This window comes from Idiotropiscis lumnitzeri, chromosome 16 (genome assembly GCF_059441095.1).
Source record: "Idiotropiscis lumnitzeri isolate Australia: NSW breed Sydney's pygmy pipehorse chromosome 16, RoL_Ilum_1.0, whole genome shotgun sequence".
NCBI classification, from domain to species: domain Eukaryota; kingdom Metazoa; phylum Chordata; class Actinopteri; order Syngnathiformes; family Syngnathidae; genus Idiotropiscis; species Idiotropiscis lumnitzeri.
Window position 1 is genome coordinate 13,976,256 of NC_142406.1, and position 144,179 is coordinate 14,120,434.

Consider the following 144,179-nt stretch of genomic DNA (forward strand, 5'->3'; position numbering starts at 1 on the left):
GATGTGGACTTGTGGTCAGGGACTTGGACTTAATGTGGACTCCCATTCAGGGACTTTGACTTGGCTTGGACATACTGTCGGGGACTTGGACTTGATGTGGACTCGTGGACAGGGACTTTTATCTGACTTAGACTAGTGGTCAGGCACTTGGACTTCTGCCCATCCCTCCAATGTGGAGCCTTTTTTTTGGTGTTTCAGAATGGGATCGGAATGACCGAGATCGCACCTCTCATCTTCTGAAAAAATTATTTGACTCCTAATTGTTCTTTCTTCACTTTTATCCATGCTCCAAAACGATGCCCTGGGTAGTTGAGTGGATGATGATGTTCCAAGCCGAGGATGGAATATGTTGCCATATACGTATACGTATATATATATCACCTGTCCCCCATGTCCTATTAATGCATAAGCTCTCCCTAAGGTCACAAAGCTATAAACGCTTGTGAATGTTATGAGGCTCTAAAACCTCAGAATGCATCTGAAGGAGTTTGAGGAGTCAAAACCCCAAACTCGTGGGGCACTGTTGTGTTTTCCCTTCCTTTCATAAATCACATTTATATTGTTGCCTTTTTATGGGAAAAAAAAATTATTACTGTACGTTTGACTCATTTGTTCTTCGAGCCTTTTTTGTTGTTTTTTTTTGCATCTGAGGGAAAGGCACATCTTGCAAATGGGAAAGTCATGTGGAGTGCTGCCGGTCATTACATTGAAGAGAACCCTGGGGCCTAGTGGTGTGTTGCCACACAGAAGGAGGAAGTGGGGTATCTTTGGCCAGAGAAGTCTGGATGGCCGCAAGGCTAAGATGGAGCCATGGATAAGGTGGACAGACAAGGAGAAGGAACACTGGCAACAAGGCGATAATGATCGTTAGTATTTTTGGGATGCACCTGAAAAAATCTAGCAGCAGTGAGATGGTCTGCGTTTGGGCTTCATCGAAGATAAGTGTTTTCGGCCATGATTGGATACTCCCAAAGAAGCCAAGTATGGCGGCAGGGAACAAGCATGAGAGTCAAAATTAGAGAAAATAGCAAAATGAGAACAAGCGTGAAAAAATCCGGAATGAGCAGAGTCAGAGACAAAGGAAAGTCACTTAAACCAAGAAACTTTTAATCAGTACTCCCTCAATAGCAGGATGGAGAGTGAATAAAGCAGATGGTACCTGTTGGTTGCAAAGCAATGAAATATCCTGAGTAGGGAAAAGTCTCTTCAACATCCAATGCTCCTGGCGAGAGGGATTAAACTGGAAAGGCTATCGACAGTCAAATTATGAATTTATTTGGGATTTAGATCCCAGGCTGCTGCGCATGCAGGTGGCTTTGTCCTTCGTCGAAAAACGTACAGCTTGAGGAGAAGTAGACGTCATCCGACAACAGCGTATTGGGGGCAAGACAGCTTTCCGTTTCCCTCTAATTGAAAACTGAAGCCTTCCCTCACCGGGTCTGCAGCACAAGAAAAGCACGAGGCTGCGGTACAGATCAAACGAGGCAGAAAAGTCAGACCGCAATTGCAAAGATTCAGCCCAGTTCGGAAATTTAAAAGCTGGGGATAAGACAGGAAATATTTTCTTTCTCTGCTTTATCATCACACTCGAGGGTCAGTTCCACTTGAGCCAAACACGCACGTGCTTTTTTTTTTTTTTTTTTTTTTTTGGGCCAAGCGGCGAATACAATCCCTTTGCAATCATTCCACATTGCCTCCAAGCACGCGAGTAAACGGGACACGAGGATGTATTTTAGCTTGTGGGTGGTGGTGTGGGGGTGTCATACAATTGCGGGAACGACTCTCGGCCTGCAGCACTGCTTAGTAATGACATTTGTCAGTGGGGGGGCTCTGCTTCGCTCTCGATACTGTGTCCTGTGGTGGAACGGTTTTGCAATCGGGAGCGTTTTGCGTTTCATACGCTTCATTTCGATTTGGAGTCAGTGACTGGCAGCATGTGTTGTTTCATGACATTTCATACTATCCGGATGGTGTCTGCTTCATGTGTGTGGGTTTTACAGGAAGAAATAGGGTGCAGTATTTGACATTCTCTTGCACCCTACCCCTCGCAATGTATTTCAGAAAAACACAACTGGCTCTTTGAGGGCTCTTTGTCATTGTTCCTGAAAGCATAAAAAGCACCACACTACTGAGAAACCAAAAAAAGGATTCAGACCCAGACAGTGATAATTTTGCCTCTGCTCACTCGTGAGCACATGTCCTGCCTTTAATAGATGTCTCACCACTAATTCACTCTGTCATTGACAGTGATGCACAGACCTAATTTGAAATGTCAAACTGCCCAGTACTCTGTCCACTTTCTCTCATGTGACTGGACATGACTGTATAGTCGGTAGGGTAGCAATTGGAATAATATTGGATGAACTGATTTTTAAGAGTTGGATTGCTTTGATCGGGTGGCACGGTGAGTGACTAGCACCTTAGCACGTCCGCCTCGCAGTGCAAAGGTGTGGGGTTCAAATCCGGCTCCAGCCTTCTTCTGTGTGGAGTTTGCATGTTCTCCCCGTGCCTGCATTGGTATCAGTAATATAGAAACAACATCAGGCAGGTAGCCTTGTTGCAACATTTTAATATGTAGTACTGGGTCTGACGTTGTGAGCCAAGTCAGTACACGTACAGGGCATTTTCTATGTTTTGGAACGACCTCAAAACCGTGAATTAGGTTCATCCCAAGGTATGTCTACTCTTAACAATCTATCACACGGAGCAGCAGTCCGACCTTAAAAGGCTTCCATTGCTGTTGGCTTTCCTGATAACCAATTAATAAAACTGTAATTTGAAAGAAAACAGCTAACCATTTCAGCAGTCACAAGAATAAAATGAAACATCCTTCCATGGCGGAAACCGTTTCCCTGATTTCTGATCTGCCCGCTTGTCTTGCGGCGCACGTTCCTTTCATTTTCTCAGACACTCGTTCCCATTCAGCCTCTTGTTTCAAAGCGACCTGGTTAATTACTTTAGCCCATCGTGTGAGCTTGGCATTACGGCTTTCAATCAAGTCAGCTATTGGGGAACATGGGGAGAGATAAATTGTGATAATGATGGTAGGTGATCAAGAGGAATAGACGAAAGGGCAGAAAATGATCTGAGGCAGAAGGTGAGGTAGAGCTGCTTGAAATAAAAATATGGCTGATGAATCTCAAGATTTGATTCGGTTCAAATGAGGCATGTCCAACCTTTTACCTTTTGGGGCCAAGATATCTATTGCTCATATGTCCATCAGGATTTTTGCATTCCAGCATTTGTGGTCATCTTAACAGTATTAAACCGATCCTCTGAAAACTTTATATTAGACTTAGCCAGGGTCCACTCATAACTTTTGGACCCAAGTCGATAGCACAGTCATCCACCATCAATTCCCCAAATTAGGTTGTATATTTTGGGAGCGTTATGTTCACCCCTCCAGTGGAGTTAAGGCCTCAACACACCAATTCCACATCGGCCGTCGGAAAGTCAGTACACGCTGTCTGTTTGGAGTCGGAAAGTCCGAGCCGTTGTTGGAGTGATTGCGGGGTTGTTTGTTCGATTCAACATGTGGTATCGGGTTAGTCTGTCGGGACGAATGATCACTATGATTGGAAGTTCAGCTTGTGATTTAGTGCAGTGGACGAGAATGGGATGTGACTAAAGTGGACAATCGGTGAAATTAGAAGCAATTCCTCAAGAACTGAATCACAGTCACTCATTTTTCACATCTTCACTATGGACATAACGGAAAACGAGTTACTCACTCTTATTCAAGAAAGACCGCCTTTATTGGACATCACCGTGCAAGGCTACGCACTGACTATTGCCGCCGATCCCATTGGGGGTACTACTTCTCTCGCATGAGCAGATGGTCCCGAATAGTTAGCGTCTTCGTCGACTTTTGCGGTGTGTTCTTTGGTCATTTTCCGGTCCGACGTGCCTACGTGAGAGTCGGATTGGTGCGAAACTGTTGCAGCAACCCGTAAACACACCGACAGCCTATTATTTAAACTTGCCTGTGTTTGTATTTGACTTTGACTTTGCTGTCCTCGGGCTCAAGCTGCTGACACGGCAGGCCGTGAGGTAGCTCATCACTCGGTTCCAGCGTGACTCCAGCGCGTGTTTACAGACAACAGGTGAGCTCACTCGGTCTCTAAATCCTTGGTGGAGCGCAGGGACACACAGAGCCTTGTCCTGCGGGAGCCAAGTGTTGATCAATGCAATGAGCCAGTGTGGGAGGACAGAGGGAAGGGAGCCAAAAGAGAGAGAAAGGCCACTGCCATCGCTCTTCCATGATGCTCAGGATCTGGATCCGCTGGGCTCCTGGGCTAAATTAAAACAACCGGCGTCTCATTGATTCTAGCGCTGACAGGGACCATACATCACCTCATACGTAGCCAAGGAGAAGGGACAAGCGAGGAGAGAGTGGAAGAACAAGGGGAGGGGGAGCAACAGGGAGGAAAGAGAGGAACAATAAAATAATACTGTGGGACGAAGTAATACCGGGAGAAAAGAACGAAGGAGGGCTTATTGAAAAAAAAAAAAAAAAATCACAGGGAACAAAGTCCGTCAAGCGTGGCGAGGGGGAAAGATAGGTTGGTAGAGAATGAGGAGGAAAGAGAAAATTCCAACCTCTTTATATGGAAAAAAATAAGTTGGGATTTCATTGAAATGAAAAGTAAAAGATATTTAGGAGCAAAGATGAATTAAAATTTTCTATTTGCTTGCTGTTTGAATCATACCATTTTAAATTCAGTCTTCATACATGATTTGATTATTTATTTATTTATTTTTTTGGTATGTAATCAAAGTGTGACATTACACCCTCCCAAAATAAAAGACACGTACTTTCTTATTAACAAATTGCCATGGCCTTGTTCCCAGACAGGTGATGTGGCGACTGTCAACACCACACATAACTCCCCACATCCAATATTTGGCTGGCTTCTTTTAAATCCCTGAGCATTTTTAAGCGCTTAAGTTATTTTTTTACCTATTTCAGCAGTTCGTGCTTGTAGCGATTATATCCCTCCGTCTACGAGGTGTCATTATCTCTTCGGACGAATATCGAACTAAAGTACCAGCAACAATATATATTTTTCACTGTGTAGCCGCAGATTAAAGAAGAGATTGTTCACTGACACAGCTGTTGCTGCGTGAAATCTCAATGGCCCCGAAACTGCTGCCTTAGACAGCATTAGCTAAATGGCGCCATTACAGCACTTCCTTTCCCCAGTTGCCAAACACTTACTACCCCCGAAAGAAACTGAGCCAGCAGAGAGAACATTGCCTAAAAACTGTTGGTTTAGATGTTTGCTGCAATTTCCACTTAATAAACCATGGCACTTGCTAACGCACTTCTGAAATGCTTATTTACAGATAGTCTAGTGCTGCTCGCTGACTTCTTCCTGAGGCAAACAGCTTTTGTGTTTGTATGAGGTTCCTTCTATTATACGCTTAAAAACAAATCAGTCCTTTAGTTGCGACAAAATGAAGAGACTCTGTCGAGCAATCAATGGCCTTCAGGACGATGTATCTCGTGACGCTGTGGTTGGTACTGTTGGAATTAGTCACCAAGCAATTGCAAATTATCAGGAAATAAACCCTTAATTAACAAAACGTACTCAGTGCGGGTTCATTTTTATATTCAAAAAGGAAAATGTCCAAATAAAGACTCGCCAACTGATTCAAATTTTTTCCCATGGTCTCTTCAAACTTTCAGTTCAGGAAGTAGTTCCAGTCAGATATCTGGGCTACTTGTCTTATCCTCTCAAGGACCCGCACCCAATGCAGCCAGGAAAGAAGCGCCACCAAACTGTAGCCCTCACAATATGTCAGGTCCCTCAAGCTAAAACGGGTTTTTTCTATCATATGTCGATTGAAATTGTTCTTCCATTTGTTTACATGCCTATTTTTGACAACCACGAAAATGCAGCAATTGTGAGTTCAGGCTTAAATCTTTAGCCCTGTGGCATTATCTACTTCCCTGGAAATGGAAACCTGCCATTGGTTATCAGCATGAAAGCTATTCCAAGACGCTTGGATGGTGCTCTGGGGTGAAACAACAGCAACCCGACCACTCCTTTTCCACCTGTTCCCATTTTTCTGAGAGACAAGCAGTATGGTAATAAGGGGAATGAATATTTTCTCGGTGTGTGTATGTGTGCGTGTCCAGCTGCTCTCCTGGCCACTGTGGCCATTAATGAGGAGTACTAAGCAGCAGAGCATGACACACACCAGCTGGATGTGTGCATCCCTCCACTGAAAGCAGTGCTGCGCCAATGAGACAGGAAGAGAACGCTATAAAGGAAGTGAGGCACTTATTTACAATACATATGGCGAGGTAGTTTTATCCAACTTGCCATGAAGAACTGCGAAGGCGGGTCTCTGATTGCTCTGTACTTTAATCTCGAGTGGTTTTGCAACAGGTATGATGAAAGAAGACTTTGCTCCAGGGCTACCTCAGCAGTTTTTTTTTTTTAGTTATTGTAAAAATAAATCACGGTAATAATTGGATTAGTAAACAAGCCAAGCAAAACAAAAGAATGTGTCATTTTGATTAAAGAGGGTTTGCTTTTCTTCACCATGGGTGTGTTGTTGGATGTCCCTGTGTGGCTCACATTGACGGGTTCTATCCCCGGTGGCAGATCATATTGGATTTTTATCCACATTTGAGCTGGGCTGAGGGAATCCAATCACATGCATTTTGTTTTTCTCAACCATATCGTATTTGGGCCACACGGAAGAAAAACATTTGAATTGTGGACTCTATCCATCCATCCGATTTTGCCCCTATCTGCACAAACTTGACTCTGTGTCATCTCGTTACAAGAATACCTCAACTCTTGTTTTCTCTCACTGTAGAATACGTGTAGCAGCCACAGAATTTCAAAGCTGTTCTCAACATCATCGGTGGTGAACAGTTTGCTGCTCTCACACAACCTGATGTGCATTTTGCGAGGATGGCTGACGAATAATATATGTGCACGTCTCCATGGAGTTGGGCAGCTTTGTGCATGTAAATGTATTGAACTGTTTTTCGGAATCACGCCGAGATGCTGATTATATCTGGATGGCATTTTCTTTCTCATTCATTCACCGCCCTCGAGGAACAGGATTGAATAACCCGGCTCCAGCAAGTTGTTGCTTGTTCGTGTTAGGATTATGGTTGCCTATGTACTGCAACTCACTGAGCGTTTCCTTACATATCGCATGTGAAATTACCCTTCTGACGCGAACAAAACTCTCAGTTCTGGCGAATTAACGTTATTTAATGATGAGGACCAATAGTGGCACCAATTGGTTTGAGGATTATAGCACTAGTTCTGTAGCTGTTCATATGTTCCACTCCACCCTTTTACCTATTTACCACAGCTTTCAAGCCCCCCCCCCTGCTGTTTCTTTTCAGAGTTACTGTATATCAGCTAAGAGCATTCAGAGACTGCTAAACTCTGATTATCGCTGCATCCATTATCCAACCCGTACCTCCTATGTATTCACAAATGCATCACTGGAGTGTTCCATTGTGCCGCAAATGGCACATGAGATGGCCGTTCTGGTGAAAATGACAGGTGAGAATTATGGTGGGGAGGAAAAAAAAAAGTGATGGAGATGAGCGTAACAATGAAAGATTTATGTCAGGCGTTATTAGCCTATTATCAACCAAATCATCCCCACTGAGATGTAGCTCAGATCTCCTCTCAGTTCGGTATCCCCCGCCCGTCACCTTTTGCGGATCAATGCTCACTGCACTATCACCGTTCATAATGGGAGTCAGCCATACCTCAAAACTCTACTCGTTATCTATTTACTCCTCCATTCTATCAAGTATACCTTGAATATGAAAAATCTACTTACTATTGTTTAAACTCTCCCACGCTTTCTCTCACCGTCTATTTATCTACTTGCGCTCTGAAACCCTTGAGGGCTCTTCATCAAAGCCCCCACCCGACAACAGTCACTTTTTTTCCCTCCCCTCTCCATCCCTTGCAGAGGCAGAGAAGGCACCTGAGGTGGACCAGGTTAATGCTCTGGCAGGTTGAGATATGCTTGTGAACTTTCAATCTGGCATCGTTTTTATCGCATCTGATTTAAAGAATGGAAGGCAAGGTGTAATGGAGGATACACTACTCATGGAGATGGTATATGCTGAAGGTTTGTGGATGTGGCAAAAGAACCCCATTGCTGTTGCATGGGAGACTCTGAATGGAAGCATATGGCCATGACGCCCCCAAGTGGCAGGCTGAGGAATTATTAGACCAGTGATCTACTGCAACAAACCGACTGACAAAATAAAATAGCATGTGTTATTGCACTCCGTTGGAATGAGTTAGAAATGCATTTGGTAGCGCAAAAGAGAGTCATCTGTATTCTGCTTGGCTCAAACATGACCTTTGCTTGGATTAATAAAAAACGATGACTCTGATTACCAAGGATTCGTTTTCAAATATGCAGCAGTTGCGTGGACAATATGAGGCAAACCAAAATCAAAACAGAAACGTGGATGAGCTATCTTACAATGAGCCAGACTGAAAGACGAAATAAATAAGAAGAGGTGGGATTTCCCCGTAACCGTCTGGCACTTTCTCTCGTGTTTTATTTGAGATATGAATTCAATAAGCGGCGGCTGAGCTGTGTGCCCGAGTGTAATTACCAGCAGAACAGCAGGGCATTGTGAGCTTTGCCGCTGCCTAAACGCTCCCCTGCTCACTTCCAGGTCAGCACTGATCTCATGTGAAAATGTCAATTACCAACTTACAGGCTGTCAGGGAGAAAAGGCGGGGTTAGGTAGTGAATGTTTTCAAAATGGCAAGTTATGGGGGACACCTTAAAGAACTCAAGTCAAAAGATGATGACAAAATGGTAACTGTTTGTAGAAAAGAAGCTACGACATTAGTCGTCCATCTTCACCACTTTTCTGTTCAAACTCAGGTCCTTGGCAATTTTTCATCACATTTTCCTCTTGCCAGGGATTTTTGCAGCTTTAAAACTGTTAGCAAGATGTTAATGTAGCATCGCTTCATCCACCTCAGCTCTTATGTTTCAGTCCTTTTCTTTTGTCGAGATATGTCCAACTTCTACTTTGGTGCGACCCGGAATTGGATATTAGTTGTTATGCAAAGTTTCTAAAGACAAGCATTGCTGGATATTCCACCATAGTCTCAGCAAAGTCCCTTAACACGAACGTTACTGGATAATCCACAATAGGTTTAGCCAAGTTCCTTAAGAAAAACATTACTTTATATTCCACCATAGTTCCAGCAAAGTTCCCAAGACAAACGTTAGCGGATATTCCACCATAGCTTCAGCAATGTTCTTAAAGACAAATGTTTATGGGTAACAGGGAGATTCTGCAAAGGATGATTTTCCTCCTTTGATAAAATTCCTCAATATCTTCCAAGACAATTGGTCATGTATTCACTGCATTTTTTTTTTTGGTTTCATTATCAAGTGTGCATTGTTGGATTTTCATTTTCTGCTTGTTCCGCCTAGATCTTTTACCTTGTAAAGATTTACAAAAACCTCATGGGTCTACTAGCGTCCCAGTAGCAGTACATGAAAAATGAATAGAAAACACAATTCAAGCTTTATGTATTTTGGTTGTAATTGCTTTCCAACACAGGATCTTCCAGAAACAGTAATCAAAGAGATAGAATTCCAATCAGCTTCCACATTTTTATCTCATAACTGAGTCACAAGAATAGATTTATGTGCTGATTACCAGCTGACACCCAGAACTGGTTGCCCGCCAATCACAAATATAAGCAAACATATTAAATCAATTCAGGTGCTTGATATATGTTTATTTTTGACCACATATGTTTCCATTGCAATTTTGTTTCTCCTTGTATTACCTTCAATTTACCTTCATTCTTTTCATGGAGCTTCACCGCGGTCGCAGTGGCACATCACATCTACTGAGATACAACTCACCCTTGATTTGTGCTTTGAATTCTTTGTGAACACTGACATTGAATGAATAGCAGTTGTTATGGTAGAAATAGATTTATTTGAATGCATCCCGCTTTCTCTCTCTGTATATAAAAATGTATTTGGACATCCGTGTATGTCAAACATGATTGATATCCATATTATTCGATTAGATATTTCAATAGCACTGGACAATTACGCAACATGGATTTGTGATGCTGTTGGAATGGCCGCTTCCATCTAGCCAAGCATCCATCACCATACGCCCCCTACAGCTCTCTACCCAAGCCATTCATCCACCAATGTTTCCTTCCCTCGCCTCTTCTCTACCCCCTCCCCTCTGGAGCGTGCCGGTGGGAGTGGTCTGCCCTTGATCTGCTCTCACAACAAACAGGCTGGTAAACATCATGAAACATTTAGAGGAAGCAGAGCAACCTTCCCTCTAATTCACAGTGGCAAGCCAGAGATGCAAAACATCGGCTGCTCCCAAAGCTCGACAGATGGGTGATGTATATACAGTTTATGTGCAAAAATATCAAGAGTAGCCTCTTAATGAATTATATGGCATTGAGTTAGACGCTTTCGTCTGATCTATATGAGTGAGAATAGGTTGTTCCAGCATGACTTTGCACAAAATTGATTTGGAGGAACCTGCGAGTCTTCACCTCAACATCAAAAACAACTTTAAGGTCAACCATGCAAGTGGCCCCCAACCAACAGGCCGTGGTGGATAGCAGAGATGGAAGAAAAAAAGTGCAGTACTTCAGGTTAATTTATCATTCCAGGCTGAAAAATATTTTGCTTTGAAAAGTGTCCGGCTTCTCCCCGCTACGTCAGACACCTGACGTGCGTCAAGTTGCTAATTGTCTAATTAATTTGAGCTCAGGCACACTCATTTTGTTAATCATCCTGAACGACCAATCAGCAGGCAGCGTCAAATGGGGGAGGGATTTAACTGAAAACACTGCCACATTATTGGCATTCACGGAATCAGGGAGGTCATTTCCCGTTTGCGAACAATTCAGTGAGTGAATATGATGTCATTTCCCATTCACGAACGAGTCAGTGAAAGAATGTGATGTCTCTTCCCGAGATAGTTGACTTAAAAACACCCCCTCCCCAAAAAAATGAAAGGTTGTCGTCATCTCAACCGGCACAGCAGGGTTCCACATGCTTGTATATAGTTATTTCCGACTTTGGATTACCTCCGAGGTTGCTTAAATGGAGCAGAGCTGCTCTGGGATTAACCTGCATGTAAACACCGTCCCTCAAATGTTCTTATCTCATCCGCCCAAACCCCCCAAGTCAAGAGATATTTATACCAAAATGTGTTTTCCCTAAGAAATGTTCCTCTGCGTGATTTTTTTTTTGGGGGGAAGTTAATTAGCTCCGAGGAGGTTTTTGGTGTCGTTTGTCTGCCCTGTCAGCAGAATGATTTTCAAAGGATTGGTGCATGCCACGCAATGTCGAAACGGCGTGTTAGATTTCAATTGTATCACAATCTCTGGTGTCTTTTTTTTTTTTCTCACCATCTTTTATTGTTTGAGGAGCCATTCGGTCTTGGCTTAATCTTGCATGTATACAATTGTTGTTGTCCAACCTTTTCTTCGCCAAATCAATATGTCGATTACCTTGAAATAAACGTTTTCTTTGGCCTGGAATGAATGATGGCGGGTGGCTTGATTTTTCTGCTTTTTCCGACCCTTTCACACCATAGGAAACACTTGAATCAATAAGTCATGAATCCGGTCAAGCAGTTTATCCACGCCTAATTAGGCTTGTTGCCATTATTGCTTGCATGCAGGAATGTACAGTACAGATGTGTTTATTTTATGCTTTTCACATCATTTGAATTTCTTCCTTGAAAAATACTTTGGTGTTTGGCTCAAAGGGTGCACATGTTCGTGCATATGATATTTTTCAACCACGAAAAATGAGGGGCCCCAAGTACAAATAATTGAAGAAATAGATAATGATGTTTCAGTGTAGTTTTCGTATCACCTGTAACAAATTCCGACACGTCTCCCTCAGTAATACCTGAGCCATATTAACAAGTTTAAAACTGTCATCACAATGAAGACCCCAGTGTTACAAAAGCACCAAAATGAAGAATATCTTCTTTTGATTTTTCATTTCATTTCAGGGATTCAAATTTGGCAAACACATATCTTACAGTCCTTCTAAAGAAGTGATTTGATTGCTATTGGAGCATTGTCGTACTGTACTACTGTGTGGGCTTTGGGTGTAAAGCCACAGCTCTGCAGCTACTTACACAGCAATCAATGCTACTAGGCCCTGTCGGGAGGCAATCGATCTTCTTAGGACTGTGGAAGAGTCTATATTTCTTATATTTTATACTATCTATCTATCTATCTATCTATCTCTCTATCTCTCAAAAAAATAGACTCTTCCACAGTCCTAAGATGAGTCCTAGATTCCAGAATCTTCTCAAATGGCCACCAAGTGCAAGTGACAAGTACAGAATTTATTTTTCATACACCCTTACATAACTCTACAGCGATGGACAACATGGCGATAAAGTCCAAGTACAAATCTCCAAAGTTTTTGTAGTCACTTTGCTGTGGCCTCCAACGGAGAGCAACACGGCGCGCCCCTTCATGAGCCTAATGTAAACGAGCCATTGATTTCATTAAAGCCTCTGGCATCAATTGCAAGAGATGCTGTGAACTCCTTGCGGATCCCTGTGTCAAGACGGTTTGATTAGCCTAAAGGTGTGTTTGGGGATATAGACTAAGATTAATCCACTCTAGGAAGCGCATTGATTTAGTTTTCAATCAATACGGTTGTAAAATTCACACATATTCCGCGTTGGTATGTTTTAGCTAAAAGGCTTTTCCATTGCATCACCTCCCGCCCCTGCCAGCTTTCCTCCACGTTATTTACTGGCAAGCTATCAGATGACTGCTACGTGTGGGTTAATGACAAAGTTACCCTTGAAGTTCCACTAATGTCATGCAGTGCTCCTATTTTGCTCCTGTCAATTTGGTTCTTGAGAGCGCGTTTGTAGTTCGTTTATTTTTTTTCAGCCGTGTTCTGAAAGTGTTAGCGTGTACTGAGGGAATTAGCTACGGCGCCGCTTGATGACATGTGGGTGCCTTTTTTACATTTAAAAGGCCAAAAGAAGTCACTCCTCCTCGTCTCGTCTGTTTCCAGCCTTTTGAATTAACGCCATTGTTTTTTAAGCACACAGAGAGAACGATGTGAGAAGGGACTTTCTTTCATTGCGGTTTGGCTTCCTTCCTCATCTGCGTTGCTGAAAATCAAAACACAGTACTTGTATTACATCCAAAGCTCTGATTGGATAGCCTCAACTTTAGCAGAACTATTACTTGCAGAGGTAACTCATACCTAGGGGAAATATGAATGTCCAATCAACCTAGCATGCTAGTTGTTGGAATATGAGAGGAAACCAGAGTACCCGGAGGAAACCCACGCAGGCACGGGGAGAACATGCAAACTCCACACTGGAAGGCCGGAGCCGGAAACGATCCCATGGCCATCGTGCTAATCAGTCATCCACCGTGCATATCTCGTTATCTATCGCTATCTCTCTATCGCTATCGCTATTGCTATCTATGTGTATGTATTAGGGTGCCTGAGGATTAGCAACAGTCTCACTTCTTCAACAAGAAGGAAAAAAGAGAAAACATGGGAAGCCGAATAAAAATTAAAAAAAATGTAAAGAGGCAAAAAAAAAACGACACCAAGGCGTCTTTGTCTTGAAATGGAAAAATACTGCTACTGTATTTCCGTTCGGGTCTTTTATGTCTTTCGTCTTCTTACTCCTATGCAGTCAGCATATTCCATTCACTCTCCCACCTTCTTTGCCTTTCAAGGGTTTTCTGTGGTTGGAAAGAATGAGAGAGGAGACATTAATGCGGTGCTAGGGAATATGTGTCAGTTGGCAAAATAAGCTCCACATGGCCGAGGAGGTCTATGATGTGTCGTTGAATTCATGTTCCCCGGTCTTTGTTACATTTCACCCACATGAACTCGATTTTGCTCCTCTTTTTATGAACACTCTTGTCTATGTTATGTGCTCTATTTATTTATTTTTTGGTACTGCCACCACTGTGATGTCACAGCAAGCAAATCAGACTTTAGAAACATCTCGCCGTAGCCTTCAATCTACAGTGCATGCCCGTGATCATTGTGTGACTTGTAATGCTGGTTTGCTGCAGCAGTGGGAGTCTTTCACCACGCCATTTGGCATTTTAACTTTATTCCATGTCTTATTGCCGTAATAATGTCGACCAGCAAGCAGAGCAGCAGTAGACACACAAACACATTTTTATTGATAGAAGTTTTGCTTACACTCAGTCAATGAGGGTTGATGGGGGGTGTGGGGGGGGCTAAGTCAATTTATTGGGTGCACATATTTAACATTGCCGGTGATAAAAACCCAGGTCCCTGGCTGTTGATGGCTTGCACATTTGTGGCTATCTATAGTTCTGAATGCATGGAGGGGACAACGAATAACAAGTATGATGCTCTTTTTCGTAATCCTAACACAAATCCCCTGTCAGCAAACCTTAGCAGCATTTGGCCTACGGATATTGTCCCATGCCCTCTTTCACCGCTCTCTTGCTCTCTCATCCCTCATCCCCTTAGTGGTGCACGAGAGCATGCAGTGGAAATAACTGAGCAATAAAGACAACGCCAGAATCCATCCACTCCCCGCCCTTCAGAAAGTTACTAATGAAACGAGCGGGTACGGATGTTGAGCGACGACATGCTGGGAGAGACTCTTTGCTATAAGCCAATGCTACGGATGGTAGACCATGTGGTGGTGTAGCGTGTGATGGGGGAGTCGACTTGGGAGGAGACAAATGAAACAGATGATTGGAAGAGGCGAGAAGTTGAGAAGCAAAACATTACCGCTGCTTTTTCTACAATTTAGGGGAGGGAGAGGACGTGGATCAAATGAGTACAACCCAAAGTATGGATCAAGGATTTCTTGAGTGGCGCAATACAGCAGCACAGAATCCTACAATCAGATAATGAGCTGTGGGGGCGTTATTTTCGCAGACAGGCGCCCGTGTGCTCCATCCCACTACGGCGCAAACGCCCTATTCTATCTACACAAGTCAAGCAAATGTACAAAAAATAAAAAACTGCACCCATGCATGCATTTAGGCTTTTGTCTTGCACTGGTCACAGAAATAGGGCCTCTAAAGGCCTCTGCACACTAATCCGACGTCGGCCGATGTGGCCAACAGCCGCGTTGGCCTAGAACTCCACACATCGGACCGTTAAATGACCAAAGAACACACACGGCGTGAGAAGTAGTAGCCCTCCATGCCATCAGCGGCAATAGTTCTCCGTAGACTTCCACGGTGATGTCGAATACCGGCTTTTTTTCTTGAATGACAGTGATTACTTCATCTTCACGTGCCATCGAGGAGATGGGTGACGTTGATTCAGTTCTTGAGTAATAGTTTCTGATTTCACCGCGTTCTGATTCTTTGATCACTTCCCGTACTTGTTCAGTGCACTGATTTTGCTAGCTGACTGCCAATCCCGACAGCCCAACCCAATTCTACATGTTGAATCAAGCGAACACGCCCATGAGACGCCCCAACAACGGCTGCCGTCGGATTTGTGTCTGGAGTCCCTGAAGTTGACAACTTCTATTGCCATTAAAATAAAACTGCGCTGAGTTTCTCACCTGTTTGTCACTCGATACCACCCCAGCTTTCAAATGAGATCGAAAATGAAAAATCCAAAAATTTGAATGAATGAAGTGCCGAGGCTCAAAGATTGCACCCACTTTGGATCACATCGGGGGGGATATTGATGGGCCACAAAACCAAAATGACTAATTTTCCACCTCTTTCACACTCTACACTAGCCCAGCTTTGATATTTTCTCTTTTCACAGGAAAACATTTACGATCATGTTTCTCTGGCTTGTCAACCCAATTTCTTCCCGCCAGGCAAGCGTACGAATAGCTCTAATGTTCACACCTCTCCTCGTTGAAACTGCTATGTACCCCGATTCCTCCATGCTCAAACAGTGACTCTGCAATTGCATTTGTTCACTGAGGTTTAGCAGAAGATACTAATTGCACCTTTCTCTGTGTGCGCTGACACATACACCGAGGACTTGAGATGGAAAGGTAATAATTACATGATCATGTATGAAATATTCATCCATTCAATCATTGGTGAGCACTGTTCATTTACTACCCAGAAACACCAGTGGGCGACTCGCGTGAAAAACGCTAACGTGATATTTACCTATTGAATGATTCACCAGATGCAATTGATGCGGCTATTAAAGTAAGATGTCTCTTTGGTCACTGGGCTGTAACTTGGTCCTCTTCGGATTGTTTCAATAAACAATATGGAATCTTACAGCTCTACTATCCATCAAATATACGTGTGATGCATTTATGCATCATAATGGAGTGAATTCTTCTTAATAACGCAGCAGCTGCAGTTAGGCCGTCATCAACTTTGCTTGAACCCGAGCCAGAATTGCAACAATGCCTTCTTTAGTATGCAGTTTGTCATGAATCAAATTGTGTGAGGCAATGAAGAGGTAGAGAGAGGGCACAGGTCTGGAGGAATGATGCTCAAAGGATTAGAGACAATCCCCCCCCCCCCCCTTTCCTCTGGCCTCCTTGCACAGACACGATGATGTCATCAAGGGATCTCCCTCCTGAAAAACTAGGAGAGAAGAAACAGGGCCACGCATGGGGAAGATTTTGAGACAGGAGGGGGGGGGAGACTTGGGAATTAGCAGCAGTAAGAGAGGGGAGTGGAAAAGTTGGACACCCACTCTCGCCGTGACTTTTCCTCCTCTTCCCTTTCTCTGTGGAAGAAGCCTCAAGACAAAAAAAAAAAGACGTCACGAAAAGGATCAAAACCTGGAGTACTTTGGATTTACATCTGAACTTTATCTGCAAATGTTTGCGGTTATTGTCGGATTCATGTAATTCCAAGTTGGTGGATTTAATCCAAAATTCAAGGTATGTATTTCATATGCATGACGCGGTGCGTAAAATCGGGGCAACAATGGAGTTCTTGGGGATTTATTTATTATTTATTTATTGAGCATCAAGTCCTTGAGCAAGTTTCCAACAAAAGTGCAACTGAGCAAGTACAAAGCAACAGCGGGGAGAGAAAAAAAAAAAACACAGCAACTTGGCTTTGTCATTTCATGACTGACTCAGCTGTGCAACTAATATTGTCCATTTAGAGCAACATAATGGTGTGACCTGCTCAGGTACAACTTTTGGAAATTTGACACAATTTGGCAAGCGTTCCAACACCCTATTCCCGTCCGCGTCGTTTGTCGAGCTGCTGCATAAACTGATGTGGGTGGATGCTTTTCTTGAAATCCAAATTCGATGTAGCCAAGATGCATGTGGCTGTTGCTGACTCAGGCTTGCAAACCAGGTCATGCAAGCATGGAAAAATGAGACACTCACACTGTGGCATCCGTAGATCCCATTGAACAATGGTGTCATGTCAGGAAGCAAATGACTTGCTAAAAGTGAGCGGTGATACGAAAGCCACATCTGTTTTCTGAATTTCTCAACCCCCGTCCATGTTTGCTGGCTTTTTGCATCAATGCCTGAGCAACCCCCCCCCCTTCACTTGAACTTGCCCAAGGTGTTGAGTTTTCAGCATTCGCACGAGCTCCCACTAAACGAAAAAAAAAGTTCCTGTGTGGCTCAGTATCCGCAGGGATTGTCGAACCAACGTTATCAGACATGAGAACATTTGGCGTTATTAATCTAAAGTTACATGTTACTCACTGTTGGCCATCCGTGCGGTGGTAAGCTTTGGGCGATTGTGGAAACCGTTTCACAAGCTTCTATGCGGGGCTTTCAGCAAAGTCTATTACCCTGTTGACTTTTTGTTTATTCGGGTCAGTAGTGAATACATCATCAGAAATTGGTCTTGAAACACTCGGCGAGTCTGACCCAGCCATGCATATTATGGGCTTTGGGCCAAGCAGCTTATGTCATGGGAGTATTTTTCTCTAACATAGTCAGCGGACATATTGAAAGTGACCGTGCCTTTTGGTAACCTGAGACAATACGGAGTAGACTCCCTCTGAGGTTTGCCTGCGATTAACTGTCCTGCCTCCCCCCCCCTCTCTCTCTTCCTCTGCAACTGTGCCGGCCTGTTTCTCATTACTGAATATTCAAGCTCTTGGACACTGGCCAGAAAACTTGCCTCAGCCTATCCTGAGCACAGCACTTTAGGAGATTGCCTCAGCTAGTTTGTAAGTTTCTGTTGCTCCAGGTTTTTGCTTATGAGGAGGCTCTATCATTACTTGCCGGTATCTTTGCATTTGTTTATTCTAATTCCAGTGCAGTAGAGAAGGAAGTGTGCAACTTGTGGTGCGTCAGGTCCACACCTGTTAACATTAAGCCTTGCATTTTTTTGTCAGACCCTCAAACGAATACTTAAAACGAACGCCGCGGGAACCCGCAAAGAACTGTGATCCATCTTAAAAGAGCCGACAACCGAGCAGGAAGTTTCTTTGCAAAATGTGTTGACCTGTTCTACTATTACCTGACTCACATATGTTGTATTCGTTCCTAATGTTCGTAAGCTGATTATTTTAAATGCCTTTAAACAATTTTTTGTTATTGATGTGTTGCAATGTTTTAATTATGTTTAATGAGTTATTTGGTGTACTTCGTGTTCTTCCTTGAGTGTTACGAATGGATTTTTTTAAACACTAAACAGGCTGTCACTCCTGTTGTAAACAAAGAAAATGATTAATTCTGTGTCTAAAATTTACAAAGGACTCAGCACACTTACTTCACCATTTATGGTGGTCTTAATTATTAGAGAACTGTAAACAGACAGTTCGTATTATTTCTAAAAAAATATATGTCAATAATAGGCGTCAGTTTTGGGCATTTTCTTTTTTAACCCTCCCTGTATTGGATTTTCCCACAGTGGCTTAAACATTTGGTTGCTTTCTTAATGCGCTTAGGGACAGTGTGGCAGCAAAGTCCAGTGACCCAACTTAATCCCTTCTGGCCAGCTTTGTGGCCCTGAAACTGTGGCTACAACAGTTCAAGAAAAATAGGATGTCATTTGCAACCCATATCAGCAAGCTTACAACAATTACTTGGATTATGGCCAGAAAATGATTGCAACGAGCCGTTTCGTATGCCTCAGTCTCAGTTCTCTGGAACATGATGCATTATGTATTGTGTGAAACTTATTATTATGATTAGGCGCTAACTGGCTGCCTATAATGGCTACAGGTTTGGAGTACTCAAACAGCCATCTGAGGCTTTGATTAACCTTCTGCCAATCCAGCCGCAGGGGGAAATGTGGTTTCGTGGTGTTTTGCCTCACTTTTATTTTACAATAAAATTGTTTTGCACGAGCAAGAATTGTGCCGTGGGAGGACTGTGGAAATAAAGTACAGTGACCAAATATTTCATTGAGCTTTAAAAATGGAAAGTGTTGTTTTTTTAACACATCTGATCAAACCAAAGAGTCCTTAATCCTGTTCCCAGAGGGCCGAGTTCCTGCTTGTTTTCCATCTCTCCCTGCTGCAACACACCTGATTCAAATGATCAGATAATCAACAAAGTCTGCAATAGCTAGAACCACTCCCATTCCCATCTATAGACTATTAAGAGGAGGGGTCTTCAATCCTGTTCCTTGAGGGCCGGTGTCCTGCCTGTTTCCCATCTCTCCCTGCTGCAACACTCCTGATTCAAATGATCAGATAATCAGCAAGGTTTGCAGAAGCTAGATACACTCATATTCCCATCAATATACAATTAAGAGCCGGGGTCTTCAATCCTGTTCCCCGGCATTCAAATGTGAATGTGTATAAATCAGAATGCACCATCACTCAATCTATTCGTCAACATTGAAGCAAACTATTTGTGCAAAAGCAAGCCGATTGATTCCACCTCAAATATTATTGAATTGTTTCTATATCACGCTTGCTATGCAAACTGAATTGAAATGATGGTTGGACTGATTAAATTCTACACTGGTGCTGCAACACATTGTCAGCAGCCACAAGATGCATAGCACTACGCGGGCAGGTCATGCTTAAATGGAATTCGCGTTGCACCCTCGGGGGCCCACAGAGGTGGAGGTCATCGCTCCTGGAAGACAGGACAGGTGTGTCGACGGGAGCCGGTGTGCTCACCCGCCTGCCTTGAGGGCTCCGCTGTACCTGTAACCACCGCGGTGCTGTGAGCCTCTCACATGCTGAGGGCAGCTGGGGCGGGGGGTGGGGTCAGTCAGTGATGTGTTAATGCGAGTCAGCTTGGATGGATGGTGTGTTTATGGGAGTGCATTGTCATGTTTATCTGCAAGGAAAGGTAAGGGGAGTGCGGACGCTGCATATAAATGTTTTTGGCACAAATAGCCGGATTGAATCTGGCCTGTGATGTTGGGTCACCCGCAAGCATCTGTTTCAACAATTTCATGCCTCGACCAGATGAGATTTTTGTTTTTATTTATTTATTTTTTGGGTGATTTGACTACGTCTGTGTGACTGAGATAATTGCGCTTACTTTATAATAGCCAGTTTCAATTTCTTTCGCAAGCATGTTGTGACTCAACAGATGCACGCTTATACTTGCATGCATGTGTTTTTATGTGGCTTGGGCCCAGTGAAAGGCCAAGCAGATGGGTGGGATAATGATGATAATCAGACTTGCTAGACTTATACTCCTTAATGAGCGACATTATGGCTAATTCATATGCCTCAAACAAAGCCGGCATCATCGTACATCATTAACACATTGACTGTGACTGGCTCATAAATAAACATCTATTTGAAACTGACGGCATGCAGCATAATTTTTTTGCGGCTGTAAACATCCAAAAGGATGCGAATACAGATTACTGGGAGGATTTTGACTTTTTCTTGTGTCCATTCATCCATCAGGTGGTTGCTTGAGGTGAGGCGAGGTGGGTGAAACCATGTGGCTTCTTTGCTCCTGCCTGACTCTGCTGGCCATCTGCCTCGGATCATCTGAAACACTTCCATCAGAGCAAGGTGAGCCTCCTGATTGTACTAATTGCAGCATTGCTTCTTAAAATGATACTGCATGAAGTCCTTGATTGAATTGAAAATCAAATCGAACCCCAAGGAGCTATAGAACCTTGCTCGAGGTCACCCTGACACTGCTCAAGATGTCAACTGAGACATCAAGCACGATTTTTCCATGACCGACAGCAGTAAACATCGTAACAGTTCGAAATTATTGCATCTTGGGTAAACCTCATTAAAAGACAAACTCATAACGTTTGAAACCAAAGCAAAGCTTCAACAACTGGTTAATCTTCATAATCCCAGAGCGGACTTGACTCAATGCTTCCTGTTATATGGAGCATAATTACGGATTACTTTGTTTCAGCAGCTGACTCTTAGTGGCAGGGTGGTCAGTCTGTGGGTGAAATATGCGGTTGCATTTCCCTCCGGGAGTCCTCAGTCGTTCCCGCAGTGCAATGAATGTCAATGAAAGTGCAGAATATAATCTCTTTGTACTACTCGATGTATCTATTTAGTTCTAAACAGTCATGGTCCGGCTTTGTACTCTGGGGGGTGGGGGGGGGGGCAAACTGGTGATATCACTTGGGTGCAGTGTCAGTCCCTTGCAGCTCACGGAGCTTCCTTAAGAAGCTTTGAGAAGCCCCTCTCGGGAGACCCTCATCATTGTCTAGTCAGACGAGACTGCGCCAGCTTGCAACTCCCTTGAGTCTTTTGCCGCAGTGCTTTGAGAGAACGTCATGTGCAGATGTAACATTTTGCTACACAAGAAAACATCATCCAAAGTGTTCATGTGACTCATCCAAATCTCAATTTACTGGTAATTTGCTGACATTGCATCTGGGGAGCAGGTTTAATTAAAACTGGTATGGAGGAATCGTGCTGCAGAACCGCGGTGTATCAGCCTAAGAGACCGGTCCTCACGGGCAAATCAAATTGCTTCACTCAGGTGATGTTTTTTTTGGGGGTTTTTTTTGTGCACCACAAGCCTCACTGCAGTCGGGAAGTTATGATTTATGCTGGAATTATGCCTTTTGTCAGTGTTTAAGATGCGACGCATTGTTTTCTGCTGCTGTGTGTGCCAAGCATTGCATTACCAATACAGATATAAAACAAAAGTCTTAGTCATGATCTTCACAAAATGCTGCCTTGTACTCCCCGAGGTGCTTTTGGGGGCCTTTATTGTCATTTACTTGAATAGCCAAGACTTTCTGAGTTGTGAAAAGTGAAAAGCTGCTTATTTTCACTCAGGATATTTGAAGAATGTTTCATTTCCGTGCATGAGAGGGTGACGGTTTGCCTTGGCAGCATTTTTCGGATCATTATCAGTCTTGCTATCAGTTTTTCCCATTTTTGCCTGAATATGAGCTCAGGACACTTCCACCATTCATTCTTGTACTTGAACCAGCTTCTCCATAATCTTTTCTACCTATCATTTTGGTGTACGGTAATGATGGTTTTAGTCGTCCATAGAATAGAAATTTCACCAATTTCAATCTGGCGTTCCCATTCTTGAGTGTGACCACTGACCAGCACTTTGAGGTAAAACGTCCGTATTTTAGTCATGAAGACACTTCTTGATTGCAGATGTCGTCGTTCTAAATCTTGACCTAGGTGTGATTGGTTGATACCTCCGCAAAGCTCCTGACCTTTTGAGTATCGCTGAGCCCATCAGAAATAACTTTTTTTCTGCCAAATGCTTCCTTCTAACACGTATTTTCTTTTCTGGTTCAATCGTGTTGGGGCTCCTTCAGCACAAGCTCACAAAAAGATCTACCGATCTGATCTGCTGGTCAGTCAACTTTGCAAAAATAGCAAGTCCTCATCTTTTGTGATCATGGAGTTGTCTACCTCAAGCATGCACATTTTTAAATATGCCCTTAGCTGTGCAAACTACACCCCCAATATCTGTCCGAAAATGTAAGTTTTGGAACAACTGTAAAAGTCTAAGAGTAGCCTTAATTTTTCTATCTGCTTGTGGCAGGGGTCACTACAACCTGTGAGAATCCCTTAGATAATACAGTTTGTAAGTAGGCATTCATTCGGGAGATGAGGTCAGAAGTGTGCTCACGCCGTGTTTTTTCATCAGGGAAAATACTGAGTAATTGAATGTGCGTTGCAACGTGACATTCACACATAATTGGACTGGGTTGCTGATCAGCAAAAAAAAAGAGGATTTCGCTCTCAGAGCCTTCCGGTACCCCGGGGGCATTAAAGTCATCCGAGGCATGAGGAGGGTGATGCGTGATGTCGTTGATTGAATACAATGATTCAACATTAGGTTCAAAAAGGGGGAGAAAATGAAAGATGAATAAGGTAATACAAAAGGTGCAGGCTCTAAGACGGGAATATTTCACAGGGAGTCTTTTTGCACTTCTGCTTCTGGGCAAATGAGAATGAGTGAACATTCCTGGTTGTTTTCCAGAGATAAAATTGCATTACAGAGGAGTGGAGAGACATAAAACAGCCCTTTTGGACGACTAAGATACCCCCGTTTGGGCCACAGGCCTAATTTTATTATACGATTTTTATTAGGTCAGAGAAACATTAGCCTTGAGAGCTTTGGTATTTGACATGTTCTGCTTATAGTCTGGATTTCTATGTATATGCGATTGGATATGGGGGTTGCAATTGGGAAAATTGTCTGGGTAGTTTGAGCAAATTAATAAAAACGTTGTTAGTGCATACTATGTCATGAAGGAAATTCTTAAATATAACGACACCATGGGTTTTCAACCCTGTTCCCTCTTCTATTTTTTATCAATTTACTGATCATCTACCCTCCACCTCGTCGACTCTTCAGCTGTTATTCAGCCTTTTGTGTGTTCCCCCCCCCCCCCGCCTTGCTCGCCTCCAGTCATGATCTCTCTAAAGCCGACAAGGCTTTTATCTTGACTCTGTGATGGAGAGGGGCTGCTGATAAAAAAACAAAAGAATAAAAAAAACAAAAAACGATCTGCTGCAAAGAACTTTTGATTTCTTGACAACAAGATGCCAGAGCTACGGAATGAAGATCTAGACTCAGTGTTTACGTGCGTTGCGTCTCTCTTTTTTGTTTTTTTTTGTTTTTGACAAGCAGTGTTTGAAAGGCTGCAGAGATTTCAGTTGGTGCTGACGTTGCACAAGCCAATATCAGTGGAGGACCAAGTTAAAAAAAAAAAAATTGTGTTTTGATTCTCCTTTCCCACCCTCTGCTCAGCAATCCATCCTCATGTGACAGGTGTTATCCGCACCTTGATTTGCGCATGTCAACAACAACAACAACAACATGCAACGCATACAAACGGGTCGCAATGCGCTCTACTTTTTTTTTTTGACTCATTGTCTTATGGCTTGGCACCGAATCGAGCAGATGCTGCAGGGCGTCAAGATGAATAGGTGATGACTTATGATATTTTTTTTCTCAGCGGCGGGCTTTTGCGTAATTAAATTCCTTCATCTTAATTGCGCTATAATTTCTGGAGTCATTTTAGCCCCTGACACAACCGACATGAGGTGTGACATGCTTGAAATCAGCCCTGGCCTGCACTTGCTACTTTACGCAAACTCTCAATTACATCCAACTCCATTAAATAGGAGAAACAAGAACGCAAATGGGCGCGCATTTATTCACAGGGCCTAATAAAGCAAGTTATTTCTTCAGGCTCCACTCTGTCTTCTCGTGTTTATTAGTCCCTTAATAATAAGCCCCGGTCGAAGCCTTACATTTGATTTCGCGTCATAAAGAAAAACACATTTGGGAAAGAGAGAGTTTTATTTAGTTCAATTCCCCACTGGGCGCAAATTTGTTACCAGCTTTAACTACAGTGAGTTTGGAGCCTGGTATCATTTTTAATTTTGTTTTATTTTACTTTACAAAAGTTCTGCTTCGGAGCTACATTTCCCTATCAGAAGATTATTTAAGAATGACAAAAGAAAGGGTTTTTTTTTTTGTTTTTTTTTTTTTCAAAAATGAAAGTGGGGCTAGTACAATGCCTTGCTCACTCCTATGATCCTCGGCCCCAAAGAGATCAATTAACTGCATATCACAGTGACTCACAGGGTCCATGTCTCGATCTAATAGCCTCGTTTTTTCCCACGCATCTCACATAACCTCCCAACCCACCCCTTTTTTGAGTCTGTCAGCCTCAATTGTCAGTCACCAGTTTTCTTCTGTAACCTCCCCCCTTGACAAGGTGAGAACATGTCTGTCAAGCGCAGTGTGAGACAACCTGTCAGATGGAGCAGTGTTGCTCTCAGCTCGGCTTTGACCTCATTTCATCTTCGCTCGGTGTGTTTTACTCTCTTTTGGACTTCAATCATGTTTGTTCATCTCGGTTGTGCTGTACATCATCGTTAAGAACAAGGTGTATTACATGCCTTCTGTTCTCATGTTCACTGAAGATTTTATGCAGCAAATTGTTTTCCTTGCCTAACCGCCAGGCTCCGATTTGTCTCCCCAGATGTGCAGTGCCCAGCTTTACAAGTGGAAGAATGGAAGTTTCCACATTCAGATAGGGATAATATCACAGGTGAAGTAAACTCACTTTACGGTTTCTTTTTGAGGATGTTGACAAAAGGCCAATGTCATTTACAGGATTTAATTTGGTGAGGCGGTTCGCCCTTCTCAAGAATCAAGATGTCAAGAAGATCCGCAACCCTCGCGGGCCAGTCATCCTGCGCTTGGGGAAGACTCCTCTCATCCGTCGCACCGAGTAAGTTAACCGTAAATCTCAGTTGAGTGAGATTTTGATTTTTTTTTTTTTGGGCGGTTGTTTAGAAACTTCTCTCCAAATATCTAGTCTGTCTAGTGGCTATTTTGTATAATGCAGAGACTTGGAATACCATACCTTCAGAGGCCTGATTGCATTTCCAGATAGTCCACTTCCTCTCCCCCCACTGGGGACGCTGCTTTGTAAAAAGTGAAGAAAGAAAGAAAAAGAAACTGTGCAAAGTTGACGGATCGAATAACTTTTGCACGATTTTTGTTTTCACGGAATTGTTCGAATTGTAAAAACAAAGGTGCCTTGCTGACATGCCAGCCAAATATACAACTCGTCCTCAGACATTTCTCTCTCTCTCTTTCTGTCAACGATAAAGTATGTTTACTAAACTCGACTGCAGTAGTTTATCAGTCTGTCCGGTGGTGCTCGCTCTACTCAGTGGAAGGCCAAATCAAGCATTTCTTTTTGGCATTTTGTCCTTAAAGTGCCTCGCACACTGCATACTGTAATACGTTATGGGTAAAAGAGTTTATAGAACAGGCAGTGACAATTTATTGCTGCTGGATATAGATTGTGTCATGGTCGATCCATATTCTATCGTGCTGGAGCCTATTACAGTTGATTGAAAGCAAGAGTCAAACCGCCCCCCCCCCCCCATAATGGTCTTCATGCCATTATTTGTGTTTTACATGCTGTGTTTTGTCGAAGAATATAAAGACTGACCCACTTTGTGGCCTCGACCGACTGATTGGTTTGAAAGGCAATTAATCTCGACAATACTACACCCCAAACTCCCACATTCTAAAAATAAACAAAAGAAACCCTTTTCTGGGTACTTTGCAAAATTGTCTGAGTGGATGCAAGGAGCAGATGGATGATCAAAAGGATGTTGCGGCGACTTAACAGCACAGTTAAAGGTTCCAATTCCGGCAATAAGTGAACGCATTAAGAACAAACCCTGAGGCTTGTTTCGATGGCTTTCGCTCTTTGAGTGTGATTGCATGCTTTTATACTAATGTGCTAAATCTGACTCAGTGTGCTGCATAAAAAAAATAAATAAATAAATGGCGCGCTGTCACTCAAGTGGCTTTTTAATTTATCCGCAACGAGCCTGACTAAAGGCAGAGATGTGTGTACAGTGATTGGAGACTAATGGTTTGCTTTGTATTAGAGGCTAATCGACTCACAAATGAGTGACAGCCAAATGAAGCCACTTGTTTCTCGACGGTCTCATTTGTCCGTTGCCAGTGAAATGGGTAGCGCGCAGCAAAGCAGGATTTGATTGCTCTCGGCCTGTTTGCTTTTCATGTTGCCGGAGTGCATCCAAAGAAGGAAAAGCCTTTTTTTTTTTTTTTTTATATATATCATGGCTCACAGTCCAGATTGCAATGAAAGAATGTCACATGTAGTAGTCCTGCAATATACAGTCCAACGTATAATTCAGAACAGAAAAAAAGACCTTGAAGCGAAACATCCTAAGAAGTCGAAAACAAGATCAACTGCGTAGCATGATGATATTTGTTTATGCATTAAAATGTGTTATTGAGGCAGATTGCAGGATTAGTCCGAAGTAAGAAAACATTTTGGAGATGGAGACTGAAGTAAATGAAATATACATACGATGGCTAATTTTAATATAAAGTTTCACCAAGGACGAGATACACCATACTTAAATTAACTCAAATTTTTTCGGTGCTCCTATTCCAAATGTCAAGTCAAGCGAAATTCCTTATCGCTTTCCATTTTTGCCATGAATTTGCGACAAACGGTATGATGGTGTTTGTGAAGTTGCGGTGGTTCTTTAGCATTTTCGTCTTTCGCTTTCCCACCTAAACAAAAAGCGGTAGCATGTCTTACATCAGGGCTCCTCAATTCAGTTCCTCAGGTTGTGTGATGAGACCCAAATGATGGTCCTGGTTGCAATTAAATCTTTCAAAGACGAGGATTGTCACGCTAGTGGCTCCGAAAATAACCAAAAGAAGATATTGTTAATTGTACGTTCATTTTATAATGAGTTTGTCCTCATTAGGGTTACTGGTGAGTCAGATTCTGTCCGAGTTGACTTTGGATGAGAGGCAGGGTACCCTGGACTGATTGCCAACAAATCACAAGAGACAAATTCCCACCAATGGATAATTCAGAGTAGGGGTCTTCAATGTCGTTCCTCGAAGGCTGGCATCCTGCCTCTTTTCCATCTCTCCCTGCTGCAACACGCCCGATTCAAATGATCGGGATCATTTCTGCAGACCTTGCTGATTATCTGTTATCTGGTGAATCCCCGTTACTAATTTTCTTTCTGTAGAAACTAAGTAATCACTGCTTTCTGTAACAACAGCACCCAGCCACTCGGAACCAGAGTTTTCTCGAACTTCTTCCTGTATTCTTCCAAGATCCATTTTCTCTACTGCTCACCTTTACTCTCAACCTCCATTGTCTCTTCCTTTCAGTCATAAATCACTTTATGAGGTAGGAAACCAACTGCCAGCATCAGCCATTCAGTGTGTGTGTGTGCAAAGAAAGACGGGGATAAAGGAATATTTCAAAGTATTTGCCATCTCAGTGAGCATACATTTCACCGGGGTTGTTTGTGAACCCTTCATCCCTCAATACACCTTCATGCAGTGAATAATTGTCTGTGTGAATTTGTGTGTTTAGATGCCCTTGACCAAAATGGAGCGCTGCGGCTTGCTGGGCTGTATCTGCTATGAAAATTAGTGCCAAAGGGTTACTGACTTATTGTGTGCTTTGCATTATAATGCAGGTTCCATCTTCAATATGTGTGTGAGTGGGGGGGGGATGAAATAAACGGGAATAACAAAGCAACCATTGCATATCAAAAAGCTCACACAGAGATAGACCTTATCATTTTACCCTCGAGCACATCAGAGGACATTTGAATCCCCCAAAATCATTTCATTTGGCAAATGCTTTTTGCAGCGTGCAAAAATGCTTCGAAGCCTACTGTATGTTGATATTAAAGCAACACATTTAAAACATGACACAAGATACACTTAAATGTTTATACCAAGAGCTGTTTGTTGATGTATCAAGTTGCAGCGGTAATTATTACTTTTGAAAATATCATTTAAAACTTGTTTTTTTTTGTGGTTTCGGTCATTTATCCCCATGACCCTCTCCTGACTCGTGCTTCTTTGCGGCTTTAGTCAAATTGTCTGCGCAGCAAAAATGACAGGTTATCACCAAAGATGTCTTTTTTGGACCACCTGGACAATTGCAGACATTTCATTTTGGAAGATCTTTTTATACCATGTCTTCATAATATACTGTACCTGCTCATACGAACCAGCTGGATTTTGAAATATGTATCACGTTGTACAGTCAACATTCTCAGAACTAAAAGTCTTACATCATCAAAAACAATTGTCCCACATCTGAAATCGCATTGCGGAGTTTTGCTTTGTAAAGTGGCTTCTTCCCTGAATAGTAATTATACTCTTCTTAAAATGAACGTGTATGAATTTCACTCTCCAGGATGTAATTTGGGCTGCGAGGTTACGCTGTCATCAAGCATTATCAACTTTTTTGTGTTGTAGTGAGGTCTTTCCCGATGGCCTTCCTGCGGAGTTCACTCTGATATTCACCTTGACATTAAAGAAGGCTGCCCTGAGGGACACCACCTACCTCCTTCAGATATCTGATGAGCAGGGATACCCTCAGGTTTTTTTTTCCCCTTCTTCCAGTACAATCTTTGTAGTCACCGTCTTACATCAACGTTCCCTCGACAGCCCTACCTCCAGATTCTCCTGCTACTCCATCTCGCTTCCACTGTATATTTTCTCTTTTATCTAAGCATCCTTTTCTTTCATGACGAAGCTACCTTTGTTGGCTATTTTTTTTTTTTTTTTAGCATACCTAGTGACTTTTTAAAACCTTTACAATTCTTCACAGTTTCATTCCAGGCGCCACCCCATTGACTTCTTTATCACGTTAAAATATTCAACAGTATTCCATGTTACGGTATTCCCCTTCATTGTTAATCATGCATGTGTGTTGCATGATGAAGCACAGGAGTTCCTTGGAGTACCTATAATCACCAGCAGCCACATTTAAATACTCAATATGAATGATGAATGGAGGCCAGGTCCTCATTAGGAATGATTTATTGGCTCTACTGCTCGTGTGTGTAATTAATGTCTTCCTTTTTAAATCATCCCCGTGTGTGTGTTGTACACCTCCGTGAAGTGGCTGCCGCATGTACGCATTACTCTTTGTTGACACTGATTCCTGTCGGTTTCAGATTGAGTAGCCTCGAGTCGTTTGGTATATTCAGAATTGCGTGCTTTGGCGTCTGCACCGCCAATTTTCACGACATCTCTGCCCAAATGTAGCTCTCCGTAGACCTCAACGGTCAAGATGGCACCCTGTCATTGAGAGCCAGACGAGGAGACGTCACAGATGACCTGGTGAGCTGTGTTTTCGCTAACGAGGCTGTGGAATCTCTGCTGGATTTACGCTGGCACAAGGTGGCCCTCAGCGTGCAACAGGATTCTGCCTCCCTCCTCGTGGACTGCAATCCCATTGAGACGCAGGGCCTTGAGGCCCGAGGCAAACTGCCCACTGGTGGACATACACTGCTGGGCATTCGTGCTACGGACGCTGGGCCTGTACAGGTGCGGGTCTTAATCGAGTCTCTTAAAAGTGCAGTGTGTGACTGTAATGTTATAATTGGTTAATTCAAAGATTTTGATTGAGCTCAGTCTTTAAATGCTGATAGTTTAACACACTTCTGAAATGTCCGTCATAAAGATATATAGTGATCTTGAACTTTGAATGTTTTAGAGATTTTTTTGTTTGTTTTTTACGGACTGCTTTGGGTAATTTCTTCTCATACTGTCAAGTGCTATGTCCTGCTTATTCATGGACATAGAAAGCTATAGGTTAACAATTTAAACACCTTTTGAACTATCACACACTTTGCTTTTAATTAGATTTTGAAGTCTACCTTGCCATGAAGACAGATAAGACCTCCTTGCGAATGGACGTATATGATGTGAATTGGTTTGGTGATTCTTTGAGATAACACACCCTTCGTATACTCTTCCAGTAACATATTAGGCTATTTAAAGAGCCTCCATTGGTTGCATGATGAGTGAGGATAACATGTTTGGTCTGAAATCCCTTTGTCCTGCAGAATGTGTCTCTGGTATTTGAGTGTTTATTCTGGACCATATCCTCTGTTCCCGGGTGCCTTTTTTCGATGAGGCTATCGTGTTCAGTCATGATTACAAAGAAGCAGACTACCTAAGAGAACACGCCTGGCGTGAACCGGGCCTATTAACGTTGAATAGATCCACTAATCCCGGCATTTTATATTAGTTTAAAGATCAATTAACTTCATTAGTCTGAAAGCATGCGGGGTATTTGGCTAACACGGGAAATGGGTATTCATACACACACGCACAACAAAACCTCCTGACAAAGCGCTTTGCTTACACTTAATATAAATGAGAGCTTAATTGGCTCTCAACTTTGTTTACCGCCTCATTTACGCTTAGATTATTTATCCTCCTCCCACTTTTTCTCTCAGATGGACATTCAGCAGGTGGTGCTCTATTGTGATCCTTTCCTCGCCAGCCAGGAGACCTGCTGTGAAATACCGGGAGCTCGAGTAAGATTTGCAACCTTGCCTTTTTAGTGGGTTAAATATTATTCACCTTACAGTTGCAGTTCCTCCTAACAAGCCAAGTAGGATAACTGAATATTGTTAGTTTCTCATCTCGCGAATGCATGTGTACCAGACATCTTGCCTCATGATTGGTTTCAGGTGCACTAAAATAATGGAGTAGAGAGAGATGGTGGATTAGCACTTAGCATGTCTTCATCTGGACATATATATATGTCACTAAAGTAAAAGACTGCGCTTGCATTATTTTCCTTCCCAAACTCTTGTTCAAAGGTTTTGTGCCATGATAATGTAATAGATTAAACAAATAGGCGTAAATAAATATGTACTTCATTTTTTTTTTTTTTTAACAAAACAGGCTAATTCAAATGCATCCATCTTGCGCTTTTTCCCTTATTGTCTTTAAAAAAAAACAAAAAAACCCAGAGGCGATATAATGCCACACGGCCTCTGCAGTGTGAGTTTGCTAAATGGACTTTGGGTTACTTCCCAAAAGTATAGCGCTTCGAATACCTTAGCCAGTCATGTTGTCTGCTTTTCTCGCATGCTTTCAGTGCCCACCGGATGCCTCCAAGAGTCGACGAGCTGCAGAGAATGACTTGGAAAACACTTTTAGCCAGGTAACAAATAATACACACAACCCCGACCTATATAAAAGTTTTAACGGCTTGCACATACACAAGAGTACTGACTGCCTTTATAACAACTTTTCAGAAATTCTTATTGGATTTAAGTTACAAGACGTAATTGTTCAGTCCCCACAGGCCATGTCAAAACACTGCAAAAAAAAGTGCCTCATGCACCCTATGGGAGTTATTTTTCTCCTCTAATTTCTATGGTGAGTTTTACACCTGTCAAATGCTGATGTGTAGCACTAACATTGTAAAAAAACAAGTTTAGTTAGTAGCATTATTGCTTTGAAGTTTCTTGCCGCCATTTTTTTCCTATATTACAACTAAATTTCCTTTCTGGCGATGAACTTTACTTGACTTGAACATTGAACTTCCCACACTGACAACACAAGTCCCTATCAGTGGTTTTTTTTTGTGTGACTAACCTCTACTTTGTCTTCACTAAAAGGAGATCTTCTCATCCAAAGATCTTTCAGAAAAAGTAAGTCCATTTATCAGCGCCTTATCACTTTTTCTGTGGCTACTGGTGATCTTATTTTTAGATGCAGGTCATGCGTTTGTATTTGCGTCTGCTTTTATTATATTTCTGTAGTTGATGCATGTGGTTGAAAAACAAAAGTAGTTCTCCCTCGTTTCTCTCTTCCTCCCTCGCCCACCTTTTTTGACTGACTGAAGACTGATTTTCACCTCATTAGTCGGCTCACTCGGGAGTTGCGCCTCCTTCATACATTTTGTCATTCACCTGCAATAGGCATGCTCTTTTCACAAATAGAACACAGGACTCTAGATGCTTCATTATGTCGTTCCTGTGTGTGCTCACTAGCACATCTGGCCACCTTCCCCAACTTCCTCAACGTAAGTCATTAGGGTTGTCGCCCGAGCGATCTGGGAGGAAAGTCCTTGCGAAGACACATAAGTGAACAAACATGGACAAATTGCACATGTGCAAAAAAAATGCAATGCACCCAATCAGGGCATACCTGATAAGTAAAACGCACATTTTAAACATCATGTGATTATTTTTATAAATCTAATCTGTGGTTGGGCGGCATGATGCCGCGCTCAGAAATATAGGGTTCGATTATGCGAGGCAAAAAAAAAAATAAAAAATCTGAGGTTTGGAATTAGCCTCAAATCAAATCTGTTTGAAAAGGAGACTAAAACAGAAATATATTTCTGTATTAGTTATTGATGAGGCTTATATAAATGAATCACACTGTAAAGTAATTAAATAAAAGACTTCAGATAAAAATATTCACCCTTTTAGACGCCTTAACAGACAGTAATAGTTTTGCAATTTAACCGTAGAAAGTGGGCTTACTACTACTCCCTGTCAACAACAAAGGGGAAAGCTCTGAGGTTTTAACTGCAAGGGCCTGACTAAGTCCACTATCAGAGACGAGAGCTTGGAAACAGTGAGTCATCACTGCCACTGAGGACTTTAGGTTTAGGTTTCAAAACAGCGTCAGGGGGAGGGAGGCAAGCAGTACGATGCGTCTGGGCAAACTGGCCCCCATGCATGCAGAGACATATTTGCAACGTCGGTGGGTGTGAGATGAAAGCTCACAGGCGGCAGGTGTAAGACGGACTCAGATTTGGTTGCTGATTAGACTAAAAAGATTAGATTTTTTTTATGGCTATGTGGGTACTCCTGTCTACTCATTCCAGTGCTGAGGAAATCAAAGATTCTTATAATCCCTGCTGCCCATGGGTGCTATATGCTAATGTGTGTTATTTATTTATTTTTCTTAACTGTAAACTGTAGTCGTGTTGAGCTGTTTATTTTTATGAAATAGTGCCACCACCTGGTAACAGCAGATACTGGAACATCTTCTAGGTGTGATTTCAAGTATATGAATGAGCAGCGGCAGAAACGTTTAATGATTTAAATTTTTTTGCAATGACTATGAGACGTACAAATTTTTATGGAATGATACATACGCGTATCAATATACAATTGTTTTGCATCAATATTGTGTCTGTGTTTGGCACATGCATGTTTTTCATATAATAATATCAGAACTGTAGCACTATAGCTCTCGCCACTCTCCATTCCACAATTTGATAATTGTGATGTTTTGGACGGTGTCTTTGTTTCAGGTTATAAATCTTGTTCGAGTTTCTGGGATCAAAGGGGAAAAAGGCAGCCGGGTGAGTCTTCCTTTGCATGTACAGAATGGTTAATAATCAGCGGAATGTGTCATGTCATTACCTGCCCTGTGCTGTAAAATGGTACATGTAACCACAAAGAGGAATTACATATTTTTTGTTATTGCGTCTCTCTCTCCTAGGGTGATGACTGTTCTGGCTTCCATTCAAGTCCGGTAGTTAACTTTTACCCAAAGCAGCTTCCTCGTATACGCTGTGTTGTTTTGCTGTAAAAAGTATTGGCCATTATTTGTCTGTGTTTGAAATCTGGCTAAAAGTCATCTTCAATAATAAAACCAACTGTGTGTCTCAAACCTCAGTGTGCCAAGGGAGAGAAAGGAGAGATGGTGAGTGCCATGGGTGCCAATCCTCCGCTCCAGGTCACTGCACCCCCCTCCCACTGCATCCAAAAACTCCTAACCCTTTGCCAAATTACCTCAAAACCTTTTTTTTTTTTATGGTAAACAATTGTATGCTTCATGTGTTTTTTTTCCACTGGTGAGTCAGAGTGTCGGCCCGGTTCGGCTCGAATAAGATTTTACTGCATCTAAATTGTAAAGTATACTTGAGTGTCATGCCCGTGTTTCATCTGCATTATGCATGCATCCTTTCAGGATGTGGGTTTCATCTTGCTTGTCCTCTTGGATGAACGACCAGTTGCAGGCCTATTTTGCTGTGCGCCAGTGGTGTGTGTGCACTTTTTTTTTAGAATCAGGTCATTGATTTGAGCCGTTTCTTCGCTCCACAGGCGATGCCTGCCAACTGGGGTGAAGCAGCCAAGTTCAAGGTGAAAGGTTTTAAGAAACGAGAGAGACTTGACCTTGCTCTAACCAGCTTGTTAATTTTTGTCTCTTTGACTCCCCCGTCTCATCTTTTTATCTGCCTCTTGCCAGGCATTCAAAGGTCAGAAGGGCGACATTGGTCCACAGGGTCTCACGGGCACTCCGGGGAAGGATGTAGGTGTCACTCTTTTTTTTAATGTTCTCTACAGACTTATATGATGAATGTACATTACCGCGCATTCATTACCTGCACCATGTGCACAAATCCTCCAAATGATGCCCAATCTAAATGCCCGGATCAGCTTGCGTTTACAAAGCACACTCATTGACAGATATCAGTTGTTTTATCAGACTAAAGTCATAGATTCACTCAATTTATAAGGCATTAATCTTCAAGCCCAGACCAGCATTGATATCTCATCGCGCCTTTCTGCCACAGCTTGAAGTCTGTCTAGTAATGCCGGTTAGATTAGACTCGAGCAACAAAGCTTGCGCAATCAATGCGGCCTCGTTGACCGGCCTCTACGTCTGGCACGCAGGCAGCTCCCTATTCAGGAAGATTTAAACCTTTTAATCTTCTGTTCAGAGTGGTGATCCTGCAGACGCAATGGAATGTTTTGAGGAACAAATTACAACGCATACGTCTGCTCTGAGATATTCCCCCGGCTCCAGAATCAGACACTCGCATTCAGTCGTTCACCAGGCTAAGTGGTTTTTGCGACAGATGGATTTGGCAGAGGATAGATTCTCTCCATCCATCTGACATAGTGAATATAAATGTGCTTGTTGATGTGACTTGAATGAGGGAGGCGGAACTTGGTGCAAATGCAAAACGCAATGTCTACACGCGAGGGTATTCCACAGGTTCTGGTTTCAAGATGAGGGAAATTAACAGACGTCTTTCGCAATTTTTGGAGATAGCGGGATGGCGAATTCGTTCCGTCACTCAGGCTGACATCGATTCTGTCGCTGACCTGCACTGACGCCGTCACATTTCTCCCATCATTTTCCAGGGTCGAGCAGGCTCCATCTGTGTTGTCGGCCCAAAGGGACAGAAGGTCTGTGTGCATTAAATCCTGGCTACCTTTCCATCAACCTGTTTGTCACATCTCCACTGCCGCATCAGGATAAAAAAGATTTGGATTGACCCTTTTTACAGGGCACCTCAGGATTAGTGGGTCCCGAAGGCTTGGCTGGAGAGCCAGGGTTGCCTGGACCTCCAGGCCTACCCGGAGTTGGAAAGCCAGGTCCAGCGGTGAGTAAATCAAGTCAATCCACTAATCTGCAGGTGTCTTTTTACTGATTATTGTTGATGTATTGTTTTGTCTGCACATTACTGGAATAGATAGTGACATTATATTTCGAAGGTGGTCTGAACTGAGGTTAAATATTTTTTAAGAAAAGTATTTTGTTCTTCCCTAGGGCCCTCCTGGTCAGCCTGGCGGTGCAAAAGGAGACATGGTAGGTTTAGACTTACAGTTGGTGTGCTGCAGCTTTTTGTCTACTTGTTGTTTTGAATGCAAAATGCTGTGTCCTAAACAGGGTGATCCGGGAATTGACGGCGCCGATGGATTACCTGGCGATCCAGTGAGATACGTTTAAGATTTAAAGTCACATGCAAAAGTCTTAGGATCGGATGAGACTACAGTATTTTTCGGACTATAAATCTCACTATAAGTCTCAATGAACAGGTCCATTTTTGGAAATCCCCATATAAAGGGCGCACCAGATTATAAGGTACATTACGGGAAGAAAACCAGTACGGCACATAAATGAAACTTCATTCGACATCCATACAGAAGGCTCACCTGATTATAAGGTTTACTGTAGATTTTTGAGAGACTCCAAGGATTTTAAGTGTAGCTTATAGTCTGAAAAATACAGTAGTTGTTTTAGAATGTGTTCTTCAAAGACCAAATGTTAACTGGGGGGAAACAGTTGATGAAATTGCAGAGCGTCATGTTTATTTTTGTTTTCATCTACTCGTTGCACACTTGAGTACAATGACAATAAAGGGATTTCTAATAATAATTCTAATGTTTGTTTGCTTTTTTTGGGTTCTTGGAAGATGAATAAGCTGCATATGCGTCATTATTCAGACTTTCACCAAATTATTGGCAAGCGTGTTCATTTTGCATAATCCTCTGACAATATTGCCTTTCATATGTTATTAGAATTTCAAAATCATTGAAAAGGGTGACTAAAATAATGTTAGTCGTGGCCTAAAACTTCTGCACAGGACGGCACATTTGCATTCAATGAATTCTGCATTATTCACTATATGTGTAATCAATTTTTAGGGGCCAAGAGGAGTACCGGGACATAAAGGAGAAAAGGTATTCCAGCTAGTTAACTTTATTTGCATGTCTATGTGATTTTGCTTCAGCATGATGTGTGGTTGATTTTAATTTTCAGGGCGACCCCTGCGAAGTGTGCCCCACATTGCCCGTCGATATCGGCAACACGGTGGCTTTGCAGGGTACGAGCGGCCCGAAAGGAGAGCCCGGATTACCAGGAATTGGAGAGAGTGGACCACCTGTGAGTTGGAAAAAAAACATCACAATCTTCTGAACCTGCCATTTCTGATTCGTTTACAATTTTTACGGCCTTGCTGCACTATTTTAGTACACGTAATTCTGAGCAAGTGAAATTACACAAAGTATTGCAAACGCTCAATGGAAAAAACAGTTTCTCATTCGGCTCATTTAGTTTCTTTTCAAATGGAATCAGAAATGATAGGTGTTTAGGAATATGAAATTCTCTGCAAAAATCTTCGGTATTGCCACTATCTGTCACCTGTAGTCTGTACTTGAAGACGGATAAACTGGAGCAGCAGAGAGTGGCAGAGCGGGATATGACCTCACTTGCTGACAAATAACACTGATCTTATCTCACTTCACCAGGGACTTCAGGGTGTGCAAGGAAACGGCGGACAGAAGGTATAGAGTTCTTACTTCCTCATTGACTGCTTGTCTCTTCTATATTCATCGCAAGTGCTTGCACAAACACACCCATCTGCATTCTATCACATTCTAATACGCACGGGCTTTTGCAGAGGGGTCTCGCCTAAAGCAGATGGAAATGGGACTGCATTACCTTCGAGAGCTCTCGCACATGGCCCGCTCGCTAGATCGATGCCCGCATATGTGCGAAGCCCACCCGAGCACTTTGTCATGTTCGCACATCCTATGTTTGCTTAATTACAGTGACCCGTATGCTTCCCAAGCCGTGTCAAAACACGACAGCTCCAAGAAAACAAGTTCATTGGGGATGAATATGAGATTATGTATATTATTATATTATAATTCCATTTTTTTTTTTTATCTGCAGGGAGAAGCAGGATTGGATGGCGTTAAAGGCGAAAAGGTCAGTTTGACATGTCATTTGAAACAACAGTTTGACACATATTCATTCCTGTTTGCTCATGTTGTTCAGGGTGATTCCTGTTCTGTGTGCCCCACCTTGGGCGAGTTGGGCCCTGGTCTTGGTGCGCAAACTCTCCAAGTGAAGGGCCAAAAAGGAGAACCAGGTATTGGAATCCAAGGAGAACAAGTAAGTCAACGCAGAGAGTTTGGAAACAATTACTCTTGCATGTACGTAGAACTTTCCAGAAAAGGAAGCAGATATATGATCGCATGAAATTGATTGGGTAATTGTCTTTCTTTTAACTATATGTGCATTTTTGTTTTTGTTTGCATCAGTGTTTTTCCTTCCATGTGTGAGCCACGATAAGAACCTTCATTAAAATGATGCATTGTTTCACTATTTCTCCCCCCGTAGGGAGATGCTGGAAATGTAGGACCACCTGGCCCAAGAGGAGAGAAGGTAAGTAACATGAATAAAAAACAGGACGCAGAGTAGGTGACCTCAATTGCAGGTTACGCTTAAGACTTGTATACAGGGAATTCATTAAGTTGTATGATTTTTTTTTAATGGGTCTTTTAATTAATTAGAGGTCCAATCTCTTGACTGTGGGGTACTAATTTTCATTCTTGACTTGTATAGAAACTTTAGTTAGTAGGCAGGCTGCGAGTGAAAATCGTAGATAGCGATGAAGTAAATCCATTTGACATTCTTGTCTCCGAGGTGCATCATGAATCACCAATTCAAAATACACATTGCTTTTTATTAATTTGAAAATTCATTTTTTCGGGGGGGCTTGTCTGCAGGGTAATGCGGGGAGACGAGGAGCCGATGGTAAGCCGGTGAGTTTGGATTAAGCTCTTTGAAACAGAATGCTCTGATTCACATGGCGATCCTGTCAAATCGTGAAAAGATGATCATCTCTAAAAACAGGGAAAGCTTGGTGCAAAAGGATCTGCTGGCAAAGATGGAGAAAAGGTAGGTAAAGGATATTGAAATGCTTGGGGAAAAATTACATTGCTATTTACCGTATTTTTCAGACTATAATTCGCACTGAAATATAAGAGACAGTCTCATGAACAGGTCGGTTTTTTTGGGGGGGGGGGGATTTAATAAATATAAATATAATTCATATAAAGAGCGTACCGGGTTATGGAATGTGCCGGGTTATAAGGCGCACTGGAAAATTATATGATTTATATGATATAAAGTTAATATCATGCGGTGTTGAATAATGGCATTTTTTTTCTCAGCGAAACAAAAGATTATTTGCTCTCTTCTGTTTTGTTATATTTACAGGGAGGGATTGGACTGCCTGGTCTGAGTCTTCCTGGCCAGAAAGGGGAACCTGTAAGAAAAGACATATGGACTCATTCTTTGTATGCTTCTACCTAACCCTCTTTAACCTCTGCCCTTCTAAAGGGCGAGTGTGGTGTATGCCAACCGTATGAGGTTGGCAGTGGACCTGCCAGCATCAAAATACCCGAGGGAACAAGAGGCAACCCGGGTGAACCAGGCCCTCCGGGTAGCCCTGGCCTTCCCGGGCTGGGAGCAGAAGGCAAACAGGTGCCGATGCTAACGACTAAACTAAAGCCGAGAGATTTTCAAAATGTGTTTTGGTGTATGTTCACATTGTTGTGTTCCACCCACACAGGGCCCCCCTGGTGTTGCTGGAGAGAAAGGAGATAAGGTAAGATTCGGAAAAGCTGTGCTGTGTATTCTGCGATACCCACACAAGTGCCATCAACAACTTCACACGACATTAAGCAGGCTGAAAGTGAAAATGGAAAATACATAAATAACTTGCTTTCTTCAAAGGCTTCATAAAACAGGCTTCAAATGCCCAAGTAGGTTGTTAGACTATCGTTACTGATTCGATATGATTAAAGAAGATTCTGTCCACTAACCAAGTCAAGCTGCTTTAAATTTCCTGTAAATTCTTGTTCAAAAACTGTGTGAAGATTGAAGTAGAGCCTTCTAGCAGGGCTTTAGTCGGTGCACGTGTGTGTATGTTATCAGGGTGATCAAGGTGACAGAGGGGATACTGGCGACAACGGTTCTCCTGGAGTCCCAGGACTACCTGGAGAGCCAGGACGAGATGGACAAACGGGCATCAAGGGAGAGAAGGTGCTTATGAATCTGCCATTACCTCGCCATTGGATGTGTTACTTAAGTGTAAAATACGTAAATGTTTGCTGTTATAAGCTACTGCTTAAGGGTGACACCAATCGTCTTAATGGACTTGCCAACTATGGCTCATTCCTTAAAGGTATCTGGATCCAAGTTTGATCTGATGTGTTTTGCCAGGGTGATGCTTGTACCAGCTGTTCATCTCTGGGCACTGAAGCAGGTGATGGTGTGGCTGTGCCTGGGCCAAAAGGAGAGAGGGGAGAGCCCGGACCCCTTGGAGTAGGGAAGGCAGGCAGAAATGTGAGCAAAGCATGTTTTGGAGTTGTTACTTGCTACTTGATGATAGGTGATCATGACATCACATTTATAGCTCCAGCTGTTGTGAAATGCACTATATAAATAAAGTTGTATTGTATTGTTTATCACCTTTTTAGGGTAAACCAGGCTTACCAGGCGTACAAGGACCTCCTGGTCTTAAAGGGAGCATGGTATGAGTGTCCATATACTAGGTGGTTGCTGTGATGTTTAAAAGCAGTTAAAGGTTTTTGTGCTCTATGCAGGGAGAACCTGGACTTGCAGGAGTTGGCCTACCAGGTGCACAGGTAAGGTTGAAATAAAAGTGTTATGATAGGCTAGGGGAAAAAAACAAATTGCCATAAAAACTTTTGCCTGAAATACATTCTGACAAACAGACATGTTATCTCATCGATATATTTTTTTGTATCAGCTGCATCCAGCATCTGTTTTTTAAAATCAAGGGCAGAGTCAGAAAAGGCATTTATTTTTTGAGCACGGAGTTGGCTAAATGTTTGACCTGTCCTTTTCTCAATATACCTCAAAGGGCATCGAGGGACCAAGAGGACTTCCGGGTATTGTTGTAAGTTTTAGCTTCATTGCTTGGGTTGCACTTTTTGATACTTTATAGTCTTAAGCCTAAAATCATTAGTAATAATTCTCTAATTATTCAGGGACCTCCAGGATCCAGAGGAACTCCTGGCCCTGCAGGTCCTGCTGGAGAAAAAGTAAACTATTCGTTATTTCTATAGGCTGTTCTCTTTTATGTATTTGTATTTTTGTAGTCATTCAGTGGAACCTATTTGGCGTTTTCCCCATCCACAGGGCCCGACAGGAGATGCTGGACCTCCAGGACTGCAAGGGCCAATGGGCTTTGGCGTAACTGGGCCACCAGTATGACATAATTGCATCTTTTCCAAAAACGTTCATCGAAGCATTGCATACGCACGTATTGTTGTCAACCCGTTTGTCTTTTCACCCTCAGGGTAGAGATGGGGCCCCCGGCTCCCGTGGATCTCCTGGAGCTGATGGCAGACCTGTGAGTCGTCTTATTAATATATTATTTCAAACGTGTAGCTGGGTCACACATTTTTGTAAGTTAAGTTAAAAAAATGTTTTCTTGTCTCCTTGATTTAGCGTCTGCCAAGAGTGTCGTGTTCTTTTTGCTTGTTTTAGAATTGCCCTTGATTTCAGGCAACATTGATAGCCAAGGATGTGTGCCTCTATCCAGAACAGAGGCGTTGTCTTCTGTCATCACATCCACGCTCTCCTGATCTGTACTCAGCTCACGGCCCTGCGCTTTCTTCTTGATTAACAAACAAGTGTGTGTGTGTGTGTGTGTGTGTCTGTGTGTGTGTGTCTCCTCTTGCAGGGACTTGATGGAGCTAGGGGGGACAAGGTAAGTCTACCATTTTCTTTGGATGAAGCGATTTCTGTGGGGTTAGAATATGAGGGGGTGGAACAGATGGTAATACACACACACCCACACACACACACACCCACACTGGCTATGGGGCATAGACAGAAAAGCAGTAGAGGTGACAAGTGTATTGTGGCTGGTAAACAAGAGGAGTTTTGGAGTCTTTTGTCAGCAGGTGCCTAAGTCTCTTTCTTAGCATATTCATCAGAGCCCCCAAACCGAAGGTGCATGTGAGGTTGTGGGCGATGAGGCAATAGATGTGATGTACTTTCAAAAGTTAAATGAGCTTAATTTGCTCGAGAGTAGCCGTTGGAAAAAGTAAGAATTAATGATAAAGTTAAGTTAAAAACTCTGGCAATTAATAGAGTGTCAAGTCTCAGAGCTTTAAATCTTCCACTGCAATGCGTCAAAAGGTTTTTTTTATTTTTTTTAATTTCAATTCATCATGTTTCTTTTAGGGTGACCCTGGCGAGTGCAACTGCATTACAGCAATTCATTCAGGTGCAGGAGGACCTGTGAGTATAAACACACACGTTGATTTCCCAGTATTATCATTGAACAACTGCGAGGGCTTTGATTTTGTTCCCTCTCTTCTTCCAGGGAGCACCGGGGGCTGTGACAGGCACGTGGCAGCCTGGGCCTCAGGTCTGATCTGTGTGTCCCTAGTGTTCATCCTCTTGGATTATGAATGTGTAGTGTTTATGTTTCGATTCCGTTGTGCTATGTATTGCAGGGACCCCCGGGACCACCAGGCCCACCGGGCCCACCTGGGCCTCATGGTGTCAATGGACTTCAAGGACCTCAAGTAAGAGACTTTGGAATAGGGTCATGGGGGATTCTCTTGAAAGTTCAATTCAGCGGTAGATGTTTTTCTCTCCCTGGATTGAACTTCATGCTACTTCCATTTCAACTTTCGGCTTGCTTGGTTGGGGTCCTTAAGTAAGGATTTGACATGCTTAGTAAATTGATGGTTAGTAAAATGCATGCTGGAATTACTTCGGTAAATTGGAGGTATGCGACCTAAGTCATCAGGATTAAACTATAAAAAAAGCACTAATTCTTCATGCTTTAATGCACATTGACTGCAACTTGAGCCACTGTTGGGGAATGTCAGTCAAGACATAAACTGTTATTTGAAGGTCTTCTGTTAGATATAACCAGCAAGTGCATCATTTGCTTTATTTCTTAAATACCTTCAAATAAAGTGTTACTCTGGTCTGTGTTCCAAGAGTCAAAGGTGTACAGAAAAGAGAGGACTCTAAGAGTGTCCCTTATGCCCCCAACTAACAATTGTGAAATTGAATCTCCTTTGTGATACAAATTATTTTTATATTTTCTCATTTTTTTTAATTAATGGGATTCATGAAATATGATTGTCATTGGCCTGTGTAAACACCCCAAACCCATACAAGAAGGAACACGTTTAATCATTTTGATCCTCACCCTTTGACTCGACCTTGACCTCTGGTGGAGATGGGAGTGGTTATCCCTCCATTGGCAACAAATCCGTTCAACCTCAGTTCCTTCTTTCAGGGTATTCCCGGAAACGACGGGATACCAGGAAAACCGGGTTTGCCTGGATATGTTGTAAGTAAAATTAGAGAAGAAAAGGAGGTGGCATTCTGCTTACTGTACAAGTAACACCAAAGAAGAGTTAGCACAGGACTCTCTTCATAAGAGAAGACCCTGTCACAATATATGCATAAGCCCTTATTTGCCACGTTATTCTACTTTTATTTTTATATTATTGTTTTTCTGTTGCGCCATCTTTTGACATTCAACTACTTCACGACCTAATTCAAACCATTTCAACTTGAATATATTCCAGAAATTCCCACCTTGCAGGATATGACTTTTCTCTTTGCAAACATGTACAGTTTTCTCACAAGTCCACATTTCCAAAGAGGCATTCCACAATTTGCGCCCATTCCAAAATCCAAATGTTCAGTTCATTCATTTCACCTAGTTGAATGGCCATGCCTTCTGGATGTATTTTTTAAATTAAAAAATGTCACACTTTCCCCACAACTCTACAATAGACACCCACTAAGTCCGCATTCATTTAATCAACATTTTCTGAAGAAGCGTTAATATAAAATTTCAGTTTTCAGTGAGTGCGTCTGAGAACAAAAAAAAAGGTCAGATATTAAAAAAACAAATTGTTGCACAGAAAAAGTCTGAATGGTTGAAAAGCAATCATCCATTTTTCGATGTTTGTAAGTAGACATTTTTTAATTTATGTTATTGCTATATATGTTACTCTATTCCGACGATGCCCCTTTTTGCAGAGGCCTGACTTGCAGCTGCTGCCTCAAGATGCTTCTGACGAAGATAGTGATGTGAGTTCATTTTTGCATCCCCTGATGCTGAGAAATTGTTTTGTACATTTTTTTTTTTTTTTAATTATTATTTATCCCAAAACGCAGAAACCCTGTGTTGGCGACTGTTCCCAAGGGATGCCTGGTGTGCCAGGTATGGCTGGTGCCAAAGGAGAAAAGGGAGACCAGGGCAAACCTGGTGTGACCCCTTTGGATAACTGTGATAGCGTAAGAAAAAAATCTGATTTTTGCTTATTAACAAATGCTTGCCATTTTGGCATCATATATGCATTATTGAAGAGTAAACAACAATCCATTGCACGTATTTCTCGTCTGCTTGCAGTGTCTGGAGAAACTTCAGGCAACAGACCCAAGGGTCAGTCAATATATACAAACAGAGTAGGTTTGTGTGCAGGTTTCTTGAAAGATATTTCTTGCGTATTGTAGGATCCCTGTACTTGTACCGGATCACCTGGAATTCCAGGTGTGCCTGGGTCACAGGGAATACGTGGGGAGCCTGTGAGTATGCATTTACCAGACAACTGTGTGTGTGTGTGGTTTTTTTTTTTCATGAGGAAACATTTTCTCTTCATCTTTACTACAAGGGTATACCAGGAGACAGAGGACACGCGGGACTTCCAGGAAACTTGGTGAATAATTAGAACTGTTCAAATTTGACTCATTGAAAGTGGATTTTTGTTTATCGTTTGGATGTATTTATTTGCTTCATGATATTTATTCGCAGGGGCCTCCGGGTTTCCCGGGGCCTCCAGGCCCATCTGGCTCACCTGTAAGTTCAATTTCAAAACCGATTTCATTTTATTTGCATCTCTTGGCTATACGGGCGGTCCTCGGGTTACACGATACTCATCCTAAGGCGTTTCGACTTTTCAATACCCGAGTCGCATCCTCCATTTTGTCTCCAGCCCCATAGTGTGCGTGTCAAAATAAAAGCAGGGTCTTCTAGCAATGGTGCTTCAGCCAAGACGAAAACCATTATAATGGAAACAAAGATATCAAAAGTCGGAGAAAGGCTCATCGGATATTTATTTAGAAATGCAGGGTGTATTAAAGTGTTAATTCTGACCTATGTTAGAATTCGTTTCTGAACTGTTTGTGATGCGATGACGGCCTGTACTTATTGTAGTCAAAATGTGGGTGTTTCTTCCTGAGGAGGGTAAGACTCCCTCTTCTCTTCGTTCCAAATATAGTCTTGAGAACTTCTAGAGGCTAGATGAATGAGCTGTGTGAGTGCGAGTCATTTGTTGTGAAGTAGCACTTCACAGCATGTGCTAGCTTCTCCGGTCTGCGCTGTTTGTGCATCAAAGAGAAAAGCAGTACCTATATATTAGTCATCATTATTGCTGCGGTGATTGCAAAGATGGCCAGCTGCCAATTAGCATTCCTCATCGACAATCATTTAGTAATGACTAATTCAGGGCCATCGGTAATCACATTATGATGAAGATAATTACAAATTTTATTGCGTTTTTTTCCAAGGCATGTTGGGTATATTTTAATTGTAACTCCCATCATCAAAAAGTAAAATCGACGATTCAGAACTACTCAGAGTATGCTTCCCAGTCATTGCGTTTTTTTTTTTTTTTTTTTTTTTTCTTAAGATGGAAATCAGCAACTGATTTGTTGTGAATAAAGATTATATTCCTCCTCGGCAATCATAGCACGTTGCTGAAAGCGGATATGAAATGCAAGCAACCCTGAAACGGAACATTATATGTGGTTACATGATTCCTTTTTTTCCGATTGATTTTCCTCGACCTTGCGTCTCGCTTATAAAAACACGTACTCATGATATCCTTTCCGCATTCACCCTCAGGGTCAGCAAGGTGAGCAAGGGCCAGCTGGCGCTGTTGGAATGAAGGGAGAACAGGAAAGTATCAGTCTAAAAATGTCTTCAACTGATGTTGTGTAGAAATGAAATAATTATTTCACTCATGCTTACCTCAGGGCCCTTCAGGGACACCAGGCTATCCTGGATCCATGGGGCCTCCTGGAATGCCGGTAAGCTATTTTTTTTTTTTTTTTCAGAAAAACCACACTGACAGTGATCTGACTGTAGCTGTTTGACGCAGAATTGATTGACTGCTCGTCTTTTTTCCCTCAGGGACTGAAAGGTGAACGTGGGAGCCCAGGGACGAGTGGTCAGAAAGGAGAATCGGTACAGAGCTACAATGAGACTGTTCTAGTATCCCAAATGAGTTGTTCAGCGAGTGTTTCTCATCACCCTCTTCTGTAGGGTCTTCCAGGTCCCCCCGGGTACCAAGGACAGGCGGGCGCACCAGTCAGTGTTTCATTATGCATTATTTTAACAACTTGGCTCTTTTTAAGCTTTCCATATGCCCCGTCTTTATTCAAAGGGAGGTAAAGGAGACGCAGGACCAGCAGGACCTGTTGGACCGAAGGGTGATCAGGTTGGTGTGACCGACGTCGAGTAAACAAAACTGAAAGGTTTGATGTTTATATTTGGTTATCTTTGAAGGGCTTTCAAGGACAACCCGGATTCCCTGGAACACCAGTAAGATTTTAGGCTTTGTCTCTTCACTACTGTACTCTTTATTACTTTGTAACTATTAAATAATTCATCTATATTCAGGGCCCACCTGGCCTTGCAGGCAAAAGTGGTAGGGAAGGACCCCCAGGACTTAAAGGTGAAAAGGTGAGCATATCGTAGACATTGAATTATGCATCGTACCAAGATATGACGTGATTCTCGACTTATTCTCTCTTTCACAGGGCAATGATGGTGCCCAAGGCTCTCAAGGATCAACTGGAGCCCCAGGCTCATCAGGCTCCCCGGGACTGATGGTAGAATAGAAACAATATTAATAACTTAACATGAATTGTATTTGAGCCATTTTATTCCATTGTGAGATCTGAGCTGCATGTGTTTGCAATCAAAGGGTCCTCCTGGCATTGAGGGAGTTGCTGGAAAAGATGGAAAGCCGGGCCTTCGGGTATGTTATATGCAGACTTCATAGACCTAAGTCAATAAGATATTGTGAAGCCAGTTTCCTATTTGCAGCTGTTGTGGGAAGTCTTTCTTTATTGTTGACTGTTTATTTTCTTGCCAGGGAGAGCTCGGCCCACCAGGACCAGCCGGCCCACGAGGAATGCCAGTGAGTGGCACTTTCAGACTCCTGTGTTATCTAATAGTCATCTTTCTGTGTATATCAAAAATCGTAAAACTCCTTAATAGATCATATTATTTAATAATAGCCAGGACTCAAATGTTCTGATGAGTAGGGCTGGTGGTGTTTGGACCCAGAAGCAGATCTGAGACAAAAAATAAATGAATAAAAACAATGCCAGTAAAATGGGCTGCAAAAAAACGTAATTGGATATGCACAGCACACATTGTTCAATTTCCTGTTTGCATAAAGCAAATGAAGCATGTTGAGTTGTTGCGTACTAAATGCAAATAAGGGCGTTCTGCTGATTATCACAATGTTAACAATTAGGGCGGAATGGCACACGATCTAATTCTCGTTAAACTGAAAAGTTGTTTGGAGTTATGGAGAGCTTGCTGGTTTTGTTCTTCTTAGCGAAACAGAAGTTAAATTTTCCGTATATTAAGCTCCGGTGAACATTTTTCCCTCAACCTTGTTATTCACTTTATTGACGGATACGTGTAACAAGGCCTTAATTTTTTTGGTTTGTGTTCAAATGCTTTCTTCTCAAAATAAGCTCATCTTGTTTGTGCCATAGTCAATGTTTTATCACCAAATATTTTCCAACCTAATGAGATTTCCATCTGCCTCAGCTGCGAGGTATTGTCTTTTATTAGCACTCAAAAGCATGCAAACAGAATTGAGATGATCGTCACGTGGACCGTTATCTGCCAAACATACAGTCTGCATGTTAATAGTCGGATTGTGTGACCATTACAGGGATACCGTCACAAGTGCTTCTGGCAATTTATGATTATCCTAACTCATTTTACCGTATTTTCTCCGACGGTCATGCATATACAGTCACATTAGTCCCAGTGCAATACGATAAAGTTAATTGTCTTCATCCTCTTTCTCCGCATTTTTAGATATTATTATTTTTGATTCCTAACAGGATTACAAATCAGTGTGTGCTTTCAACTTCCATAGATTTTTATTCAATATAATTCTGCCAGGCTGCTGATGTGACCTCTTGTGAACCTTGCAAATGCATTTAGAACATTTAAATTGGCAGGTCTCACCTAGCTGTCATAAATGTGTGATTTATTTTGGCTGGCATCTCTCCTTAGGGATTCAAAGGGAAATCTGGCCACTCTGGATTTCCAGGACCCAAGGTTGTTCTATGATTCATTACTTTCTCCGTATTTTTGTCTTACACTGGTAAATATGAAATGATGCCAGAATTATAAAGTAATTAATTAATCTATGCTTTGATTTGTTATTTCCTGAGTGGTGAATTCCATTCATGCTCCCACTTTTTATTACCCTCTCACATCTCCAGGGGGAGGCTGGACCATCAGGTCCACCTGGACCACCAGGTAGACCAGGACATGAGGTGAGTGTTTCTTTTTTCTTGAAAGAGAAAATCCATTATCTATGCAGACAAAGCCCCATTGTGGGGACTGTGATTGCAATCTGTAACCGTTCCAGGGTGATCCCGGAACACCGGGAGCTCAGGGACGACCTGGTCCATCTGGTCACATTGTAGGTTCTCTTTTCTATTTTTGACTTCATTGTTGTTGGTGTTTTTTTATTTACTCCGAATTCATGTGTATGCTGCCATTCTATTGTGTGATTTCATCCAACAGGGTTCACCAGGTCCAGCTGGACCCCCAGGACCTCCTGGTCCATCCGGATTGGTGAGGTTCTCTGAAAGTTATCATGATGACCTGGATGACTCCATTCAATTAACTGCGTTATTTTGTTTGCTTGGTTGAGTCAAGGGACATAGAGCAAAATAAAATTTAAATGGGTATTAGAATGCACTCTGTCTTTACGCAGGGTATAAAGGGAGATAAAGGTCAGAATGGAGAGAGAGGTCTCCCAGGAATGCCTGGAACCCCAGGTCCTCCTGGTCACCCAGGATTAATGGTCAGTGTTGTTCAACAACCCACAACGCACTTGTCCAAACCCACCTACATCCAAATATGGCATATAACATTTTCCCCTGCGTTGTCTCTTGCGCTTTAGGGAGAGCCGGGAAATGATGGTTCTGCTGGTAAAGATGTGAGTAATGACCAGCATTGAAGTTCTTATGTCCAGTTCCTCTGTGGCTATTTCATTTTTTTTTATATGCTTTTTTTTTTCAGGGCTTGGCAGGCCTTCCCGGTGAGAACGGGAAGCCGGGTCAAAAGGTAAGCACCATCTCGGCAAGTCCTCTACATCACCTCATCCGAACATTTAAAAAACAGGATGCTCTATTTTTACTGATGCTCAGGCCGCTAAGCATGCATTCTCTGAGTATTTCTGCCCCCTCTGCACACATGCTGTACATTGGAGTCTGTATAACTCTCAGATGCGCCTACCAAAATCATGTTCACTGCTGCCCTCAGTATACCCTTCTTCACTCTGGCAGTTGGCCACCTACATCCAACAATCTCTTCTTAGACCCGGGATTCCAGTCTTGTGTACAGTGATATAGCTATTCTCTGCCTCTGGGATAATGCTATTAAGCATGAGAGGAGATACTAGATGAGGCTATTTGTCACACTGACAGGACACCATTGTCAGAGTTTTAGCTGCACAGAGGAGAAAGACAAGAACGGAGTTCTCAATTCTTCTCCGCACTCTCCATTTCAAGAGACGCTTGTCTTCCCGTGACACGTAAACATTGGTTGTCCATTACTGGCAGCTTTGTCCTCGATAAATCACTATCACTAATGTGGCAAGTCTGCTTTTCAGTGTTTTTATGCAATCGGAGTGAAGGGTGCTACAGAGAGGAAATTGATATAGTTGTAGCCATTTCTTTGAAATGACATCCAAGCAGTTTGTGTTCACTCACCGGCTAAAAATTTTTTGGGGCAATTCGTACAAATAAGGGAGTGGAGAACATCAGCAGGACAAATTTAATGGCTGTCTATCCATCTCTCTAAGGGTGAGGCTGGGGCCATGGGGGAAAGAGGCCTTCCAGGGGAGAGAGGAAGACCAGGGCCCCCTGGTGGTGGCTTGGGATATCACTCCAAGGATGCACAGCCAATGGTTGGCCCGGTCGGGCCCAGAGGGGAGAGAGGGAACCCTGGCTCAGCTGGCGCACCTGGACTACCTGGAACTCCAGGCTCACCAGGAAATGATGTGTGTTAAAAATTCCATCACACTTGCCTTTCTTACACCCTCTTTATTAGAATGCATTTATTTGAATCTTTTGACCATTGCTATCCATCATTTCACAGGCTGTTGTCAATTACGATGAAATCAAGAACTTCATCCGCCAGCAGGTCATCAAGATCTTTGACGGTGAGGAATGACAATCCCTGATCCGCTAGCATTTATAGAGAATTGATCACCATGCAGATGAAAGGGTTTGAGAGCAGTGACACAGGCTTTATTCAAACTGTTTAATATGAGCAGAAAAGAACAGCAACACAAAACCGCAGTGACAAAACGTCGTCGAAAGAACAAAACAAATGCACACTAACAAAAAATAATGGACAGAGCCACAGAGGATAGGCACATTCCATTGTTTGGGCCTAACTCTAAATACTATATCCCTGTTAATTAGAGACAGGTGGGTCCGATTGTAAGTGCTGCAGATTTGTGTCTCCGTCCACCACTCACCCAGAATAGACTGCGGGTGGAGGGAACACATTTTCAAGCGGCCAAAAAAAACAAAAACACACAGGACATGACATACAGAACAGTGGTGCCTTGAATTATGACTAACCCAATTTTGGAGTTCATCAAAATCTGAGCCACCGCTAGGATGATTTCTTTGCTTTGACTTAAGAGCATGAATTATAGTTATGACCTAGAAGCTTAACATAAAACAAAGAGAATTACACCTTGGGTATTTATCTGAAATGCACAACTTTTCGTTTGACCTCGAGCTTCATGCTAACACAACACAAAATTACAAAGGGATGAGAAACTTATCTAGATAGACAATAAAATAATACTCAATGGTAAAACTGCAGTACTGCAGACTTAGTTGTGGAATTTGTCTTCACGTCTGCATTATACTTCCCCCTGGTGGTCAAGGCACGCACACCAGAAGGAGCACAACGTGGGCCTGGAGAGCATTAATGGCATTTTAATTTATTTTAATGAGGAAACGTGATTTGCGCCACAAATGTTTTGAATTATGACTATTTCTACTTTAACAAATTAAGTCAGTTAACAAGTAAGGAAGTATTTATTTTTTTTAGATGCACATCAACTTTTATTGAACTCACTTCCTCCTTTGGCGATGAATATTTATTGTACATGTAAAATCATTGAATGCATCTCTTCTCCTCAGAGAGAATGGCCTACTACATGTCTCGTATGCAGATGCCTGTAGAAATGGTGTCATCTCCTGGTCGGCCCGGGCCCCCGGGGAAAGATGGCATTCCCGGTAATCCCGGGGCACCCGGCGCACCCGGGATCCCAGGGCAAATCGGTCGACTAGGTCGGCCCGGACCCCAAGGCCCAGCTGGTGAGAAGAGCAACCAACTAAAGTCTCACTGGTCATTTAAAAGTTTCATGTGCATAAAATAATTCACATTTTTTAGGACCAAGGGGACCAATGGGTGTAAAAGGAGATAAGGGTGTAGGTGAAATGGGAGATACAGGACCGCCAGGAGCACCAGGTGATGTATAGAGCTTGATCTTCAGACTGTATGTTTTTGTAGTCAAGGAGAAAATCTTACAATTTGTTGTTGGCACCCAAATCTGCAACAATAGTGTGCTACTTCCTCGCAGAACTGAAAATAAAAGCACCTGATACTTAAGTATGCTAATGCTGCAAATGTTTTAAGAGTTTGATATGTCACTGATTAATTAATTGTGAACTTGATTATACTAGTCATCACTCTCAAACACTTACAATTACCATCGTAATTAAATCTGAAATCAACATCTGGTCTACTTCATAACTTCACAGAGCATTGCCTCCAGTTACAAGTAACATTCTGCAATCTCATATTTGGGTTGTTTTATCCATTTCCCGACCAGGTTTTTATTTTCAATATGCATTCAGCACGCAATGAAATAGACCTTCGAGGGAATATGAATTACTTTTTAGAACGTTTAACTAATCTTGAATCTGATCATCTCGAAGAGGGTTCTTCAATCCTGTGAATAAGGGGTGCTAGAGTCTCACATTGAACAGTATGGCAAACTATTTATTTTTAGAAACTAAGTCAGGACACAGAGGAACAGGATTGATGGCCCCTGATCTAGAATGTACTTTATTTACCATATTTGTATATTGTTGCAGGTATGCCAGGTTCCCCGGGCTATGGTAAAATGGGACCCCCAGGTTCCGTTGGCCAGCAAGGAGTTCCTGGAATCCCAGGTCCACCTGGACCGGCTGGTTCAAAGGGAAACGATGGCCGGTGTAACCCTTCAGACTGCATGAGCCGTCAAGTAGAATATAGCCCGAAGGGCCCGTCAGTCAAGGGCCCCTGGTAAATGAAAGAGGACAGTAAGCTGGTAGTTCCAACCACAATATGGCAACTTCCTTTGTTATTGAACAGCACCAAACGCTTATTTGTGTTGCGTTGCGCTCGGCAAAAATTAGCATCATTCTTCCCCGACTTGGCCAAGATATAAGCAGTGAATTTTAATCGCTTATAAATTCCACTTCCCATATCGTTCTTGTTGTCCTTCAGCCTTCTCTTCACTCCTGAAAACAAACCACATGGAGGTGAAAAGATCCACAGTTTTTTTTTTTTCCCCAATTTTCTTTATCAAGTTTAGAAAGCAGCAAAAATGTACCATAGCGCTTTGCTTGCGCCTCTTATATAATTTTTTTTCCCTTTCCTCTCAAGTGCCTCATTTTCAATGGCTTCAATTGTTGTGGTGTTAGCTGTAGTTCAATTGGGTTTGTACAAAAATGGACGCATTTACACCCTTTTTGAGGGGTCAACTGTTTTTGTAAATAATTCTATTTATATATAGCAGCTTTTTATACATTTTTGAAACATTTGATGAGCTACATATTACCATAGCCATAAAAATTCTGCATACCAAACATGTGTAAAGCATGTCAAGCTATTTCACGTGAAGAATTGAATTCATGTCTCCAAAGCACGCTCACGTTTTTTTTATAATGCAAGCAACATTTTTCACACGCTTTTACGCTCCAATGGCCGCCTGGAATATTTGCAGCCATTCATTTTAAATAGAAGACAATGGCTTTAAATTCACAACCAAATCAAAATGCCATTGTACTGCTTAGGGGCATTATTAGGCGTTAATATACCACTCATTGTTAACAGTACAAACGTTGAAAAACAGAACTTTCTCTCACTGTGTTTTAAATGGCTGTAAAATGTCTCTCTTTACAGTTTTGCTGTGTATATGTTGTTGAAAGGACATTGCTCTTGCTTCCATAGATTGTTATAAATCATTTCAGAGACCAAAAAAAATGCAAAGCAAGGGTTGTTTTTTTTTCATTGCAATATATTTGTGCAATTGGGTTGTCCCACGTGTATAAATTACAGTATGTGCATTCAAACCTGCCTAACGAACAAATTAACAACTGCAGATTGTATTCACAAAAATAAAATAAGAGTGAATTCGTATGAATGGTAATAGGGGAACACGATTTTTTTACATAATAAAGAACATTGAATTTTATAAAAGGTTCCTTTTTATTGGTTCTGGTTGATTTGAACAGCCAAGGGAAAAGTGACAGTTGTTTAAGTTAAGAACAATAAATAACTTCTTTTATCATTGAACTGCTGACACCCTGTTGAAGGTTGACAGTGGTACAGGAAGCGCATTCGAACTCGAAATGAGAGTTATTCATCTCCGGATTCTTTGTCGGTGCATATCGAAACCCATTCCTTTTTTGCTACATAATAATCAACACACATTTACAAAGATTTACAGCACTGCATTGTGGGAGATGGGAGTGCCCGTTGGGATATGCCGTTGCCAAGCAACAAGAGGAAGAGATAAAGTAGTCGTTAGTTTCTAAAATGAGACTTGGGCAGAAAGCGGGTAATGGATAAAGGGTAGAAGGGGGGAGACAGAGGGGGCTGGTTGAATGAGGGATTTCGCTCAAGCTTACAATTGGCAATAATACATGTTACAAAGGTATTGTACAGAGAGTACATTTCAGAATTATTTATTAGACTTTGCAGTTTTTTTAAGGCATTTGCCGGGCGTGATGTTGCATAAGAGGCAGAATGATTTAACTAACTAATTACAACATTGCATATATAAAACGGTGGCACAAATGGACTTTCTACTTTCAGGTCCTCATGAAGAATTCAAAGCGATGTGTGTGACCTGGTGTTGACATTGTGGTGTAAGGGATTAAGAAGAGAGAACGTCCCATCAGGTTGTCTGTCTCAAAAAAAAAAAAGGGAGGGGGAGAGGAGTTGTACATCCAGTCAATGTACCTTCTGCCCCCCCGCACCCCTACACCTTGCTCATGATGTTCAAGTGAGAAGAGTGGTCTCTGTCCTTCTCTCCCTCCCCATTGTCATGAACTGGTGAATGGAGACGTCACTCTAAATGTTGGGTCCTTTGATGGTTCCTGCCTCCTGTAGTCTCGGAGATGTGTATGCCGACGCGGCCAGACACATTGCAGCCTCGCAGTAGCCAGGGAGTCCTGACGGACCAGCCTTACCGGGACGACCGTGCTCACCAGCCACACCCTGAGGGCCTCTCTCGCCTGGCCTGCCATCTCGAGCCCAACCATCGACACCAGGAGGACCTGGGAAGGCAACAGTCAAGCGTTAATAGTTTACCAGATTGCTAATGGGCGCTTGGGTTAGTGTGATAAATAATCCATTTTTGATTACACATGGACTGCATGTATACATAGTTACATAGTGTGCATGTTCTCCACAGTTGAAATTAGATTCTGCTGTTGAAATCGTATTACATTATCACTCAAGAGCATCTGTTCAATGACTGAAGTTAATGATGCTTTTAAAATGCCTTTAAGTAGGCTCTCCTGTGGCGAGAGCGGCCCCCCGTGAAAACAAGATCAATGTTACACTTTCATGTTCACAGTTAAGCCTAAAGTTATAAAATACCACCATCATTTTAGGTGATCTCAACTCGCTTGCCTTGAATTCCCGGGGGTCCTGGTGGTCCTTGATGGGGTTTGCCAGGATCTCCTCTGTCACCCTTAGCCCCTCTCTTTCCTGACAATGAAAAGAAAATAGACTTGGATGTTGCCTGGAAAATAATGTAATTCAATCGTCAGGACTTTATCTTTTCTACCTTTAAGCCCCGTATTTCCAATCTGCCCGTGAGCTCCAATCATGCCAGGAATGCCTCTAGAACCAGTTATACCATGTGTTCCCTGGTGACCAGGTGGTCCCGGAGGTCCAGGGGGACCCGGGGGTCCCATTACTCCAGCTCCGCCAAGCACAGCCCTTTTGGCACTCACAGCCACCGCTGCTAGCCTCTCTGTGTTTTACCCCCAAAAAACGCAGATGTTGGTCATTTATGGTTGGAGTCATTTCAATAGCAAATCACCGGATGCCCACCTTGCAACATCTTCAGCACTACCTCAATAATATGCTGATCAGATGCATCTCGGCCCTGAAGAAAAGAAGACCCGAAGATCCAAATGTGTCTTTAGCAAGGTTTTCCCAGTATGCGTCATAAGTGTTTGATTGAAATTGAACTCGACTCACTGGCGAGCCCTGAATGCCCAGCATGCCGGGCACACCTCGCACTCCATTCAGTCCTCTGGGGCCAGGCAGTCCAGCAGGTCCCTGGTCACCTGGTTTACCAGGGTCTCCAGTCGGACCATTGTGTCCGGGGTCACCCCTCACTCCTTGCTGCATGAAGACCAAAGGAGTTTAGTGAATTGATACAAGACAAGTGCAACAAATGTCACAAAGCACAATAATAGTACACCAAATGTGATCTTTCCTTCATATTCTAGAAATATTCACAACACAAAGCTCACCTGTCCTTTAGGTCCAGGTTCTCCAGACAAACCCTGCCAAAGCAAAAGGAAGCATTTGTCTAAAAAGGTTCCACATTGCCGTGTGTTAATCGACCAGTGAATGCTAAACGTGAACATCTTTCAAAGTCAAACATATTTTTATTCTTCTAGACTTGTAGCAACTACCTTAAGATATGTCTGACCTTTTATATCCAACTCCTAAAAGTGTTATTTCTCAGTGTTTAACCCTCTTTTCAGCTTGAATTGTTCTTCTGTTGAGCTTACCTTTTCACCTTTCTCGCCACCCAAACCTTCAACACCTGGGTCGCCCTTTAATCAAGAGTGTGAAGGAATGTTAAACCATAACATACATGTATACATGCTAATTAGCATATTGCTATATTTTCTGAGATTCAGATGAGAAAAACATCTACTCACAATGTCCCCCTTTGGCCCACCTTTTCCTTGGAATCCCTGAAATAACAGAAGTGTATAGATTTGAATACATGATTCAAGCAATCATCACCTCAGACAGTACGACAGAGTAAAAAGATGTGAGCTGATTGTTAAGACGAGGACAATAAGAATGGATGTTAAGGTGCTCATGTTCTGATTCACTCTGGATTGATTAATTTACACATGGATCAACACTGCCCCCTAATGGACATATTTGTAATGTGATACAGATAATTCACAGCGTACCTTGTCTCCTTTGGTTCCACTCAGTCCCTGAGCACCTGGAACACCCATTGGCCCCCTCTCTCCTTTGCTTCCCTGTGAATTGTTTCAAATCAACCGTTACATAATTTAAGAGACGTTAGGCACAGCAAACAGGCAACTTACAGACTTCCCGATTATTCCTTGAGGCCCCACTGGTCCTCGCTGACCTCTGTCTCCCTGTAGTTGCAGATGAAGGTGAGTATCATGTCAGGCATCTGCATTCATATGTTAAACTGGGATATTTATTTACCTTGGGACCAGGAACTCCTGCCATACCAGCCTCACCAGGAACACCAGGCTCACCCTAGAAACAAGTTATTTGAAGTGTACGACACAAAGACCGCAGAATGCATTGCAGTAAAACAGGGCTACTCAATCCTGTTCCTCAAGGGCCGGTGTCCTGTCTGTTTTCCATCTCTCCCTGCTGCAACACACCTGAGTCAAATAATCAGTCATCAGTGGTCATTTGAGTGAGGTGTTTTGCAGCACGCAGAGATGGACACCGGCCCTGAAGACCCCTGCAATAAAACATGATGTTTTGTCTTGCATGTGTGTTACCAGAGGTCCAGGGGAGCCCGGCATGCCAGCAAGACCCCTGGGGCCAGGCTCGCCCTAACAAGAAACAGAGACAGAGATGTTGAACACTCAAAAATGAATCGTGCATGTAAAATTGGAATCTTTGATTTCAGAACTTCTGTCTTACTTTAGCTCCAGGGCCACCTTTGGAACCGGGACTACCGGGCAATCCCTATAGACAGAAATGAGCAAATTCAACATTATATCAATCAACACTGAGTAGATTCAACTGTTTGACAGGTGTGACGATCATCCCGTCAGTGATATAAATAATCCCCCCCATCAACTTTTGCATTAACATAAACCTTCGAGCAGGTTCCTTGCAGTGATTCTGCATATTCCTGTGTAGCTTATTATTATGATAAACATCACGGCATTACGCGACGGTATTTGCAGCAGTGTCACGGCAATGACCACACAGCAAAGCTTGCATCCCATGCTCCATTACCCCTGAGTCAGAACGGCACACGCACAAATGTGGATAGCTACTGATTTTATTGTGATAAATCACAATGTCACAAGAGGGAGAAGGATGTCTCGGGGTAGTTTAGATTCTAGAACAACTCGGGTCATAGGGTCACTATTACCCTGGAGGAGAGCCCAGACAACAAAATATACCAGCTGCCTCCTGCTGGTATCCCCCCTGCTTGTGTTCTGCCCTTGTTGATTTGGGGAGGAAACATTGCCACAATTGCCTACGTGGCCTGCATGACAATGGACATTTGCAGACTATCTCGTTTGCATGTGCCTTTCATGACTTTGCTGTCATGAATCACTCACCGCTGTTCCCTGAGACCCGGGGGGACCTGGCATCCCAGCCTGGCCGGGCCCACCCTGCCAAAAGACGAAAATGAGAGTAAATATTTTTCCCCCCCCTGCACCATAAAGCTTCCTATCATGATAACAGCAGGCCGGCCTTTACTTTGATTCCAGGAATGCCAGGTGTGCCATCTTTTCCATCAATGCCAGGCAGGCCCTGAAAATGCAGACAGTGGACATCAACTGGAAACAGTCTGACATTGTTCAAACTGAGGTAGGTGCAAAATAACTCACATTGTCTCCTTTTTTGCCAACTGCACCCTGAGGGCCCTGAATACCGCGGCTGCCCTGCGGGAGGAAAACGGATGAATGTCAGTGTATTCAAATCACACTTCAGGATCACTTCTTGTTTTTTTTTTTGTTTTTTTTTACCAAAATATACACTGAAAAATATTGGAAAAGTCGTTTACTTTGTCTCCCTTGTCTCCTGCCTCTCCGGGTGAACCCTGAGGTCCCTCCTCACCCTGAAAGTGAAACAGATTCCCTAAAATGAGTGTATCTTCTTTTTTTATGTCATCACAAACCTGTGTTTGTGTGGGTTCTTACTGGCGGTCCGGGAATCCCTACAGGTCCGTTGATGCCCTTGTAACCACGGGGTCCCTAAGGAGAAGCACAAAATGCGCTATTAATCGCTTGAGATCATGGTCCCCCTACTCTTCATTGTGATGAAGGGGCAATTAGTGCTGAGCTCAATCCACTAATGGGAGTTACAAAGAAAGCAAGTGGCCATTTTGGCTTTGTCGCTAACTTGGCTAACACGGCTAATGTTAACTGTTAGACAGATTGCTCCTGAGGATCATTTACTGCATATGGAGACACTGCAGACCCAGATAACCCCAACTCATTAGAGGAGGCGAGAGATGTGCAGTGACATCATTTCCATATGTCCCCATTGCTGGTAATGGATGATGTTTGTATAGTGGGGGCAGGTCCTACTGTGCCTACTTGGAACTCATCTAAAAATGAGAACAGCCTTGCCTTGAAAGATGAAGTGGACAATGAAGTTATGTGAACATGAGAGAAGTTTTATTTCTTACCGCTTCTCCTTTGGGACCCATCATTCCTGGATAACCTCTGACGCCCATTGGACCCTTTCAAAAGAAATGTAATAGAGATGTTGACTCTCTGCCCGGAACAAAGGCAGCCACTCGAACCAGTCACTTCAGTCAGAATAACCGAGAACACTCCAATATGTCTTTTATTGTTGCCATACCGAAGGTCCTGGGATGCCTTGCTCTCCGGAGAGGCCCACTTCTCCTTTGATTCCCTGAAGAATGAGAGAAGAGATTGAAGATCACACACACTCTAGCCTTAATGAGTTAAAAATAAGGTACTTGAGAATTCCTGTTGTCATAGTTAACATGGCCATCAAAGTTCTTGTCTAAACAGTTCCAATTTTGATTCTCTGTGATACATGGCCCTGACTGAAGAATGTCATCCAAGATGAGCATTATTATGACGTCACCACCACGCAACTTAAATGCAAGAGTCTAACGAGCTATTTGTGCTAAACTAAGGTAAGCTTGCTTCAAATTCAATTCCAATTTACCGACATTAGCTTATTGTATTTACCCCTAGGCTACTCCTACTTTACCATTGTCTATACAATACAGGTTTAATACTCAAAACATTTTGTGAGTGTCATTTAATTAGTAAGACCTTTGTTTGGGCGGCTATTTGTGTCCCTTAAATGGAGGCTATGCTTCAATAAGGCATCGACAACTCCTGACAAGCATTTTTTTGAAGGCAGAGCAACATCACAGTATGTCCATGAGCCAAGATACGAGCCTGCTAGAGATAGGGGTAGCTTCGTTAATGCATCTATTTGACGTTAGCATACTTCCTGTGACGCAATCTCACAGCATAATTTCGGGGGTCTGACTTGATTCACCCCAAAATTATACAGTGTGCTCATTAGATCTGATTAATGCAGCGAGGTAAGGTGAGCAAATGAACCCTGACTTGCTCATGCTCCGATTCGAGTACCTGGCTCCTCCTCGCCCTTTTATCCCGCTCACCCTTATGCTGACTGCACTGCCAGGTCCGACTACCACAGCCAGATTAACGCCAGTCATGTGCCTCGGGGGGCTTCATTAGAGCTAATCCTTGCCTCTGCTCGAGAGAATGTGAAGCTGTACAATATGAACATGAGATTGTGTAGCTTGCCTGTTTGCCAATACTGCCGGATTCTCCAAGAGCGCCGGGACGTCCTTTGTGGCCCTAAAGATCAACCGCAAAGTCTTCAGTCAGTATTATGTCATGAGGAGACACAACAATGGTGTAAATATGACAAATATGATGTTTGTCTTCTGCTGTTGAAATCCCCTTGCAATGGAGCTAAGCGGTGCAGTGACTGGTGGTATCCAGCAGATGAGGTTGCACCTACGGGACTTGAATGTTGCACTGTGGCATCTAATTTCAGACCAACATGGTTACGGTGTTTTGGACTTGGCAGAATCCCGAAATGTGAAACAGCGAAGCAGGACACTCACTTTGACTCCTTGAAGTCCCTGTGGGCCCTTCTGTCCAGCTGGACAGTTAAGAGGACACTGTTGTAGAGAGACGGACATTTGTAAATCATACTAAGAAAAGGCATCATCTGCAATGCATTTTGTGGTTCTGGGTCTTACTTGGAAGTCGGCACTTCCTTCTTCTCCACCAATGAACTTCCCTGGTGGGCCCTAGATAGATAAGAGGTAGACGGACAAATGGACTGTGTGAGTTACCTGCTCAGTTGGCAATAGTTGCTCATGCAATCTACTTGTTCCTCCATCTTTACTTTTCTCTGTTTATAGATTGTGTTAGGAGGGAAAATATCTCTACGGGGACGTATGTATTTCCGCTACTGTCAGAAGAGACAGCCCACAGATCTGATGGAAGGAGGGTGTTTGGGGGATGGGATATTTACCCTATGACTGCAGTAAAGCTAAACAAATACATTCCCCTGAGCTGGAAACATCACTCTTATTGAAGAACACCCCCCCCCTCACACACACACACGCACACACATCTTCTCAGAAGCATGAGGGAGAGTGCGTCCATCCCTGGAAAATATACATGAAAGCCTCCAACTCAACACTGTTGGTATTTCAGTGCTTTCTCTGCAGGGACACGTGCAAGATTCATGGCCCTCTGCCCGTATGGTGCATTTTAACACCGTAGCATAACTTGAATTTAAAAGGGTAACGTGTATGTAAAAATATGTTTTTAACGTCATTACAAAATGTAGAATGACTTGCCCCTTGATATGTCACCGTATCGTATACCATATATGTACACCGTATCCGTGGTGACCTTATAGTCCCAGAGGTACTATGGCCAATGTTTTTGCAATGGCCCTGATGAATTTCCCATCTTACTTCAGCTTAACAAGTTTTTTCCCAACAATTCTCCATTGTTGAGGACTTACTTGGGAAACAAAACATCTGTTCTTCAGCAAAAACAAAGGAATTCATTTCTTTGTTGGAGTATTTTTGGACTGAAGTGTAGATTTAGCACACTTTTTTCACTCTTAGATAACGTACAAACAATTTTGACCTTGATGTGGATTCCATTAAAGATGAAAATCTACTCTTAATATAGCCCTTCTTATACAAGACAATACAATACAATTTTATTTATATACCGCATTTCACAACAGCTGAAGCGGTAACAAAGCGCTTACCATATGCCGTCATATAAATTAGCAGACACAACTTAAAACACATGAACACATTTAAAATAGATACCAGAAGAACAGCAGAACAGTGATGTTATGATAGTTAGAACCACAAAACAGGGACTTACTGGCTTGCCTGGTGGCCCAGGGAGTCCTGGAGGTCCAGGTGGTCCCATCAAACCCTATTAAAAAAACATGTAAAAAAAAAAATAAATAAGAGCTTGGTGTTTGTTGACGTTAAAAAGAAAAAAACCTAAGATGTTTTGTCCTCATAAGTGCTAACCTTTGGTCCGATTGGTCCAATTTCACCAGGAAGCCCAATTGGCCCCGGAGCTCCCTGAAAAATGGACACGATCAAATGCATACAGCCCAGCGAATACAATAAAGAACCGGAAAGGCAATTTATTAAACAATACACTTACTGCAAGTCCTGGGAGGCCAGGTCCCTGTGTGAACAAGAGGGCCAAGTGGGTTAAAGCATTTAACGACAAGTGACACCTGTGATATCAATGTTACCGTATCGCCATACACTATAATAACTTTCAATGAAGGAAGTTAGCTGTAATATAATAAATCAGTAATGTCTGTGCAGTGTCAAAATGAAGGCTACATAGTTCTTCATGAAGAAAACAATCTTCAGTCAGTTTACATGTCCTGTTTATTTGGCTTTGTAATTAATTTTAAACAATGCAAGTACGTGAGCCTTCTCGCGGCAAGGACAGCCCGTGGCACAAAATCTTGTGTCTCAGCCATCCGCTCCCTCTTTCTTCTACCATGACATTGAATAACTCCGGAGCTGATGTTGTGTTGGCCAGATAGTGTCAGTTAGATGGAGACGGAGCCCCCCCTCTACTGGTTATGAACTGTGTTACAGTTCAGAAAGAGGAACCCTTGGATTTAAACTGCTTTCCATGTAGAGCAGGGCTCTAATCTCAATTTACCTGCGTTTGTGCGTGTTAGGTGATAGAGATAGTCTAAACTGCATCAAATATTCCAAAAAAGAGGGGTTTAAATTATCCAACCATTGCGCAACTAATAACAACAAAGAAAAGCCCATTCTGTCTCCCATTTTTTTTCTTGAAATTATCTGATCTCGGTATAACTGCTTAACTTGTCATCATTAACAATGTACATATTAGCGATGTGTTTAATAATAAGTGTGTACTTACTGGTCTGCCAGGCTCACCGCTTAACCCAGGCTGACCCTGCAGATGAGAAAATAACGATAAGTAACACGATAAATAAAATGTCATATAAATAAAACAACGGCAGTATTATGCAATTGTACTGGACAACTAGGAAGCCCATTTTCAATTTCCCGCCCCATAATGAATGACTTAAGTCCAATGCTTTAGTCAGTATATCACCTATACTTCCACTCCATTACATTACATTTCAGATGTTTTTTTTTTATGTTTCACAATGTACTTCAGCTGATTAATGTGTCAGCTATTCGAGTTACTTTGCAGATTGGTGTTATATATGGATATGAGCGGCTATAAATCCAATAACCCAGCAGCAAAATTTCAAACACCTTAACGAGCACCATTAAATGTAGTGCCGGTAAATCAGATCAGTTCCATCAAATACTCCAAAGGGGGACCCCCTTTTTTTATCGTCACTATGGAGTTTCCGAGTGATGAACGATTTATGGAGTATATCTTCATGATATTTTCAACACTTGCCTTTGGGCCGGGGCTTCCCACTGCCCCTCGGTCTCCCTTTGCTCCAATCAAACCCTGAAAATGGAGACAAAAAGTTGGGAAAAAAAAAAATCTGCACAAAGCCTTTGCTCCACAAAGCTTGAATTCACATCGAAATTATCACACGTATGATTCGACTTGACATAGTTCCTGTTGGTAATTAGGAAACAAACAGGAGATTAGAGATTCCAAAGAGGATTACTGTGTATGTGAGCGCACTTCAGTTAGCATGTGACCATGTGGCATTTGCAATTAAACTTCTCTAAAATGACAACTTGCGTCAGTTCAACTAACGACACAAGAGTTAATCCCAAACCTGTTTATTTGCCATTTCTCCCTTCTTCAAATCCATCATAGGCCACAAGCAGATTAATGTATATTGCATTTTCTTACATCAATGCCATTCTCTCCCGGTACACCATCAGAACCTGGCTGGCCTGGCTCCCCCTTTTGTCCCTAAAAAAAAAAAAAAAAAAAAGTAAATAAACTGAAGTAACAATTCGACATGTATTTATGATGTAAAGATTGCGCTTACTGGTGGACCAGGAGGACCAGGGGAACCTTTGTCTCCCTGCAAAATCAAAGTATTTCATCAACAACATATCATATGTGATATGGGCCATATTTATCGACTATATTATTTCTATCCAATTCATAGCAAACTTGTGATGAATATTTCACAATTCCAAATGAAAAATTGGGATAAAAAAAAAAAATGGAGTCTGCAGCGACTGCTTTCCCCACAGCGAACTCTAAAATATCCCAAATGTATCACATTACTGTGACACAAACCCAGACTCTGCCGAAGGTCCCTTCTCAAAGACATCGTTCTGCTTGGGAACAGAGCGCCTTTGTAGCAACAAAATGTTTGCATTTGCAGAGCCCTCTGGTGGTTAAACCTAAGTACTGCACTAAAGTGCTCGGTATTTACCCAGCACAATGATGTTCTTTGTAGCAGGGCTTGTGGGCAAACTGGTGGGTTTGGGAGGGGGGGTACTCACATCAATGCCGTCCGACCCAGGAGTGCCAGAAGGGCCTGGTGGGCCTGCTTGGCCCTGAGGTCCAGGTGGACCTCTCTGAAGTTGAAGAAAAGTAAAGCAAATTCACGAGATTGATATGCATGAATCCACTTTTACAAAAAGCAAACAAGAAATCTTTTTTCATTTTTACCAATAAAATTCATTTTTTGGACAAAGAAAAAAAATTCTATTCATGAAAACACTTTTAAAATATGTATTATGCCTCTAAAAGGGGAGCTGAAATGGAAAAATACCACAAAACATTATGCGATATGGCTTATGTTTATACTAAATACGGTTAGATGATTTTCACGCTTACGTTGGGTTTCTTAATATCTTAATAATAATACTTTTGACATAATGTTGGAAATACTAAATGGAACATGATACATACAATAAATACATTATACATTCTGTGCAATTGGTAAATCAATCCATATATAAAACACATTACAATAAATATAAATTAATAATAATAACGGGGCGATAAAAAGCACAAAGAGGAATGTGGGAGGAGGGGTCACTTTGCTCCCTCACACCCCCCTCCCTTTATCTTCATTTATGTGGGCATGCATTCCAGGTGAGACATTTTAATCCAAAATTCTGATTCTTCGGGTATTGAAAAAGAAAAGAATGCCCCCCCCAAAATATCTATATTCCTCCAATGTAAAAAGATCCAACAGATGGCATGTGGGTGTCATTTTAAATACAGCCTTTCACATTCTGTAGTCAAAGCTAGTTTTGTTTGTCCCCATCCTCCATTGCCTCAGGCTTTTCCTATGGGGTTAAAAAAAAAAGGCGATTCTATTTTTTCTGTTTGAAAAATAATCATCTTGTAGGGGGAAAAAAAGTCTCCCAGGAAACCCCGAATCATCATAGTTGCCATTTAAAACTCCAGACAAGAAGAAAAGATATCCGCCCCCAAATGTTTGTGTCCGCTGCAGAAAAGCAGAAAATCCATCCCATGCTCATGTTTCTCTCAGACGCAAATCAGGGGATTACCAGCAAACAATTTGAACTTCAAGCAACTCTCCCATCAATCTAATAAAATCCCACTAAATGACACCTGACTATGTGATTCTTAAGGCCTCCCCTGCCTCGGAAAAAAGAAGTTACTTCGAGCAGGTGCCCCCCTTGTCCACTTACCACTTGGGCCAGAACTAGGCACAGCGTCTGCAGTATAACCCAGGACTTCAGCACGACCGAGAGAGAAGCCATGGTCCTTCTCCCCTGTCGGTCTCACTCCTTGGTTCACCAAATCCTCTCGTCTTGCTCCCCTATTGCTTCCCGGGCCAGCACAGTGAGAGACTGGTGGGGTAAAAACTGCCTCAGAGAAGGTGTGGGGGTGGGGGGGTCGTGGGTATGTGCATTCTCAAAAAAAAAAAAAATTCATCTAAAGAGGACAGGGTACAAGGGGGTGGATGAGGTAGGAGGCGGTGGTTGGTGAGAGGTAGATGACATCCTAGAAATAAGCAAGGAAACACACGTATTGCATCTGCTGCTGTGATTGGTTGTCTTGTGGATCACACGTAAGCTCCTCCCACAATCCGCAGGAGCTGGACTTCTGTCTGAAAAAGAAATGAGCCTTGAAGCTGCACAGACTGTGGACCATGAAATGTTAACATGTGAATAGAATTTTTATATTTGTATGAATAAAACATACTGACCTCAAGTGGTCACTTTTCTAATTACAGTTAGATGTTTTGCTCATGGAGATTGCTCGGAACTTGAGCAAAGAAATTGGAGTGCCAAAAATGACCTGGCAGTGACCCCTAAAGTTGTCATATGCAACAACATGAAGATTTTTTGATATCCACTAGATGGCAGCAAAGCCAACATTTTCACGCTTGAGTTTGAACTCGAGACAAGACTAAGAAATATTGCCCTCTTAAAAATCCCTATTTATTAAAATTCAGCCAATTTGAACATTTTTAAAGGGGCTTTGTGTTTTGGGGACTTTAAATCTCCCCATGTTCCGCAGTGTGGTGTGATGAAGACTTAATTGTAACGTGTGCTCATTGCTCATCACTTATTAATGACCAGTTCCCTCTGTGTCTGTGCTTTTTTTTTTTTTTGAGGGGGGCAGAAGAACATATCTGGTTTGAGCCTTGGTAAAGATTCAGCATCAAATCAATTTCAAAATATTTTAATTGTTCAGGAAGAATTTTATGTGGTGTTCCAACCAAGTTTTGCACCGTTTGAAACTAATCAGACCATGTTGTTGTAGGACCCAAACATTTTTGAAGGAATTCTGCAAATTGTTAGTTTTAAGAAGGAATGACAAAGCAATGTTTACTTAACAAAATTAGAAGCCCGTGAGCAGGTTTTTTTTTTATTTCTTTTAGGTAATAACGATTTATTCACATTTATTATATTTATTAATGATTTATTTTCTCTATGTGATGAGCGAGGTTGTGGTTTTGAATTGTATAATAATGTTTCATGGACACATGTATAAGTTGCTCATTGATTAAAGTGAATTAAAGAAAGCCTGGGACATTCTCATCAAAGTTGGACATCCGTACGTACGGGAGGGCCCATATACACATTCCAATGAACCCACAACACATGCTGAAGAAATACCGGGTCAATATTATTCTAGATGTTAGGTGTAAGGAATAACGGCAAAGTGACAAACGAGGCGGTTGTTAACAAATCTAAAGCGTTTGAGAACGTTGCTGCTGACCTGATCTTGGCTCCCAAAAGTCATGAAGTGCATAATGACAGGCTGATGAAATTAGTCCGCATCTCGAAAACGCTACGGACCGAAACAATAGCATAACACAACACAATAAAACAACCTGAACTAGATATTGCATTTATATCACAGTTTCCCAGCTTACCTCTAACTTCGTTGCAAAGATCAAATGCTGATTTCATTTGGAGAGAGAGAGAAAGAGAAAAAAAAAACACTTCTGAGGTGGTTTTGTTTAAAGTTGCGGTTGTAAAATCCTTTAGGAGCTGCCAGCGTGAGATTAATCCATTTTAAGCACCAAGCAAAATTTCCTTTTTACTCATTTACACTTGTACAAAGTAGTCCAAAGCAGTACAAAAGTGGGGAAATCAATAGACACAAAAAAAAAATTCACTTTTACCTTGCATGAGAGCAATAAAAACGATCAATTTGCAGAAAATGTGCTTACAAACACACCTTTGTGACCTTATTGTAGCATTAATGCATTCCCAGAGTGAGTGTGAGCCAAACTTCAATTGTTACCGTAGCAACCAAAAATATACTGATACATTGTCGACTAAATACAATGTTTATATGTGCAAATCATCAACATACTAGGCCAGAATTTAAGATGGAAAGTTTGCACCCAATAATCCATAATAAATCTTACATGTGGCTAATGTCACTCTTACCTAGGGGTCGTCAATCCTGTTCCTCCAGGGCCGATGTCCTACCACCTGATTCAAATGATCAGATCATCAGCAATGTCTGCAGAAGATAGATACATATCCTGATCATTTAAATCAGGTGTGTTGCAGCAGAGAGAGATGGAAAGCAGACAGGACACCGACCCTCAAGGAACAGGATTGAAGATACCTGCAATAATGCCTGCCTGCCCGAGATTTGACTGACTTGCTTTCCATTTCTGATTAATCCCACCTAAACCACCCCCTCACTCCCGCACAATAATTTTCTGACCTTTAACTTGTATTGGACTAATCGCTCCTGTGCCGAACCTTGACTTCAAGTTCATGATTTTTATCAATTTCTCCCTGAGACGGTTTATGGATTTTGGCCCAATTCTGTGTCTTTCTGACAGGCGCATCTGGATATGACAGTATTGTCATTATTTTTTGGAATATGTTTTGCTCATCTGTCGAAAACCATTCGGCAAATGCAATAATAACTGCCTACGTAAATGATAGTACGACCCGTCAGACCTGCCAAGGACGCTCAGTCTCGTTTAAACCAGAAAGCAGACAAAAGGTTTAGTCATCTGGTTTGGCGGCTAACTTCTCTCATGTGTTCAATATGCTGATTATAAAGTAATAACAATCAGCATTAATTAGTTTTGAACAACATTTGACAAATAACGAACCCAGACGGAAACCATCAGGGTAGAAATGTGCAATATTCACACCCAGCTGGTAAAACGCATAAATCTGTTTTTGTTTTTTGAGCCACATCCGAGCTCACTTACGATGGCTTGACTCATCATTTTGAAGATTTAAACCATACTTTGCAACACATAAAGCCGCACTAAAACCTCAAGCTATGGTTGTTTCTTTATTCCTTCATGAAACCGCATTGTGATGTAAACTAATAAGGTCTGGCATTTATCCATCTGTGGTCTGTGGAGGGTTTTATTGAGCTACGGTGTTCATATGTCATGCAGCATCCTCACTGTTTCTCATTTCTCGCCTCGTTCCCTTCCGGCTACTTTGGAGAGGATTTTCACTCGATCCCCTTAGGCCGATCTTACACAGCAACACTTTGACACCTCAATGTTTTGGTGTTGTTACAAAAGAGTCCTTGTCCAAGTTTGTTGTGTCCTTCTCGCATTCTCTCAACTCTTTGACTCAACCTCCCCGGCTTTGTCTCGAGGTGACTTATCTCTGACCGTTCCCCTTCCGTGACTGCTGTCCTGCTTCATCCATCTCTTTATCTTCCAATTTTCATTCCCGTGTCATTCTGCCCTTTTTCTCCTCACTATCCCTTCAGAGGTCTTTTGCTCAGCATTTGTCAGTGACACTTTGGACACACCTTTCCCTCTCACACGACCGGGGTTGATTGAAAACCTCAGTGTTGGTGATCCGTACTGCTGACAGTATTATACTTGATCGTCTAAAACAGAGGTGCTTTGCCGCATCGTTGACTAAGCTGATGTGAATTTACCTCTGGCAGATTTAATATACTGGTCTGTACAACCATTTCTGGCAATTTTTAGTTTGAAGCGTGACAATGACGTGCTGTCTTTGTATGAGTCATACAAGATGTTCTCTCGCTTGCATACCATATCCAATTTCCCGCTCATCTTGTTTCAATACTGACCTACAATGTCAAGAACGAACATCACCATCTGTGCCGTACCTGAAGTTTTTCCAACTTCCCCATTAGTAACTAGCAACAGTTTAATTGCACTTTCATCCACTGGCAGAAGCGGAATGCATGAGAAAATCCAGTTCACCCCCAGTGAGACAAACTGTGGTCATCTAAGACCACGTTCACTATATCCAGTCTTATCTTTCAATTAACTTTCCTCAGAACGGCAAACTGTGGCCTACTAAAATGAACAAAGTATGAAAGACTATGCATTTTTTGTCATTTTTAATTGAGAATAAATACGCAAAAGTACAATCAATATAACATCAAATATAACATCATGCTCCTGAATCCAATGATGCTGATTTAGAGACCCTTGCGTTAACTTGTTCAGGAGTCCTAACATGCTGTTCCAGACCTATGCAGGAAACTTACTTGACTTTCTAAATCTATTTTTAAAACTTTAGTTAACAGTGGAGAAAGCAAGAGAGTGGGAGGGAGCAAAAAGTCAAGAAAGTTCTGACTGGAGCTCGGCTGGGCAAGAGTGTGTGTTCCTTTTTTCCACTTCTGCAAGCTAGAGTCGTGAAAGTACCAGAGGACAGGTCATTGAGTGAGTCACGTGTGTGTGTTCCTGATGTGTGGAGAACGAGAAAGAACTACTCCTTATTCCCAGGTTTCTAGGAAGGTCTCTTAATTTGAACTCTGCTCTTTTCTACACCAACGCAGGGACAGAACCAACTGCTGATGTTTGTTCTGGATGGATTGAATAATCATCACTGGTCTAAGAACAGATCTGGTCCCCCCCATGAGGAAAAGTAGGGGCAGGAAGGAAGCAGAGAAGAAAAACATCTCCATGGAAGAGCAACCCGAAGAGCGGAACAGAACAGGAGACGTGAAATAGAGCTGAGGTACGTGAAATAAAGAAGCAGAAACTCCTCTGATATTTGTGCGATCTGAAGAGGACTCGCCACTTTCCCTCTCCTGCCACCAGCGATGGGACGCATGCTGGGCTTGACGCTGGCCTACCTGGCCCACCTGGTGGCTTGCGCTTTAGGCTCGGAGAGGCAGCAGCACCAGGTACGGCACGGTCCCTCCGGCGACACTTTCATCCTCCCTGAGGTGGAACATTGCCAGCTTCAAAAGAACTTTGAGGTCTCGAACAGGCTCCAGGGGGAATCCTCCAGCCCAGGTCTAATCGGCCGGGAGTCAGAGCTCTCTTGGCAGGACCCAGAAGAACAGATCCTCTTGGCAGGAAATTAAGAAGGAGACTCAGAATAATACCCTGTGGCTGCAGAAGGTACAGTCCTTTGAGATTTGATATTTGTACTTTTTTTTAAAAATTTGTTTCCTTTTCATTTCAATTGCTTAATTTAGAATAGATGTGTTGTCCGAATAATATCCAACTAAGTGTTGGTTCGAATGCTGTAAATGCAAAGATGAATGTGTGTTAATCAATTTTAAATATTCAGATGAGACTGGAATTGATGTTCTTCGGTAGAATTCTTTTTGCAATTACAATTCTAGATCATACTTGTTTACTGACAATTTTTACAAGTGACATATTCAAGCTTTGGCAGCAGTCTGCACTTTCTCCGTCATATTTTTCACATGGTCTCATTTAGCTAAGAGCTCCAAACACGATGTTGAATTAAAGCACAGTAAATCCAAAGATGACACCATCTGTTGACACGCTTTGATTATTGATAACTTCCCCGGCTTAGCATGGATTTCCTTGATGCGTGCTGCATGTAGAGTATATCTGGCACAGTGTCAATGTCTGGTATGTGCCTCTTTTTCTTCTCCATACTCTGTGGATGCCAGACCTCCCTATTGCAGACAAGAAAAAGACAAGCTGGCTCAGATGAGATGCTGCCAAATATAAGTATTTCACCACTGCAAGCAAAATAAACAATAAGCAACAATCTCGACACGTTTTCGCGGCTCTTTAGCCCAAGTGGACTGTTCTTAACACGGTTCTCATGGAGATGTGTTTAGTAACGTGATTGATTATCTATGGGGCGTTTAGACTCAAATTAATTGATGCAATTAAAAGTTGCAACACAATCGTGTTTGCGTTGCTAACGTCAACGGGCCACAGAATTAGCATCACCGGATCGACGCCAATCCTCTCCACCCATCTTGTCTGCAATACTCTACATATTTATCGTTTGCATTCATTCGGCCTAAGTCAGTCTTCAGTTTTATCCAAAGCAAACTGAATCATACTTGTGAATATAAAAATCGAATTTTATGAATACCAAAGCTTGAAATTCTCACCAGGAACTAGATTTTTTTTTTTCTTTTTCTGCCAGATCTCCAGATTGTTGCATACTTTGGAGATTATATAATCTTCTCATTTCACACTTTGACTTGTCAAGCATCAAATCTATTCTACTGTTTTCCTCTCATGCAGCATCTACAATTATGAATACAAAAAGGCACACACACACAAAAGAATACAAAACGGTACAGAATACAATTACCTGCAATTTATTATACTACATTCTTAATGAAATATAAACAATGTGCAGGTTAATTTCATCAAAGTTGTACGATGAGTCAGACAATAGGGGGCAGTATAATGTCCATATTTTTAGGAGCGTCGCCTTTCTGCTTGGGCTTTGCGTGTTCTCCACATGCTTGCTTTGGGTTTCTTCAGATACGTTTACTTTCTCTGAATTATTTATTCTTTTTAACTTCAGAGTCCTGGAATGCTTAAGGAAATATAACATTTACTAGCCCCTCTTTAGCGAATGTTTCCGTTAAGTGCACGCTACCTTGCCATTAGACTTGAACTCATACACCATATTGTGGAGTTCATGAATGGAGGCTGTGGGATCCACTCGGATTCTTTGGATTCTCCGCACACGCTTGTAGATTGAGTAAATAAATTCGCAGATGCAAATGAAGATGCAGAGTGCTGTGGAGACCACCATAATTATGGTGAAGATTTTTTTTTCAGTAGGACGTTCAATGTAGCAGTGCACCGTTTTGGGGCAGGGCTCCAGAGAACACTCGGACACTCTGGGAAGGTCGAATTTGTTGTAAATGTTGTAGAGAAGATGGAGGAAGGCCGCATCAATTACTGCCTTGAGAATCAGGCTGAGCTAAATGACACAAAGGAGACAATGTCTCAATTCCATCCATCTGGTTTGCAAACGGAGATAAAACGGTTCCATCTCCCATCCTTACCAAGTAGGTCCACCACAGATTTGCACATTTCTTCCCAGGATTGGCGGATAGATGACGCCTCTTATATGAGTTGGCGCCCTGCCTTTTCTTCTTACGATAATTCACATCACATGACACCATCAGGGAGGGACACGAGACAAAGATGAGCTGCAGGGCCCACAGGCGGACGTGTGAGATGGGGAAGGTGGCATCATAGCAAACGTTGGCGCAGCCGGGCTGGGTGCTGTTGCACACGAAGCCCGAGCTTTCGTCGGCCCATACTCGTTGTGCCGCTATCACAAACACAAGTAACCGGTAGATGAAGACGAAATGGAGGCAGGAACGGCCCAAAGCTGTGGAGTATTTGTTGACCCCGCTGAGAAGAACCACCAGTGAAGACCAATTGATGGTTGTTCGTACTGGAGAGTTGAAGAAAGCTAGTTGGGAGGACGTCAACAGATCAGGTGATCTTGGTGACATTTGCATACATAATGTACAATTAAAAATTTACAGCCGGGTAAATTCAAATGATTTCCATAACAGTCACAATGAAAATGGAGACCTTACCTTTGTTGTTTGCTGTACCGCTGCTGTTTCACTTTTGAAAGTCTGTGCTTCGGAGCACGGAATTTTGTCCATCCCTTTCCGTTAAAGGCAACATTCCTTTATTTTGTCATGCGCTATGGGGTGTGTGCTAATGACTACGGAAAATATGACGCCTGATTTTTTTTTTTTTTCATGAATTTTTACCCTGACATCAAAAGAGAAAAACTAAGTGTTATATTTCATCAAAGTGGCCTCTGGACCAGTACTGGGCCGTGGCCCGGTGGTGGGGGACCACTGCTGTAGAGTACAAATGATCTTTTATTCATAAAAACAATCTGGATTAAACAGTTTTTTACCTTCTTTATTGAATAAAGTTTGAAAAAAAAACTTATTATGTACAGATGTATCTTTACCATGACGTTTATTTTTGTCACACAGATTCTCTCGGAATGTGGACAGAAATGTTTTTACATACACACTGTCCAAGAATTGGGAGTAAGAAGGGCGACTATCCAGTAAATTATAATAACAGAGACAAGAATAAACATTATATGCTCTAAAGAGCGATTTATTTTTTCTAGATGGTGCGAAAAATAAACCACGAGAGATACGGGCCATCTCCTGAGCCCCGGTGTCCACGCAGAAGTGTTTTTGAGCAATATACTGAGCTCCTGGTTGCGTCGAGAGACAGAGTTAAAGTGCTTTGAGTGACTTGACGATGGGGAAAACGCTGCAAGTGAAAGATTTTTTACCCATTAGGCCCGTGTACTGCACGAACAAGGATGGTCAACATAAAGGACGGGAGTTGTGAAAAAGAAAAAAAAAAAGTTTAAATATCTCACTTTCTGGAGCTTCTCTGCAGAATACAAAATACAGACATTACAGTCGTAGCCAAACAAGAATGAAAAAGACAATAGTGCCTTTCACGTTTACTTGACGCGTGACGTAACGCATCTTATTCTATTTATTCTTATTCTCGTATGCTTTCATTTGAGATTGACATTGATAGTGCGGCATTTTACTTCGCCACATAGCGCGAGACCACTGGCAAATTTTACAAGTATTATCTTACCGACATGTTCAAAGTTGAAAGAGCAGCACGGTTTTGGGATACAGTTTCTGAAATATTCTGACATTATGATCCCGGCAAGGCTTGACATGGTAGAAGTCGTGTCTTGGTGGACTGATAATATCGGGCTACTCAGACCACATTTATAAGTTGTCTACCGCTGATGTATTTCATTCATAAATAGGTGATCCGCATGAATCTGACTCTCGGAATCATTGACTAGAGTATATATATTTTTAAGACATCCCGCTCAGGGACAATAGCATGATGATGATAGATCTCCAGATGTGCTTTCGACTCCAGTGCGCCGCATTTCAAGGAAATGGAAGGCGCTGTTTTGATTGGCCATGATTCAAGTCCACTCCCACTGGCAAACCAACATCCGGTTTAACCCGTCTCGGCACACACCGCGCAGGTCATGAAAATTAACTCCTTCGACCATGAGGAATGGATGATTGTAGTTTTTCTTACTTTTCGATAAATATAGTGTGCATTGCATAATATGTCTACGGTCAAGGTCTCATGCTTCTCCTTGTTGTGTACTTACATGCACAGACGATGCCTTCAGGCAGAAAGTCATTAAATGAATTTACAAGTCATCAGTGAATCGATGAATATTTTTACGCTTCGGAGCAGCTGCCGTCGTCGGAAAGCCGAGAGATTCTTGGCTCCTCAAATGTTCTCCACCTTGCCGTCATTTTTAGGTTCTTTGTCTGCTTCCTCAGCTTGTGTGTTATTGAGGTTGTAGTTGGAGGCGGTGGGATCCACTCGGATCGGCGCCTTGGGCCTCAAATCTGACCTGGATGCCATCGGCCATGTCTGTTCGAGATTGCCGGCGATTTCTTTACTCCTGTTCTGATACCTCCCCCGTCTGTGTTTCAGCATGCGCTTGGAGATGAAGTATATGATTTCGCAGATGCACATCAAAATGCAGACCACTGAGGAGACCACCATGAAGAGTGTGAAGATTTTTTTCTCAGTAGGTCGGGAAATGAAGCAGTCGACTGTGTTGGGGCAGGGCTCCAGAGAACACTTGGACATCCGCGGAAGGTCGAAGCCGTGATAAATATAGTGGAGGATGTAGAGGAAGCCGGCGTCAAAGCTCGTCTTCAAAATCAAGCTGACCTAATCGAAAATAGGGAGACGCGTTTTGTGCCATCTGTTTGCATACTCGAATCAACCATGAAATAAAAGCATACCATCGCCCATCCTTACCAAGTAGGTCCACCATAGGCCTCCCTCTTTCTTCCCAGGGTCGTCGTATAGATGACCCCTCTTGTGCGAGGTGGTGTGCTTCAGCTCTCTATTCTCGCGATATTTGACGTGACATGTCACCATCAGGGAGGGACACATGACAAAGATGAGCTGCAGGGCCCACAGGCGAATGTGGGAGATGGGGAAGACGGCGTCGTAGCAAACGTTGATGCAGCCCGGCTGTGCCGTGTTACACACAAAGTCCTTGCTCTCGTCGCCCCACACTCGCTGAGCCGCCACCACGAACACCAACAACCGGAAGACGAAGACCATGGAGAGCCAGACGCGGCCGAACGCTGTGGAGTATTTGTTGACGCCGCTCACGAGGACCTCCAATGCAGACCAGTTCATGGCTGCTGCTTTGGTCAGAGGACGTCGGGTGAATGATGGTCTCGATCGGTTAACCCTAAATGGAGAAAAAAAAAATTCATCAGGGTATGGATTAACCCTAATCTCGAAAGACCATTTATAAATCATAAAAAAAAAATTCCTGTATTCTACTTTGTACGCTGGCTTTAGTATAGCGGCAAATTTGTCACGATGGCCTGAATTGATCTCAACTAGATGGCTCAATTATCCCGTCTACCTGTTTTAGCTTGGCCTGTCAATCATAAACATGTTCGAAATGCCAACGAAACAGCAATCGAAAGGAGTTCCCTGGGCTGCAATGGTGAGAAAAAATTAAGTGAGGAAGACAAAAAAAAGTATTTTGAACTTTTATGCTTTTTTTTTATTTAATTTTTTTTTTTAAGTCTTCTGCACATGAATGCAAGAATACCAATCGGGCAGTTGTTTTTTTTAAATTCATTGACATTCATGATTTACCATATTTCTGTAGTTTTGTGTTGCACACTAATGATTATTGCAAACTTTTCAAATTTTCTGGATTTTATTGCCAAGTGTACTTGTTCTCTGACCTTTCCAAGATACAAGATAGTTTGGCACTGACCCAATGGTTTCTCGCTTCTCGAGTTATCGCAATGTTGATGTCTAAGGATTCATGCGTGAGAAAGCCAACCAGTGCCATGTCGAACCTCGCTGGATTTGCATCGTGTTTGCATTTGCTTTTCTGCCTCCATTGAAAAGCATGTCTTTTAAGGGTGATATATTTATTTTTTAACTTTCAAAAAAATGTTTTTAAAAATAATGTTCAGGCACATCGTGTTGGTTTTCTGACTTTTGCAAAGTTAAGGCTTTTGATTGTTAATAAATAAATGTATTCAGCAAACCAGCCGAGGAGACTGTTTAGAATGCCCTGCTCTTCTATTACATAAAATGAGCGCACACACCTGACCTGTCATACTGGTCGAGCAAGTTACTTTTCTATTCAGCACGCCACAAGGCGTGGCTCCACGTCTTTCTCTGAATGACTAGAGCATGCACTTGAACTGAAAGTAAATATAGTAAAAAGTAAATATGACCCAAAAAGATAACACACTCACACTATATATATATATATATATATATATATATATATATATATATATATATGATTACTTTTTTAAACTAATTATCACAAAAAAATTCCATGATTAATTGCGATTAATCACAATTTTCAACTACTATTTTTTTGCGAAGCTTGTAACAGATATTGACTTGAATAATATCTTGGAATCGATGCAAAATCATCAAATATGATCTATATTTAATTCGAAGACTGTTCTGATAGCTTGATTCTTGAAAACGATCTAAATGGAGACATCTTAACAGGCATTTCTCAAAACTGCCCACAATCGCCACATTTGCAAGGCCTGGTGGTAACTTTAACACAGTGTTTTTTTCTGAGACGTGCAAAAGATGTACAACTAATATGGCACAATATTTGCAAAGTATGCAAATAATTTTTGAAGTAAATCAAAATGAGTTAAAATATTTAACTGAGTTACCTGAGTTAACGCTTTAATTTTGACAGCCCTAATCTATATATATATATATATATATATATATATATATATATATATATATATATGTATATATGAGACATTGTAAATTCTTTTCCGCAGTGTCAACATGGCTCTTACCTTACTTGACAGGGAAGACTGGGCAAATGAGCTGGACTTGACAATGACAGGCGTCTGCTATCCACCTGTCTGATGATGTCATGGGTGGAGCTTCAACGTCCAAGTAAACTTATTTTATTGACTTTACTCGAAAGGATTACGTACATGTACGTATATGTCTTTCACATTTACTTTGTATTTGTAACTTGTTCATGGTTGTATTTAAATGGCTTTTGCTCTTTCACAAATGAATGGGTACTTTTGATCGTGCCGTGTGGTACATTTAACATACATTATTCATATGACTTTAAATGCCACTGCCGAGAGTATACTTCAAAGTTTATTTTTATAAACTGAGAGGTTGGTCAGTTTAGCCATGGGAAGTCATCAAATCTTTACTCAAAGGCATACCAATTGGTCACAAACACTAAAATTAGAAGTTGTAGTTGAACTGCTCTGAAATTTGTTCAAACTATCCAGTGCAGATAACATCATCATATGCATACTCATATTTGATGTTGCATAGTTTTGGGGGTTTTCCGGTCGCAGTTTATCCTGTCATTTGAGCTACAGTCACACCCACTGCAACCGAAAGTAGTCCCACCAATACAAGGAAGTGACAAACAATTACATAATACCTTTTTAAATACATGCAAGTAAATGGGAGATCAACTTACCAACGATGGCATTCTTGAACCTATTTGAGAAAACAAAGATGGGAAAGAACACAAGATGGTTAAAATTGCATTGGAGGCGTGACTACTTTGCCAGTCACAAAGCAAGATTTGCCACGTTGTTACTTAGCATAATTGCTGCAAAATGTTTTATTGATTTTTACACTGAGAAGTCAGGAAGAAATTCAGCTGCGGAAAGTTATACCAGGTAACGGCCTCTAGAGGCTGCTAATGTTCCATTCTTGGCCATTAGGCTTTCCACAGCAAGAAGGAAAAGATCCAGACCAAAAAAAAAAAAAGGATGCTCTTAAAACACACGATGCTGTGAGAAAGAAAAAATATCTTTTCACAGGATCTAAGTTCATTTTCAAAACTTGGTGAAAAATGGACTCTGCCGTGACTTAAAAGAAATAATAAATTTAAGAGCCTCCCTTGTTTTGTTTTTTTATGCCACACTTATGAATAAATCTTAAACATAATGCCCTTGATCAGAACAGCTTGTCGTGTTTCCCGTCTTAATCCTGACTGGGAGGCATAATCAGTGCAAATGACACACCAAGGCTGGCCTCCGTCATAAGTCTTCTTCATGCTGCCTACAGAACAAACAATACAGTAAATAAATGCTGACAACCTCATCCACACACTCCACATACAGGGAAAGAATTAAAAGATGGCAGCACCAGTTAAACAATGGCACCTGCCTGATTACAAAACAAGCTGTTGAGAATTAAAAGCAGAGATGCAAAGATCCCTTCAAAATGAAGATACAAAGGAGACTTGGGATTGAACCCTGCTGGACACCATCAATATATAATCTATAAACCAACCAAGAAACTTGTCTGACTGTCCTACAAAAACTCTTTTCAATTCTGCTGCTCTAGTTGTAGATGACTCAAATGCCAGTTGATAGTTGGAAGTGTCATAATTAATCCCAGGTGATTTGTATTTTTGCGCCCCTCCCATTGTTTTTAGTTTGTGATCCCACACAATAGCGTGACCATGCAGGTGGACAGCAATTAATTTCTTTCTACTGTCGTCCTCACCATCACTCAATCTTCCGATTAAACCGGTCACCCCAATCCTGGACATCGGCACCGCTGCAGTCACCCTCATCAGAGCCGGTGACATGGAGTTAGCAACTTTCTGCTGTGTTGTGACAAAGCCGCGTCTAGACTGCCACTTTTGATGATAACTGTGTGTCCCCCTCAAGAAGGTCACTCGTCTCTGTCTTTGTTCCACAGTATACTCGTCTGTATTGAGTAGTCGTTTGGGTCAATGTATATATGGCTCATTGAATTTTTGGATGAAAGTAAATGTAATGTATGTGCACCTTACACTAGCACTCTTTTTTTTTAAGCGAGACTGAATTGACCAGGTTTCTGCATTTGGATGAGTTTCGACGAGGATCAGTTCATTGAAGACTGAAACGTTCGTAGGTCTGAATGTATATTTGCTTTGTGATTGACTGAAAACTAGTGCAGGGTGTCGCCGGCCTCCAGCCCAAAAGTCGGCTGGATAAGCTCCAGCTCATATTGTGACCTGAAAGACTACAAGTGGCATATAAAAACGGAGATATGAATGTTTATTATTGCGGGTGAAAAAGTGCATTGCATCATTCTGAGAGGTGTTGTATCATTTTGGGTGATGCTATATAGCTACATCATAGGGGGAAGAGTTTTCAATACTGGTTATGTTCCAAATACTCTGAAATGCAGATTTCATCTGGAAAAGTGTTTCAATAGAAAGCATGATGAGTTAGAAACCCCCCCCTCCCGAAAATCCAAGTAATAATGAACTTAGGTTGTCCTCTAAATAGGTTTAATGGGACTTTAATTGAAGCTCTGTGATGGATAATGCCTTTGTGGCTTGTTACTCTCCAAGGGTGGACATTTTGTGAATCGATTTGGAACATATTCCATTCAGCCAAGCCAAGTTGAACCTCAACAGACTCCTGCTTTTTGTTGAAAACATGTATTTACTTTTTGTGCACGCCAAATACAGACACGTTTACGTCTATGTTTCTGCGGTACGTGCCCATGGGAAAGCTTCCGTAGGTTTTAGTATAAAGCAGGGGGTTTCAACCCTGTTCCTCCAGGGCCGGTGTCCTGACCGTTTTCCGTACCGCAACACACTTGATACAAATGATCAGGATCAGCTTCTGCAGACCTTGCTGATTATCTGATTATTAGAATCAGGTGTGTCGCAGCAAGAAGAGATGGAAAACAGGCAAGACACAGGCCCTCAAGGAACAGGATTGAAAAGCTAAATCAAATTGCCGAGGGTCTTACACAATGATTCCACCTCGAACCAAGACTGACCCAATATAGGTATGTAAATGAAATGACATAGTGTTCTGGTTCTTTCCAACTTCCTTGCTGGACCACAGTTCCGAAAAAAACCTTGAATGTGATAACGAAGAGTCAAGCATGGGTGTCCGGTCCAGTGCTGGGGGGCAGAACCTTTGTGATCGAAGCTCCAATCCAATAGGGGGCGCCCCGAAACTCCATTGTCCGTCAATGAGGAAACTCTACGCCAAACTTGGCTCACGGCAAATTGTCTGATTCTGAAGTGGCCTTTGATCAGCTGATTTGATCTGTGAAAGGAACTTAAATACGCAGTTTGAAGAAGGCACCCCTCTAAGATAAGACTTCCGAGGTGGCAGCCAAAATCCTCATCTGACACACCCCGACAGAAATCTTTTGATTGCAGTGACCGCCTCGAAAATCGTGACTTTCTTTCACGGAAGAGTACCATGATGCCCATGGTAAGTGCAAGGACATCGTCTGAGTAATTTTGCGAGATATCAATGCCAAAAGAGTGTGGCTACTTTTGCTCTGTGGTGAAGTTTATGATGAACATTACACAGAAATACGCCACAGAAAGTGATCCTTTGCGCGAACGTTCAGTGAAGTGAACGGCCAGAATGACCGACCTATTTGTTTTTTTTATATCGCCTGCGTTACGGGAAGCTTGAAATATCCACCTATCAGAATGTGACACATATCAACAAGCGTTGACGCCACGGATGTGTGACTGTTTGGCAGCGAACGTGACATAAATATACTTTGACAAATAAAGTCAGCTTTTCGACAGCAGTCCGCCTAGAAATGCTCAGCCTCACTCTTAACACAGATGTGAGTTGACAAAGGGAAAAATTGCTGCTTTAATTTGAGTCTTTTTTTTTTTTTTTTTTTTTTTAGCTAGAAACGAGTCAGAACACATTTAGAAAATGGAGACATTCCACTTTTTGCTAAACCTTGAAGTACTTAGAAAAACTTTATCTTTTTAGGCCTCCATTTTGTGATTGTGTCTTGCTCCAAATGACTCAGCAAGTCACTGGATGTGCACTAAAGTGTCATGAAAAGAACATTGGTAGAGCGACTAACAAGGGATCGAAGCTAAGCCTCCGAGCGGTGCTCAAATGAATCTCAGGGACTTGTTTGCCAAAATCTTTGAAGTGTTGAACAGATTGCGGTTGATTATTTTAGACAGCGACGCCAATCGACAAGGGTTAAAATCCAACCCGTTTTACATTTTTTTGCAGCGGATTGAACTGCTCCACAACAGCTTGTGGAAAATGATCCGACACACGGTGGTGTGTCTTCTTCAACAAATTTGTGGAAAGCACTTAAGGAACACCTGTTCCGTCTGCGGTAGATCAAAACAATGCTGTAGTTTGTATTTTTTTGAGTTATAGCTTGTTTAATTGTCACTCATCCAATGGAATGTTGTTTTGTTGGCTTTCGTTTCCTAAAATAACCTTGCTGGACACTCAAGAAGCAATACTAAAAATGGCTTGATGACACCCGGCAAATGGTTTCAAGTGGTGTCAGGCCAGTGTCTTTCAGCCAGATAATAATTGTCCAATTCTACAGATGCAATCAATGACTTGGGATGCTCTTACCATCGGCTATATTGCACAAAACGGAGCACTTTATCAACCATATCGGAAAAGTCAATATCGATCCTCTGCATCGAGCAGGTTGCGGAGAAAAGTTGTGACGTTGCTTCAGAAATCCAGAAATTTCATTATTCAGTGGTCAGCATTGAGGTGATTCACGTTTGTCTTTGCAACATTAAGAATTGTGTTTTAGAAATCTGCAACCTGCAAGCTGCATCACAATTGCTTTTTGGCTTCAAAACCGCTTCTGGCTACTTCAGAAACAAGATGTGGGCCCAAAACCATTCAGGGCAGAATGCTGCATGTTGAAAGAAAGAGCTGAAAGCTACAGTGTGAGGTCTGGACATGAAGAGTATCATATTATTCCATATAAGCTTCCACTCGCGTTGCGTTTCACGTTTCGACCTTCAAGTTATTCGAAAGCACTCTAACACGGACTCCTCGTTCGGCTCCTGATGACGCAGCATCGTCTTATTTAATAGCAAGACAACGCAAGCCGAGAGGAGGTGTCGTCCAGCGCCCTCCGGAACGGTGATGGCGTTATGCATGCTTATGTTGAACCGAGCCGTTCTCCAAATAGTGCGTCACCGATGGGACATCCTTTAACCCTGTGCTTTATTGTCTTGGGGCTGGGAAATAGGTTTTTATTCCAGGGTGGAGATGAGATAAGACTCTGTCAGGGATACGGGCCCCTCTGCCTCTTTGCACTCGCCGCTGCAGGCTCATTGCAGCCGAGAGGACGGACATTACATCTCCCCCCTCCCTCACGCCGCCTTAGATAGATTTCCCCTACGTTGTCACTTTCATTACATCTGACACGTCTGTGCTTTGACTTTCATGTTCTTAAACTTTTTATTTTTTTTTTTTCCGAGCGCTCTCGACTTCACCCATCTTCATTATCTAGTCATTTGGGATTTCATTGAGATCATTTTGTTGCAGTTGATGTTGTGCATACTTTTTACCTTGCGCGGGCTACGTGTTCCACACAAGCTCCGTTTTGCAGCGTTCCTCGCCCGTGATTTGCTCCCATCGGTTAACTACACGTGCAGCTGTTGGCTCACGGCCGCCTCTTGAGCTGTAAAGCGCTCCAAGGTTGCCTTGCTATAAATTGTCCCGGGCTGAGGACGGAGGACACCTTGGCGACAGTGTGATGCTTCTTGTCGTGATTAAGAGATTGCTCTTTGTTCCAGGAAGTTGTTGGGTTCCAGCGGAATCACTGAGGCTTTTTTTTTTTTTTTATATCAGCATGACGGATTTTGGATAGCACCACCAAGTGCAAATGAAATATAAAGTGAGCTTTGGCTTTGGTGCAGATGCCGGCTTCAAATTCTATTTATTTTAGCTCCTCGGAATTAAACGTACGTGCGACACTTTGAAAAGCTGAATTTTTGTCAGGGGATTGTGGCATAACTCCTTCTTGTAACTAGCTCCAAGTCAGCCATGAGATCATTCAGATTCTTGTCAAAGTCAAGTCAATTTTATTTGTATAGCCCTTAACTCATTCACGACCAGCCGAGTAAAGAAAAAAAAAAAAAAAAATGATGACGTCTTTAGCCGTCAATGGTAGTCAATGAGTCTCAAGTCTCAAAGGGCTTTACATAACCACAATCGACATCTGTTGAAAAAACCCCATTAGGGGAACGGTAAGAAACCTTGAGAAGGGACCACAGATGGGGGGGAATCCCGCTTCCAGGATGACCAGGCTGCAATGGATGCCAGGTCGGCAACATTTGACACATAAAATGATGCTGTACAATGTTAGCTTCTTAAAAACTGCACTGCTGAACTGATGACAAGGGGCGATCATTTATTTTGTTTTGTTTCGATTTCAAAAATACTCCCCGCTGCCTCTCGCTTTGCCTGTGTTACCATGTGCATACTGTGCACGGCTATGCGAAGACCTCGGCAATTCCTTCACTTTTACTTGACGGCTAGTATTTTGTTCACCCCCCCCCACACACACACACACACAAAACACACAACAATGGTGTCTCTTGTGAAGTACCAACTACCAACCTTGTTTCGATCACAGCGGCAACATAGCCCTCAGCTCTATTTTAACAAGCATGATCGTCTGTGAATCTCGACCCGCTTGAGCACAAACGCAAACTCAAGTGTGGAGCTTGCTGTAAGGAATTAATGCGTTCAAGCATATTTAGTGGGCATTTACGTCACATCTCCAGTTCAAGGATGCAAAGGTTACAGATCCTCCAGACACTTAAATACAAGAAAACCAGGCTACATGAAAAGAAGACCTTCACAAGGATGGTTTGCATGTGAATCAAGTGAATGTTTTGTGGTTTTACAGCATAAAAGATGAGTCGCTAGCAAAAGATGATGTGTGCTGTGAAGCGGGATTTATTTCTAACAGCCTTCTGGGGCTAAATTAACTAACGGGCAAAGCAAGTAGCTTAATATTTGTTTGGAAATGTCCTGTTCTAGTGGGACCTGTTGCTTTGTGAGGATGACCACAGTTTGACTCGGAACCCGATTCCGGGTTCAATAGCTTCAAAAGAATGTGGAAACGTTCTACTAAAAATTAGGGTTCAATTTTGAAGTTTCCATACTGTTATTTTTTTTTTTTGTGTGTGTGTGCGTGTGTATTTGGGGTATTTGTTGCTTCTGATCTCTGTTGTCTTGGCATAACTGAGTCGGAGTGCGGCTACGTCAAGTCACCCCCTCCAACCAAACATTACCAGAATGCCAAGTTTCATCCTGTTTGTGGAAAGGAGATGATGCTAATCAAATGGATAGAGCTTGTGTCTGGAGGCCAGTTTGATCCTGAACAGAGCCGGAGTCTTAAATAGCCCAAATGAGCCAAGATGATCTAACAAGGCTAGTTAATATTTGACATCAGCTTTTTAATGTAATCTCCTCTTTCGGAGATGAGCTGAAAACAGCATGACATATTCAGACTGTTTTTTTTTTAAAGCTATTAGATAGAAAATAAATCTCTGTCCATGTCTTTCAAAGCTATTTTAAGAAACCATCTCATCTAGATTTACTGTCAAGGTCCAAACATGCAAACCACGTGACATTTTTACAAGTGGATGAATCCAGGAGACGTCGGACTCGATGTTGACATTCGCTTTGATTGCCGTGTCTGTTTGGATGATCCTTCAAACGTAGAACCCACCTGAGCTCTCCTCCAATAGAAAGCAAGGTGGCCGCATGACCAGTGCATGGATAATGCACATTAAAGACGCTTCATGTTTTTTTTTTTGTTCATCGTCCGGGCTCTAATTAAACAAAGGTCATGTTTTTGTGCTGTAATATATTTGGACCTTGCTTCTTGGATGCTGTTTACTGTTGTGCGTGACTAATCTATTGTGTGTCTGTGAAGGGCCTTGCAATGACAGCCCTTCCCTACGTCTGTCTCTGTTGCCATGATACACCCCAGATGTGATCCCTTGGTTCCTCGTCTTCCGCCATACTCCATGTCACAGTGAGCGGCAGTGGCAGCGTGACTGCGACCAAATGCTATTGTGTAAAGCGTTATTTGGAATGAAATTTCTTCACTTTAGTGCATATGAGGTCTGTCTTTGCCGAATGTCATCACACTGACAGTGTGTTTAGACCAATTTTTTGCACACATCTGAGGTCCAAAAGCTGACGAGGTCAGCGTTTGAACAAAAAACAAATTCCTGCTTTCCCTTGTTAATGCGCTTTTCCATTTATATTCTTTACAAATTTTTCCCCCAGTTTTTTTTTTCTGTGCATACCCTTTATCAAGGGTATCAGATTTAAAGATAAGTATACTTTTTTATCTCGACCATATTCATGCATAATTGTCAAGTCCACAAATACGTCTGCAAACAGCTGCAACAGAGCACGTGTTTTTTGTTGTTGTTGTTACTACTCGAATCAAAGTGAGATGAATTGCGCTTCATTTGTTGCTTCCGAATTATTCCACAATCGAATTCCCCGAAGGCGTGGCGAACTTTTGATTGGCGCCGATCCAGCAGGTGGGGCACCACCGGCGTTCCACAGCACCGCTCCAGTCAATGGACGAGACGATCCTGTTGACTGCGTGAGACTGACTGGAAGGCTGGCTCAGTGAAGCTCGGATCGCCCCCTCAACCCCTCGCCCCACACTCATGGAGACTCCCCGGATCTCACTCACTGTGCTTTTTCTAGGTCAGTACGATCACAGCAACACTCACACACACACACACACACACACCAGGCTGTATGAACGCTGCCAGGGAGTTTTAACACGCTTGGGTGAAAACGCTGGTGTACAAATTGATCCATGAGAAATGGAATGCAATGCAGTTGACTTGAATTTTCGTCTCGTCTGTTTAGTTGAATCAACGTGAAAATGCATTCTCAGGCTATGGAGAATATGACAAAAGCAACCGTGATGGGGAGTCTTAGTTTTAGCAGTACATAGAAAAATATGACAAATGTTGAATTGCACGAAAACTACACTAGACTTTACGAAGCACCTAAAGTTACATTCGGTAAAAAAAAAAAAAAAACAGCTTTGCGTTCTCTTGCTGTTGGCAAAGGAACACTTTTTTGTTTGTTTTTTTTCTTTTACGTGTTTATGTTCTTCCGGGTCATCTCGACAGTACGCCAGTAACGGCAAAAATCATGGAGGATTTGGAACGCTTAATTACTAATTCATGTGCGATAAAATAGCTAAATATTAATTGTTTTTTAAATTAATGAATTTGTTTATTATCATTAATAATAATAATAATAATAATAATATTTTAACACCCGTGCCATCAGTGGCAGCCCCCCCCCCCAAAAAAAAGAAATTCAGATTGGCACAGTCTGAACACTAAATATAAATAGACTTTTACTGTCATCTTTCATTCATTTTATTTGGGGGAATTACACTACTTCCATCATTTGAAACTTACTCTTCATCAATGCCAAATTCAAGCTGATATTGTGAATGTTTTTTTTTGTTGTTTTTTTTACAGATATATTTAAAGATTTGATCCTTTAGCTGTCGGGGTAATGAGTAAATTAGGCTATATTGGATCAAATTAAACTTAAGAGACATCTTTACGTTTCATCACACTGAGAACCTGAGGAGAAAGCTTCACACATCGGAGCCCTCTTTTTTTATCCTGCTGTGACAGTCTTGGCACCGTGGAGAGGTAGCCTACATCAAATGGAGAGAAACGCAATATCAGCGAGGCACGACAAGCTCTCGGATGAGATAAACGTACTCCAGCGAGAGAGAAACAGACCCAAAAATGAGCCAAACAAACAAAGCCCCCCCCAAATTGCAATAATGAGCATTCCCCTGACTGCTTTGATTGCATAACTCATCAGTGTTCACAATTGTCTCCTGAGCACTCCCGCTGGAGTTGCTCTTGTGCTCAGTTTGCAGGCAGAAGTGTACTTGCTCTGTTGACTGTTTCCTTAATACTGAAAGTTTTTTTTTTCCTGGGGGATTGGGGAGAATAGAGCTTGCGGATTATTATCTTTTTACATCATAATGTGTTGTGACAATAGTGCCAGGAAGGGTTTATAAGAATTCATGGTGAGAGTATCGTGTTTGACTACAACCGAATGGGTAAAAGGCAGACGATGAGTGATGCAGTAAAATACATGCAATTTTAAATGAAGGAAATCTATTCGAGCAGTTAATTTTTTTTCCATGTTGCCTTTTTTTAAAATTGTATTGCGCCGGCACCACAGGCAATATGATGCGTTTGCAGTTAGACTGTAAAACCTATCGTGCTTTGCAAGGCTCAACACGGCTTATTTCCTCACCGCTGGTTTCGACTCGCACACATAGATTTTGCCGAGTTATTCACCTGTTCATTTCTATTCCTCCATCTGTCACGGGGGTGGGAGGAGAGTTACATGAGGTTGCTGAAACTTGTGTATGCGTACGTGTGTGGTTCTTCGTACCCGCGGAGACCCAAACATAATCTTGCAAAGTTGCTCAACACAGCATGAAATTACTTGCTTTCTTTTTCACAAAAGAAGCACAGATAGAATAATTATCTAATATGGAGACCCCAAAGCCCCGGGGATTCAGGCATGCGGTCTGCCAGTAAAGGGACTTGAAGTGCATTTGGTGGAAGAAATAAAAGAAGGAAAAGAAGAAGCGGTAAAAGAAATGGAATGGGAATCTAATAAAAGTTGCCATCTCTGCTTGGGAATATTCCTTTTCTCTGACTCGGGTATCAAAGAAACGCCCTTTTGTACTCTTCTAATCTCTCAAATTGTGATGCATGCCTATTTCTTCAAAAGGAGTATGTATATGATAAACGTGTGACACAATGGTGCCGAGGAACAACTGGCCTGGGAATGGAAATGGAATTCCCCCCCACCCCGCTCTAACAAGAATGTTACTGATGTAAGATATTGACTTCCTTCTTGGAATGTCGTGTTTGTATGATTCAAATATATGAAAGGTTTAATTAGATTGGGACAGAAACTGAGATTATTTCCACTTCTCCCCGTCACTTGAATCAGTTGTGCTGGAGGAGGGAGGGAGACATCTAAATCCGGTTGGGTAGGAGCTCTGGGGGGCCCTGTTCTTGTTCAACTTCAGTTGAATAACTGAATGGTTCCATGAGTGGAGCATATTTGTAGGATTCCGCAGACAAAGTCTTATCAAAGTAATGTATTTAGCAGTTCCTATCATAGTGTTTCTAGTGGGTAGCCAGAACATTGGCTGCTGGCCTTGAGTGTTTCGAGATGAGAAAACAATTGAGAATCCGTCAGTGCGCGCTTCCATCTACTTTGATGCACAACATGCAAACCTCAAAGCGCTGCCTTGATTGTTTCTATAGTGAAAGAGCAGGAATATGAAAACGGCAGCTGAATGAATGAGGCAAGTACATTAGTGAACTCGGTTCAATTTGTCCTTTTAAAGCAACATCAGTGAACATGGTTGAAATAGTGCTTCAAAAAGATGCTATTCCCAAAATAGACACGGTTTTGTTTGAATCTCAGCACTCATTGCATATAACAGCCAAATAATATACGTGAGTGACATAGCACATCCTGAGGTGGTTATGAAGGCTAATAATTTGAGCTAAACCCTGACACAAAATGCAAGCTTCCGTCGGGAACCCACAAACGCTCATGAAAGTCAAAGTCAAACCCCTGCCACCGTTTGGCTTTAACCGCTGCTGTTTCTACTCAAGCACCTGTGGCTAAAACCAAAGTAAAACCTTGCCAACGTTTGGCTTTAGCCACTGGTGCTTCAACTTAAGCACTGATGGCTAAAGCCACTGTAAAAAAAAAAACATTCCACTGTTTGGCATTAGCCACAGGTGCTTCTACTCAAGCACCTCTGAATTCAAAGCCAAAGTAAAAACCATGCCGCTGTTTGCCTTTCGCCCCAGCTGCAAAAGAATCACCTGTGGCTAAAGCCAAACTATGAAATTGGTTTCACTTTCTGGACTTGAATTCAACACTGCTTATTGCCACATCGTCTTAAAATGTTTGAATAACTGCAAAATATCTTAAGTCATGTCCTTGTTTTTTTACACATTGTTCCTTCTGACTTTTTATAGCGCACAAGCCACAATGTTCCACCGGAAGTTGCATCTTTGAGATCCTCTGCAGGAAATGGAAATGCCGCATGTAAGTTAGCCCACTTGTTTTTCCCGTCTATTCATTGATATTTCAACATGGCAATTTCTCAGCACCGTTTTGTTATTGCGCTTAGTATCGACATTCACAAATTCACAAATTTGTCATTGTTTTGAATACTTTGCTAGTTTGTTAGTTACCAGCCCTGTTGATTAAATGAGTAAGTTCAGTACAAATAAAACAGTGACAATCAGAATAGTGCAGAGGCGTTGATTGTTCCTGTCCGGATAGTTTGTATTGGGTTTTGGAGTGAACACGTTGGTACTTATTTGCACAGATGCTGAAAACCTTCACGGATTGCTTTTTAATGACACAGTTTACCTCATGCAAAGACGGATATTGCAAAGCAAATAGAAGGAGACCAGGAAATATATTGTCTTAGATATTTGGGCAGTTGGTGGTTAAAGGCTTGAAACACTTTGCGGTTTGCAGTAATTGCAAGTTGTACATTTGGTCTGCTGCCTGCTGTGCGTATGTGTGTGTTTTTGTTTTTTCGCTAGTGTGTCACTCTGTTGTGAGCAGGGATGCCTTTTAAATGTAACAGCAGATGCTGTGGATAAAGTCTCACATCTGATTTGTAAATCTCTTAATATGTGGTTTTCACGTATTTCGCCGGGCAATGTGGCCCTTCGGTCAGATATATGTTATATTTTCAAACACATACCGTATTTTTGGACTGTAAGTCGCAGGCTCGATAAACAGATCTTTTTTTTGGAACTTTCCATATATGGGACACACTGGGTTATACGGCACACCGGGTTATAAGGCGCATTGCCGGACATTAAGGGAAACAAATCAGAACAGAAAGTCAAACTTCAGTCCACCTCCAGGCGTCATCCATACATATGACGCACCCGATTATTTGAGAAAATGAAAGGATTTTAAGTGTGCCTTATAGTCCGAACAATACGGTAAGAGTTGCTGTACTAACAAAAAAAAGTATCCATGTCAAAGAATATGTTCATCGGCAATCCGGTTGTACTAAGTTGTACTACGGTGGCTGGAGGAAAACTCAATTATAAGACGGATGGAAAAGGTTATTTTTTTTTGATCGGAATGGCTGATAAATAACTTCGGAATTAATGGCAGGCACACACTGCACGCTGGCTTTACTGCCTGGACAGTTTTCTTAATTCTGTTAGGCTTGGAGTGCGAAGATTTCTTTGCAGGGCCACTCTGCCAGTTTTGCTTCCAGCAGCATTGGAGACAGTTATCAGAGCAGTGAGTGTGAAATTATCTCTCAGCGCGGTGATTGTCCACTTGCTGCGGCCATTGCTCCCCTGCAACACGAACAACACTTTTTAGAGTAGCTCTACCATCTGCACTGGCACGGAGCAAGAGAAAGACTCCCAAGATTCAGGCTCGCTCTTCCTCAGACACCCACGGAATTTATCCGAGCATTAATACAGTACATGAATTACTTATCAGGTTGGAGTGTTGCCAGTATATGCCTGCAAATGCTTTTCAAGTATAAACTCGGTGGCCGAGCTATGAGTTGAGGGTTTCATGAAGATTTTGCAAGGTCAGATTTTTCTCACATTTGCGGTACCAGTGTCTTCACTTTAAAAAAAACATATTCATCCAATTTGTTGCGCTCAAGGTGAAATTTTCAGTCTGATTGCTAGTTATGAAAGACAGGTCGAGGTCTTACAGTACTTTATGAATAAAAAAAAAAAAATGGTGACAATGAAGGAGGTCTGCTAGATGACTGGATCCAGCCAAGGAACTTGCAGCCATTGTTTAATGAGAGCAGTCAGGTCCCCACATCGCTCCTCTGTATGCCGGCTTGAATGTCGGAAGTGTCTTTGTATTACTCGCATTGACAGATGCGAATAATAAGACTGCTTACTTCTTTAGAGATATATTTTCCTATTGTGCCCTTGTTCCCGATAGTTGTTGCCACATGTCAGCCTTTTGTAGTGGATTATTTTGAGTTTGGTTGGGTATTGTTTTTTTTTTTTTCTTCTGTGACTTCTGTGTTTGAATGGAAACTGACTCAAAGGCAGATTGTGCTCATTTTTGTGAAATTCGGTCGCTTTTGTATGTCATGTTTTCATGCGGCTGTTAGTCGTCTTTTTGCGAAAGGGTCAGGATAATTGTTAAAACAACATCACGCTGTGACTTTTCGTTTGGCTTTCTTCCATTTCTGTTTGAACTCCGCTCCCGGCGGATGCTCACCCCCATCTTCAGTTACCTTCACAAGTCTCACAAATGCTGTGCAGCCAATTCTTTGTTTTGTGATCAAAGAGCCAACTTTTGAAAACATGTCATACCAATAGAAATACAGGACATGCGCAAAAGTGCCTTGGCGTTTATATTATCGCAATGAATCCAATTCCTCACCGCGCGCTTCATTGTTGTCACCATGAAAATAAAAGTGTTGGTATAAAATCAAAGTGACTTTGGTGCTAAAATATAATGAATCTGTCCATTGCCCAATTTTGGATGAAACTATTGTTTTTGATTATTTATTGTGTTCCATTAATGTCCCATTTGTAACAATTTATTTTACATTGAATTAGTGTGTTATTCCGAAAGCCACTCGCGGTTCATTTGACATCTAATGGGCCAACATTAACAGAGGGAGAGATGTGTTAAAGATGGATGTACTGGTTGTTAATAGCAATATCAATGAACACATTTTGATAAGCTGCAACTCCCAACAGATTTACGGACCACCATTAGCACGATGGCTTCAACTCTTTGGCGAAGTCTGTTGAATAGAATTTTTCGTCCTTCTCTCGTTCTTTCTTTTGTGAGGTCACGCTTGTTAGTCGAGAAGTCCTGGCTCACAGTCTGCGCTCTAATTTATCCCAGGGGTGTTTTATTGGGTCAGGTTGAGGTCAGGCCCTTGTGCAGACCCAAGAAGTTCATCCACACCAAACTTCCTCATCCATGTCTTAATGTAGCTACCATTTTACGGACCATAAGGCACACTTAAAATCCTTTAACTTTCTCCAAAATGGACAGCTTGCCTTGCACCTTATATACGAATGTCGGCATTTTAGTTTGTCGTCATCAATTCAAATGACTTCCTATTTCACGCATCGGATCGATTGCAGGAGTCCATGTTTTCGTCATAACAGAACTAGAACTACTTCCTGCTTCTGTGTCTAAGAAACATGGGAAATATAGTCCTGCTCGTCGAATGTTGCGGACAGATCGAAGGCATGCTGAGCGTTTCTACTCGATATTTAAACGTCGCATATTAGCGCTAAAGCTAGCTGTCGCGTAAAACCATGTGAATAAAAGCAGGTGAGATAAATCGTTCAGATTAGACTCAGCTTCATCTCCTGCGGTTTTGTCCAATTGTCCTGCTTCCGTTTGGAGTGTCAGTGAGGCTAGAATTTATGCCCGAGGTTTCACATGTCCTCCAGCAAATATGTCGTCTCGTATTCGCTTCAAAATTTTTTCCAACTGCCCTGACAAGTGCTAGTGATGCATTCACACACAAGTGTGTTGCCTCGGAGGCCATCAGCGGCACGAGGCAGAGTGATGGAGACACAGAAAAGCCTGGAGGACCAAAAAAAAAAAAAAAAAAAAAAAAAAAAAAAAATATATATATATATATATATATATATATATATATATATATATATATATATATATAGCTTTTTGAGAGAAGCAGTAAGTATAATAAAATATATGGACTATGTAGACTCTTGTATTCAGTATTCATACCTTGTTTGAAGTAAATGCAATCCCACCTCCACAGCAGTGCAGGGCGAAATACTAGCACATCCAACATCGCACACATTCAGTCCTGATGATTCCCTCTTATTACTTGCAAGTACGATTTCTCATCAACCAGCTGAACGCCAATTCTGCTTGTCGCTGATGGTTAAAGCAAGTCGAGCAAAGCTCTTCACATGGTGAATAAAACAAAGCAGCGCTTAAACAATACTGATGCCCGGGAATTTTTTTTTCAGTTTCGCCGTGGGAGATTTCATCTGTTAAAGCTTTTTTTTAATACGGCGGCAGTCTAGCTCGTGTCAAATTAAATTGGGTAGTTCTGTTGTCACTTCATGATATGTTGTTTTCGGCTCGATGTCGAGGGCTTTGTTTGTTTTCTTGCTTTGTGTCTTGTGATGGCAGGGAAATAGAACGGGACATAAGTAGATTTTGGCGAAAGATGCTGTTCAAGAATGAAGCTTTGGGTAAAAAATGTCTTGTACCTTTCGACACCGTCCTTTTGGGGAATGGAATGTGGTTGCTCGTCTTAGCGATGCAAACTAAACGTAGTAATGGGTCATTCGGTGGCATGGAACCGCTCCCGTATTTGTGTTTTCTTGTAACTGCTTTCAAAAAATGGATACTGGAATATACAGACGGTCCGTTGTTATATTCCTTTTTTCTTATGCAGTGTACATGTGTGAAGTTATGAGTTCATGTGAGTGAAGAACGGAATGATTGATGTCTCCATAGTATGAGGGCAATTTCCAATTCCAAAAGTGGGCAATTCACCGAATTTTGCTGGGCCGTCCGTCATTTTTTTTCCATGCCGAATCAAAACTGTAATCATGAGTCGGTCAAGAAGGACATTGTTCTGATGCATGACTTAAATACTCTGAATACTCTGATTCTTGATTGTGCGACTTCCTTGCGATGGCTTCTTGGCATGGACTTCTGAGAATGCCCACGCCATCTGTACCTCACGGCTCGACTCACTCTCATGATAGCTTGTAACTCGGGAACCTGAATTCAAATGGTGAACCGCTCTTTGATTTACACAAGTGTCAAACGCGCCGGCCCTTGGCACCGCTGTGCGCGAACAAAGATGGAAATTATGTGAGATGTAATTCATGCGAATGGAATGGACAGCTGTAAATGAGTCCCATGACGACGACTCGGCGCATTTAGCAGGCCTTAAGGGAAAGACGTATGGAGGCGCAAGGTAATATCACCTGCTGTGACGCTGTATTTCACGGATATAATGTATGCAATTCCCTCGCAGGGAACACGCTTCAAATCTACAGGGGTGAGTGATATATCGCCGATAAGTACACCCTCACTCTGCTGTACTTTTTGAGAGTCTGCCTTTTCATTTTCGTCACGTTCCAATCAAGACACGGAAGTCTTTGGGTGTGCTGTATCAGCATTACTCTTGTGTTGTTTCTTTTGTGCTTCATATCAATCTTTGCACAAACAATAAATTAGAATTAAGTGAAGCGATACCGTGCAGCTTTCCGAGACTGATGAGCTCACGTGGGGAAAAATCAATTTTTATTTTATGGTGATAGGGAAATCTCCGTGATTTCTGAGAACCGTCTCAATGCCAAATTCTGATGACATTGCTGTACAAAATCCTACTAAATTAATCATATATAAAGAAAAGTCGAACAAAAACGATGAAATGATCGAAATCGGAGATTTGTAGTTTCCTCGAAGATTCCCAATGCTACCTCTTGCTGCTTTATTTAAATGACCAAAACCTGATCTGTACATCACCAAACAATCTATTAATATTTATCACTCCCATGTTTAACTTTTTACCCCTTCTGCTGTCTTTTATTGGATTTACATTTAACAAAAAAAAAACAAGCAACATATCATAAAATAAATTCCAAAAAACGTGCGTTTTGCTCTACCCCCAGCTGTATTTGGTTTTAATAAGAAACCGGAAGCATAACGTTTTTTTTCCTCAGTGACGATGTAGCTTGATGGTTTGTTTTCTTACGCATGCCAAGGAAGCATAATTTCATAAAATAATAACATCATTTAGTTCCAAATGTAATAAGTATACACCACATATCACTTTTTTTTATGTAAATGGTTTCCATTTTGGACCATGCTGTGCATTGCGACAGGGGGTCAACTCTTAATCTTATTAACTCTACTCATCGTCTCTGAAATTGATACAAGGAGGAACATAATACTGCTTTAATACCACAAATTGAAAAAAAAAAAGTATTTCCGGGACTTGAGTTTAAGGTCCTTTGAATGGGAATCAAATTCATTCCCATTTCCGACTGAAATGTTTCAAAGCCATGTCGCAACATGTCCCAAATACTCTTTTCTTTAGTCTTTATGTTGATGTCAAAAAGCGAGACGAGGCCTTGACAGGAAGGGTGCAAAATGTCATTTTCCATTGTTAAGAGCGGAATTTTCTCGTCACTTGTCAAGCGACAGTAAGTGACAGCAGAGACGAAACGGCACTGTTGTTGTGTTGACTGTTGCAGACAGGACAGCGAACCCGCCTTTTGATTATTTTTTTTATTTATTTTTTTTTTGTCATTTGATTGGCTTGAGGCGCAATTCACACTCTTCAAATGCTTTTGTGTTGCAATGGTGCCGTGAGATACGAGCCAGAAAGTATACTGTGCATGGTCAGGTTAGCTCTTTGCGAGAGGATAAAGAATACATGACTGAGTACTGTTATACTTTTAAATATGTTTTATGGAACACATTTGTTTTCACTTTATTGCCATTTCCATTTTTACGCTTTCTGACATGTTTTCAGTTTTAAAATCTGAACAAACTTGGATTATTGTTTTATTTATTGACAAAAATGGACGTAACATATATGTGCCTCGGTCTGAAGTTTTTCCAAAAGTAGCTGTCATTGCACTTTTCCCAAATTAATGTGCGCCTCACACCATGACGCTGATCCAACCAGACAGGAGAGCAATCGATAGAGAGGTCATTCTTACCGCCATCCCACTGAATTCAATTTCCTACCTTTTTATATGCGTACTACTTATTCACTTTGGTATTCGGGCAGGTGGGCAGGAGAAAACATTATGAAATGTCTGTTAATTGCTTAAAGGATTTATTATAAAGAGGATGGATGTTTCAAAAGTGGGAAACTGATTTTTTTGGGGGGGGGCATCACATGGCATATATTTAATTGGCTATATATTTTTGCTTTGCTCACTTTGCAGTGGAACAATTTTTCCAACATAGCACAATTTACTGTACCTCCTCTATCTGTACTTCTGATGAATACTCGGCTATAGTCATCCATCAACAAATGGCTGTCATTACTTCGATCGAACCCTCGCTCAAGATGCATTTAGCGGTGGAAAGGAAAAACAGACTATTTTTTTTTTGCGCATCATCCAATCTGGTGACATGGATAATTAATCACCCAAGCGACGCACCTCAGTTCTTCAATATTCAGCTTGTTTGGTGTTCGTGCGTGTGCGTGTTGGGCATTGTGCTCACTCTTCCAATTAGTTTTTTTCCCCTCTTTCTCCAGGTTGTTTGCTTCTCTCCGAGTAAACATGTTCAGATAAACAAATTTGTGAGACATTCAACACCCTCTTGTAGTCATTGTTGGTGCAGGATCTAAATAGATGGTAATTTTATTATTTTTCACTGGACTTAGGGAGGGAACGTGTTCCTGGAGGAGGCGGTGCCATCTTCTATTTATTTATTTATTTTTTCGAATCAATTTTGGAAATTTGAATCGATACCCAGCCCTGGTTGCATATATATATATATATATATATATATATACCGTATTTTCGCAGTCATAAGGCGCACTTTAAAGTCACAAAAATTCCCCTTAACAAACAAAGCGCCCTGTCAGTCGATGCGTCCATTAAATGGACAAAGTACCACTCACGTCCATCAGCCCTTGTCATCAACGAGCTGTTGGAAGTGCATGTTAGCACACCCTGCTGGGCAAAGAGTGAGTTGTTCATGCTTACAATCGACCGTGACAAATACACTATCTGACTATAATGTTTGGGTGATGGTGTTGGAAAAAGCTGGACAAAGGGCAGCTGTCCACAATGTTTTAGTCTGTCTTATCATTTATGTTATTGCAAGCAAGAAACGTCCCAGGTTTAGACAACAGACAAAAAGTCCAAAGCATAACAGCACATCTCTTTAAACAGCCATGCAAATCTCTCTAAACAGCTATGGGATTGTGGGTCTCTGCTCCCAGAATGCATTGCTTGAATTAGCTAAGGCTGAGTGGCTTTTGTGTTATTTTCATTTTTTTTGGGTATATTGATGGCATGAGAGATACATGTTTGTGTTAATCTTATTTCTATGTTTCATTGTTTGCTTGTATGATGAGTTTTTTATTTTTTTTTTTAAACCGTGACTCTAAGGAGTGTGGTAAGCAGCCAAGTCCCTCCCCTGACGTTGCTTTGTAGGCTATTGCCAATGCACCTAATATTTGCCTGAGCCATTGTCAATGTCAGCTATTGTCAATAGAGACTTGGCATCTCCTGCAACAATGGGGGGATTGCTTATGTTATTGGGGCATAGTAGGCTGCTATCGGCTGTGTCAGTGTGGGCAGCTCTGCCAAGTTCATGCTATGCTAACAGCAGCTGTGCTATCGTCATGTCAGGCGGTGCCTCCAGTATATGTTACAAAGACAGAAATAGCGCCCTCAACAGGTGTTGCGCCCTTTGACACGGCGTGTCTTTTGGGTGCGAAAATACGGTATATATATATATATATATATATATATATATATATATATATATATATATATATGCGCTACCTGTAAATGGAAAGCAAAGAATTAAAGTTCAGAAAAATGGAGACTTGCACTGAGGGTGCTTATGTCAAATGACCCGATGGCCGAGATCACATCCATAGCAATTATAGAAAGCTGCCAATTCTATTTAAAGAAAAGCAAATTCAAATTTTCCATTACATGCAGGTTTCAGATAATAAAGCCACCAGTGCCTCACCACGTTCAACGCTGCTTTCTTATCGCGCATTCAATATTTGTGTTACAAACGGCGCAAACGTGTCAAGGCTTTCGCTTTCGTGAGTTGATATACTGAAATAACGGCCCGCAAAGTCAAATCTGTTTCAGTGCACGCGCTTGGGCCTGAAGAGACACCGACGCATTATTTTTCATGCTCACTCATAGTGACATTCAGTAGCTGTTTATAAAAGCTGTCAAAAAAAAAAAAAGAAATCCTGATGACTGCATTCTGTTCCCCTTTATCGAGAATAAAATCAACGTGATAGCGTGCAGTAACTTACATGAAGTCCAGCGACAATCTTAAAATGAGTTTGAAACGTTGGCTGACAAAATAAATAAATATATAAATAAGACAATGGGGGAACTTGAAAAACTAAATGGATAAAGGTAAAAAAAAACAAAAACAAAGAAATAAATGAGCGCACCAACCTTGGCTGCTGGCAAAGGCTTCCGGCCTATTTTACATTTGCGCCTACCACTCGTAAACTATCTGAAATTGGCAAGCAGCCTTGATTAGACAAACCTCATTTTTTTGTGGTACAATAGGCTGCAGGTTGGTAGAAATCTGAATGTCATAAAAAAAAAAAAATTGGGAAAAAGTCTTTAACCAAAAGGTCAACCTGGAATAAACGCCTCATTCCGTATTATTCTGCAACAGCGCTGTTGCTCAAGCGGAAACTGAATGTGCAATAAGCCCCACTATCAAAAATCTTCAATAACGTCCAATCCCATAGGATGCTATTAATGTGATGAATCGTTTTATGTCGGGTAACAATCACCCAAATTAGCATCTAAATGACACAGCAGGGGTAATTATGATGATAGGAAAAGCAGCTGTGATCAGTGAGATAATACTTTCAATTATAAACATGACATCTCATGGAGAAATAATGGAGATCATGTACTGCAGTCAATTGTCATGTTTTTATTTATTTTTTGTCTATGAGATGATTAGAAAATGCACATAATAATTAAAATACACCAATGGACCGATTCGCAACACGATATTATTATTATTTTTTTTTTAATGTCTGGCTTCTTCCTAACCCTTTTTAACCTAAACTCTGTTTTTTTTTGGCTAATAATTGGTTAATTTAAACCTGTTCAATAAAGTACGTTTAAAATGTTGTTGTGAAATTTGAAATGAGGAAAGTAGCACTAAGAATAATATTGTCTAAAAAATTTACAGTGAGATAATGAACCGTTTTTTTTTCGTCACTGCATCAAATGAATGGCCGTTGTGTTTTGGCTACCTTGGAAAATCAAAGTAAGACAGTATTTAAGATGCATCAGCTCATCTCTCAGTTCATCAGTACAGCACTAAAACGAGGGGTTCTATACAGAGGATAAAGAATATATGATATGACGGTGAGTACGATGGACGCTGGCAAACAGCTCAAATCTGCTTATAATTGACACCCATTGTAAATGGCGCCACGGTGGTTCTTGTTTGTTTTTTCCGTCAAAGAAGGAAGGCAAAACAAAGGAGGGGGGGGGCCTTGTAAAGAAAATGGAGTCAGTGACTCAGCGCAAAACATCAGTTTGCGAACAATACCTTGTGTTATGAGTCCAGCTGCTAAAAATCCTGACGCCCAACATAGCAAAGTTAAGTAGATGCAGAATACTTGATGGGCTAACTTATTCAGCCTCGGGCACATCACTGCATTCACTTTCCACCAGTCTGTGTAGTCTTTTGCAATATTTACAAATAACTTTTGCCCACACACACTAAACTGGTCGTTTACCAAATGTTTGCAATTTACTTCTGTTTCTATGATTATCTTTTTTTTTAAAAGCTAGCTGCAATAATTGTGCCCTCCGTTTATCGTCGCCTGTAACATAAATTCATTAATAGCTCAATGCACACGCCAATATTCCAACATTAAAGTTTGCAATTAAACGCACCGCTGCTGATTTCTCACCCGGGCGCAGTTGTCTTTTGTATACCAATTTTCCTGTACCTCTTCTTTCCTACGTGGAAGCTTCACAACATCACAGAAGGAGGACACAGACTCAGGAAATCAGGGAACTCATGGTTGGATGTTAAAAGCCAACATAATTTGATACTTTTATGCTAATTAGAGATTTTTTTTCTTGATTATTCAAGAAATTTAGCTTCATTTAACATTTTGAACTGACCAACGACATCAAAGCTTGGTTTAAACTAAAGTCAGCATTAGTAATCAGTATATGTCCCCCGCTTTGGACGGAAAAAAGAACCAAAGCTGCATTAGGTGCATGATTCGGCTACCGCTTTATGTAGTGGAGTTGGAAATGTCATGACGTCGTCGGATTCACATCAGATGTCGGAGTCAGACAATGGCCTTTCAAGCCCTGTTGGTGGCACAACTCAGGGGACGGCAAAGCCCGTCTGTCAGTCCCCACTGATGATCCCATGATTTTTAATCCAAAGCCAACATCATGCTGACATTTTTGGTATTCGGTGACAAGGCCATCGCCGGATTTATTTTTCCTCATTATGATTTTCAATCGTACCACGTCAACCGAAATAAGTTGATGAAACTTTAATGCAATGATTCCATGCAAAAACAAACCGCTTGAAAATGGAGCGGGAAATCACAGCGAATCATTTTCAAACTGGCCATTTTCCCAAAACATGCAAAAACACTCCATGGTTGCACAACTGTTCGCGTTAAATGATTCTTTAAATGCTCAAAGAATTCCCAAACTATTTACAGAGCATTATTTTTCCGACCAAACTATTGAGGGTACAAGACAATTTTGCCTCTTTATGTTCCACCAAGATAGACTGATGATGCAAGCAGAGGAAACGCCACGATCCAAAGTAAAGGACGATGTTGTCGATCTAATTTGGTATGCATTGTCCAAGAAATTCACCAGTCTACTTCTTCAGCTGACAGCATTCCCATCTCAGTGCAGTTGATCACGCCAAGGTGGCATCACTCGGGCAAAAAAAAAAAAAAAATCATCTGTTTGATATGCACGAGCAAGCGTTTGTAGCTCATCACGTTTTCTGTCTGATGTCCAATGGTGCACTATGCCGGAATAGATTGTCTTGTTCTCTTCTTTTCATGCACTCTCATCTGCGCAATACCGCCAACCTTTTTTTAGCCTTACATTCCTTGCACTGAAAAAAGAAATCGGCATGTTGAATGAAGTATTCGGGGAAAATCAAATCATCTGGATCCTGATTTTTTTGGGGGGAGTAGATGTACAGTCTACAAATTCAACAAAAGCTTATTTTTCCAGTGTAGTTTTATTATTTATTATAGCCCTATAACCGTAGAAGAAGCAGGAAAATGGCAGACCAGTAAACCAGAATCCTTAATCGGGTTGTGTGGAGAAAGTCTTCAAATAAGTCTTTAAATGAAGTTCAAAAACTGAATTAGAGGGTGCTTGCCTCACATTTAATGCAAGGTCATACTTGATCCCTTCTTAGGCTCCGCTTCATCCTCTGCACTTTCAGTAGCGTCTGGTCCGCAGACCTGAGGCAGGTGCGTAGCGGTGGAAAAGCTCTTTCGGGTATGCTGGAGCAAGACCATTTAATGATTTGAAAACAAATAATAGAATCCCTCAAAGAACTCTTAAGATGTACAGGGAGCCAGTGAAGGGACGTCAGAGCAGGAGTTATGCTCCCCCTCTTACGAGTACCAAGAGGCGAGCAGCAGCATTTTGGCCCAACTGGAGAAGCTTGAAGGAGGACTGGTTGAGCAGCAGCATTTTGGACCGACTGGAGAAGCTTGATGGAGGACTGGTTGACTCCAAAATACAGTGCATTACGATAATCTAGCCAAGAAGTAACAAAGGCATGAATTACTGTTTCTAGTTGCTGTTGAGAAAGAAAAGGTTACACCTTAGCCAGCTGCCTAAAATGAAATAAGCCCAATCTAACAACAGCACTGATTTGCCGGTCCGATTAAAAAGTCTTTCAAGGATATTGCTGGTGGGTTTACATCTGTTTTTACACGACTACCTAAAGTCCATTCCGTATTTACAAGTAGATAATATGCAGATTGCCATTGTTTCTTTGTGGAAACTCACCGTACCCTTGGCTGTCCCAGTAATTACAGATCATTTTTAATCACCCGCTGTAATGGAGAATTTTTTTTTTTTTTGTATAAAAGGGGTAACTCTGATAGATATAAGAGTTTATGGGAGTTGACAAGGCGCATTTCACAGAGGACATTAGATCTGGCAGCTTGTCAAAGAGAACACTGGGAAAAAGAGCAACAAATGTGGGAGGTGGGGGAGATTGAAAGGGAAACTCTAAGGTCACTCGGCTGGTCATCAGATAAGAGAAGTTTCCATTTTGCTTTCCTTTTACCTTTTCTTCATCCTCCTTATCTCGGCGTCATCCATTCAATTAATTACCGCCGTGGGGAAACAAGAGGAGCGAAGAGCGCACCCATTAAACGACGATAAATAGTCAGGACATGCAGAACGTAATTACCTGGCGACCGGAGATTGTTAGCTTTAGTACCGCGGAGATTCTCACCGAATAAGATTTTTGAAGGACGTTAAAAACATTTATGATCCATCTCTGCTTTCTCTTTCATAGATGCCACCCTATAAGTGAGATGATAGGATCTCTTTAAACTCCTGCAGAGGAAATCAATAAACTATTGATGCTCAAGAGTAGACTCTACGCACGGTGCTCTGGATACTTTCGAGCAAGTTTTTTAAAAATATTTACGATATGTTTACTGGTTGGCAAGGCTTGACCTCAAGGTTGTTATTTTTAATTAATTCCATCTCATCTCCAGTAAACCCCCGAATGTGTACTGTATCACATTCCGAGCTGTTTTTCCTTTCTGGCAGGCTGAGGGCAATCACGGTTTTACACAAATGGACTATGAAGGGTGTGAAATGGCATTCCTAAAGCAAAATAATGCATTGACCTAAACACACAAAATACGCCTTTTCCTCCTCATTCACTGCCGGATGCCGTTGGCAGCTGCAAACTCGACGTGGTGCCCCAAATTGATCGTTTTAATTAAAATTTGTCATTGGGAAATGTGCGCAAACAAGCCCTTTAGAGCAACAGATTTGCTTTTCGACTGTGCTCGTAAGCCCCAGCAGGGGTAAATCCGATATTGGCGTCGATAACTAGCTCACTACAATGAATAGAAAGGAGCGAGTAAAAGTTGTTTCATGCGATATTCCAAATGGGTTGCAGCCCGTAACTTTTTCAATAATGCTAAGTGTTTTCTGGGGCTCTTGCAAACATAGTGTTTTGGGGAGATGCGGAAATGGGACCAAGATGGGTGGTTCTGAAATGTCAAGCGTTAAATGGATTAATACCTCTTTTCTTCCCCCCTCCTCCATTTCTAGCCCATTTGCTCCAACCACTGTTGCACCTTCTCCATTCCGCTCAGAAATAGAAAGTCGTTAAGGCATATTTGTGCAGAAATGCTGTGTCGGTGTTTGAACCACGCTCAGGAATGTGGGTGCCATCTTTCAAAATTACGTAATCCCGTTTGCTCGTTTACAGCCGACAGAATATCCTCTCTGAAAAGAGCCTCTTCCTAATTTGCGGCTCAGAATCAGAATCAGAAATCCCTTTATTGTCATTGTACTCAAGTGTGCAACGAGATGAGATCGTGCCATTATTTAATTATCTCGGCGGAAATGCTGTATATAACCGTGTCACTGCAGAATTCAAACATTCCCCTCATGCCAGTTTTTTTTTGTTTCCATTACACAGCCGGTGTCATTGACAGCAATGCAAATTGTACATGGAGTTGATTTTGTCTAATTAGCAAAACGCCTTATACATCCGAGTGAAAGACGTTATCGGTAAATTGCGATGAAATCAGTGCAAACTGCGTTTTACGTAAAAAAGCAAAAACACCTGATAAACACATTGGAGCTGGAAGATCTTGCCTGAGCAAGAGGGCTTGCCTAACATTTAGCTGAAGGTCATTCAAAGAGAAGGACCTGCAACGGAAAAGGTACAATCACTTCTGAGCAATCGCTTAGTCCTTGGTAACTTGTTATAGCGCTTGGTCCGCAGACCCGACGTATCGGTGGAGGTAAGCTGAGGCGAGACCATTTCAAGATTTGAAAACAAATAATTAAAAGAACTCGAAAATGTACAGGGAGCCAGTGAAGAGATCGCCAAAGTCGGAGTTGTATGCTCCCTCTTACGAGTAGCAGTTTGGACCAACTGGAGATGCTTGATGGAGGATTGGCTGACTCCAAAGTAAAGTGCATTACAGTATCGGGAATATCACAATTGAATATAAAACTAGCAAGAAAAGCTGCTATTGTGGTACCAACTGTTGTTTGAAATCATTCAACAAGTCCAGAACGATTTTACATGAAACGGAAAGTCCACGTTTGATCCAAATTCCCTTAAATGATCTATGGGAAGTTGTCAAGTGACTCTTACTTGACAAGTCAATTGTTCCTCCTCCTGCCTCTCTGTGATAGTCATATCATTGCCGCCAGCTTGACTCTGACATTAGAGGGGCGCAGCCGAGGCCACTTGGCTCGGATCAGGCGCAAGCTCGCTCTCATCCACCGTCACTTTAATAACAACAGGCAATTGAATATTGTTTTATCGCATTTTTAAGCGAGACCAAGCACATAATCCTTCTTCCAAATGTGTCAGAGAATCAAATAAGATTGAATTATTGTGTAATTGCTGTTTAGGGCCAGTCGCCAAAAGGGCGGGGCCTGAGTTGCTAACGTCATTTTTTTCCCTCCTGCGACGTTCGGGGGACGGTGGGACAAACATGGCAACAGGAACATATGTTGTTGGTTTCTCAATTAATTCGACGCATCTGATGAGCATCATTTATAAAATTCTTAGCGCCGGATGCCACTGTTTGTCCTTATTCTCTTGCACACTTTGAAAGACGATAACTTTGCATTTAAAAAAAACCCGCTTATCTTGTGTTATGTTCCAGATAAAATTAAATATGCGTAAACCAAGGGGAGCTAAACAAGCTTGCGGGTGAGCTTGCAAACATTTGAATTAATTTATTAGGTGCGTTCATGGGCCTGCATGATTGGAGACTATCAACACAAACAGAACGATGACTCATCCAGGACAGAGATTTGACTCATTACAAGGAAGCCATCATGAGCTGAAAATCTCTCATTTTCCAAGTTAAACTGCGTCATGGCTTAATCTTGATGTTCAACCTGTCAAGATTTTTGTGGTTTTAACACAAAAAGCCATGTGACAATTTGGGAGACTGTTGAGTAAGGTGAGAAGCACCTGTTTGGAAGGGGAAGGTGGGGTGGGATGATGTGGATGAGTGGATCAGCGCTTGTGTCACAAGCAACCTATTGCTCCGGCTGCCGTCACGGGGACTCACTATCGCATGGTTGTAGGGCAGACAGAGCAAGAGGCGGCAAACAATGCGCATCGCCTCCCACTACGCTGCTTTGTCATATTCCTGGAACACGCTGTACCTGCTCCGCTGTTATAGAGGGTACCGGGTGGGATGGCGGGAAGAAAACCACAGGGGATGCTCAAAGGCAGCACATTGAACATGCACAGTGCCGTAGTGTTTTAATGTACGCATTTCCCTGCCCAGATCCTTACCTTGAATGAATGGAAGCTTAGAAACTTTGTGTAATTCCTCAAAGTTGGGGGAAGTGTTGGCTTAGGCTCAGTGATTCTTTTGTGGGCTTTTTGTGGTGGGGTGTTCACTCCAACTCAGCTCAGTGTGGAATTTTTAACAGTCACCATACCCCGAACCGGGACTGACATATATCTAGATCAGTGATTCCCAACCACTCGATCGAGACAAATCAGTGTGCCATGAGAGATTCAGGTGTGTGGGAGAATGGAATAATTGTTTGCTAGTGTTATGACAATAAAATCTTTTGAAATGCGCTTCCACTCGATGGCATAAGGTACAATTAACCTGTCTAACCACCATTTGTTAATCATGCAACAGAATTTTTTCTTTGAGTAAATTGAGTCGTTTCGGTTTGGTGTGCGGTGAGATTTTTGCTTTATAGCAGTTAACAATGATGATAATCAGCTCACAGGAAGCTGCCACTTACCATTCATGATCAAGTGGTCGTGCAATCAGCTGCCTCTTGAGTGCAGCAGTGGCATTTGACAACACTTGAAAAGGAATCAAATAAGTTTCAGTCACGGTTACTAATACTAAAATACAGGAGGAGTTCCCATTTCTAGATAAAACCACTCAGCAAACACACACATAAAGTGGAACTACAGTGTTGGCATCTTCCGGGACGAACACAATTTGCATTCCTTTCTGCAGGGGTGACGTCACGTATGCGCCTTGTCACGTTTTGGCCGCATGAGAAATAACAATGGAGGAAGCAGAGAGATTGGCGTTGAGTTTGTGTCAGCTAAAGAAAAATAACAAGGTAAGTTGCTCCCAAAAAAAAACAATACCAGTACGTCAAATTGAAAAACTGAATTTATGTTAATAAATTGTTGGGATTTGGTCAATGCAATAGCTAATCTAATTTAGTTACTTTTGTAAATTAATTTTAATGTCAATTCATCAGTAAAGTAAATAAATGACCTTTTCAAGGTAACTATGGCAACCGTACATCCATACACAATATCCAGACTGCAGTAACACAAAATCCAAAATGGAATATTCATATTAATATGCTCACATGAACAGTCGACAAAGATATAGTTCCGCCCCCAAATCTCACGCATGAAGTGCACACATTCCCGAGCAACTGCATATTCTCACGTAATCCCTTCTACGGCCGCGATGGCATACGCACACACTCAGACCCGCATCTCGGCTCTCCCGCAGGGATTATCATGCTTGACACCTCTCAGATTGAATGGCTTCCCACTGACAGGCTGGTGATCTGTCTGTGTTGACACTTGCACACACCCCGCCCTGTCCCCACGCTCTGATAGAGACCAGCACACACACACACACTTACTCACACACCCCTTTGTATATGCTAATCTCTCCATAAATGTCTCAGAAATAGAAAGTGAGGGCAAGGAAATTGGAATTGTTTGCGTGAAAGAAGCAAAATCCGGGTCAGAGTGGGGATTATTTATTCCCAAGTGCTCTTTCTTGCAGATGGTCGTTAAATGTTTTGAATGACGAGTGACGTGTATTTTTATGTAGTCGTTTTGTGATCCAACATCCAATTTTTTTTCAATTCCGCTTTTCCTCATTATTATCATGGGTGAGCTTGGAGCGTATATCTCTACTAATCAGCACAGATGGCTTTGGGTTATGTGTTGAATAAATACCATTGCACTGTAGGTGTGAGTATAATTATTTTCTGAATGCGAGCAATTATTCTCTCCTGAAGATAATATTTGTCACAGTATGAAGCCGATTGATTTTGAATACTGTCTGAGCAGGTTGATAAATGAGGTCAAAATTAAGATTGAGGTGGCGTTGTCCCCCCCCCCCCCCCCCCCTTCACTCAAATTGTTAATCCTTCAAACAGATTGTCACTTTGTACCTCAGCCAAGTGTCCTCCTGATGCTAACAGGCACTGGCCTTTACTTTACCTCACAGCGCAAAAACATTTGAACCTTTTCTCCACTCCGTTAATAGGAGGCAGGTCATTAATTAGAAGCACTGAGTCCAAATCGACAGAAAGATGTGCTAGTCAAATTAGATTTGGATCATCGGTGGCAGCATGGAGCAGCTGCAGCGGCATACAAAGATTAGATGAGAGATAACAAAATAAATAGGAGGAGAAGAAAAATGAAAGTGAAAATGAAAACATTTTTTTTTATGCTGAGAATCAAATATTCACCTTTAAGAAAATCGTTTTTTTCATTTAAAAGATTACGCAAAGTGAATCAAACCATATCGAATGGATGTAAAATAAAATTTAAAAAAAGACCATATATCTAATCAAATCGTAATCCCAATGAATCGAAGAGTGAATCATTGTTCAACTTTTAATTCGAACTGTCCCTAATATATATATATATGTATAATATATATATATATATATATATATATATATATATATGTATAATATATATATATATATATATATATATATATATGTGTGTGTGTATGGATGTGTGTGTATGTATGTGTGTGTATGTGTATGTTTATGGGTTTTTCCTGGGTTTATGATGCCTTTAATATTATAGTCTATTTATTGAATTCAATTGTTGAATTTTTCATCAAAAGTCCAGACCTCCCACTGTGTGTTTGTGCGTGTCTCGGTCCTTCTATGTTGGGTTCGTCAGACTCGCCGCATGCACTCGTCAGGTTCAGGTTGATCTCATTATCAAGGTAATTCCTCTGGCGCAACAGCTCAGTAATGGCAAAAGATGGTAATGACACTTTAATGGCCCTCCTCAGTGCCCACTGGCCCAGACCTTGAACAACTGATTTGACTAGCGCTCTCTCACTGATCCACAAAGATGAATAGAAAACTAACCATCATTATATCTGCCATTGAAATGAAATCAGAACACCCATAATCCACTTCTCGGCTCTTTGTGTTTTGTCTGATTTCAGCTCATCCGTTGCTTGGGCAATAAATCTCTCCCACGGCTTCCACTTTCTTTCCTTGCTGACTTTACGCTGCTCTCTTGCTTCTTTTGTTTGTCTTTTGTCTGTCCATATCAAGGCTCATTTTTCAGTTCCCATGCTTCAAAACGCATCAGTAGATTGGATTCTCATTTTTTTTTTTATTGGCGTTCAGAGAGATGAAGGATGACACAATGTGTGTTTAGAAAGCAGAGGGAGCAAACAATGCCATCTGATGTTGTGCTGCCGCAAGGCGAGGGGCCCCGATGAGGAGCGATCGGCGACACGGTGCTCGGTATGCTTTTCAGAATCATAAGTCCCGGTTAAATATTGATAAGGACTTTTGTTATCAGTCTCCAAAGTTTCCAAGAAAACAATTTGAATGTTTATCAACCGTGTATATGTGTGCGGGCAAAAATCCAGAAAAGGCCAAAACCACCCACTAATCTCCTCCACATATGGTGGGTCGTCTCACATATCGTTGATAAGATTTCAAGGGATTAGAACGTCACCCAAAAATAGCCAGTGTGTGAAAAAAAAAAATGGCTGGTTGGAGGGTCCTTTAATCTCACACAGCCATCAGCACTGTTGACTCAACACTGAGCAAATGAGACTGTTTCATCGTTCTATGTGAATATCAGTGTCGGGGAAGTGACTATGCTTAGTTAAGCGGACAAGACATGAAAGAAATAATACCAGTACGCAACAGAATGAAAATAAAATTACATTGGTTGCGTGAAGTTGAACTCACTGAAATGTGTAGTATTTTATTCCTTGTAGAAATGGCCACGTTTGTGGTTAGGTATTAGGAAACGGGTCTGGATGTATGGCGGGCTGAAAAAGTCAATGCGTTAATATGCACAAACGTTGAGGCGACAGCTAAAAAAACAAAACCTATAAGAGTGAAGAGTCATTCAGTAAATTTTCATTAGACGAACAGCACCATTAATTTTTTTAGCTGAGAGCTGCCGATGATCTGCAGCACGGCGAACCAGTGGCTTGTGTCAAAGTCATAAAGTTACATTCCGCTTCCATTCAACGGCCAATAGCAGGTTGCTCAACTCAATTCCTTGGATTTTTCTCGAGCTTTTTTGTACACTTACATCGAAAAAGTTTGTCATTTGTCCTTAACGGAGGACCACAACTGATTTAGGAAACCAAAACAATCAATTATAATTGAAGAATCTTGGAAAAAAAAAACATTTAGAAATTAGAGCCACAATGCTTTCAAGTTTGTTTTCCGCCGCATTGAAGGCTATTCAAAGTTTTCTTAAAATTGACGCTAAATAAAGCCGGCCCCTATACATCACTTTCAACCTTTTTGCCCACTGCAGAGTTGAGTGGGCATGTTATAGAACAGGTATAAGCACTTCTTTCAGCATAGTGCCATTCCAGCCAGGTAACGTAAAGAGCAAAAAGCAAGAGGAGAGTACATAATATTAAAAATTGATTGCAGAGCTTTAGGCAGCGGTAAAGGTAAAACATTGATGGGCAAAATAAAGCCATTTTCCTGTAGGCAAACTTTCATGTTTCAAGATTCTCGATTTTGTGTGTTCTTTTATGGGCTTTGTTGGGTTTGGGCGTCAGAGCAATGGCCTACATACGGTACAATCAAAGAAACATTTGCATGATTAGCAGCTAACTAATGACAGTGTGAAATGGGCTGAGATCTTTTAGCAATAGCGCAATATTCCATTATACTCCATGGATTATCTGCGCCCATGTGGGAAAATGTTTTGTGTGTGTGTGTGTTCCTGCTCCAGCTGCTTTCTACTTGTAGTCTTTTGTCTCGCTGCCAATCAATGTCCCTCTACTGCAATTCACCTCTCTGTGACGTCCAGCTCCCAGTCACTCTTTTTTTCTTGTTCTTTGCTGTACGCTGCGGTCCACTTCCAGGGTAATCGTGGTATGCTTTGGTTGTTCATTGTGTGTCAGGTGTAAAGAGTGTACAAGCGGTATCCCCCCCCCCACCTGACTGTACGTACCCTTGTTAAAATGGGCAGCACAAAAAAAAAAACTTTCTCACTTTTCCTGTCAAAACATACTGTGACATTTTATTTTCATTTCAGGTTTACTCATGTAAAAAAACGCATTTTGGGAGAACAATATACAAATTTAGCGCAGTCAGTATGACTGAACCTATCTGAGGCGAATGTTCATGACGCATTTTGTTCCTTTGAATGTTGCTTCCGCGCACGACCATGGACGCCAGGGCCAGGAAGTGACTTTTGAAACGGAAACCAGGCCGAAACAAAAGCTTGCGCTGCGTATTGTATACTTAGGTCTGCAATTTTGGTGCTTCGAAATAAACTTGGAATCAAAAATCATCTTTATTGACCATGTATGTAAAGTGAGTATCTCTCCAGTAGAATGGGCTACACTATTACGGCAGTAACAAGCAACTACAACACAGAGCTTTACCTAATATAAGGGTACCTTTTGTCCTGTGGTTCCAACCAATAACAACTGGCGACAATTATTGAAATATCTAGAGAGTTGAAGATACAATAATCAATACAGAAATACTGTCACACGGGGATGTGCAGAAATGGGCAATTATTTAAAAGGTGCCATTGTGGAATTTTGAGTCAACTGTTTGGGAATTGACGACAAGCAGAAAGAAGCAACTGGTGTGTCTTCTGGTTTAGCGTGCGTAGTTCGATAGCGTCTGCCTGAGAGATGGCGCTGGAAGAGGTGGTGATCCGGATTCGGAGGGTCCGAGAGAATTTTGCCGGCTCTCTTGGTTCTTGAAGCGTGAAAGTCTCTAAGATTGGCTAGTGGGGTACCAATGATTTTTTTTTTCAGCAGTCCTAACCTTAAGATTTTTGTGTCTGTCAATAGTTCCTGTGGCAGGCCTCAGCAGCCTCAGAAAGGAGATCCTCTACTGGGCCATTCTCAGGATAGAATGGGCATTGGTCTCCCACGTCAAGTCCTGAGAAACTGTAATTTCCTAGGAACTTGAAGGTTTTGATGTGCCACAGGGCATTTGGACAATATAAGGAGCTGACTTGGAGGCAGTCACAAGAAGGAGTCATGTCATACCTTATGACCAAATACCGTCAAACAAAACACGGCTTTTCCAATGCCGGTAAACCAGGCTTTGAGTCCCTTGCGCTTGGAAGATTGTCGGTTTGTTTCGTTATTTTTCAAACGAGGATTCGTTTTATGTTAGCACCACAAGCTAATGACTTCCCTGGAGGCTGAGGTCCCACAACGAATCCTGTTCCTACTCATCCTTGAAGCGTTATCCTCACCTTGACTTCTCAGCAGTGTCATCTCATTTGCTTTTCGTTTTGCTCTGCCACTACCCGGTGGTCGGCTGCACTTTGCACCTCTTCCCCATCCTCTTCCTCCTCCCATCTTGTTATCCCTTTAGACCTGTGAAACCTAGAAGATGAAATCGCTCCTCTTATGTGATGAAATTGCATGGAGGCTGGAGCAAAGCTTCTAAGCTTGGTAAGGCTTCAAAGTAGAAGAAGATTGGGAGAATTAAAAAGCCACATTATATGAAAGTCAAACACCTCAGTTGTTTATCTGTTTAGAACAAGAACATTAACGTGGCTGAAGAGATATGGGCATCGGGGATCAGCTTTTTGCTGATTTTCACATTTTGCAATCAACTGTAATTGGGCATTGAAGATTTTCTCAGGAAAGCAAGACATTTATTGATGCATTTATTTATTTATTTTGTAGAGCTGAATTATTAGACACTCAGTGAGTTGCACAATACAACACAGAAAAAGAGATGCATAATAACATATTACAACAGAGCGAACACTGCCTTTAATGTTTTTGTTTTCATTTGAAATGTTTTGAAGCACTACAAAAATGGAAATGGTATTTTTATTTTTAGATACATTGGTATTTTTTATTCTGAACTGTAGAGTCCAAATTGCATTTACTTGCTCCTGTCTAAATGTCAGGTTTTGTTCCTCTATTTAAAAAAATAAATAAATAAAAAAATACAACTTGTTAGTTAAATCCGGCACGGAGGCTAACACATGACAATTTTACAGGAATACGAGTGGTCCGCTCGACCATGTGCAACCGACCAAATGTTTTCAAAGGATGCAGTGCCATCGCTGTCCCCCCCGCCTTTTATCGAACGTGTTATTTGAAGATCACAACCATTTTATTTTCAAAGAATTGCCACCGCCTCAAGACTCCGTACGCACTAACAAACATGGCGCATGTACAAACATGGAGAAAAGCAAAAAAGAAATAAAATAATTAAATAGCAGTGACTCAGCTTGGAATAAATAATACATTTGATTCTAGTTGTGATAAGACTTGTGAAAAGCTCCTTAGGGAAGCCGTAGTGATCTCATTCCTTTTGATAAGGCGCTTGCTGCTTTAAAAAAACAACAACAGAGAAAAAAAAAATGTTTATTAGACTGCTACCAAACGTAAAAAAAAAAATTCCCACAAAGTGACTTAACTGTGTGAATGTTTATGCTAATTGGGGCTTTAGCGGTAAAATGCTCCTTTTTTTTTATGCTTTAAGACCATTTTTTATGTCTTGTTAAGATAAGGTGTAAAACGTCCCGTTTTTTTTTTTACCCCCCCGAGAGAGTTGAAAACAACTTTAAATGGGAGAACAAAAGAATGATGGTGGTGAATGAACACGCGGACGGTAGAGTTGAGTAATGTATCATGCTGGCAGAGGTCAGGCAAGAGCAAGCTGTATAATTAACTATAGATAGCTCAGTCATCATGCGAGTAATATAGTGTTTCTGCTTTCAGATAATTAGTCACGCTAATAGAAGCGCTTTTATGGCACTTCGACTTCACGGAATTGGCTTTGTTTGCCGCACGCAGGCGCGCGTTGGATGACGTTATCTTTACGGCCGTGCAAAAACAACGCTCAATAAAACCGGCGACGCCGTCTTGTTGTGTCTCCTTCCAGGCTAGCTTTGCCTGAGATTTAAGTCAGACAGCCCATTTGATGTATTAAAACATTATAATCTGGAAAAAGTAAGAATGTAGTATATGAATTGTCTGCCACTGAGTAACAAGCCTAACCACTGATTTAAAAAAAAAAAAAAAAAAAAAAAAAAAAAATCGTTGACTATGCACAGGCGCGGGAACCAGAGGTAAAAATGACAATCCAGCTTTGGCTTTAGTGGGCAAAACACACGTCGTGTTTTGATTGCTCATTATCTCAAACATGGACAGCAGAGCCAAGTAAATGTCAGGCAATACCGAGGCATGTAAATTGTTCTGACTGGGCTTATTTTGTTCATCAGACGAATACTACTCATGTGGACCGTCTTCAAACCATTGTGTCAAGCTTGTCCAACTCAATTCCTGTGGGGTCCGTGGGGAACAAAATGTAAACACATTGGCAGTCCAAATGAAGCCCACATTTTAGTTAATTATATCTAGCTATTTTTTTTTTCTCGTGCAAGCCTTTGAATAAACCAACTGGATGCCTACAGTGAAGATTTAGGTCGAAAATGCATAAATAGGCCGATAGGACCATCCAAATATCTTATTTGGGATCAATGGTGGGCTGTCAAGGCCTTCAAGAGCTTCACTGCTGTTTGTATCTTTTGTAGCTCATGGCTGCACGAAGTGACGTAAAAGCTGTAAAATCCATTCATCTGATCGTCTACCGGAAGAGAATCACCGGTTATAACTGATGCGCCATAAACTTGCCTGAGCATACCTTTTTTTTTTTTTTTTTTAAATTCAGTCAGCTTCTGCACCGTGACATGTCGGTTCCATGTTCCATGGCATAGCAAAGACACATTTACAAGATGCGGTTGTGATGAATAAAACATTATTCTGTACAAAGGCCGGCACGGCTAAGTTTAGGCGGGAGATTGCATTTCGTGTCTGATACATGTTCGAAACACTGGGCTGGTTCATGCCGGGAATACCTCTGAATGATTTCTTCAGACTAAGACCTGAAAAGTCAGAAGCAAGTTCAAAAGTTATACCGGCATAGCAGTGCGGTTCCGTCTTCTCGATCGTCAAGTGTAAGGTGGTAATTGCCGCAATTTTAGATCAAGTCTTGGCCTTACGACAATTTCAAACGTGTTTGATGTCATCGCAAGTCTTTCAGATCGGGGGGAAAAAAATACAGTGTTAGGGGGAAAAAAAATCTAGTTGTAGTGTAGTTTTATTTGACTGGTCTCAATGTTGTAAGTTTGTCGGCCAGATGTAGGCGCCGATCACCTGCCGAGAGTCGGTTGCCACGCCAACGTCCACCATCACTGACGGTCATTGATGATTTCAATTTCGTGGCGTTCTACCGTAATGCTCCATCGTCGTGCTGGAACAGATTTCTCGCCGGTTGTTTTTCGGAGGTGGTGGGGAGTTACATCGATTCGGAGCGTGAGAGACAATTAAACAGCTTCGCCCTCCCTCGTCATTTCCCACGAGGAGCGTCCGCCGTGTCTCGCCAACATTCCACCCCGCGACTCCCGCTGTCGGCTCCTCGTCTCGCCTAATGGCCTCTCCATCATGCTGGGCCACTTCTGCCGTCCCATTCACGCCTTCTGCTCCCTTGAGTGTGGACCCGAGTGGAACATATCCTCTTCAAATGTTTTACCACTTTGAAATTGTTCTTTTTCCAAACAGATCTTTGTCATGTATACCCATGTCCTCATCTGTTTCATAAGATTCACAAAGAAAAGTGTGTTTCCTGTTGCCATGGCGGCAGGTCACATGGCTCGAGCAACAACCCCTTCTGCTCAGTGAATTTGTTTTTCTACATAACTACGATCCCCGGGTGGATTTTTTTCCCCTTTTTTTCTCGTAGTTATAATTAATACCAGGTGTTAGATACGCAGAGATACATGTTTTTTAGTTCGCATTGGTCTGACAGGTACCAACAGGCAGGAGATTCTGAAGGTCTTGGGTTGAGTAGATTGACTTGTGCTTGATGGCTAGGACATAAAACATATCCATAAAAGCAGACAGTTTTTAGCAACCAAAATAGCTGAAATGCTTCAAAATAGTGAATCGACTTGTTTTGGTTGTCAAACGTGTTGTAAGAAAGTGCCGAGCATTATCTTTAAATATGGATTTTAATTATATTCATATAAAATGGAAATGGCAGGATGTGGTGATGACTAACGAAGAGATTGACCTTTCGGTCAGGTCAAAGCGGAGGAAAGATCAAGAAGTTGCTCTTGCACAACTGGTCAAAAGTGCACAATTTATCGTAGCGAGTGGAAGACTTCTTCACTTGGTGAAACTCCCACACTCGCCTGACTACAAGCTCGACAGAAATCGATGAAAAACTTTTGAGGGCCTTTTGGTTTTGTGCTGCTTGCGGCTGGGCCGCTTCAAATTCCTTCATTCCTCTTTGGATAATCTGTTGTTCGTAAAATAAAGTAGTTGCTCCAAATAATTTATTGGCTGGATGAAATGACTTTCCTTGATTTTTATTTTTTTTCTACCCCTCATTTTTCCTCAGGGTTTTTTGTGCCATTGATACACGTGAGAGCCTGTGAATGCGTTGTCATGTCAACACGCCACGTAAGAAATGCTGTCCGCCAAAAGTGTTCGGATGCCATTTGGTAGAAAACATTTGTGTCTGCCATCCAAAGATGGCGATTATTTATTTTTTTTTTTATCTCTTGCTACTTAATCATGTGCACCCACCTACACCATTTTCTCACAGCGGTTTGCTAGAGATACAGAAACTTGCAGTCATTACGTCTCCGTGGTGTTCAGGTAGCCGGTGGTACACTTCAATCATTTCATGTTCCAGCCAGTGTCTTTGAAATGAAATGGGGATGATTTGAAAGCTTTGGCAAATCCTTAAAAAAAAAAAAAAAACAACCCCGCAAAAAAAAAAAATGCTGCAGATGGACTTTGATAAACATATATCTTTATAAGCCAAGTTAAAAACAGAAAGCAACAAATCCAGTGCATGGGATGTCTGAGCGCCGTTGTGCCAACGTCTAAGTCCGAAGTAGTAATATTTGTCGAGCCATAAGTGGACATATTGCAAACTGCATTTTAGTCGTTGGTGACATTCTTCAAATTTCACATTGGATACACGGAAATAGATTTTTTGTGACGCGTTTCCTAACAATGTAGAATGAATACATTAGCCTGCTTTTTTGTTTTTTTTAAAAAATATGTTCAATGTTTCATCATACGCAACAATGGAAACAGAACAAACTTTTTGAGCTGCTCATGCTGTGAGTGTATGCCGAGCCACGTTTGCATCCCCTGCCTTTTTTTTTTTTTTTTTTTTTTGTGAGATGCTTCACCAAAGATCATTCACAGTCAAGCCTGCGCAATGCCTCCCCCCTCTGTTGCCCTGCGCTGTGTGCCTCCATTGTTAGCGCCTGTTGTTGTTGTTGTTCATGCAAAAGCAGGTAACAATGGCAACAAAAACCTTGCCATGGAAATTAAAATGCTGTACAACTCAGAGCAAGTTTTGTTTCCTCACTGGTATCCCACATAGGAGATGATGAAATGTGTGCTTTGTAAAAAAAAAAAAAGAAAAAAAAAAGAATCCATTTGTGCTTGGATATTGACGTCAAGTCTGAAGTTTTGAAGTTGAATTCACAATGCTGCTGATAAAGATGAATCGGCTGGATTTGAAAACCAAGACCAAATCAGAAGCCAAAACGAGATGAATAATAAGTATAAGCATTGCACATTTATCTTCAGAGAACCGTGTTTAGCATACATGGGTAGCTCTATAAAATATTGTTGTATTACTACTTTTTTTTTTTTAATCTATAAACCCATCAATTAATGAATAAGTAAGACAAACCGATGCTAAAACACATCTTGACTCCATTTTAGAAATGGAGCATTTTTAAAGCAACGGCAATGGAAAAAAAAAATGCAACATAAAAACGGTAACAAAGTTAAAACCAAAACAAATCCTAAAATGAACTCAAAAATGCGCAGGCAGCCAGTGGAAGACGGCCAGAGGCGTCTGGACAGAAATCAGAGTTACAAAGTCTATTTATAGACTTGTTTGTAGCGAGGGTACAATTCTATTCATATACTTGATAAACATTCAACATCACCTCCCATGAGTATCTAAAGAATGTGAGTGTCGTGTATCGGTAACGTCCTGCTTGACTAGCGCAAGATCAATACGGATCATCAGGGCAGCCAAGGCCGTCTACAGCTCTCGCTGCCAGCAATAGGTCCTCCCTCAAGACACTTTGGAAATGTCAAGTCCTCCGAGTTCAGGGTTCCCTTCCCACATTGAAAAATATTACATTCCCATCATGACTCACTTTATGTCTCTATACCGTCTAATAATCGGCGGCATCCAGTCAAAGTCATTCGAGGGTATTCTACGACAGGGCGCTCTTCCTACGCCTGCTATGGAAAAAGTCTGACATTTTACTTGAAGTCTATATTTTCCGCCACATCTGAAAAATCATACGACCAAGTCAATTGAAAATATTCACTAAGGCCACATATGTTGGCTTAACCGCTATTGACAGGGGTGATATTTGCTATGACATTCAGAAAGCCGATATTACAAACTGAAATACAAATACAAAAAAAAAAAAAAAAAATCAATTTGAATCATTATTTGTCTTCTTATGAGGCTGCTTCCGTATCCTGAATGGAGCTGGAAATTGAAAAGATGTATTACTAGGATTTTGATGTGACACCAAATAAGTGTTGAATTGCAATTTTATTACTTTTATTAGAATTTGGCGGGAGGTTAGTTTCTCCCAACATGCTCAGAAAGCATTTGACCTTGACATTCAGCGACCTTTTGAGGGTTTGTCTTTTTACTAGCAAGATGTGAGATTATGTTGTTTATAACCGAAGCGTTCCTTGGGGCTCTCTCAAGTTGTATGGCAGTGGTACTCACCCTCTTTTCCGGCATGAACCGGTTCATACAAGTCCATAACTTTTGCGGACAGGCAAGCGGTGTTGGTCCAAAGTGGCCCGTGGACCGGCACCGGGCTGCGGCCTGTTGTTTATGATTCTTTGCAATGGTCCTCACTCACGATGATTGCCGCATCTTCAGATTCCTCTGATTATTTCTCCAACATTTATTCCGATCGGTCTGATGACTGGCCTCTATTCATTGTTTTGAAATCTGCCAAAATATTCATGCAAACCTCATTTAACCTCATTTTGGAGCAGAAAGGAAAAAAAAACAAAAAACGGTGCCTGCTGATAATTGAGAGTTACGCAATGAGCATGAATTTTCTCAAATGGAGACGTTCATCCATTTTGACAAAGTATCCGGTTCCATTAATCCCAGCGAAGCCAGAGTCGATGCTCGCTGCTCCGTAATGAGAGAATAAGCACAGCGATGTGGCCGAGTGAATGAGGGAGCCCGTCGACGGGCGCTAACGCGACATGGCTTTAAGTAGGGCGACTGCATGCGGGGAGCTGACTTTAAAGGCGATCACTCTGATAAATACGCTTGATGAGGCTGGATGCTTGAGCGTTCCCGGCGTGGGGTAAGCGAGCCGAGCCGTCATGGTGGCGCAGGCTCGGCAGCGCCGATGAAGTGGAAGCGATTATGACATTAGGTTGTTGAAGCCTCTTTGATTTGTTTGATTTAATTCTTTATTTCTCTGTGCGTGTGTGAGTGTGAACTTATATATTCCACTGCTAAATCATCAGGACCATTTTCCGCCGACTGGTTTATCAGCAAGTCATGTATGCAAAACGATAGATCAAGACGCACAAGTGGCATAGTAATTACAATTTCAAGAGTTCACGCTCGCTTTTGTTTGTAGCCTAAGCGGCGTACTGATGAGAGGAAGAAAAAAATAATCGCGCTCAAATGCCACGTCATCGTGACGGCTCAATGGACGTTTGGCATCATCGGACCTAATCGCGCCTCTGTTCATTACCGATAATTTGCTCTCGGTTAAATATGTGACCCGAAGGCCCTATTTGTAACTACAGTGATTCCAGGCTGACACTGGGCACTTGTGGCGTATAATTGCTTTGCGCTGACAGCCAAGTGGGGCAGCATGCTGCAACGCTTTCGGGTCAAACGAGGAGATGCTCGCCCGAATTGGCAAGTAATGTATCATCAACGGCACTGTTTTATTGCACTCTTTGTAACTGTCACGTCGGCGGTTTATTTGCAAGTAAAATGTCTCAATTCATAGGAACTTTTAATTACCTTGTCTTTTATGGCGGATTCTTCACTTGACACGTCTTTCTATAAACGTGAGCTTGTCGGCGGCCGCCGCCGTGATAAAAATTCAAACGATGAATTCATAACGTGCTTCGCCGTAAAAGCCTGCAGTCTTTCAATATTAGCATTTCTCGAATAAAAAGCTTGAGAATGTTTTATTCTTTATTCGTTTATTATTTTTTTTGCTTCGTTAAGATTTACATGCTTTTATCTATTTCGGAACCATTTCAACCAAGTCCCAATAGTCCATAGTTTGTAGGAATGTTGTCACTGCAGTGCGTTTGCATTTACCGAAGGTCATCAGAAGCAACCTTTTACTTAACCTGGCTTCTTTTTTGCTTTCCCTCCTCGTACTCTGATCCCAACTGACACCGATACCGGTATCAGCCAATATAATGACACCACAACACCCAATTCCAGTTATTGGTGTTTAACGATTACCTGCAAATTGATTATTTCAGAGGTGTGATAAAATTCCCGAGCAGGTGAAAAGACTAAATCAGGGGTCCTCAATCCTGTTCCTCGAGGGCCGGTGTCCTGCAGGTTTTCCATCTCTCCCTGCTGCAACACAACTGATTCAAATGATCAGATAATCAGCAAGGTCTGCAGAAGCTAGATAACGATCGCTCAGGTGTGTTGCACCAGGGAGAAGTGGAAAACGGGCAGGACACCGGACCTCGAGGAACAGGATTGAAGACCCCTGCTGTAAATAATATAAACGATCAAACGTAAAACATCTCCAAAATTTTTTTGGGGGGTCTTGGGCATAAGTGAAGCCCTGATATCATTTTCAGTTACAAATTAAAGTCCTGTAGATACTGTGAGAGCTACACCTGTGGGATACAGCAGTCCTATTGTCGAAAGTCATTGAAGTAAGTCCCCAAAAAGTTGTTGTATCTGTCAGTGTAGATGCTCAAGACGCTTACTTGGTGCGATTTCCTAACTTTGTTTTGATTCACCCCGGAACAGAAGCACCTTCGGTGCGACTTGTGCTATACGTGCACTTGAAGCGATGAAACAAGAGGACCGCATCCGCTCTCCTCCCCTAGAGGCGCCATGTATTCTTTTAGCCGACATTCAAAGCCATCTCTTCTCCCTCGACATGCGCCGTACCTCAAACGCTACTGACGACAAACAAATCCCAAAAGGCGATTCCATTAAAACCTTGTGGCTCGCCTTGAAGATGGCTGATTTGTGCAACGTTTAGAAAGCAAGTCGGGGATTTCGTCATGTCATGGATTTAGTCAGTACACTTGAAAAGAGCGTAAAAAAAAACAGGCTTGCTGCTGGCTCGGATATTTTGTGTTGTCATTGTTTATTGCAAATATTTGCCGGTATCAGACTGTGTTACTTCCATATTGAAATTTCTCTCTACTTTAAAACCATTTATGACCTATAAACTCAACCATGTATTTTATTTTACATATATTTGCCTGCATGAAGTCAAATGAGTTATTTGGCTCTTTATTTGTTTAAGGAACACGTTTCAGACTTCACGAGTCAGCATATCCGTTGCCCATTGAGCGGAACCGATTGTTTGCGACATTAGTCACTCGTATCAGTGATGGGATCGCTTCCACTGTGGAGAAAAGCCATGGAAGACGAGCAGCGCTGAATTAGTAGCGCTGACAATGCTCCCGATTTGCATCTCAGCAAAATGGGTTCTCTGTCATTGAGCCAAGAACAAAAAGATCTCGGCTGATTTGACCTAAAGACAGTTGCCCCAAAAAAAAAATCACAAGATTGCTTCCAAACTGCTTATTTCACATTAAAATGCACTAGCAAGACACTTCATGAAAATTGAGTTTGGTCGTTTAATCGTATGTTTTTTTTGTGGGTGTCGATTTCATCGGTGCAGGGAGGGATTGATTTTCATTTACTTACTCACCGATACTAAGACACCGATACATGATGATGCCATTACTCATACTTGGGCGATTTGCTTGGGAGGGTTTATTTTATACATTATATATATTTTCAAACATATCAGCTGATTAATCAGACGTCTATATTTATTATCTGCCAAAAATCATCGGCATCAAATAGGCCTAAAAAAAATCCATATCCACATCCTGTATTGATGCAACTCATAGTTTTGGCGCCCATTCATTCAGTTGTTGAAAGATATCTCCTAAATTTTATGATTGAGGAAGTCCTATGAAAGCAAAAATGTCCATTTGGTAATTATAAATATAAAAAATACCAATGTTTGTTTGTGGGAAAATGTTTCTCAATAGAGTATCAAGTAAGAAAGGATTAAAAAAAAAAAAACAATGAGAAAGGACTCCCCTCAGAACCATCAACGCTTTTCCTGAAACCTGATTAGTGTACAGTCCCTCCACGCACCGCCTTGTAAAGGACAAAAACACAATAACCTCAACTCTCTCTGTCGAAATAAAAAAGTTCATAGGATGGATTGATGAGCGGTCAAGTTTGCAGACCGTCCGCGAGGAGTACAAGGGCACTGGCGCAACATATACTATGCATTCCGTCTGGAATTCGGGGGCCATAAAATTCCATCACCGAGCCGGTCAGATTGCAACCTGGATTTTGCCGGAGGCGATGAACTTTTACACCTGCCAATTTCACCGCTCGGCTATTGAAGCGGCTGCGAGACAAGTTGCGGGGAGAGAAGTCCAAGACGCTCCCCGTAATACCTGCATCTGTGTTTACCTACTCACAGCAAAAGGATAATTATGATCCAAATCTCCAACTGCCACTTCAAACTCCCCCTTTTGACATCGGCTCATTGATACACAAATCAGTGATTGAAAAGAGAGGCAGCTTCCCTTTATGAAAAAAAAATAAATATGACAGCATGCCGAGGGTATGATCCTTTTTCTCATTCATGCGTATCCAGATTAAGCAGGAGGCAATGCAACGGCTTTCAACGCGAGCTTTTGATAACCATTACTCCCACCCTCTCCTTCTCTTTTTTTACGATTTACCCGTCAAAAGACTGCAAAACATCGCCGGTAATGAGCTACTCCTCCCTTCCGCAGCTGTCATGGCGAGCGGCGCGTCCTCGCCGCCAGTATAACGGGGCTGATGTGTGGATGATAATACCATCAAGAAGATTAGTGTCTCCGCGGAGAGCGGTCTCCCCCCGTTGTTGTCTCGCACCCATCACTTGCTCTGTCGAACGCGAGTTAAAACAAAAGCCTCACCGTGGAACAGATGACTCAGATCTCGTTGGCTTTGATACAAGACTTGACTCGGGGGACACTGACAGAACCAGGTCTTGCCGCGCATCCCGCTTGGTGTTAATTTTGCAAAATGCTCAGGTCGATTGCCGAACGCAGGGACATTCTTTGTATCACGTTTGAGCAGGCTATTTTTTTTGGGGGGGTTCTTTTAGTAGCCGATTCGTTTCTTGGATTTCACTTCTTGGCAGTATTATACCCCAAAGGTTCTGCATCATTATCAGATGGCTTGCTTTTCAGAGGAGGCGTAGGGAATTGGGTTTGACGTTTCAAAGACAAAAATGCCTTTGTTAGCGTAAATCTCCATTGAGATCATAATTTAGATACGCTCGAAATAAGAACATATTTTCACACTGCTATTAGCTTTTGTTTTACCAATTGCAGTCTGAAGCTTAATTGTATTCCTTTTGTCCCAGTGCTATCGACATGTGAAAGAAAGAACCCACATTGTTTTCATTTCTTGCAAGTTTCTTACTTTTATGTGCATAACGATTTTTTTCGTTATCCTTTTTGTGCATGCATAGGTTGTTAAGACTGCATTCGAACTTTGAGTGACAACAGGAGGCATAGTCCTGCACAAAAAAAAAACGTTTTTTATTGAACCACAGTACAGAAGATTTCCGCGTATCATTAAAAGGCATGAAATGGATTTTACAAAAATGTAGGCCTTAACTCATTCTCTACCAGCTGAGTTAAAAAAAAAAAAAAGGATCTTTGACGTATTTTGCCGTCAATGGTAGTAAATGAGTTAAATGCCATTAAATAAACATTAAAATATGGGTAAAAAAAATGGGCAAAAGTCCATGTGTTCCTTCCTGTTCCAATGAATTTGCTCCTAATTTGAAAAGAAAAAAAAAAACATCCAACATGAAAAGGCAGCAAAATTAACTCAACACCAATCGGCTCAATCTTTTACACTCCTATGTTAATTAAGAGTACAAAAAAAATACGTATTGTATATCTAGAACCGGAATAAAATGTGCGATCAGTCAGTTAACCATGGAAAACGTGCGATTAATTATGATAACAAAAAAATATTCAATTCGATTTACCGCCACCCGCAGAAACCTTGACACAGTATGTCTTCAAGTTGATACTGATTGATTTTTATCTTCCAACTTTGATCAGTAATTCTTCCGCGAGATTGCCTTGTCTTCATAAATTAAGTTGGGAGCTATCATGGTTGCCACGGCAACAAAGGGCCTGGCTCGTCTCTTTATTATGGGGACCCACAAAAAGACTGTTAATATAAGGTAAATTTACAACACATTGTTGCTTTAAGTCTATTCAACTCAAAGGCTCATCAACAACTCTTCCTGCTTGCATTGTTCCTCCGCCGTGGCGCTCTTGTGATTGATTAGTCTTTTTACCCCGTCCTGTTTGTGTGGATGACAGATCCTGCTCATCCGTTAAGACCCTGGCTGCTCCCCTACCTTGCCATCCTTTATTAATGTCTCTTTCTGTGACACAGCGTCTTCCACACAGATTAGATGTAATTAACCTTTTAGAAGACAAATGCCCAACAGCCGTGAAGGCTTTCATGACGCTGCCGTCGCATTCACCTCTGTGGAGGATTCTCAATGTTCGCGTTTGATGTTGCAAACACAATTCCTCCAGTCGTGATTTCTTCCAACTCCGTAACTGACGTGTAAACCATCATGCCGTCACTCCGCTCTGTCACTCGAGCGCTCCTCGCTCACTCGTGTCTGTCTCTGCCGCTCTACCTCTGCATGAATTTTTTATACGTCCCTCACATGCCAGCTCCGAGCTGCAAGGCGGATCAACGTGGCTGAAGCATGCTCGGGACCTGCGAAGAACACACAATGATGGATAGATGAGAGACACTCCAATTTCCTGCCAGGGGATAAACGTGCCAATGGGGGTAATGGAGTAATTGCTGAAACCGATTGACCTCTAGAGGCTGAACACAGATCAAAACATAAACTCTGACCTGCCAACGTCACTTTCGCGGCTCTGGTGGCCATCTCTTTGCAGCACAATCACAGAGTCAGGGAAAGGCGATAAAGCGTCCCAACGATGCTTATTTCATGCATAATGTCGGCGTATATCACTTGCGGCCCCGATGACACGTTTCACATTTCAGCACGCGTGAGCAGAGATTGAGACGTCAGGGAGGGAATAATTTATGTTTCCAGTGACAAGAGCTAATCACGCTACTCGCATGCGACAACATGAAGGCCACACACATGCGGTGGTCATCCTTACGCACACACTGAGCACCGACCTTCAGGATGCACTTTAAAGATAAAGATAAAGATGTCCTTTATTAGTCCCACAATGGGGAAATTTGAAGTGTTACAGCAGCAAAGATATAGATCACACAGAGTCGGCGGCGTAATGTAGCCGTTAATGTATAACATTAGCAGCAGACATTCATAAAAAGCATGCAAATATACACAGTATAAACGTATCTAAGTGTAAGGAAACACTCCTAATGCCTGTCCATTATACAGAGGGGGAAACACTGTAATGATAAAAACTACTGAATGATTGAAAATACTGCAATGATAAAGATATTACACTGATAAAAGTACTGTAATGGTGAGAGTACTGAAATGACAGGAAAGTACTGCAATGATAGAAAATACTGCAATGATAAAAATACTGTAATGGTAAAAGTACTGCAATGATAAAATATACTGCAATGATAAAAGTACTATAATGGTAGAAGTACTGCAACGATGGAAAAATACTGCAATGATGAAGTATTGTAATAGTAAAAGTACCGCAATGATAGGAAATACCGTAATTATAAAAGTACTGTAATGATAAAAGTACTGTAATAGTGAACATCCTGCAGTGGTAGAAATACTACAGTGATAGAAGTATTGTAATAAGAATACTGTAATGGTAAACAAAATACATCATTGGTCGATGTTTAAGTACACCCTTGGCTGAAAGTAAAGTAGTAGTGTATATTGCATTCTAGGACTGCACAATTGCACTAATGCCCTCCTGTTTGTAGGCCTGACCCAATGTTCTTGTTAAAAAGCCTGACAGCAGTCGGCAGGAAGGAGCGGCGAAATCTCTCTTTGGTACAGCGAGGGTGTAAAAGTCTGTCACTGAAGGAGCTGTAGAGTGTTCTCAGAGTGTCATTGAATGGGTGGGCTGGTTTGTCCAGCATTGATGACAGTTTTGCCGTCATCCTTCTGCCCCCCACTGAGTCCACAGAGTCCAGGGAGCAGCCCAGGACAGAGCTGGCCCTCCTCACCAGTTTGTCCAGTCTCTTTTTGTCTCGGCCCGAGATGCCTCCTGCCCAGGAGACCACTCCATAGAAGATGACTGATGAAACCACCGAGTCATAGAAGTTCCTGAGGAGTGTTCCCCGAACGCCAAAGGACCTCAGCCTCCTGAGTAGGAAGAGTCTGCTCTGACCCTTCCTATAGAGAGCGTCTGTGTTGTCGCTCCAGTCCAGTTTATTGTTCAGATGAACACCCAGGTACTTGTAAGTTGAGACCCTCTCAACGTCTGTTCCCTGGATATTCACTGGTGCAGGTGGAGAGTGCCGACGCTTGCGGAAATCCACCACCAGCTCTTTGGATTTCCCAGCGTTGATTTGGAGGCGGTTCTGCTGACACCAGTCCACGAACCCCTGCGTAACCCCTCTGTACTCCCGATCGTCATCGTCAGTGATGAGGCCGACAATCGCAGAGTCATCAGAGAACTTCTGCAGGTGACAGGTTGTGGAATTGTATTTGTAGTCCGAGGTGTAGAGGGTGAACAGGAAGGGAGCCAGCACAGTTCCCTGCGGCGCTCCCGTGCTGCAGAGGAGCACGTCAGACACACAGTCCTGTGTTCTCACGTACTGTGGCCGGTTTGTGAGGTAGTTGTGAATCCATGTGATGAGGTGGTGGGCCACTCCCGCCTGCTCCAGCTTGTCTCCCAATAAGGCGGGCTGGATGGTGTTGAAAGCACTTGAGAAATCAAAGAACATGATCCTCACCGTGCCCCCCGCCTTCTCCAGGTGGAAGAGTGAAGTGTGGAGCAGGTAGATGATGGCATCATCCACACTGATGCCAGGCTGGTATGCAAACTGGAGTGGGTCCATTGAGGAGCTGACCAGGGGGGCGCAGATGGACGAGGACCAGTCTCTCCAGGGTCTTCATCAGATGAGACGTCAGCGCCACTGGTCTGAAGTTGTTGAGCTCCTTCGGATGGGGTGTCTTTGGAACCGGAACCAGGCAGGATGTTTTCCACAGCTGGGGGACTCTGCCCAGCTTCAAGCTCAGGTTGAACATGTGCTGGACGATTCCACACAGCTGGTCTGCGCAGGATTTGAGGAGCTGGGAGCTGATCCCATCTGGGCCTGCCGCCTTCCTCGCCTTCATCTTCCTCAGCTGGTTCTTCACCTGAGATGTTGTGAGGAACAAGGCTGAGCAGGAGGAAGTGGTGGTTGTCTGATAAGGCTGGGAACTGGAGCCTGTGGAGAGAGAGAGGGGCGAGAGAGGGGGAGAGAGGGTCTTGTTCGCAGTGGCAGGAGGGGTGGGTGGGGGCTGCGTCAGGGAAGCCTGAGCGGGGTCAGACATTTGATCAAACCTATTGAAAAATAGGTTCAACTCATTTGCCCACTGAAGCCCCCCCCCCTTCTGGGTCTTACCTGCTTGTCCGTGGCCTGAGATGGTCTTCAGGCCCCTCCAGACATCCCTGGCCTTGTTCCGCTGCAGTTGTTCTTCCATCCGCATCCTGTAGGACTTTTTCCCCTCTCGGATCCTCCTTCTCAGCTGACGCTGCACTCTCTTCAGCTCGTCCTTGTCGCCTGACACAAAAGCCCTCTTTTTCTCCTTCAGGAGAGCTTTAATGTCCGGTGTGATCCAGGGTTTGTTGTTGGAGAAACATCTTACAGTCCTGGTGGGAATGGTGTTCTCCATGCAGAAGTTAATATAGTCTGTAACTGTGTCTGTTAGACCATTAATGTCCTCACCGTGAGCTTCGCTGAATACCTCCCACACAGTTGTGTTGAAACAGTCCTTCAAGGCCTCCTCGGCTTCTCCGGACCATCGCTGAACTGTGCGTGTCACAGCTGGCTGCCTGCGGACGAGAGGTTTGTACACAGGCAGGAGAGCAACCAAGTTGTGGTCAGCTTTGCCCAGCGGGGGGAGGGGCAGTGACGTGTACGCCTCCTTGGTGTTGGCATAGAAGAGGTCCAATATTTTATTGTCTCTGGTTTGGCATGTTACATATTGTGTGAATGAAGGCAGAGAGGAGGAAGGAGAAGCATGATTGAAGTCACCAGAGATAAGGAACAAGGCATTTGGGTGCTGTGTTTGTAGCCTGCTCACAGCTGCATTCAGTACATCACAGGCTGTCTCACCGTTAGCAGAGGGAGGCACGTACGCTGCCACCGCGATCACATGACTGAACTCTCGCGGTAAATAGACCGGACGCATGCTAACAGCTATCATCTCAATGTCCCGACTGCAAAGTTGATCCTTAACAGTTATATGCCCAGGGTTACACCATCTATCATTAACAAACACAGCCAGCCCTCCCCCTTTTCTCTTACCGCTCTCCAGTGTCCTGTCCGCGCGTAGTATTTGGAAGCCGTCCAATTCCACGACGGCGTCCGGCGTTAGCTCTGTTAGCCACGACTCCGTGAACACCAGCAAGCTAGCCTCCCGGACAATCCTCTCGTGCCGGGTTAGCGCTGTTAGCTCGTCCATTTTGTTGGGGAGGGATCGAACATTCCCCATAATAACGGACGGGAGGACGGGGTGATAACGTCTCCTCCTTGCCTGGCGTTTAGCCCCCGCACGACATCCCCGTCTCTTCCTCCTCAGCTCGCGGGGAATATCGGGTCTCGCTCCGGGAGCCCACGCGGGGTTAGCACGGAGTGCTAACAGCTGATCTCTTGTGTACACGATCGATCCGTAGCTCCGAGTTTCGTCTCCGGACACGATCGCGCAAAAAACAGCCCCCAACAGTAGTAAAACCACCGCAAGTTGGATGTCCATTGCTGAGGTGAGGTAAAAATAAAATAAAAAAGGGTAAAGGGAAAAAACACACGAAAAAGGCTCAATAGTGAGCCACGCTGCTGTAAACAGGCAGCCACTCGCGCGGCGCCGGAACCGGAAGACCGCACTCGCACCGCCTTATCAGATTTAGTTCAGTTCAAACATACAAGTGCTAAAACGTATGCTCTCATCTGAACTCTGGGCTAATGTTAAATGTTAAACAATGATTGCAAGTAAGGAAAATACCTATAGTGTGTGTGCGTGTGTGTTTGTGTTTATATATATATATATATATATATATATATATATATTATTTATATATATTATTTATTTATATATATATATATATATAAATAAATAATATATATTATTTATTTATATATTTATTTATATATTTTATTTATTCATTTATATATATATTTATTTATTTATATAATTATTTATATATTATGTATTTATTTATATATTTTATGTATTTATTTATTTATTTACTTATATATTTTATTTATTCATTTATATATATTTTTTATTTATTTATATATTTATTTATATATTTTATTTTTTTATTTACTTATATATTTATTTGTTTATCTATCTATCTATCTATCTATCTATCTAATCTATCTAGTGAACGGGTCCCAATGTGAGCAAGCACCATGGATTTTTTTGTTGACACACTATTTTTATAATGTCATATAAGGTCAAATTCATAAGAATATATTTACGGGCAGAGTCCATTACACTTTGAGAGGTATTAAGGTGTGATTCCTTGATGAGAAGCTTATGTGAGCATTAAAAACACAGAAAAGAATGTGCAACTTTTGTATCTATATGCCCTTTCGTGCTCCCAAGTAGCCACTCCATCAGTCCACGTCGGCCACCCCCTCCTTTGAAGCATCTCATTTCACACCATGGAGCTGAAAGACGGAGTGCCCTTGTTGGGCAATTATATTCAGTTTGGTGGAAGGGGATCATAAAACTTAAAGGATTCTCATATCTGGGGATTGGCTTTGGCTTTGGCCGTGAGTCACACTGCTGTGTTTCATGTTGTATCAGGCCTGCAAGACCCCTTGCCCTTCCTTGTCTCCTGTATATTGCTCCATCTTGCAAAATAAATAGGCCAGCAAAGCAAATAGCCTTAAATCAGCATCCTTAGCGAGAGCATGTGCTGCTTAGCTTATTTACAGGTTCACTCCCTGGACAGCCGGTCAGGGTGATAATATTGAACTTTATGGCAACATTAAGCCTCCTTGCCCGCCCTGCTGGCCATAACCTCCTCTTATTGTCCGCCTGAACTTTCTTGTTGTGCCACCTTCCTTGTTAGCCACCCAGCAGAGCATAGCAAAGAAAATTTGCCCTCCCCGTCGATAACGGAGAATCGATAACTGTTCAAATTATCTTTCAGCCGCAATTATGTTTCACCACTGCGGCCCTAATCACACCCTGCCGCTATGCCTAACACACGTTCCTTTAAAAACACCCCGTGGTCAAACATCACTGTATCCTATGATGACCTCTTCTGCAGCTAATGCGCTTCTAATTCGTTCCCTGGCTTCCTTCCTCCGCACTCGCTGACATGCTTCCAACTAAGTGCACCACGCCGGCAAATGCACACAAAGGGTGATGGCTGAGCAATGACTATGGATTACTTCATTAGCCCTTTTCTCTAACAGGCTACGAGTACACAGACTCCCGTTAACAAGCGGAACGGAGAAGCCCCCATCCCGATAGATTATTGCTCATGCATGTTGCAGCAATTGTACCTTTTGTAGGTTTGACATTATACTCCTCCTCTGCATGCATGCACATTTATCCATCAAGTAGTATTGCGAGTGAATAAATAGTGATGGAGCGCCTTCGTTTTATTTTAGATTACGTTCGATTTGATCAAATAAATAAATAAATAAAATGCATGTGCAATGAATGAATTGCTTCATTTGCCTTTTCACGAGGATAGCGTCGTTCAAATTCTGCATACCCTGATGAGCAAAAAGAGGGGGATAAGAAGTCATCCATGACAAAACAAGAGAAGCCTTCGAGGAGGAGAGTTGAGGGATTGCCCGCCGTCTGCCTTTAACAAGAGTCCCGACATCTCTCCCCACCCGTACAAGGATTGCCTCAGTTGCCCTAACCAGCTGTTTTGCCACTCAACGAGCGAATGGCTGATTAGCATGCAGGACGGTCGCCTCACGAACCGCACCGGGCAATATCAACACCGACATATTGTTGACCACCTGTAGGGAACAACACCTATCAAGGCTGAAATTGAGGAAGTCAACACCTAAAAATGAGAACTTGCAGAAGCCTTTTGGATTCGAGGTGAAATGTTTATCAACAAATACGAATAGTCCAGTTGCCTTGATTTCGACCTTTGCAGATTGCAATAAGACTTCTTCTAAGAGATGGCCGAGTCGTCTAAGGCGCCGCGTTCCGGTCCCAGTCTCCCCAGGAGGCCTGGGTTCGAACCTCGAATTTCCCCATTGTGGGACTAATAAAGGGAATCTTATCTTATCTTATCTTCTTCATTCCTGCAAAAAAAAAAAAAGAAATCTCCCTATACAATCGCAAGCCAGCGTAAACCCGCAAACAAAAAGGCTGACTTTTAGTAAAGTATCCTCAACTGACTCCCGCCACGCTTATCAATTTGATCTGTATTTGTCGTGAATTGACACTAGTGTGCCGCTTTCCTTTCCTATCTTCGTTGCAAAGGTTTTATTGCCTCATGTTTTGCAAAAATGGCATCACTAAATATCTGCAAAAAAACGTAAAGGGAAGTTTTAGGTGGTTTCGCACTGTTTCAAAAAAATGGCAAAAAAATTGAAAATGTTGCTTTGTCTGTTTAGGGTTAGTCGTCATTGCTGTTATCAGCTCAAGTGGACTGTCCAATGAGGCTTTGCAAACCTCATTTTGATGCTGAAACTGTTTATAATAATGCGACATTAGGATTCAACAGTGACACAACGGGCAAGGATGACTTATTTGTGCGTCATTATTTTGGAGCATGAACAACATATTGCAGCTACAAAATGTTCAGTCAGGGTTGTATTGTACCGTCAGCGGCCATTTTTTTTTTTCTCAGCTGTGCTATGAAATCCAATCTTGGCAAATGTGTCTTAAAAGGCCTTGTGTGACAATTGAGAGGAGGTAGATATAAAAAGAGGATTTCTGCTGAAGGGGGATCAGGCAAGTCACTGTAGACGTTTTGGACTGCGCCACACGTTATGAAAGCTGTGTCTGTATTAAAGTGTAAATATTAGCTCTACCTTGGAGACCTTGGTTTGATTAAAATAAGGGTGTGTGTGTGTGTAAAAAAAAAAAGGAAAAAAAAAAAAATATATATATATATATATAAAAAAATTTAAATATAAATATATAAATTTATAAATAAATAAATAAAAATATCTATCGATCTATATATATATATATATATATAAATAAATAAATATTTGCTAGTAGCTTTTGATGTCAAATTTTGATGTCAATCACACTCCCAGTGGCTTGTGAGTTCTTTTAACATTCTCCCATCCACGACTATACGTGTGTCCTCTCCATCCAACGTCTCATTTCGGAAACTACTCCCCAAGCAGTTTGCTTTACTTTTATGAAGCTTTTTATTGCCTTGCAAAAATCACTGCAAATGACATTTTCCGCATTTGGTCATCAATCTCAACTGGTAGTAGGAGGAATTGAAGTCTGGATCCATCACGTGTTTTTTTTTTTCTTTCTTTTTCCCCATCGGTCACCGAAAGCAATCTTTGACCCGTTCGCCCTTTGTGATGTCTTCCTTGATGCTTTATCTCCGAGGCGATCACAATAAAAGCGGGCTACCCGTGTTAAGCGCCATCGCCTGCAAAGTGGTTCATTCTCTCCGGGCGACTGGCGCTCGGGCAAATAAAGCCGCAGCTTTATTGCTTTACAATGTGACAGCGGCATGTGCGCATCATGGCTTTGTTGCAGTGATTTGATATACTGTATCCGCTATTTGCTAGCAAGCAAGGTCACTTTGGCATCAACTCAGCGCTATGGCGCAGCTAATGCTAATGACTTCCTGTTAAAGGTTGCCTTATTCCGGATGCAACCTTCCTGTAATGTGTTGCAACGTGATGCGAGGCCGAGGGAAAGCACCGGAAATACAAAATGCATCTTCTCGGCCTGCGCGCCAACTCTAAGGCTGAATCCATTCGGACGAGTGCCATTGCATATTTCCATTAGTTTGCCCGAGGGAAACTAATTAAACTGTGGTCAAACCAGTTTGTTGTCACAACCCTGAATCTCGCCTTGGATCAATATTCATGTTTGGACAGATGACATTGGGTCTTTGTCAACAGCTGTTGTGATTAACATTCACTGCCATTGATGGATATAGACGTCAAAAAGTAAATTGATTCTACCTTTGATGGCATTGAATGAGTTAAATTACTTTTTCATCACCTTTTACATACTTTTTCTCTGAAGACAAGCCTGCCCTTTACCATTTATTTATTTTTTTTGGGGCAGGCACTTGAGATGAAATGATTTTGTGGCATCATCTATTGTGTGCTTGAAAATTTGAACTCTCTTGCTCAAGTTGAGAATCAATGAAATGGCTTAACTATTTACTCTCAATTTTCAACGAGTTCAACCTTCACGTCCTTAAATGGTCCTCAGTTGTGTGTTTCATGTATACGTATTGAACGCATGAGATGAATGTTTATCCCTTTGCACACATCTCAAATATGAGAGCAACGTGCGATGAGAGGAATTCAAGACGTAAATATGCTAATTGTCCTGCAACGGGAAACTCTTCATGAATACTACTTCGCCTTCTGAGGAATCAAATTCAGAAAATGAAAATTGATAAACGAGGCCCATTGTGTATTGTTAAAACACGAATGAAAAAATAAATAAATCGGCAGCGATAAAGTATCTGCTTTACCCTTGCTCGTTTTGACTGAAAATATGAATTTTTAAAATTCAAACGTGGTTTGGTGCTCGGTACTTGCAAGTGTACCATAGGGTCCAATCATTCATTGCTTGATACATTAAACACACTTATCATATTAACTCAGCTTATTAAACATAATTTGTGGCGTTGCCCTTGATAGTTAATTCACAAATCAGCCTCGTTATTTCAATCATTCAGCATCGGCAATAAACCTGTCAGGAGACCAGGGCCAGTTTTTCTTCTTTTTTTTTTTTTCAATTTTATTTTATTTATTTATTTATTTATTTTGCAAGCAGCCACACTTTTCGTCATTCATTTCCATTAGGAAGCGCCGCAATTTCATGTGCCGTCATTATTGGCTGTCCATGCCGGCAAAAAGTTGTCTCGTCAATTTCTTCGCTGAGTAAGTCAGAATCCGCGAGTCGTGTTGGGCATAGGAAGAAGCTTTCCTGATGCTCATAATTTAAACATAAATGGATCAAGGTTGCAGCATAACGCTCATGATAATGCACTTTATGATAATGCACACTTCATTTTTTTTTTTTTTTCAACGCTGACTCATTGCTTGCAGCTTCTAACTACTTCGAAGCATCTCACATTCTTCCATTCCTTGGCCTTCCACACTAGCCAATACTTTGCTTTTAAGAAAGCTAAAATAATTCCCCCACCCGCCCCCCCCTGCATTGTTGAAATGTAGAAAGAAAGGAAATGGTGCCCAATAAGCTCAGCTCTCTTCAAAGTCTTATTCATGATTCATCGTGGACCTGCTGTGTCGCTGCATTTTAGATTTTGTTCCACAGTGATTACATTTAATTATTGATATTGAAGACGCATTTTTTGGGAAAAAAAAAACATTTGCCAATTTATTTATTTTTTCTTCTGCTCCACAATGAATCATCGTGCGTCATCTACTTGCCAATTAAAGTTTCCGTTTGCAGATTTTCTGATGTGTTTAATGCTTTTCTAAATTCCCTACTGAGTTTAGTTAATTTAATTAAAAAACATCCTGCACACGTGCATAGTTTACATTTACATTATGGAAAGAATTTAGCAGGATGGCGTAAGAAAAAAAGATTGTTGAAAACATTTACTGCTACTATTAGCTGAAATTTATTATAATTTTTTTTTAACACGATTTTAATGTCCACATCAAGTTTGTTGAAACAAATCATTTTCCTCATTAAACGCGATGATTAGTCCAAAAATGCCCACCCCGGTCATTGTCGTCTCAAACAGAAAGCTTAAATATTTTGTTGTTTGCATGTAATTTCTCTGCTTTAAAAAAAATAAAAAAAAGCAATAGACCAGACTTTCCACAATTGACTATACACCCACATAATTTTTGTCTGTGTATGACACTGAGGATCCGACACTAATTAGACCACTTTATGAGTTTCTGAAGCTAATCAGACTGCTCCTCTAATGAGTTGGGTCTTATCCAAAAAAAAAAAAAAAAAAAAGACTGCCATCATTGGAGGGTATGACTTGTGTGTATGCGCAAGGGAGTGTGTCTATTGAAATAAATACTAACTAAATATTGGGAATTATTGCTGCAACCTGGTCAAAATCATGTGCAAAAGTAATCATGGAAATGCTTGAATCATTATTTTCAAGGCAGTCGCTTTACTTTTACAAATCAGAATACAAAAAGAAATTAAAGCTTCAAACGCAGCATTGAGACCCAATCCAAGATTGGTCGAGCTGCACTGAAAAGGGGCCGATCCCCACCGGATGGATTTCGACTAATATTATATAACCGTCAGTGCTCTCGTCCAAATGGCAACTCAGCAAACTTGTCCTAAAATGAGCTCAGAATCTATTGTAGATATTTTCCCATTTGCCACGAGTATGGAAAACGTCCCAGCCATCTGCTCTGCTGAAATATTTAGTCATGCTCTATTGCTGCATCCATCTCTTGAGCTCCGTTACCACGTACAAAGAGGCTTGTGTGGTGGTGGTGGTGCAGACAAGCAAAAAAAAAAAAAAAAAGGCACTGTCACGTCCACATCTGTGCACAACAATATACACACGCCGGTATGCATGAGAAATACGAATCAGCTAAAATGAATACATTTTCGTTCAATTCCCGCAGAAAAAATGCTTCAAAGTGTTTGCATGACATCACTTCATATTCCAAGCCATGCTTGCGTGAAATAAAATAAATGTCTTGGCACATAGAACAAAACATGCTATGATTCGAGTCAGTCGGGCTCCATAAAATATGAAGCAACCCGCTTAAATGTCATGTTTTGTTACATGCACATAAATGTGTCATGAGAAACCCGCAGGCCGTGCGATATGACATGACCTATTCCGACGCACTACGTGCACCTGCTGTCTAGTCGTCTTCTCCGATGGATGCGCGCACGGGCATTTTGTGTGCGTTGGTATGCAAATCATAAAACGAACTCAATTCAACTTTGCATTAGTAAAAGTAGTGCATAGCTGCCGGCGTCAATATTAATAGGGGTGAAAGTGCTGAATGCTGACACAACTAATTACCTCCCGGTTTGTCTCGAGGTGGGCTGGAAATTTGGGGTCAAGTTAGGAGTTTCGGGGCGAATATTTCATAAGGGAACTTTGCATATAAATCATAAAAAAGTAATACATCGCAATATGTGTTTATCGAAATGCATGCTTCGCGGATGGTTCTTTTGTTGCTTCGCCTCCACTTGACCCACTCGGAATGTCCTTCGTAGTCTTTTCGGGGGAATGTTCAAGTGCGGCTTTCCAGTAAATGTCACCACCGACTCATCTTTGCTCACGCTCTCATTTTAATACTTCCATCGCGTGTCTCTCAGGGTAGGAATCTATTCCGAGCGGGCGCCAAACATGCTGCCAATTCTACAATCAAGCTAGCCGTTAAATGGTCAAGTGGCCAGCTCTGCAACTTTCTAATATGGCTGTCGACTTTTGGAGTTGACTTCTTCTTTGCCGTGGATTTGCACCAGGAGTTGATGTGCATGCCGGCGATGAGCGGCAAGACGGCTCGAGAGACATATTACTTCCTGGATTAGGTTTGTTTTCCAATCAGCTTCTGGCCTTATAGCGCATTGATTAAAACCTAATAACCTCATAAGATGTTGTCGTTCACCTTTCTTTTCCCCTGCCATCACTCCTGCTCACTTTCGTCCCCAAAGAGAAATGACTGTTTTTGCTCACACTATTATTAAAGCGATGCCATTAAAATGCGTCATTGTGATCTTAAATTAGCGACGTTCATAATCAATCATAAAAAAAAAAAAATTAAAAAATTTGTCTTGATCGTGAAAATAAACCGCCTCGCATCTATCCGAGGGCGGAATGGTCGTGTGAAGCCCACGATAGGAATGAAGAGGAAAATTTGGCAAGTTGACGTTGGCGTTCATTGGTGCGACATTTGGCTGACAAAGCTATGCATTTATGTAAGGGCAAACAACTTGCTCCAAATTTAATCATTGATGTCTGCTGCAATTTTCATGTGGGGGAACCCGTGTGGCACCAGGCGCTCTGCTGCAGCAATTTGTTTGCCATTGTTCAGCTTCACACGAGCTCTTAGTCAGTGCTCACCTCATTGCCTCTTTGTTTTCCAGGTATTGTTGTTGTGACGACACTTTCCACTGATGCGTTTATTCTTGCGGTATTCCAAACAATCTGTCTGCTGGAAGGCGGTGCGATAAATATCATCTGCATCATTAAAATCATCATTGAGTATTTCTAATATCAGCACCAAAAGTTAGCATCCAGTAAAAACCAAACACAAGTGGTCGATGAACGCATCCCTGGGGAATCCCTCAGGACTTAACTACTCTTTCAGCTTCATAAAAAACCATCACCCCGTCGTAGCTCATCACATAATCTGTAGTTTTTTTTGTTTTTTTTTTAAGCAGGGCAATGTGTCCAAATGTTGGGTGTGAGGAGAGAAAGAGACAGATTGGCACGCAGGAAAATGAGCTTAATTATCCTGTTGGCTGTACTTTACAGCTGATGGACCGCTATTGGTTTTATTGCCTGTAATCATGAGTTATGCTCGCAGTTTTCAAATGTTCTTCCTTTTGGTTGCAGTTGGCTCCACCATTCTCATTTTGAGTATTTCTCACATTTTGACTCCATGTTGGGTTTCCTCTCAAATGAATACACTTTAAGAATAGAAAATGTGCCTCTTGTGCATGCTTTGCCTTAATGTTGGAGTTTGCTGGTCATTCCCTTTCGATTTTGGTCGATGGTCATTTGAGATGTTTTGTCACCTGAAGCAGCTCATGCTTCTTGTTGTTCTTCTGCGGAGTGAAGAGTGGTCCTGCCAATTTGTAGAATCGGGCGTGACACTGAGACTGAAACTCTACAGAGGTCGGGACAATAAGCGAGGTGAGCGTCGAATTCACGTGATTGATACCAAGCGTGATTGCTTGGAATCAATCAGCCTCAGTTGATAAGTCAAGGCCAAAGTGCCTTTGTAAATTATGACGGCAATGCATTGAAGACTTTGTGACGTCTGTCATGGATTAAGTACAAGGTTACGTTAACAAATGATGCTCATCTTGTGTTCGTCCCGTTTTCTATGCCTTTTCATCAGATATCCTCCTTTGCAATTGATATCAAAGCCCTTTCAGCTCTTGTTCATTTGCTAAACCGTCCAACTCGCTGCATTCAGACACTACTCTTCCCTAAAGTGAAAATGCACTCACATCTTCACCTTCTGCTTTTGCACATTTGCACATTATACTTATATATTATATATATATATATATATATATATATATATATATATATATATATATATATATATATATATATATATATATATATATATATATATACATATACTGACTGAGATGGTCTAAACCAGCAGTGTTCTCGTAAGGAGCATGAAATGACAATAAAGCCGCTCTCCTAAAAGAGCTATTAAGTCACCGACTGATCAAGCATCCCTTTTATCAAAATGAAATTAAAAGAGCTAGAAGGGCATAATTAAACAGCATCGTTACAAACCTTTGGTGGTGGGGGGGGGGTGGGAGGAAAAAAAATGTCAGCCATGTTCCAGCGTATTTTGCCCTAGATCATTAAGTATTACTACAGAAGTGAGTTGACCAAGAGGACGAGAGCGCCGGCAAGGGCAGAGTAGTTGCCAACCTTCATACTTTTCCAAGATTTTTTGATTGCCGGATTCTATTTGTCGATTTAACCCTCGCTGCAGTCCTGAAACTTTTCTCCAAAATGTATTTTTTTTCCCTATGATGCATCATTCTTAAAACCAAGATGGTGTCCACGGGCACTGACATTGGCTATGCAACGTACATATATACTGATGGATGTTGGATGTCTGAATTTTTGGACCTGAATAACCACTGCATGATTTTGCCTTTTTGACGTTGGGAAGGTGGTACGATTGGACTTGCCACGTGGAATGTATCCGAGGCAATTAATACGCCCATTAGTGGGACTGCGACATTCATTTTCGGACTGGAGTCAAAAGTAGTGATGGAAACGTGTTGATTTACTCAATTACCATTCCATCGTGAGATTACAATGGTTAAATTCACTTATGGCGCTATTGCAAACACGTTTTGATTACTTAACCTGACTCCTTTCTCTCTTCAACACCCACCCAGCATATCAGCCCCCCTCCCCCACCTCCTCCCCTCTCGTACCTCCATCTTATTATGCAAAGGCCAAGCTGTAGAATTAGCAAGGTAATAGATGTGATCCGCTTGCTAACCTCATCCAGTAGCCATGCCTGGAATACCAACAAGGGTCTTTAACTCAAGTGAGCAGCATACTGCCGTGCATCATCGCGAACCGTGCGCGTGCGTGTGCCAGCAAACATCTGTTGCGTTTTGGAGCGAAATTGGCACACGGGAATGGGACATATCAAACTATTAAACACACACAAATTGAACTGTTCACTCACAAATGCAAGCTCAGTCAAGTGAAAATAAGCCGAGGAACAAAACGCTTACAGAGAACAGTTTATGAAGCATGAATGAGCCAAAAATGTGTGATGAGCCAGTCTGTCCAATTTTGAAAAATTCCTGCCAGCATTCTCTCCTCTCAAACAATTCCACTCGACGATGGAGAAGTGTTTATTTTTTTTATATATATTTTTTTGTGGCCATAATTATAAATGAGACAGTGACAGGCTTGATAATGTGCTGCTTGTCGTTTGTTCAAAAACTAGCATCTACATATCAAATCCGATCCATCATGTCGTCGCAAACATGAGTTTCAGCGTCTGACTGACGGAATGTTGAATTTTTGCATGTCTGCTCAGGCGCGGCTTGTCGTGGAACGTGTGTGAATGTAGATCCCCCGATAGTCGTTGTGCGTTTTGCTTTTTTGTGTCCTTAAAAAATGCTAATTTACATGCTTGAAGGGAGCAGCTTTGCCTAATTTTAATAGCATGTACATAACAAATCTTTGACAGGCCGTAGGCACTGACGCATCAATAAAGCCCGCTAAGCTGTCAGATAGTTGGAACACACAACGCACAGCTGCGTGGAGTCGCGTCCTGTGTACCGTGGCCTTAACTCATTTAGAGAGCAAAGTCAATGTTTTTTTTTTTTTTTTTTTTTTCTTTTTTTACGCAGTTTGTCAACTTTGGAGTTTGCCATGTTTCAGTGAGCAAGTTATTATTTTTAAGAAATGGTATAGTGGGTTTCACACCTCCGGTATTCAGATGAGCAAAGGATGCTGTATCAGATTGACATCTGATTTATATTTAAAAAAAAAAAAAAGGAATGGGGTGATATTTAAATTTAGATTTGCACAAGCTATCACAGTGACATGTCATTTATTTTTTTTGGACAATTGTCCCAATTCTGCTCAGGACCCTTGCAGCACTGCCGTGCAGCGTCATAAATCTCAACTGAACTGAGGAATGTTAAAATACGATGATAGGTCTCTCTCAGGGATCGAGAAAGAAAACCCGGAAGTGATATGCGCGGCTGCGTGAAGAAGCAATTGAGAGCCAAAATAAGCATCTTGAGTTGCGTTTAATTTCCGCAAGGGGATGAAGTGCAATAAATACAGCCATCTGTTCAGTGAGATCCTGGCCCGAGCTCTTCTGTGAATTTTCCTCACGTGACAACAAGAGACTGAGAAAGGTTCCGGTACTCTCCGGTGGCCTCTAAATGAAAAATGGGGAACTGCAACTCACAAATTCAACTTTTTTTTTTTTAATTTAAATTATTGCTCAGTGTCTTGTATGATACAATTAAATCACATTAAATTGGGAACCTGTTGCAGGAAGGGTGGAATACAAAAGACAAAAAAAAAAAAAAATCACACTGAGGAAACGGAGAAGGCGGAGTGAGATGAAATGAAATCTGCAGCGCACTGAACCTATGTATCACTATCTTCAGACGGCTGAAGGCTGGCAGGGGGACTTTCTGCATGATGAGGCTTTGTGCAGCCATTGTTGCTTGGGAGGAGGCACAGAAGTGATACGAGGACAAGCGAGGGAAGATAAAGTCACTTCCCCCGTCACACGGCAGTGCTCCCGGTATGAAACTCAAGCGCTTGTGTGGCCGTGCAAAATAAGTTGCTTGATATACTTGAAATGAATGATTTGGACCAGAGACAATTTCCAAAACCTCATAAAGGGGCGAAGATTGTTTTAATACCAAAACCAAGTTTTACGTGCCAAGTCGAACTGGCCTCGCTATAAAGATGGATTAATTGAAACCTGGCCCGAACTTCATTTTCAAACTGGGTTGCGTTTCAGAGTTTTGCAGATTACCATTTTCTTCTAAAGGGTATTTAATTAACCGCTTTTATATCTGGGGGCGGGGGGCTTCTAAAACTTTTTTCAGGGCAAACGCTGGCCTATAAGCCCCTCCCTCACTATGTCGTCATTATTGTTTTAACCGTGACCCAACACAATGCAGTTTGGTTGAATAGTGCACCCAAACCGTTGATTAATTGGTGCATTGTGCCACAAAAGAACAAGACTGCAGACGCAGCGAGTTTTTTTTTTTTTCTTAAAGGGCAAGCACGAACGCACGCTTGTGCAGGAGCCTCCCTGAGAAGGACAGACGCCCTTATTCAGCATCACTTAACAGGCCATGTGTGAAGGGGCCTCACATTTAACCATCCCCACCTTGTCTCTCCGCCTACCCCGAGTTGTTTATCTTCTGTGCTTGATCAAGTGAAGGCCTCGTGCCTGCGTGAATGTGTCGCAAGCAATCAGTTGAAACATTTCCCACAGTCTCAAACCAGATCAATTGACCTTCCGAAGGACGTGCGAATAATGATGAGTGATATGCAACTGGGAAGGAGGCTCACTTGTGTGTGAGAAACGTCGGGAGGGAACGGAACGTCATAAGCAGATACATCGATGAGCGTTTGATGGCGGAGCATGAAAGATGATACCGGGGAGTTTGCCAACGAAGCATTGGCTGTCTGGGGAGAATTCATATGTTGCCATTTTCAATGTTTCGTTGTCAAGTGAGATGTAAGGTCCAAATGTAAAAAGTGTTGAAATCTTGAACCTTGTTTGATTTCTTATTTAGCCAGTGTCCTTATTTGAAAAGTCAATTCACAAATATTTCAAGGACCGCACAAACCATTAGTTTTCAATTTTTAGGTTTGCACACGCAATTGATTATTATTTATATTTATTATATTATATTATATTCTCATTTTTGTTTTCTAAGTCGAAACAAATTTAAAATGTAAACAACAACAACAAAAAAAAGCTGGGTTCTGTAAACTCTCATTTGTTGTGAAATGCAGGAAAATATATAGTTTAATTGAATGGCGGAGCTACTGGGTGAGCCGCAGGGGCACTGCCCCGCCCCCCCCTTGATTTTTGGGTATTTTCAAACTTTTCAGGGACTTCTTGTCCACATTTCCCTCCATTCTTTGTAGAAAACACAAGTGAATTTTTCTTTGCATTTTTTTTAAGAATATTTTGGGTTTGTATAATTTCATTTATTTATTCTTATTTGTGGACCTGTACAATTTTTGGGTTCACTCAGCTGCTGTGCTCTTGCCGCCGTAAAACCTTATTCAACCAAACAGGCAATGAGTCATCCAGTCTCGTATTAGCATAGAGAAAAAAATCATTTTCTATCATTGACGGCCATGAGTTTAAAATCAAATCAACCACTTATGTGATGCAAACTCTGAAATCAACGCACATACAACACGATACGCACCTTTTGTGCACAACTGACTAGCATAAGGCGAACCGTGCAGTTCGCTTTTTCACTGAGTGCTCCTTCTTGTCCAACAGATGGACTCAAATGCACGCCAGCAGTCACAGAATATCCACATACATTTTTAATTTTCACCCCCCCGCCCCTCCCCACCCTCCAAAATACCTAATTTGCAAAATAAAAGTAGTACAGAAATAGCAGCTACTCGTGAGCGTACGGAAACGCCAACAGAGCAGGAGCTAGCTAGCTGCTTTTGCTCCATAAATGATGTTTCTCTTCCCCCTTTTAGTTGAGCAATCTCAATGTGTTGCTTAAGCAGCTCATGTTTGTAAAATACACTCATTCCTTTTGTGGCAAGATGACCAAAATTGGTGTCTGAAGCAAACAGCCGCAAACCGGCAAGAGCCGGCATTGTGCTGTGCAGCTGCACAATGGTGGCGGACAGCCAGCTGACTTTTTATGGACAGAGGAGACGTGAGTCCTTGCCCGTCTTTCTAAAATTATTGGAGCTCTGGGATAGAGTAGCTGTGCATGAAAAACGTTTGCAAAATGAGGAATATGAGACAAGACATCCGCATTTCAAGCTTTTTTTTTTTTTTTTTTTTTTTTTTTTTTTGCGAGTGCGAACCCAAGTGAGACCCGCTGACATCCCTAAACG

The 144,179-nt window shown here is 41.9% G+C and overlaps 5 protein-coding genes across 6 annotated transcripts; 1 reads left to right on the forward strand and 4 right to left on the reverse strand.

The window, feature by feature from the left end:
* Window positions 1-16,714: 16,714 nt before the first annotated feature.
* col16a1 (collagen, type XVI, alpha 1) lies at window positions 16,715-54,101 on the forward strand. Its single transcript, XM_088318534.1, has 70 exons — window positions 16,715-16,891; window positions 20,812-20,922; window positions 25,359-25,427; window positions 25,493-25,610; window positions 29,174-29,297; window positions 29,969-30,250; window positions 31,168-31,248; window positions 31,818-31,883; window positions 32,344-32,376; window positions 33,996-34,046; window positions 34,187-34,219; window positions 34,364-34,390; window positions 34,792-34,830; window positions 34,937-34,999; window positions 35,839-35,883; window positions 35,985-36,080; window positions 36,248-36,286; window positions 36,368-36,412; window positions 37,126-37,161; window positions 37,241-37,363; window positions 37,729-37,764; window positions 38,156-38,191; window positions 38,261-38,377; window positions 38,606-38,650; window positions 38,995-39,030; window positions 39,122-39,166; window positions 39,488-39,538; window positions 39,611-39,754; window positions 39,843-39,878; window positions 40,208-40,315; window positions 40,496-40,618; window positions 40,753-40,806; window positions 40,879-40,920; window positions 41,160-41,195; window positions 41,287-41,340; window positions 41,438-41,506; window positions 41,598-41,651; window positions 41,985-42,011; window positions 42,491-42,547; window positions 42,633-42,677; window positions 42,766-42,837; window positions 43,566-43,619; window positions 44,321-44,371; window positions 44,459-44,578; window positions 44,694-44,726; window positions 44,798-44,869; window positions 44,956-45,000; window positions 45,096-45,140; window positions 46,188-46,238; window positions 46,316-46,372; window positions 46,476-46,529; window positions 46,608-46,652; window positions 46,729-46,782; window positions 46,851-46,886; window positions 46,965-47,027; window positions 47,105-47,176; window positions 47,272-47,325; window positions 47,443-47,487; window positions 48,609-48,653; window positions 48,821-48,874; window positions 48,970-49,023; window positions 49,128-49,178; window positions 49,321-49,410; window positions 49,510-49,545; window positions 49,629-49,673; window positions 50,413-50,610; window positions 50,709-50,772; window positions 51,773-51,949; window positions 52,026-52,103; window positions 52,733-54,101. Exons 2-70 carry the CDS (start codon window positions 20,847-20,849, stop codon window positions 52,924-52,926), a joined length of 4,770 nt encoding a protein of 1,589 aa, XP_088174660.1. The 5' UTR covers window positions 16,715-16,891; window positions 20,812-20,846; the 3' UTR covers window positions 52,927-54,101.
* col9a2 (procollagen, type IX, alpha 2) lies at window positions 54,087-66,318 on the reverse strand. Its single transcript, XM_088318533.1, has 32 exons — window positions 66,016-66,318; window positions 64,852-64,926; window positions 64,386-64,421; window positions 64,244-64,306; window positions 63,833-63,886; window positions 63,317-63,352; window positions 62,570-62,593; window positions 62,431-62,484; window positions 62,276-62,329; window positions 61,120-61,170; window positions 60,982-61,038; window positions 60,656-60,709; window positions 59,703-59,756; window positions 59,527-59,580; window positions 59,036-59,089; window positions 58,900-58,953; window positions 58,724-58,777; window positions 58,593-58,646; window positions 58,451-58,504; window positions 57,798-57,842; window positions 57,653-57,706; window positions 57,345-57,398; window positions 57,218-57,271; window positions 57,077-57,148; window positions 56,813-56,848; window positions 56,660-56,704; window positions 56,396-56,428; window positions 56,118-56,264; window positions 55,968-56,022; window positions 55,699-55,887; window positions 55,542-55,619; window positions 54,087-55,183 (listed from the first exon to the last, which is right to left on the reverse strand). Exons 1-32 carry the CDS (start codon window positions 66,085-66,087, stop codon window positions 54,978-54,980), a joined length of 2,076 nt encoding a protein of 691 aa, XP_088174659.1. The 5' UTR covers window positions 66,088-66,318; the 3' UTR covers window positions 54,087-54,977.
* Window positions 66,319-72,404: 6,086 nt separating this feature from the next.
* On the reverse strand, window positions 72,405-74,660 carry LOC148321571 (gap junction beta-4 protein-like). Its single transcript, XM_088318304.1, has 7 exons — window positions 74,655-74,660; window positions 74,335-74,350; window positions 74,194-74,253; window positions 73,849-73,879; window positions 73,604-73,626; window positions 73,058-73,473; window positions 72,405-72,972 (listed from the first exon to the last, which is right to left on the reverse strand). Exons 1-7 carry the CDS (start codon window positions 74,658-74,660, stop codon window positions 72,628-72,630), a joined length of 897 nt encoding a protein of 298 aa, XP_088174430.1. The 3' UTR covers window positions 72,405-72,627.
* On the reverse strand, window positions 73,923-77,978 carry LOC148321572 (gap junction beta-7 protein-like). The gene is made up of 3 exons (XM_088318834.1): window positions 77,927-77,978; window positions 75,867-76,311; window positions 73,923-75,776 (listed from the first exon to the last, which is right to left on the reverse strand). Exons 2-3 carry the CDS (start codon window positions 76,254-76,256, stop codon window positions 75,324-75,326), a joined length of 843 nt encoding a protein of 280 aa, XP_088174960.1. The 5' UTR covers window positions 76,257-76,311; window positions 77,927-77,978; the 3' UTR covers window positions 73,923-75,323.
* A 49,440-nt stretch (window positions 77,979-127,418) lies between these two features.
* On the reverse strand, window positions 127,419-129,481 carry LOC148321573 (uncharacterized). 2 transcript variants are annotated; one of them, XM_088319173.1, is made up of 2 exons: window positions 128,110-129,481; window positions 127,419-127,932 (listed from the first exon to the last, which is right to left on the reverse strand). In XM_088319173.1, exons 1-2 carry the CDS (start codon window positions 129,461-129,463, stop codon window positions 127,514-127,516), a joined length of 1,773 nt encoding a protein of 590 aa, XP_088175299.1. In that variant the 5' UTR covers window positions 129,464-129,481; the 3' UTR covers window positions 127,419-127,513. The 2 variants fall into 2 exon arrangements, with proteins under 2 accessions (XP_088175299.1, XP_088175298.1); XM_088319172.1 differs by having other exon boundaries at window positions 127,419-128,020.
* Between the last annotated feature and the right edge of the window lie 14,698 nt (window positions 129,482-144,179).

Bases quoted from the DNA above. Each gene is read 5' to 3' on its own strand.
- col16a1 (XM_088318534.1), top strand. From the start codon at position 20,847: ATGTGGCTTCTTTGCTCCTGCCTGACTCTGCTGGCCATCTGCCTCGGA. The intron at 46,373-46,475 runs GTAAGCTATTTT...TTTTTCCCTCAG, and splicing joins TGGGGCCTCCTGGAATGCCG to GGACTGAAAGGTGAACGTGG. The intron at 47,177-47,271 runs GTAGAATAGAAA...TTGCAATCAAAG, and splicing joins CAGGCTCCCCGGGACTGATG to GGTCCTCCTGGCATTGAGGG.
- col9a2 (XM_088318533.1), bottom strand. From the start codon at position 66,087: ATGGCTTCTCTCTCGGTCGTGCTGAAGTCCTGGGTTATACTGCAGACG. The intron at 59,581-59,702 runs GTATGGCAACAA...TTCTTTTGAAAG, and splicing joins AAGGCATCCCAGGACCTTCG to GGTCCAATGGGCGTCAGAGG. The intron at 56,265-56,395 runs GTGAGCTTTGTG...GTCTTCATGCAG, and splicing joins AACCTGGACCTAAAGGACAG to CAAGGAGTGAGGGGTGACCC.
- LOC148321572 (XM_088318834.1), bottom strand. From the start codon at position 76,256: ATGAACTGGTCTGCATTGGAGGTCCTCGTGAGCGGCGTCAACAAATAC. The intron at 75,777-75,866 runs GTAAGGATGGGC...ATTTTCGATTAG, and splicing joins GCCTATGGTGGACCTACTTG to GTCAGCTTGATTTTGAAGAC.
- LOC148321573 (XM_088319172.1), bottom strand. From the start codon at position 129,463: ATGGACATCCAACTTGCGGTGGTTTTACTACTGTTGGGGGCTGTTTTT. The intron at 128,021-128,109 runs GTAAGACCCAGA...GACCCCGCTCAG, and splicing joins CTCAGGCCACGGACAAGCAG to GCTTCCCTGACGCAGCCCCC.
- LOC148321571 (XM_088318304.1), bottom strand. The intron at 73,880-74,193 runs GTATCTCTCGTG...TGTACTCTACAG, and splicing joins CGGGGCTCAGGAGATGGCCC to CAGTGGTCCCCCACCACCGG. The intron at 73,627-73,848 runs GTACTGGTCCAG...AAAGTGAAACAG, and splicing joins CACCACCGGGCCACGGCCCA to CAGCGGTACAGCAAACAACA.